General features: G+C 35.9%; 2 protein-coding genes and 1 long non-coding RNA gene across 4 annotated transcripts in view; 2 read left to right on the forward strand and 1 right to left on the reverse strand.

Moving 5' to 3' along the window:
- Window positions 1–24,257: 24,257 nt before the first annotated feature.
- Window positions 24,258–100,502, reverse strand: LOC112042991 (uncharacterized). 2 transcript variants are annotated; one of them, XM_052884328.1, is made up of 5 exons: window positions 100,222–100,502; window positions 57,262–57,407; window positions 34,304–34,406; window positions 26,961–27,058; window positions 24,258–25,775 (listed from the first exon to the last, which is right to left on the reverse strand). In XM_052884328.1, exons 2-5 carry the CDS (start codon window positions 57,314–57,316, stop codon window positions 25,657–25,659), a joined length of 375 nt encoding a protein of 124 aa, XP_052740288.1. In that variant the 5' UTR covers window positions 57,317–57,407; window positions 100,222–100,502; the 3' UTR covers window positions 24,258–25,656. The 2 variants fall into 2 exon arrangements, with proteins under 2 accessions (XP_052740288.1, XP_052740287.1); XM_052884327.1 differs by having other exon boundaries at window positions 26,961–27,076.
- Window positions 100,503–140,337: 39,835 nt separating this feature from the next.
- Window positions 140,338–141,083, forward strand: LOC128198479 (uncharacterized). Its single transcript, XR_008251232.1, has 2 exons — window positions 140,338–140,484; window positions 140,789–141,083. It is a non-coding gene; the product is annotated as an uncharacterized LOC128198479 (long non-coding RNA).
- A 1,244-nt stretch (window positions 141,084–142,327) lies between these two features.
- LOC112043005 (uncharacterized) overlaps window positions 142,328–144,179 on the forward strand; it is a 15,970-nt gene continuing 14,118 nt past the window's right edge. Inside the window, exons 1-2 of the mRNA XM_024078244.2 lie at window positions 142,328–142,668; window positions 143,774–143,865. Of these exons, the coding sequence (XP_023934012.2) occupies window positions 142,560–142,668; window positions 143,774–143,865 (201 nt within the window). The 5' untranslated portion in view covers window positions 142,328–142,559. The remainder of the gene's footprint in view (window positions 142,669–143,773; window positions 143,866–144,179) is intronic.

Here is a 144,179-nt window from a genome sequence, read left to right on the forward strand (position 1 = left end):
GTTGTGTGCTATTAATTAATGAAATAATTAAGTTACTGAAGTAATTATTAATCTATACTAATATTATAAAGCTGAAGAGTTTGTCAGTTTGTTTGATTGATTGAACGCGCTAATCTCAGGAACTACTGGTCCGATTGGAAAAATTCTTTCAGTGTTAGACAGCCCATCCAGCAAGGATGGCTATAGGCTATTATATATTATCTCTGTATTCCTACGGGAACGGGATGCGGGTGAAACCGTACGGCGTCAGCTAGTTTTTAATAAAGAACTAGCTGTGGCGCGCGGCTTAACCTATTTCTGTAGGAAAATCGGAGTAAAAAATAAGTATAGGTATTTTATATTCCATTTATCTCTGTGCTAATTTCATCTAAATCTTTTTAGGCGTGATCTAGATACCTAAGTTTTCTAAAATTTTTTTTTTTCTGTGTATTTTTTTTAAGTTCTTGTTATTAAAAAATGAAAAAAAGAATAACACTACAAATATAAAAAATAGAGATTCATTACCAAAAATAAGAGCCATTTTTAATTAATAAATAGTAAGTGTAAGAAGACAGAAAGTATATAAATAAATAGCAATTGTTCGTATTGTAGATTGGTTACTAGTTTCAATTACGTTCATAACTATCGATTAAACATTTCCTCAATATCTCGTGTCCAAAAGCTTCTTATAAGCCTTCTGAAATTCAGATGCCCATTGACTGTGAACGCCGTAACTAACGTCTCGCTGGCACGAAGCCAACATTTACATAAAGGCGTAAAAAGCGCAGGTTCTTTACATTTGACCATTTTATTTTATCTCTATTCGTAGGCCGCAACAAAGTTGACGCGATTTTCGTAAAAAAAGGCTTACTTTTACTTGGGCTTGTTTTTGAATATTTCTTTTTTTACAGTTTTGGACGTTTTAATGTTTAAAATTTTAATTAAATTATTAGGTAACTCCATTCTCAGTTTGATAGTAAAAAACATTTCATTCGTCTCGTAGGAAGACGAATAGATACCCACTCGTATACTATTTAATATTCCACCTCTAATAGACTTTTATAACCTTAACTAGCGAACGCCTGCGACTTCGTCGCGTGGAATTCAGTTTTTGACAAATCCCGCAGGAACTATGGATTTTTCGGGATCTAAAGTGGCTTATGATAAAATCTATTTCCATTCCAAATTTCAGCCAAATCGCTTCAGTAGCCGCAGCTTAAAAGAGGAACAAACATACTTACACACTTACACTTAAATTTCACCTTTATAGTGGAATAGTAAATCAGGATAATGTTTTGATATGTAAAGGATATGATCAGGACAATCATTGACAGTAGCCACGGCCAGAAACACTACACCTAGGGATATTAAGTATCATAATCACCGAACTGACAACGTTAAAAGCTAACGCTATATAAGTTTCGTTTTGAAAATTAGGCTTAATTTGCAAATTAGCTTTAAAACTTAGGAATCGAGGGTACCATTATGAACCCATATTCCGCTCACTGCTGAGCTCTAGTCTCCTCTCAGAATGAGAGGGGGTTAAGCCAATAGTCCACCACGCTGGCCCAATGCGGATCGGCAGACTTCACACACGCAGAGAATTAAGAAACTCTGACGTGAAGAAACCTACAGGCTACATACCAGATCTCTCGTATGCAGGTTTCCTCACGATGTTTCTCCTTCACCGTTTGAGACATGTGATATTTAATTTTTTAAAACGCACACAACTGTAATTTGGAGGTGCATGCCCCGGCCGGATTCGAACCCAAACTCTCCGGAATCAGAGGCAGAGGTCACATAGCCACTGGGCTATCACGGCTCATGCCACGGAGTACACCGCTCGTCAAATATAGAATAATCATTGTGGAAAAATATAAAATGATTTCGCTTTCCTCATTACCGAGATAGCTCTCCTAATTTTTTTGCTTATTTACCTGGCAGTTCCCTCGAACTCGGCAAGCAATAAATATTCAAGCGGCCTGATTCTTTGGTAGCGAGAAATACACTGTGTTACAGTTACGGATTAAAATCGAGCTGCTTAAAATTGAAAACAGAGCGGAGAGAAAGAAAATTTAAAATTTGCCGCTTCGAATGAAGTCTATACAGTGGCGTACCCAGGGGCTAGACGGTGCAGTGCCTAGGGGCCCTCGAATCCTTACCAGATAAATAAACTCTCAAAAAATGTTGAATTCAAGTCAAGATAGTTTTTCGAGTAATAGCTAACATAACTAAGAAATTAACGCTGTATTAGGAGTAAGTAAGTTAATGTCAATAATAAACTTTACCGGTCTACAAAGTGAATGGAACAAATGTGGAATGCTCACCGGCCCACACAACGTCGGCCTAGGGAACCCAGGTCCACGTATATACGTAAAAGTATACGGATCATAGTATGATGTACAAATAAGAATCTGGTTGATTAATTGGCTTAATAAAAATATGTTCCTCGAAGAAAAATACATTTTTTTTATCACTCTCCTAGGCAAAATGTTCGCCGGTGTACCAAAGTGTCGAAGCAACATTTGAAGCTGTATTTTTTTTCTGTTCCCAACAAGCTTAACAAACAAGAAAACGAACAAACGTTGAAGCAAACTTTTTTTGATAAAGTAATGATTTCATTATTAAAGTAAAATTATCAAGATTTTTTAAAATTTAAGTAAACTGCTTGGTGGTTAGGGTAGGCCTGGGCCAGGCATGGGCATTTCAATTTTATTTGATTTTACTACCATTCATATTGATGTCACATCAATCTAATCGGCTAGTTATTGTATAATGCGCTAGTAATTATTTCTATTTACTGTGTAGGTAGTAGTGGGGCCCTATTATTTATTTGCACCAGGGCCCTTGGTTAACTAGCTACGCCACTGAGTCTATACTTAATGTTAACTTGAATAACGTAGCGGTCTAAAGTGCACGCTGGTGCCCCGGGCAATTATCATTTATCAAAAACTTTTGATGCCTCTTAGCTTCAGCATCTATATACTGGAAGGCATGTAAATTACCTTACCTGCACAGTGCAGAGCCATGTGCATTGGCGTGCACAGAGTCGTAGAACAGGGTATATGCTCAGGAAGATATACAGCTAAGTGAATAGATATAAATAGATCTAGCTTAAGGAATAGAAATACGGTCCTTGTATAATTTGTTGTTCGGTCGTTTTTCTATAAAGACTCCTTTACTTAAAAACTTATTAAGTTAATATTCATGCCGTAAACTTAGGTCTGAAATAGTCGAGGCGATATTTCCACTAGATTCCTATCGATCAATATTACTCAAGCGGGCTTGTTGATTTATATTACAAACATGTAATTAAGTCTACTTAAAAATAGATCCACGTCGAATAAACAAACTCAAACAGCTATAAATAAATAGCTCGTCGTATAAACCGTTTTATCGCAGATATACTTGTATTTAAACACCGGCTTTGGACACATGTTTCAGAGAGTCAAATCATATATACTTGTTCATTATAGAATATTACACTCTAATTTATTCTGCAACAAGCTATCTAAAATTTAAAACAGGAGAATTACAAATGCAGAGACAAAAGCACTCTATATTTTCTAGTATGGCCTTTTATTTCCATACAATTTTCATAACGGAATGCCGTTGCTAAAGCCTGATAACACGTTTTGTTAAACTGGTCAAATGTCATATTTATCTCCTCTATTTTGTTTGTTTACGCGAGGTTTGAGGTTCATCTATCTATACTTATAATAAATCTGTAGAGAGGTCAATTCTGTACATGAAATATATTTCCAAAATAACTATCAGTTCTTTATACATGTTCTTTATAGAAACAAAAACTACTTGACAGATTTTAACGAAACTTGGTACAATTATTCTACATACTCTTGGGCAGGTTATAGTATACTTTTCATTACGCTACGATCAATAGGAGCAGAGCAGTGAAGAGAAATGTTGAGAAAACGGGAGAAGTTACTCCATTTTTTAAGCATCCGTCGCGTGTACAGCCTTAATGGTTAAAGCTACATGGAAATCATATATGACGGAAATGTTCTCCTTAAAATTATCTATAAAAATACAACAGCATATATATGTCTATCTCTTATGGTTGACTCACAATAACACGTGTAACTCCCGATAGCTTAGCAGTTCGGAGCTTTCTAATTATATTTGTCTACTCTTATGTTTATAACACTCATCACTTATCCCTAATAAGAAAGTTAACATTATTACCTATTCAATAAAATAAGAATCATAAAAATCGGTAAAGAAACACCAAAGTTATACAAGAAATATGCTAAGCCATCGCGCGTGAATACTAATTCATGCTATATGGATTATTTTTGTGTAACGGTTGCCGCGACTTGCGGTGGAAGGAATAAATAAAGAAGTGCAGCCTTAATGAGTAGGATAGGGGTAGGGTAGGGTAGGGTAGGGGTAGAGTAGGGGTAGGGTAGGGATAGGGCAAGGGTAGGTTAGGGTAGGGTAGGTTAGGGGTAGTTGAAAGTTTACAACGACTTTCACGCGGACGAAGTCGCGGGCGTCCGCTAGTGGAAGGAATAAATTTCAGCGCTTTTAAATACCTAATTGAATTATATATAATGTTTACGAGTATTAGTATTTGTGAATAACTTCAAAAAGAAAAAAAAAAGTTCTCAATATTTGTTAACAAATTTTAATGTATTCTTATTGAACAGCGGTGGATTTACAGGATGGATGGGTCCTGGATTCGGTCCCCGGCTGCGCTGATTGAAGATACAACCAAGTTTGCCGGGAAGGCTTAGGCCATGGCTAGTTACCACCCTACCGACAAAGGTTTACCGCCAAGCGATTTAGCGTTCCGGATGTCGTGTAGAAACCGAAAGGGGTGTGGATTTTCATCCTCCTCCTAACAAGTTGGCCCGCTTCTATCTTAGATCGCATCATCACTTACCATCAGGTGAGATTGTAGTCAAGGGCTAACTTGTAAATATTAATAAAGATGTCAGAAATGTGTATGACAATAGTCCAAAGAGCGGAAATCGAACTCACGATCAGTTAGTCCGTTCACTTTAACAAGCTGTTTGTCAACGATATGACAAATCCAAAATATGCGATAAATGTACTCGTACTTAATAATACTACATGGTACCACTTCGCAAATGAGACACTTTGTATTCAATGCAAAAGTAAGCGTTGGTGATAAATATTGAATTGGTTTGGCGCGCAATCGGTGTGTAGTGAGGTAAACCATGAATCAGAAAGCTTGTAATGTGTTCCGAATGTTGGGTGAGACCGACCTATGAATTTCATTCACAGCGGATTGAATAAAAACAAACTTTCTTTTATTCGGAAGACACTTTCTCTAGGTATTCTTACTTTCAATGTTTTATTCAATGAAGCTTTTCATTGAAGTGCAACTGCGAACAAATAAGTTGCATTTCTTTCTGTTTGTTTTTAGCATATTGAAAAAAATGCCCATATTTCTTGTTTTAACGAGTTTTAAATGGATCGCACTATTTCTTGTATAGAACGGATTTTATCTATCGTAAAATTAAAATCTGTTTGATGCGATGCGTCCGATACGTACGATGCGGATATGTGAACGCCTCCTATTAGTCGGAAGTGTGTGTGTGTAAACCACAATAATATTCCAATATCCAGAGGTTTAGGATAGAACCAATGATCTCTTGGTGTGGAGTCCAGTCCCATTAGCTTGGAGCTATTAAGACATAACTATATAGAAATAACATAATTGTTGTTTATAAATATATCTCCTCCGAGCATCAGAGAGCATGTCCATGATAAACCAGATATGTGAGCAGACCCTTCTCTTATACCAAGTCAAACTTTATCACAATAAGCCCGCACTCAATAACAGCACGGTGGATCTAAGGTTTTATTTACACGAGCAGAACTGCAGACGACTGCAGTCGGCTGCCGTTAACTGCCGTCGACTGTAGACGGTGACTGCCGCCAACTGCAGTCGACTGTCGTCGGTAGCAGTTGCCAGCTGCTGTTGATTACGTACTGCTCGTGTAAATAACCCTACCCTCTAGATAATATACATATAAGCCGCTTATATAAGGTGCATTGAGTCATTAAAATATGATAATGATGATGAATGATGATATACCAATCGCGTGAGCTGATGTTAATGATTCTCGTTAAATAGCTGAAGACGGTGAGCTGAATGCCTATAGACGGCGAGGTCTCGGCGGCGCGGCGTGAATTACGTCTGGCTGGAGCGACGCCAACGCCTACAATTGATAAGAAAATATGAACATTTCTTTCATTCGGAAATTTACCTCACGCGTTTGTACTTTTAATGAAAACTTTTCGTTCATAATAAATAATTTAATTAATATGTGTAGGAAATAGTAGCTTGAGACGGATATGGCGTCAGGTGGCGCCACTTGTTTTGGTAAGGAGTGGGGAGTTATAGAGGTGTAGCAATCGGATGGCGGGAACGACTTGCGATATAAGGCGCTCGTCGTACGGTCGGCTTCAGTATTCTCGAGCCGTCCACATTCCTTGTTATGTAATTCCTTATGGGTTGTTATGGGATAGGCGAAGGAAGTGACTTGAAAAGAAAAGGGGAGTGTTAGTTAATTATCAAGAGATCCCTTAACCCTACATTCAACGATCACAAGTTCGTGACTCCACTCAAGGTCATTCTCTTCTACTACTACTATGCAACTACTACGCTGCTACTACCCTATCCGCACGGCAGAAGTGCCACACCACAACGCAACTTAAGAGGTTAAATAGTACAAATGCCAACGGCCAAATTTTGCCAAATGAAATGCTAAATTCTCATTCTACTCCTTACAAGTTAGCCCGCTTCCTTCTTAGATTTCATCATTAATTACCATCAGGTGGTATTGTAGTCAAAGACTAACTTGTAAATAATCTATACTTATAATAAATCTGTAGAGAGGTCAATTCTGTTCATGAAATATATTTCCAAAATAACTAGCAGGGGGTGATTAGTGATCGATACTGATGCCAAAAATGCAATCAGTAAAATTTTTGTCCGTCTGTCTGTCTGTCTGTATGTTCTTTATAGAAACAAAAACTACTGGACGGATTTTAACGAAACTTAGTACAATTATTTTACATACTCCTGGGCAGGTTATAATATACTTTTCATTACGCTACAATCAATAGGAGCAGAGCAGTGAAGAGAAATGTTGAGAAAACGGGAGAAGTTACTCAATTTTTTAAGCTTCCGTCGCGTGCACAGCCTTAATGGTTAAAGTTACATAGAAATCATGTATTTCGGAAATGTTCTCCTTAAAATTATCTATAAAAACACAACAGCATATATATGTCTATCTTTTATGGTTGACTCACAATAACACGTGAAACTCCCGATAGCTTAGCAGTTCGGAGCTTTCTAATTATATTTGTCTACTCTTATGTTTATAACACTCATCACTCATCCCTAACTAAAAAGTTAACATTATTACCTATTCAATAAAAAAAGAATCATAAAAATCGGTAAAGAAACACCAAAGTTATACAAGAAATACGCTAAACCATCGCGCGTGAATACTAATTCATGCTATATGGATTATTTTTGTGTAAAGGTTGCCACGCTCGACGCGACTCGCGGGGGGGGGGGGGGGGAGGGGGGGAATAAATAAAGAAGTGCAGCCTTAATGAGTAGGGTAGGGGTAGAGTAGTGTAGGGCAGGGTTAGGGTAGGGTAGGGGTAGGGTAGTGGTAGGATAGGGGTAGTTGAAAGTTTACAACGACTTTCACGCGGAGGAAGTCGCGGGCGTCCGCTAGTTAAAAATAAATTAGGGCGTATGGCAAAATAAACCTCCATATTCAGAGTTTAAAAATTTTCCGGAAATCTTGAAGTAAAAAGCTAATTTCTGTATTTTTTAAAATTTTTACATAAAGCAGAGAGTTTCGGAGAAAAAGGGTATGGTCAGTTGTCGCCTATTTGTTTAAATAACTTATATTTTGAGATATCATTTGATGTATCAGTAAGTATAAGTGTAAGAATTGATATGTGTACCAAATTTCAACAGGATTGGTCCAGTACATTCGGAGAAAACAGACAGACGTTAAAATGTGCGCAAGTGACATTATAAGGGTTCCGTTTTTGTACTACATACGTTCGGAACCCTAACAATGTAGTAGCGGCCTCGTATATTGATCGCTTACAACAACCGACATGCATATGGAAATTAAAGATTACGAAAGGGTTGTTAATGAAAAATGTAATGAGTATTGACGCTATTTTTACCCGGTCCATACACTTCATGTTCAAGTTTAATAAAATTTCCCCGAAGCACTGAACATTTCGCGTTTCGCATTTTAATTTCATTAATTCATTTCTTGCTCGGCGGCTCGTACGCTCTCGCTTATGATTAAATTCTCTTTGACACTTACAACATTAGCATCTTTGTGATTCACGATGTTAGTTGACGTTGTTTATTTCTCTGAGGCTCTATCTTCTTACTTTGGTATAATTACTACGTATTATTAAGTTTAGAATTATCCAGAAATTATCAAGTTTTAATTATCAAGTTTCGCTTTTACTTATGTAAAAAGTAAAAGCGAAGCTTGACCTATTAAACCTATTAAATAATGTAGAAGAAAATCATTCTATCCAATATCTAAGGTTCCGACTGTTTTCTAATTGCTTTCTACACTTCTGGACTGAGCTTTTTTTTTTCTTTTCAGTTTTTTTATACTTTATGCAGTCGGGTTTTTTTATTTATTTAATTAATTTATTTATTAATATGATCGATACTGAAGCCGTAAACTCTTTTTTGTCTGTCTGTCTGTCCGTCCGTCTTTTTTATTACTGGGCATCACGCTGAATGAAAACTACTGAATGAAATCAAATGAAACTTGCAACGATTTGTGTCCATAATAAGAAGGAATAAGTAATAATAATAAGTGTAAGGTCCCTTATCCTTACTGTAATAGCAGTAATTCACCGTCTCACCACTACACTATAATGCCTGCCTTGTCCCACTACCGGTGTATATATACACAAACACTACAATAAGGATGCTTTTTGTCGCGAAAATAAAATGAGAAAGGAGTAAACTAGGGATATAAAGTTTGTATGGAAATTCTTTTATTTGTAAATGTAAAATGATTAGTGAACTATTTATTATACTTTAAAAATCTTGCAAAAATATAAATAGAATAGTGTGAAATAAGGGTTGAAGTAGGGGTAGTTTACATCGATTTTCACGCGGACGAGGTCGCGGGCGTCCGCTAGTCAATAATAAGAACTCAAGCTGTATGGTCAACTATCATAGCTTGTTGTCGTTGCTACTTGCTGTACAAAATAAAGATGAATTAAAAATGTCGTAAAAAGTTGTAGCAAACTTTTTTTGATTAAGTAATGATTTAATTATGTGGATTTTTTTAGATAGTAGCGGACGCCCGCGACTTCGTCCGCGTGGAACTCGATGTAAACTTTCAACTACTCCTACCCAACTCTACCCCTACCCTACCCTACCCCTACCCCTACCCTACCCCTACCTTTTCCTGAATTTTCTTTGCTATAAACCTCACGGAGCCCGAGACCTTTCCAACGAATGCAAAACCGTGGAAATCGGTTCGTGCTTTCTGGAGTTATAGCGTCAGGAAGGAAAACCCGACTTATTTTTATATATTAGAATAAGTAAAGGCCGCCGGGTAGGCCTGGGCCGGGGATGGGCATTCCCCTTTGGAATCGTAATAGATTTTACACTGGATTAAAATATTGACACTTTTCATCCCGGAAAAATCCATGGTTGCCCGTGATTTGTGAAAAACTGAATTCCACGCGGATGAAGTCGCCGGCGGCGTCTTTTATAAAAAAAATGAGAAAAGTCTGACTATTCCAGGCTCGTATTTTGTTCCTCTATATTTCGAAAAGATCTGTAAAGACTGTTAGTAAAAGAAGTATGTAAAACTCGTTAAGTGGCGGGTCGGTGGGAATCGTAACAGCTGCAGGGCTCGCGTCCAAATCATAGCGGAGAACTAAGTTCTAGAGTTGGTGTAAAAGCCACAAGAATGTTAACAAGACTCGACACAGTACCTCATTGAGATATTCAGTCGCATTTGAAATTTAAATTTCGAACTGTCGAACGAAGAGAAATAAGTATTAACGACGACTATTTTTATTTGATTTATTAATAAAACCTCATTGTTGTGAATTGACTCGATACGTTTTATTTTAGACCTCAATATGTGAAGTTGTTTACGTAAGAATTTAAAATGCTGCACACTGTTTACTGAAATACTTCAATTTATAAATAAAAAATATACCTGTTAGATACCTTAATATTATCTCCATTGCTAAGAGGTTGGACTTACTGAAAAAAACCTTGTCCAATTAAATAAACCCATATTTTCACTTAGAAGGTTGATTTTTTCACAGCTTCAGATTTTGTAGATCTAAAAAAAGCAAATATTATTAGATCAATGAAATCTGATTATATATTTTTCATATGACCTCTATACCTCCATGCGTTTTCGAGATACAGGGCTTTGACAGATAGACCGCCAGACGTACAACAAAGTGTTCCTATGAGGTATCTGTTTTTTTAGAGTTTACTCCTTAAGAATCGATTTTTCATATATAGCCCCCAGTATTAAAAAAATATGGGCAGTAAAATGTTACGTTTTTGTTCGCAATCTATTCTGCGCACCTTTCACCGAGCGCTGCCGCCAACACCGTGCACATGCGTGCGGGCGCGCACGCCGCGGCCTGCTGCTCTTCGGTTGCGCACCTTTCACTTTTCAGGTGTCGTATTGAGACGTACATACACAAACACTTATTTAGGCAGTCGATCTGAAATAGTAAACTAAATTCGTGCGTCGGAGCTGACACACACTTTTTCTTTTGAGTTACGAAAAAAAAAAATGTGAGCCTGGCAGGTGTGAAACATCGACATTTTTTTGAAAAAGTTAAACAACACTGTATACACTATAGGTATCCGAGCTCAGTGTAACGAGAGAGATGGCTTAACGCCGGATCGAGTGAGTCGATTGCGCATGGCGACGCGTCGCCACACCGTACACACTACTGAATATAGACTGTATATGTATACAATCATATAGTGGTTATATAGTGGTTTTAGTGCGGCTAGACATGTTTCACATCAAAAACTAAACAGAACAAAATATCGTCGGGCTGGTTGCAATACTTCATCCTAGCGATACTTATCTTTCCACTCTGCGGTGTCCACGAACCTCTATCGCAGGTCATTGTGGGCTCCAGAGGCAATAACATCTCACTTTGTGAACCATGAATCAACTCGGCCGTAATGTGAGCGTAGTGTACCGTGGTATCAGTTGTGCGATGAATTTCACTTGTAGTTCTACTGAATAATAAATTTAACTGAGATGCAGCACGTACTTAACTTTTATCGTCTATGCATATTGTAACTACATAGTATAGGAATAAAGGTCACCTCAACCACTAAGCCACTTGTGGAACATATAGATATCGCTACCGCACTTCGAAAGTGTTCCGTACCCGTAAAAGCTAATCTTGGAATGTAAGCCCCCAAGTATAACGAAATGGGAAAAATCATACTTGTTATCGACTACTTCCAAAACCGCTTCAATATTTTAAAAAAAATCATTACAAATAATAATAAAAGAGCCGTGATAGGTCAGTGGATATGACCTATGCCTCTGATTCCAGAGGGTGTGGATTCGAATCCGGTCCGGGGCATGCACCTCCAACTTTCATTTGAGTGCATTTTAAGAAATTAAATACAACGTGTCTCAAACGATGAAGGAAAAACATCGTGAGGAAACTTGCATAGCAGAGAATTTTCTTAATTCTCTGCGTTTGTGAAGTTTGCCAATCCGCATTGGGCCAGCGTGGTGGACTATTGGCCTAACCTCTCTCACTTTGATAGGAGACTCGAGTTCAGCAGCGAGCCGAATTGATAACGAATAATAAATGACGTTTTAGTTTAATTTGTTTTTTGTATGTACATTTGTAACTGATAACGGACATAGTAAAGTCAAGTCCGAATTTAGTACAAAGTAAAATATGTATAATTGTATATTGTTAGCGTGGTATTAAATAAATATTTAAAAAACCCTTTTTGTAGCAAAAAGAAGGTCGAAAAACTTTATTTACTACCACGATGACATCATAATAAATCCGAGTCTCACGCCTTATAAGCCTCTCCGCCCTTTAATCATCTTTTGTCCTCTTGCCCCCTTGCTTCTGCGCTCGCCCAGACGGTGACGCCGCTAAGGCCTCTACTTAAGGCTTAAGGTGCCTGCGACAATCACAAGGCTTGAGAAGGAAAATAAGAATGAAAGTTTCTCTAATTATGTACTTTACGGTAATATTCAGCCCCTTGTTACAATTTTACAAAGATAACATAACTGTTTCCTACGCTATTCCAACAAGTAGTTCTAATTTCATAGTTATTAAAAACTTTTGTGTTGCTTCTAACGCGCCCGTTTTTTTTCATTAAAAGTTTTGTGACGCTCTCGTTGTAGAGAAAAAAACTGATATTACGTTAGTTTTTCTAGTTTTCGTAACAATGTCAGAGGTGGAGAATTCTTTTATCTCTATAAATGTTCCTTATAACACTTATATCATTTGCAGAGATAGTAGAGATAGAGATAGAGTGTATTATATCAGTTGGAGCTTTTAATACAAATATTATTAACTAGCGGACGCCCGCGACTTCGTCTGCCCTTAGACCTCTTTAATCCAGCTCTTACAGTAGTATCGCTGTAAAAATGGATTAATCACTTTCGTTTTCCCAACGTTTCCCTTCACTGCTCTGCTCCTATTGATCGTAGCGTAATGAGAAGTATACTATAACCTGCCCAGGAGTATGAAGTATAGTTTCGTTAAAATCCTTCGAGTAGTTCTTGTTTCTATAACGAACATAAGACAGACGGACAGACAGACAAAAATTTTACTAATTGTATTTTTGGCATCAGTATCGATCACTAATCACCCCCTTATAGTTATAGATAAAATAGATAGGCCCAGTTAATTACAATCATTGTCGTCATTTTTGGCCTATATTTAACAGCCACTGAAAGGAGAGAGGTTATGGTACATCCAAAGACAATACAAAGTCTTCCTGAAATAAATAACTATCTACCTGATATACTTCTCTATATTTGACAGCCTCCGTGGCGCAGTGCTATGCGCGGTGGATTTACAAAAATGGAGGACCGAGGCTTCGGCCGTGGCTAGTTACCACTCTACCGGCAAAGACGTACTGCCAAGCGATTTAGCGGTCCGGTCCCGATGTCGTGTAGAAACCGAAAAGGAACGATTTTCATCCTTCTCCTAAAAAGTGAGCCCGCTTCCATCTTGGACTGCATCATCACTTACCGTCAGGTGTGATTGTAGTCAAGGGCTAACTTGTGAAGTTGTTCTAATGTTCAAACAAAACTCCCCTACAGTTTTATAATGGTATAGGTATGACTAGAAAGATGCTACCACAAACTAGCTATAGTGATATAATTCACCGCGTCTCACCTACTTCGTTATCTTTTCAAAATCCTTCCGGCCCTTGGAAATCACTCCATTATGCTGGAGGCTTTTACCTCAGCATATCGCAGACTTCACCAAAAATTCACATAAAATGAAGTGAAGAAGCACTTAGGTACTGTCAGTAAAATACTGTAAAAATGTATTTTGGAATAATGAATTTCTCGGAAACTACTGTGATATAAAATACAGGACAAGTGTGAGTGAGGGTTCCGTACAAATTTGTTTAAACTACATGGTTGATTACGTTTTTTAAATCAATACTACTCATATATTTTTATAACTAATTATAAAAAAGCACAATCAAAATATATGGCCACAACTTTTTAACAATAACTAAAATTGTAAACTTGATTGAAAAACGTTTTGCTCGCTTAATCAAACTTTTAAGCTTATTGTTAGGTACTAGTGAAAGTCACATTAAAATCAGTTCAGCTGTTCCAGAGATTAGCCCAGGTAAAGAGAAAGACAGACATACAAAGATTTTAATAAAGCTTCTTTAATATGTTTTATTACCTTGCTAAGCTAAGCTAAGCTTTTACGATTTAGCACAAAACAGTTATTTTGAAATGACAGACAAACAATTCAACTTTATATATATGTATTGATAAGTAAAGATTTATTTGTTTAATAAGATTATTAATATCTATCTGCATGGGAAAATGCCCGTAAAGACTAGTTTCATTGATTTAAGGTATCGCCTCTCTACTCACAAGCTTTAACTCGATTTACCCTCGTAGCTTCGTAGCGATCATCAAATTAATTCAGGCTATGTGCATCCCCCATCTTGCATCAGGACACAATATTCAATGTGTGTAGTAGATACGTGTACATATACAGGAACAATTGTATATTGTATATACACAAGATACTCGGGAGTATTTCCCATAGCTCTATGGTTATATTCTTTACTAGCGGACGCCCGCGACTTCGTCCGCGTGAAAGTCGATGTAAACTTCCAACTACTCCTAGCCTACCTCTACCCTACCCCTACCCTACCCTACCACTACCCTACCCCTACCCTACCCTTACCCTACTCTACCCCTACCCTACTCTACCCCTACCCAAGAAACCCCCTATAAACATAAGAGACAAATATAATTAGAAAGCTCCGGAATGCTAAGCTATCGGGAGTTACACGTGTTATTGTGGGTCAACCATAAAAGATAGACATATATATATATATGCTGTTGTGTTTTTTTATATAATTTTAAGGACAAACATTTCCGTCATACATGATTTCTATGTAGCCTTAACCATTAAGGATGTACACGCGACGGAAGCTTAAAAAATGGAGTAACTTCTCCCGTTTTCTCAACATTTCTCTTCACTGCTCTGCTCCTGTTGATCGCAGCGTGATGAAAAGTATAACTATAACCTGCCCAGGAGTATGTAAAATAATTGTACCAAGTTTCGTTAAAATCCGTCGAGTAGTTTTTGTTTCTATAAAGAACATACAGACAGACAGACAGACAAAAATTTTATTGATTGCATTTTTGGCATCAGTATCGATTACTAATCACCCCCTGACAGTTATTTTGGAAATATAAATAATATATATTTCATGTACAGAATTGACCTCTCTACAGATTTATTATAAGTATAGATATAGATGGAAAAACTAAAAAAATATCTAAGAAACATGTGTTCTAAAATTAATATTTTCGGAGTAAAAAATATTTCTTTTGTAAATACTTAAGATATATTTACTTACGAGTATAAGTTTAAAAACTTTGCTAGAAAAGCTCAAAACTCACTTTTTTATGTTTCGTTATATGTTACGTTTCTCCAAGATTTGATGTTTTAATTCAGCTTTTACTGTACAAGCGGTTCTAAAGTCTGCTTGTAAAACTTGTCTAAAAGATACGCTTAAATAGCTTTACCGGTATTTTATCTACCTGCTTTGTTAAGTTCAAAAATTTTTTCTGAGATAGTTGTAGTGAGAGACATATTGTAGTAAGAGAGATCTTTATTTTTGTTTCATTTTACTTTGGATCAAGATCAGGTACTGTTTGAGTTTTCTTAAGCAAAAAGTTACTACCTTAAATTACGAGTAAAACTTGTGATTTTAATTTTAGTAACTAAAGAAAAGTTAAGAATATAAAAAAAAGTGTTTTGGCAACACAATTTACCTGATCATTAAATTGTTTCATTGGAAGCGTATTCAATAAATTGGTACCAATATATTTTCTGGTTGACTGCCTCATTTTTCCTGTGGTTAAACTGTGGCTTTAGATCTTGAGGTCCTAGCTTTGAGTCTTGGGGCTATGAAATACTGACTTTTCTTTCTTCTTCTATCAGTAAAGATTCTCAACCCCGAGTTGGGAAGTTAGTAAAGAGCACGCTAAGTCGTCGGCCCTGGGCGGCTATTCTCTAACTTTGTTTTGTATAACTCGCAAGTGCGAATTTCGAATTCACAGCTATGTTTCTCATTCTATAGTATCGTGTTAAATAGAGAGAGAGAGAGAGAGAGAGAGAGAGAGATAGAGTCGAATTCGAAACTCGCATTTGAGAGATATAAAAGTATCGTTACAGAATAGCCTAACTGGTCATTACAATCATCATCTTTTTCATACAGATCGCTACAAAATTATCACGTTAAGACCGCCAACCCGGACCGAATCAGTGTGGTGGGTGGGTGTTAACTTCATATACCCTTTCCTATAAGGCGAGGTAGGTAGGTTGATAAATACCAATGTTTTCATTTAATACAGTTAAAGGCCTATATGAAAACATTTATGTATTTTTAACAATTAAATATTAATATATTCACCATTTTAGATTTTCAGGCGGACGAATGAAAAATATAAAGGGCGGTTTTCCGACGCTAAGGAATTACGCCTTTTATGATTGCCTTCGTTCGTCCAAGTGCCTCTGAGGCTTTTGGCAGCAGAATTAATGAGTTGTTGAAACAACAGGCTCTCGTAAATGTAGCACGTCCCTCTGTGGTTTGCAACGCGTTAATAAAAAGTTTCCTTCTCATTTTTCTCGTATTTACGACAGCTTTTTATGATGTTTTCACCACGGACTTAGAGTATAACTACAATTATACTTTGAACATATGAAACCTTTATAAATTTTAAAGCAAAGGATTAAAAATATTCTTAAGAAATTAAATATCACGTGTCTCAAATAGTGAAGGAAATACATTGTAAGGAAACATACCTGCATACCTCAGAATTTTCTTAATTCTCTACTGTGTGTAGTCTGCAAATCCGAATTTTGCCAGCGTGGTGAGCCTAACCAGTCTCATTCTGAGAGGAGACTCGTGCTCAACAGTGAGTTGAGAGAGTCGTTAATGATGAATATATAACTTGTAAATTACGCAACGGATTTTTATTCGGTTTTCATCATTAGATAGAAGTGATTAAAAAGGAACGGTATAGTATAACATTGTTCCTTTACGACGAAGTCTCTGGCATGCCCTTGTTGCACTACGAACTACTTCATTAATAGATTCTCTTTATACATTTTTGGAGTTGCTTGCTGCTGCCCCTCGGTTGCGCACCTTTCACTTTTCAGGCGTAGGTATTGAGACGTACATAGTGCATGCTGCGGGGCAACATACACCTATTTAGACAGCCGACTTCAAAGAGTAAACTCCATTCGTGCGTCGCAGCTGACACACCCTTTTTTTCACCATGGTGATCCTTTTAATGCGACGATGTATATAAAATGTCATCCATTCTTTATAGGTATACACGAGTCAAATAGAAAGCTTTTCTGTGTCACCCCTCCAAAGTCCACGGCGGAGCGCACCACGGCCTATTTTCTTCTATAGTAACAGTTTACTCTCTCAAGTCCCATTCACCTTTTCATAGGGTCCCATTTGTTAGCAAATGAAAAGTAAACACCGTTTACTGTATTACATTTATTCGAATTATTCGTGACAAATGACACTTTAATTACATTATCGTAAGTTAACATACGCTAAGTATTATTTTTGAGCTTACCGGTTCTCTCAATTCCTATATCAGCCTAGCCAGCTACCGCTGGTGGCCCAAACACACTGGGGGTGATTCGTCGAATATTTACAATTACATAATTAATGTACCTATATTATAATGCACCACACGTACAATGTAATTTTACAATTCATTTTATTATTACAATAAAAATAGACAAACAATTACATGAATAAACGATCATAATATACAATCAAGACATCGACACCAGCTTTTGAAACTAGGTTTTTATTCAGTTCTTTAAATTAAAACAACAAAATAATTATTACTTATGCAAATGCAAAATATATGTTATCATTGGCAGATGAATAAAGTAATTCTGACTATGACCATTTTCGAAAAAGATTTAAATCTATGGAATAAAAAAAGTAATATATGGCGTTGCGCAAACGTAGACACATTTTGTTACCAACGAGGGAGACATAAACATAAATTACCTTCCATACAAATTGTACAGGTAAAAGGATTGCTCCACACAAGCGTCTGTGTCTACTTGCAGCCACCGAAATCTCGTTTTCCTGTAGCCCATGTCAGTAAACAGGCCAAAGTAAACAGTTCGTTGACACAGTCAATGAACGATTCGGTCATTTGACCCGAGGGCGGGCAGCGTGGAATACATCGATTATTGCAATTAATCTTTTTTAAATATCTCATTCATTGGCTAATGGATCGCATTTAAAATAAACGATTTTATGGATTGCATCGTCATAATGTGGGGTAGTTCATCAAGACTTGTAGATACAGATAGTCGTTTTTGCTAATGGGTACTAGAGATCATTGGTTACTAACAATAATAGAATTTAATCAATCGTCCACACAAGCCTCTGTCTCTACTTGTGCAGCCACTGAATTCACGTTTTCCTACAGCCCAATTCAGTAAATAGTCCGTTGACACAATCAATGAACGATTCGGTCATTTGACCCGAGGGTGGGCAGCGGGGAAATACATATCGATTATTGTAATTAATCTTTAATATCTCATTCACTGGTTAATGGATCGCATGTAAAATGAACGGTTTTATGGAGTGCATCGACATAATTTACTATCTACAAATTATTTGAAGTACTACCCCACTTTTGTAGATAGTAATTTTTGCTACTAGGTAGGTACTAGAGATTTTTGGTTATCAACAATAATTAAATTGTAGTAATTTCAGCCAATAGTCTTATAGTGAAAAGTTGCACGTTAGTAGCTTTCGTTGGGCTATTGGATCAAGGGCCGGCACCGTCTCAACAACTACTGAAGACAGTAGTTGTTGAGGCGGTGCTTATTATGAGGAGGTTCCTCACCCTGGAGTCCTAACCGCGGGCTGCTTGAGGACTCAAGTGTGGAAGAACAGATTTTTTAGTGTCTAATGTTTTATGAGTTTTCTTTTCAATATATTTAAAAGTTAAAATGTATTTATAAATAAATGAGAGTGATAAATCTAATGAAAATAAAAAGATAGTCATAGGATGTACCTACTGTAACAATGAAAGTTATATACATCATGAATTATCGTATAAGTGATTGCTTCAAATAACTCAGATCAGTCCACAACTACAACTATTTCAAAACTATTCAATTGCGAAAAACATCGTTTGGTTAGTAACAAAAAGTTTCAACGTTTACAAACGCCCAAAGGTAAAAAGGGTGCTCAGGCACAGATTAAATAAACTCTTAAATCACTAATAGACAAGTAAGTTACTCTCCTAAACGTACAGTTTATCTACTATCTAACTTATTTATACAATTCATAAAAAATGTTGACTATTCAGTCGTTTTCCTTACATACTACACGGATATTCGACATACAACGTCAAACATACTGACGAACATGGACACCTAGGATTAATTTATAAGTACAATGTAATGGGTATTACAACCATGAAGTAGACTTTGTTTCTATCTCTCTCTTAATCTTTTATATAGTTTCCGCGGCAGAGACACTGGTGAAGGTAATTAAAGGCTTCATGTTAGCGTCTAAGGCTTTGTACTTAAATATCGTAGTCTAGAATTTATTCAGTAAGATTTTGCACGTTTAGTTACTAACATCAAATATTGTACAGTCGTCATTGTCATACAAATGTATAACAACCAACCGTTAGGCTACCGGTCCACCAAAGCGGAAAGAGGGAGCTTAGCGAAGACACGGACTATTGCGTAGCGGAATTGCGTACTGTCTGTCCACTGGAGTCGAGCGAGGTTGCGGAGCGACATTGCAGACTATATTAAACAAATAAATGTTAAATTTAATCTATTTAACCCCACTCTGTTACCCCGCCTAGCTTATCGCTTTTATATGAATTTTTAAACTAGCTCGCAAGTCCTCCACTTAAGAGGAGCGGAGATTTTGTGCAATCCTGTGCTGGTTAATATTTCTCCGTTTCTCGGTTCCGCTGCCTCGCTTCGCTCCAGTGGACTGGCAGACTTACTGGCTACGTAACAGTTTTGTACGCGAAAAGCGAGCAGCAACTGCAACATAGCAACTGTCAAATTTACATAATCAGCGGTCCGGACTTGCTGAATTTAACCTGATAAAGCCTTATACGCTATGTTAATTGCCTTCCAGTCACGAATTTCGTTAAGATGGCAGTGCGTTCATCACTTTATTTAGAAAAATGCCTGTACACATGAGAAACAAATGAATGGAATAGCTTACACTCTACAAAGTTGCATAGAAATAATTTGGCAGTAATAGTTTTCATAAATAGGTCACAATCAAACGTCTTCACCAGTGTCTCGTCGTGACTAAGTTGTGGCAACTCTTCATACCTTTCATAGCCGGTCGCCCAAATGTGCTGATCATTCTAAAAAAATAATGCATTTTATTTAGTAGTATTATTCAAAATATATAATAATGGAATATATCTACTTGTTCATATCAAAGTGTATTTGGTCATGAACAAAACCTTTGGTCAACATCATAAAGTCAAGTAAAGTCTTGGTTTCAATACCTGATGGAGAACCGTTTCTATGCTACACTTAACATTTGGGAGAAGTTTACAATTTTTGCATCTCTATATTTTTGTGTACAAGTGACCTGTATATTTTTTTAATAACTTCCAAGCTATTAAAAGAATGGTTAAAATGTTGTACATATTTCATTACTTTACTGCATTTTTATATTGCAAACACATTTCTTAACGTTTCAAAAGTGCTTGTAAACTGAGACCACTTGAAATGAACTTAGTTTGACTTATATTAAATAACGTGTAACTTTTAAATCGCTTGCAAAGGAGTATGGTGAGTAGAGTTAATTTTAAAACTGTAAATTAATTATAGTGAAAAATAAGTCAAAATTCGACCGAATTTCAAAGATGTGTCTATGTGATGATGAACCGTTCGACCAAATCATACCGAGTATTTAACAATTTCGGGTGGTACTGTCTGCCTAAATAATAGATCATACTTATACATCTACCTAATATAAAATGCCTATAATATCTTGTCCTCAGAACGTATAACGTATTTCTTTTTGACGGTCAATTTTGTCCTCTTCTACCCTCTTTACAACGATCTTTTTCACAGACAAAGAAATAGTTTATTGACACTTTAATTTTTCAAGTGTGTTTGACCACCTTTTTGTGACCGTTTATTTTCAAATGACACTTTTAAGCGTCCACGACCAACTTTTATGAAGCATCGCTCGTAAAATAACCAAGGACCCGTATAAACTTTGATATGAAAAGTTTTGAAGTTCTACATATTGGATATTTTAAAAATCAATTTAAGTTTTTAATTAACTAACTTAAAGCGACAATGTGTGATTTAGTACAAATATGATGTATTTATATTTCCTATCCTAATTCATATAATTAATTACTCGTAACTAACAAAACTAATTACACATGACGATAATAAACGGCGAAGATTACATTTAAAACAAAAATTATGGAAAAATAGGATTTTGGGGATATTTTGGACCAGCTTCTTTAATAAAATATAGGTAAATATTGAAAAAATACAGGAAAACTACATATTTCGCACAATGTATTTAATTTTTATCTCCAAATGCTTGAATTCAGAATTTTTACTTGGTACACGATTAGTACGCTAAATTAGTACACAGGTATGAAAATCAAGTTTTTCTGTTTGAGCGGTGCAGAGTGGAAATCTGCTGAAAATATGTGTGCTGTTTTTCAATCAAAGGTAAGTTGAGGGAGATTCTTTACAAGCTAGTTTTGCGAAAAGGCTATGCGAGGAAGCTATGCGAGAAATCTGCGATTGCTAAATTAGGCATGCAGTGCATGGACTTTAGTTGAACTCTGTTAGCTCATAAAATATAATCATGCCAGTTTTTGGTACCTATGATAACCACACGAGAGCTTTAGAGATAATTGAATAAATTTGAATCGACACGGACCATTAGATAAGATTTTATGAAAAATAAATTATTCTAAAAATTATTAAATTAATATTAATTAATTAATTTCAATTTAATTTTTAAATAAATAATATTTTCAACAAAACCGATATAAAAGTAAACTTGGACACAATGTACTCGTATTAAGGAGCAAGGCAAATTTGAGCTGTGCACAAATATGTTGGTCTTCTTTGAATTTAGGGCCTGCGGTATCACATGCAAGTTATAATTATGTGTGAGTCGATATTTTTATAAATCGCCAGTGAGAGTTTTGAGTTCATCTCTGTCTATTTTAATCTATAGTATAGTATTAGACAGAGAGAAGTAGAAATTCAAACCTCACAATGTCAAGTTATAAAAATAATCGTTACAGAATATAGCGCTCCTAGAGGATGTAGCACTGAGAAATCGGGTTTTCGCGGAAAATAGGAAACTCATTGTATAAATAACGAGCTTCCGCAAATTAACGCTTGCTTCTATTCAATATACTCTTACATACATACTTTGTTAATAAGAAGCGCTGTCTTTATATTCAGCCATTAAACTAAATGATGCGTTTCCATTGAGCAATATCAGTCTGTCATAGTTCACCTGATCGTCATACATTACCATTGGACGAACCATAGACAAGTCTACGTGATGCAATCTATTTTTTGGAGTTTACTCCTTAAGAATCGATTTTTCTTATATAGCCCCCGGTATGGAGAAAATATGGGCAGTGAAATTCGATGAACAAATGACAGCGTTACGTTTTTTGTCCGCAAACTATTCTGCGCACCTTTCAGCGTGTGCTGCCTGCTGCTCCTCGGTTGCGCCCCTTTCACTTTTCAAGCGTAGGTATTGAGACGTACATAGTGTATACTGTGGGCAACATACACCTATTTAGACAGTCGACCTGAAAGAATAAACTCCATTCGTGCGTCAGAGCTGAGACACTTTTTTATGTAGCATATGATATTAAGTTTACTTACTCTTATATTATAAAACTTGAATTATTTGAAACACAAATTAAAGAACAGAAAAAAAACAACTGTTTTATAAAATATTTTGTTACTATAATAGTAAAGTGTTCGATTGATTTTAAGAACTTTTCATGTATTTTTTTTTCATATTTCATATTTTTTTTCATAGGATTAGCTACTTTTATGTCATTGGCAACCATCATGATATTAATTACCTACTCGTCGTTTTAGCATTAACATTTATTAATGCATAAATTGTAGCTACGATGCATTTTGATAGTTAGGTTAATTTCTACTAATCACCGTTATGTTTGTAATAATTGTCGTGATTATAGTTCTAGAGCTGGTAGATATTTTCGAGTAACCATAAATTTCATTTCAATAGCTCTTTACGATTTATATCTAAAACAAAATTGTAGAGATGACTGAAAGTTGAAATTAAACAAAGTATGTTTTTGAAAACATACCTTGGTCTATCTATAACTTTCACTTAAAGTTAAGTATATTACGGTACGTTAAACTTTAAAAATTCAATGAGGTGAGTGGAAAATCAACGTTTGTAAGAAGTTTTTTTTGAGACAAAAATACACTATAATTTTCAAATCCTCAACGCTTGATAAAGCCCTTACCTACATTTTAGCTTTGCATTATTATGACAACAGAACAAGATTTCACAGCGCCTCAAATATTTATTCAAAAATGGTTACCAGCTCTTCTACTATTACTATTTTTATTTAAATGTCTCAAGAAAGTCTTTAGATTCTATCCGCCATTTTATTATTCCTGACGCTAGCTATGCAATGCTATTATTTTCCATTGAACAAAATAGGTAAAGGATAGCTACTTTTATATTTTAGCAATTTGGTTTAGTGTTGATTTTTTGACTAGCACCATTAGGTTTCGATTTATGTGAGTTATAAATTCAAAACTAAACACACTAACACGTGAGAGATGATTTACTAGATATATAGAAAGTTCTACAGAACGCATTAAAAGTCTACTTTCCATAATAGCTGTTTACCCAATGCTTAATGAGGATTAGAAATAAAAGCTTATACTACTAGTAATTATGACACAAACAATTCCGTTAAATTTCAGACATTTTGGCATCACAAGAGAAAGCCAGTCAACAGTGTTCAAATGAAGGCTACGTCACCGTAAAATTGTAAATACCGTTAAATTATAATCTATCTTGCGAGATTGTGAACGATTGAAAAATTGTGAACCGCATATTGCTTACAATTTAACCTGTTATTATACGCTAGATTGTAAGGAAGAACGTAGAAATAAAAAACTAAATTAATTACTAAACTAACCTAACATAACCATTGGTTTCAGAGACACTCAAGTTCCGGTTCTTAAGAGTATGTTGCGGTTCACAATATTTCGATAGTTTACAATCTCGCGAGATAGATTATAATCTAACGGTATTTACAATTGTACGCTGTCATAATTATACATATTCTATTTTACGATGAAGGTTTGGTTTACCTTGAACAAAAAAAATGACATATTTTGAATTGTGTTAGCTAAGTGGTTGCTAAGCAAGGTTTTGTTGGCAAAAAGATCTCGATATTATACGGCAATATCATTAAGAAAATCTTATTTCAAAAAGTCGTTTATGCTTTGTTAAATTACACACTTAAACGCGTGTGTCCTGTTTACCTTACTAACACAACTATTCCAAATCGTCATCATAAAATAGAACATCTATACAGATTTGAACACAATTGTTATGCAGGTATTGCACTCATTAATATAGGCTGTTGGACAATGCTTTCCTGTTTTTCTTATATCATTTAAAATAATAAAATATCATAGGGATTAAGTGACTTAATAGATAAATATATCAAATGCCTGAGATGCAATACTCAATTTCAATATGTAAAGGTAGGTATTTACAAACAGCCAAAAATTTATCAAAATTCTACATTAAATGTAACCGTATCGTTGTCTCACAATGTTAATACTATCCTATTACGATGCATTACGATTTTTTAATTTAACCAATTGACGCGCGTTTGGGAAACACTTGGTCCTAACTCACTTTCCTCTTTATTATCTGAAGCGTCTTATTTTTAATTAACGAAATGTAACAAATCAAGCGGTTTTATTACAAAAATACGGAACAAATAAACGGGATGGTGTCGCCTTCCGTTAGGGAATGCGTATTTTTTTAAAAACCTATTGTTAATTACGTCCCTTACAAAGTCTATAGAACGGTAAAGGCACGGTAATGATGTGTATTGCACTTATTATACGGGAACTTCCATACAAAACAGAGAGAAGAAATTCCTTCTAAAGGGTTCAAAAATGCTCTATTCTACAAGTCGAATCGAGGAAAGCATTTCAAGGCACATCCATTTAGAAATAACAGTAAAGTGGTAAAGTTTTAGTGGTTAAAATTAGAGCGACCGCTACAAGCGTGACCTACAGTCTACGAGAGATATCCGTCAGGTGACAGTCCACAGTGACACAATCATTATACCAATCCGAACATTTTACTCAACTCATACCGATACACTTTTAACACGTTTGGGATACCTACATACACAATATGAATATATCGAAATATTATACGAAGCTCATGTGGTTCATTGAAAACTCGCACCTTGCATGCATTCAGAAAACATGTAGTCTCAAGTGTCAGTTCACTATTTTCAGTTCACTAAGTCAGTTATCACACACTCCGCCGTTGGCCACCGTGGGGATGTAGAATCCGTTAAGTTTGTCGTGGCGGCAGGGGGCGGAGGGTGGGTGTCAGAAGGGGTGGCGCCGGTCGCACGGCAGCTGCAGGCAGGCGCCGCGGCACAGGTGGCGCGCGGCGTGCAGGAAGGCGCGCGGCGGCGGGGGCAGCACCGGGGACAGCGAGCCCGCGCCGGAGGGGCTCCGGTCCCGGTCCGGCGCGGAGGGCGGGCGCTACACGTGCGTGCACGCGCCCGCCGCCACGGGTCAGCCGGCCAGCGCGTCCTCGGGCTCCGGCGACCAGCAGTTGTCGGACAGCCAGCAGCCCACCACCACTGTCACCACGCCGATCAGCAGCGCGAGCACTATGTACACCTCCGCGTTCCCTGTCCCAAAAATACTACGTTGGAACATGAATTACTCTATTAAAAAGCGAAAGTCTGTGTGTGTTGTCGTTGTTAATGTTGTTAAACTGGTTTGGCTGAAATGTGGGAAAGAGATAGAATATACCCTGGATTAACACATAGGCTAAATCATCGCTAAATATGGACATTATTAGAAGGCTCAAAGTCGCTCAGCGGGCGATGGAGCGAGTTATGCTTGCAATTTCTCTGTGTGGTCGAATCAGAAATGAGGAGATCCGCAGACGAACTAATGTCACTGATATAGGTCAGCGAGTCGCAATGGGCAGGCCACATAGTTCGAAGAGCCGATGGGCGTTGGGATCCAAAGATGCTTGAATAGCGACCGCGCACCGCCGGTCGCTATTCCAGCATCTTGGGTCGCCGACGTCCGTTTGAATTTAATATTACAAGGTGTTTGAACTAAAAGCGACAAGGTCCCCTATTATATTCTACTTAATTTGTTTCTGTTTTATTATTCATTTCTTTATTTTGAACTTACAAATTAGAGTGTAAATAAAATAAGATCCCATGTTGGGTCCCTTTGTTTCTTTGCCTCAATGAGAGACATAATTAGGCTACTCACCTGCTGTACAAATCTAAGAAGTTTTTTTGCATAAAAGCAGTTTAGATGCCTAGAAACTCTAATGACATTTTTATTTGTGAAAATAACCTCGTAATTGCAATATTTTTATAAAACAAAATTGTATTTTTATCACGTCACCGCAAACGCCAATCATAAACTGTAACGTCATTCGCTACAAGGCATCGGTTTGTGATTGGCGCTTGCGGTGACGCTGTTATCTCTATGAATGACGTCACTTGCTAATGTATTGTTTCGGCGGCAAAATTTTACGTAGATATTTTTACATTTATATTAAATTTTTTACTGGTAATTGACGGGACAAAATAAAATATAGCTTTATAATGCTTCCATTATTCAGTTTAAACACTGTTTACACAAGAGGCAAGTAGCCTATTTTCTTAATCATTGATGCAACTTTGTAAGCATTGTTACACTATAGTTGTTACCAGCATATCTTGCATTTATATCTTGCTTTTATAATACATAATTACTCAAAAATATTTCCAATGTTGTTAACAACGTTAACTGTTTCCCAAATTGAAAGTTACAGCTCGTAAATATGCTAAACGGCGCCCAAAACGTACCGAGCTGTTTCCGAATGCCTAATGGCTGCCGGCTGCGCCACAGCGAATTGATGAGTGTAGGGTCTCCCCGAGTGCGCCAGTCACGGTATCCTCGCCCCCTGGAATACTGACTGAATCTGCGTACAAACACAGACATTAGTGCACACACATAACACATCGCCTCAAACAATACATCGGTAACGAACTATAATCTGTATGGTATCAAATATTCACAATCGCTTTGAATAGTACGAGTTCCGGCATAAGAAATATATAACTCATCTGTTATTTATTTGGGATAAAAATAAATTAAAGAAAATATTCAAAAAAAATCAAAATTCATTTATTTCAAGTAGGCTCAGTATACAAGCACTTTTGATACGTCAGTTGACTATTTGTAAAGATTCTACCACCGGTTTAGAAGGCAGGTTCTGCTGAGAAGAAACCGGCAAGAAACTCAACAGTTGGTCTTTTAAAAAAAATCACATTGACAAATTGCTTAGTAAAATTGTATCCGGATTGTATTAAATGATTATTTTTTTATTAAATTTGTTTTATCTACTTTCCTCATTGGTTAATTCAAAAAAGTCGTATACTAGTTATATGAATATACCAAACAGAATTGAAAACGTAAAGATTTCAAACTGTAACCTTGGGGTTGCCTGATATAAACAGTTGACTAATCTCTCATCAGTTATTTAGTCTTCTAATATGTCAATTGAAAGCTTACTAACAAAAAAAGGAGGAGTTTTTTTTTTATTTTAGCCTTTGACTACAATCTCACCTGATAGTAAGTGATGATGCAATCTAAGATCAAAGCGGGCTAACTTGTAAGGATGAAAATCCACACCCCCTTTGGTTTCTACACGACATCGTACCGGAACGCCAAATGGCTATAACGGCCACGGCCGAAGTCTCCCACCAGCCAAAATAAGAAGTTTTCAATACGTTTTCAAGAATTTCAAACGCGTATGTTAACTTTTTGTTATTTTTAATGTTTGTTATTTTGTGTTTAATTTCACTGAACTAAGCTGCCTTTGATCATATAACTTTCTTAAAATTATGCATGAAAAGTGTGTCTGGCCGCAATTTAACTAGGTAACCAATTTGCAATGTGTCACTGTGAATATCATTTATCATTTATTTTCTTTCACTAATAAATAACAGATGAGGGTATACATTTGTTATGCCAGATCATAGACCATAACTCAATAAAACTGCCAAAGGCCTTGCGGCTGAGCTATGCCAACGCGAACTAAAGCTAGCGGACCATACAAATTGGAGTTTTTACTGATAGAAGCGACAAAGCGAAATTGAATTGTTAGCGTTTTCCGTTTTGAGGACTTTTTTCATTTTCGTGCAGGATGTCTATGCGTATGTAAGTGTTTCATGCGAACAAATCTAACGTGAGTTTTGCTTATCTAATGCTAACTTTCCGAGGATACGTTGAGGCGCGGATTATGTGGTATAATTAAATCATACAAGCTGTTTTATGTACGAATGGAATAAAATGCGTTCAGCGTCACAAAATATCTTTACGAGTATATACAAACTGTGTCAATTTCAGCGATAAAAATGTTAATTGAACAATTCAATTTCGCAAATCTTAAATTTTTAATTACATCCCATCGGAAATGTTCGCGGAGTAAGCCTTCGCAAGCGTTCTGACTCCGTGAATATTCCCGTCAGGCATTTTGAAGTATTTGCCTATAAATTAATCTTTGCTCTTTGATCTAAATACCAGTAAAAACGTGGGACATCTCAAGTTTGATATACAAGTAAACATATTTAAATAAATTGTATCCGTAAAGAGTATGCTCTGAGTTTGGTTTAAATACCTACTTGCGATTACCTAAACTACAATAATCCAGTCAAATAGGACTTTGAAGGTTACAATAAATACCATAGAGCTAAAAATTGGTATGAATGTTCAGAATACTATTATAAATGAATTGTGAAAAGTCCCCATCAATCCCCCTTGTGCAAAAAAAAATATTGATGGTCAAAGTTTGCGAAAATAGAGTTTTTACGATTTCAGCAAAAATTGTTTTAACAGAAATTGTAGATCATCCGATTTTCTACAAAAAATGTATCCACACTTTTTTCATAAGTATTGCAATATCCGTGATACAGCGGTTGAAAGAATTAAAAAAAATATTTTTTTCGTAATAGGATGATCTATAACTTTTGTCTGAACTATTTTTGCTGTAAAACTCACCGTCTAGCTGTAAAACGCGAAAAACCTATTTTCGCAAACTTTCCCCATCAATATTTTTTTTGCACAAGGGGGATTGATGGGGACTTTTCACAATTCATTTATAATAGTATTCTGAACGTTCATACCAATTTTTAGCTCTATGGGAATTATTGTAACCTTACTTCTATTTTAAGGGTTAATTTGACTGGACTACAATCAAACGTGCATATTATGTAGTTACCATGCAGTGGAACTATGCTTACATCAACCATCGGTAATAAACGAGGGCTTATAAGAATTCTTCTAGAATTCGTATCAACATTCTGGATTTCAATTATGCAGAGATTATTGAAATATATTGGTCTAAATAATAAATTACTTACATCATCTCGTCGGAGCCGTTTCGTTGCGGATGGTAACATATAAAATAAAACTTACATATTTACATCCACAATGAAATTTGTAACCTCGCGCGGATTTAGGTGGGCCGCCGTAGACTTTGCAGCGGCGTGCACAGGGTAAGCAATCGGAGGATGCTAATTCCTATCCCTCATTGCGATTAATGTTTTGATTAAAAAAATAATTACACTAAGATGTTAGGAATCACAAATCAGTATTTTAGGGAGACGAAACAATATGTACTCTTTTCATCTTAGTATTTAACTTCGTCATCATCTCGTGCTCCACTAGATATAAAGTTAGTTATCTAGTTAAAACAAAAACTGTTTTTCACCAAACTAAAGAGACCAGCCCCCCTAGCCAAGTGGCATGTCGAAATGACACGGGAATGACATTTGCTATCGGCAGGTCACGTGATCAAGATCTGTCATTCCCATACATTTTTTTAGTTTACGAAGCGTTAGCGATCGTTGAAAGAGAATCGCCGTGCCACTTGGTAAGGGTCCTATAATGTCGACTATCAAGTATCAATTTATTATCGCAATTGTGCGCACTACTTTTTCTTTTATCGGCGTTGTATTGTGCATTTACAACTAGATTATTATAGAGAACTGAACTTTCTGAATTTGATGTTTAAAATTGGTACCTAGTTTTACGAGTACACGTGGCATACCTGTGTAGCTTACTCAGATTGATTTATTGCAGATCATAATATAGTAATTGTTTGTGAAATACCAAGTGCACGCCAGATTATGATAATATTTAATAAGATACATAAATAATAAGAAACCTGAAGAATTTTCGAGTAGTTAAATGAAATACAGCAGTTTTGTGTTTCTACGTAGCCCACCTAAATGTGCGCTAGCCTTTACTATTTCAACACAATGATGTGCTATGAACAGTGGGTCTGTAAACTGACACAAATCGTGAAACTTTGTAGTAAACATTAAATCATAGACAAGATTATTTAGTCTGATACTTTTTATCTGACTGCACTATCATGAAATTGTTAATGATATGCTAATGAACACAATATGTTGGCTAGACAAACAACACGCATTATTATTATAGTATAGGAGTTCAACAGATGATAACTAAATAACGTGTTTCCAGTTAAATTTCAGCAATAGCTGACCCGACAAACGTTGTTGTGCCATAGTTTTATATAAAACTAGCGGACGCCCGCCATTTGACCTCCTTAATCCGGCCTTATCGCAAAAGCCATTCTTAGCGGACACCTACTAATTATAAGCTACCTCCCTGCCAAATTTCTTCTTTGTACGTCCAGCGGTTTTTGAGATTTCGTGATGCATTCATTTGCAGCTTTGCAGGATTTGAAGGATTGCAGACCTTTCGCATTTATATATTAAGATAACTAAAATCGTGATTAAAAATGAGGGGTAGTGGAAAAGGGAAAAAAATACTTTACAACCTATTCTCACATCTATTAGATATACAAAAAATCATTAAAATTGGTTGAGCCGTTTAAGAACAATGCGACTAGAAACATACAATATTTTCACAAATTAGGTTTATGTTCCTTGTAATATTATATTTCTCTATCAAAATATATATCCCTATACCCCTCATTTTGAATCTATAAAACCCAACAGTTTTTATTTTCAGTGTCCGCGTTTTTATACCATTAATAACATTACGCTTTACAATTATGATCCTATAATGTAAAAAGTACGAAGCGAAGGCATTGTGATTGAAAGCCATAAAGAAAAACAGAATTGAAGAGATTTCTCCTTTCAAACTAGGATAACTACGATCCTAATATTCGTATAAAAGAGGAGGTAGGAACGTAGGAGCTATGTAAGCGTCTTGTTTATTTTGTACTAAACATCATTGTTGTATTTCTGTTTGAAGGTTTACCGGAAAAGTGACTGGCACAAGAGGCTTATGATTTACGTTAACAGGTGCCTGGCATTAGTAATTTTTGTGGAAAATGCTTTGCTCCAATAAACCATCGCTACAGAACGATAGCCACTCACCTCATTAAACCTTTATTGAATGAGTTTCTAAAGAAGACATAACGCCACGAAATGTTTTTTTTAAACTCTATGAAGTTGCAATGTAATACATACATACCTACTTGATTTTGACCTCCAATAGACACCGAGTTAGCGAATAAACTTAAAGACGTGGATCCTCTCCATGTTCCAACAACAATATACAATATACTCTACTAATCGCATTAACGGTCGACTAGGGAAGGTACAGAGAGTTGGTTGTGTCAAGTAATGATAGAACTATAGCTCGACAAATTCGTTGATGACACTCCCATGATATGCGGGCGACGGGAGGGGAAGGACTGCGCGGGTGTGATGTCGTGCGCACGGGGCATCGCTACCCCCCCGGCCCCGAATTTGCCAAGCTATTTACTTTTAGACTGGCTGTGTTTGGCACATTTATCATTCTCGAGCAACTGTCAGATATAAGCTTGTCATTAAATAATGCTACAAAGAAGTAGAAATTTTACTTTGGCTTTCGAAGTTAGCTCAAAGCAATTTGTAAGGCTTTTGCACTTAGTGGGTGTTTGAGAGGAACGCTGGGCGTTTAACTGTTTTAAGTGTGACATTTTTAACGATTTGTAAATGGAGATAAGTAAGCAGTTTCACTCTAATTAGAGGAAATTCGTTTAAAAGAATGTTGAAATTTTTGTATTTCAACGGTAATTTCCTGCAACAATTTTGCATATTTTTTTTATTGCTTAAATGGCGAGCAAACGAGCATGCGGGTCACCTGATGTTAAGTGATTACCGCGGCCCATTGTCATTTGCAATGCCGGAAGCTCTGCTAATGCGTTGCCGGCCTTTGAGACAGTTTATAATGCATTATAGTCAGGGATCCGTAGAACATTTTTACAACTCATAACTGTCAAGTTAATTTTTCGTGAGCAGCTTCATCTCAATGAGACGATCAACTTTTTTCTTCTGGTAGCTAACTAAAATACCAGGAAATAAAAATTTCTGAACGTCGGAACGAGATAATGTACCACGCAAGTTCTAAGACATTGTGGCTGTTAAGTTGTATAACTATTAATTAATCAACAGTAAAAAACATCTGGTTAGTATCTCGTTCGGACGTAGCCCGATGCGTTGGTCAGATCAAATCCGCACCATTCTCGATACAAAAGTACACGAAGCTCTACAAGTTGGGAAAAGCCGAACCGAATGGCGCAACATCGTGGGGGAAAAAGTTGTGAATTTGATAGGGGTCGAGAGAGTATCTCGTTCCGACGCTCAGAAATTTTTATTTCCCGGTATCAGTTAGCTACTAGAATCAAGAATTTTCGTAAATAAAAAAGCTGATCATCAAGATGAAGCTACTCACAAAAATTTGTAAAAAATGTTCTTCGGATCCCGGACTATTCATTGTATTAAAAGTACCTATTATTCATTGTAGTTAAAAGGTACCTAAAACGTGGAGTGAATTTTCTGAATTATTTCATCGCGGCTAATTGCCTCGACTGGTATATTTTTTAACCGACTTTCAAAAGGAGGAGGTTCTACGTTCGGCTGTAAGTTTGTTGACGCAAAGGATCTGTCTGCTAGCTACTCGTAGTATTTTTGCCACCATTCCACGTAGGCTTGCTTTGTATCGCTATTAGCAAGTGAGTTTCTTATTGTCATTTTTACTTTAATTTTTAAATATTAAATTAGATGTAACTACGAGTATCTTAAGAAGTTGAAAAATAAAATATTGTCTAGGGAGGTTCCATTTTATAGGCTTACTGTATTATTTGTTATCTTTTAAAATACAGCATCACCTTATTTGAGTTGTCTAAACACTAATTTTAGATATTTTTTTTAAATATATCCCTCGACAACAATATTTGTGTTACATTTTACTTTTAAATACAAAAAGTTTGTTAATTACTGCGGTTGTTTTTGTAACAAAAAAGTAGGAAACACGTTACCCAGTTGTTGTTGAGGTGTTGTAGGATTTACGTTACGTGAACACAAGTGGTGGTCTGACAACCTGGCGTGACCAGACCTTCGTCATTTTATGATAGATGCAAGTTTGTCAGACCATGGTTAATGCGGTCAGCAACTAGTTACTGTTATGGTGACTTTTGGAGGTGACAAGGCTTACTCAACACACTTACTCTGTGACAACCATTCGCCAGACACCTTTCGTCATTCATCATCATTATCAGCAGGACGTCCACTGTTGGTCATAGGCCTCTTGTATGGACTTACATACATAACGGTCTCGAGCTGCAAGCATCCAGCGGCTTGATGAACCCGCTTGATGTCCTCGGTCCACCTAGTGGAGGTCAAACACATCTTGGTCGAAACATTTAAAGTACGGTTAATAGTGACTGTATTTTCTTAAGAGTTCTGTAAAAGCTGGAATTTAATCATGCTACTTGGACTTAGGTAATTATTAGTGGAATACCTACTAACTGGTTTTATTGATAAGTAGCCTGACAGTTTTGACTTTTGGCTAGTTTTGGCTTTGAAAGCGCAATACAAATAATATGATCTTCAAAGCTTAATTTGTTTCTTTTTCTTAGTTCAGATTTTCAACTTCATAAATACTCTTTGTCAGAGGGTTTTAAGCGCTCTTTAGGCACTCTTAAAAATTAAAAAAAATACTTAGAATTTACCGATTTAATTGAATTTGTATTCTAAGCCAAATCCTGATGCCGTACTTATCTATATTAACAGCATGGGCTGACAAACTCTCAACCATTATAAAATGTGGAAGGTGTGGCCACCGCCGCTCCCACTGCTCGGTGCGCGTGTGAGGGTCGTACCTGCGGACGCCGCCGACGCCGGCGGGCGGCGCGGTGGAGTGCGACACTGCAGGCACCTGCGCGCCGCCCTGCACGCTTCCTTGCGGCGCGCACACACAACACCCTGCGGTCACAGGACAAACAACAAACATTACACACACTCCTGTACTATAAAACCTCGGGATATAACCTTGTCAAAGTAAACTAAGGACACTACGTAGTACTTTGACAAAGTTCCTTCCAACGCTTCCATGCTATAGAAGCCCTCAAACGCACGAGAGCTTTTTTAACGGACAATAAAAAAGCATTCCCAAGTATTGGGCACGACAGCGTTTTTTGTGTCGCAGTATCGCATTTTGGGTGTAGGCAATAGACGTTCATTTAAAAACATAACCAAAACAACAACATCAAAGTAGGAGCTTGAGGACTTTTGTGAAGATTGTTTGATTTATGAATTCGTTGACGCGATTATATATCCGCGATTATAAAATAAAAAAAAAATTATAAAAAGAGCTACATGTATAAGAGCGATACCACATTGTACGCTGCGTTACGTCATCGCAACGGATCAACACATTGTACACCACACCTGCGTTGCGAAGACGCACGTCATTGTTAGTCTCAACAAAGCAAACAAAACAAATGAGTTCTGTCCGTCGTCCGTTGAATCGTCGCCTGCGACGGACGGATGCCACGGAAAGATATGGACAACTTGTTCATATTTTTCCATGGTTCCTTAAAAAGCTGCCGAAAACAGCTTTTGAATTTTAAATTAGACCATACACTCGTTTGCCTACTTCTTTATTTAATAATGTTATATTATTTCAAAAATATATTCTATCGGATAGCATACTAAACAGGCCTTCTAAAGTGTTTATATTGAATCACGTCTTACAACATTTTCTGATAAAAGCTTCGATAGAGGATATTTTGTGATTTGATTTGCCTTTGTACAGCGATCCATCAAAAGCAATATTATTTATTTTGTATAAAATATTGAACAAATACCTAATAACTTAATTTAACATCTTTGCAACCCACCACCACCACCCAACAACAAATGTAAAGCAACATGGTCAGTTATTAAAAATGCTACAGGTAGTGAAATGCCAAGAGCAAATATAGATAACATAAAAATAGGGAACTCCATTGTCATTAATCCGGATCAAATTGCAGAATCCTTTAATAAATATTTCATTGAATTAACAAACAAACCTAAAACAAAAATTCAAAATTCAATTAAAGATAAAATTGAATTTAACAATAGCAGTTTATTTCTTGTGCCCACTGATTCGCATGAAATTCTAAAAATTATTAGATCACTACGTAATACTAATTCAGTAGGATCTGATGGAATCAGAACGGATATTGTTAAAGACGTAGCCCAAAAACTTAGCATTCCTATTAGCTACCTTATAAACTTATCGTTCGAGCTCGGTATTTTCCCAAACACATTAAAAGAGACTGTTATTAATCCACTGTTTAAAAAGGGCAATCGAGCAGAAATGAGTAACTATAGACCTATAGCTTTAATTACTATATTTTCAAAAATCTTTGAAAAGGCAATGTACACAAGGATAAACGATTTTATTACTAAAACAAATACTCTTAGAAAAGAACAGTACGGATTCCAAAAAAACAGTTCGACAACAAAAGCTTGCTTTAACCTTATTAAGCTGATCACAGAAAGCATGAATGACAATATACCAGTGGTTACTATATTTCTGGATATGAGCAAGGCTTTCGATTTTGTTGACCACGCTATATTGTTATCTAAATTAGATAAGTATGGTATACGAGGTATTGCTAACGATTGGTTTAAAAGCTATTTAGGGGAAAGAAGGCAGTGTACAAAACTCAGTAAAATAATAAATGGTGAAAAATTTGACGTCAAATCTTCTTTTATCATTAACTCCTCTGGGGTTCCACAAGGAAGTATTTTGGGTCCTTTATTATTCTTACTATACATCAATGACTTGCCAAATTCTTCTAAACATCCCTGTATATTGTTTGCCGATGACACAACTCTAATTATTAAATGTAAAAACGAAGATACATTTGAGTCTGATATAAATTTTACCTTTAGTGAAGTAATAAAATGGTTGGAAAGAAACAAACTACAAATTAATATTGACAAGACTAAATTTGTTGTATTTAAAACTAATAGGGCCAGAGAAACTCCGATTTCAATACAATACAACAACTCCAACATCGAAGAAGTTAACACAATTAAATTTTTAGGTATAACATTGGACTGTCATTGCGACTGGAAGGAACACATCGAAGATCTATGCAGTAGAGTAAACAAGTTTGTGTATGCCATTAAACGACTAGGACAAGTGTCAACTAGAGAGGCAGTTTTAAGTGCATATCATGGATACGTGTCATCTATACTTAGATATGGAATAATTATTTGGGGTAACTCGGTAGATATAGATAGAATTTTCAGAATTCAAAAAAAATGCATTCGAGCAATATGTAAAGCACATTTTTTAGATAGCTGTAAACCACTGTTTAAGAAGCTTAAGTTGCTACCGCTACCTTGTATATACATTAAAGAGATTTGTATATTTGTGAAAAAAAATCCTGAATATTTTAGAACTCGTGGTCAATTAATATCTCATACTGAACCAAGACACAAAAATAGACTACTTGCGCCAAGAATGAGACTCGTTCTGTTTAAAAGAAATGCCTTTTGTATGGCAATTCAAATATATAATAAAGTTCCAAGTTCGATCACAGAATTGACTTTTCCTGCATTTAAACGTAAATTACATGAGTGGTTATTATTTCATTGTTTTTACTCTACGAAAGATTTTTTTAATTTTAGCTGAATTACTGATAAATCAAATTACATATGTTCTTCAATGTATTATGGATAATAATTACTACTGCAAATTGACTTATTGACATTTTGACATTTATTTTATATTTTCCTCAGTCGCTATTTTCATTCTTTATATCTAATTTTTGAATTAAATATTTTTTCTTGTGAATAATTTTTAATTAATGTGTATAATATAAGTACTATTGTAAAATATTGCTAAAAATTTGCACGCTGATTTACTCGGTAAATTGTGTTGGAAATCATACCATTATTGTAAGATCTATTTGTAACCCACAATTTGGCAAATAAATTATTATTATTATTATTATAACAAAGGGGTGGCATAAGTTTGCGACTATGTATATCTGCCGATCTGTCTACGTAGCCCTGTAGCACTCTACCACCGTAGCACCGTAGCGTCGTAGCACCGTAGCACAGCGGACGAATCGATTTTTATGTTTTATTATAAGCTGGTTTTTCATCAATGGTTCTTAAATATGTTCGTCAAAATCAGTTCAGCCGTCTGCAAGATTTGGGGAATGAAGAAGAACAATTGAATATTGTTAATAATACCCGACCGATACCTGAGGTATCAAATGAAAGAGCTTAGTACGAGTACATTACAAAACTGAAATACTAATATTACATGAAAATCGGACATAATATTATCAAAAACTCATGGCAGCTGAAAAGTGTATTGCACCATAAGTTTCCCAAATTTTTATTTTAGTTTGTGAAATAAGTCAATTCACGGCAATACTTGGAAACGAATCAATTATAATATATATAATACGAGTAGAAGTTATCAATAATCTAAATTAATTTTTAATAGAATTTTTATTTAGTCAATAGATAAGTAGGAAATCATTAGCTTAATAACAATAACTTCATCAGTATATCATGGAAACTTTATCTAGTCAATAGAGAAGTAAGACATCATTGCTATAACACCAATAACTTCATCAGTAATACATGGAATCTTTATCTAGTCAATAGAGAAGTAGGATATCATTGCTATAATACCAATAACTTCATCAGTAATACTTGGAATCTTTATCTGGTGAATAGAGAAGTAAGATATCATTCCTATAATACCAATAACTTCATCAGTAATACATGGAATCTTTATCTAGTCAATAGAGAAGTAAGATATCATTGCTATAATACCAATAACTTCATCAGTAATACATGGAATCTTTATCTAGTCAATAGAGAAGTAGGATATCATTAGCTCAATAGCAATAACCTCATCATACGTCTTGAGCACTGAAAGCCTTAATTGTTCTTACACTCGAACAGCAATTACGCGGAGCGCAAAAGCCAACCTTAGTATTCCACGGTGAAGTTAATTAGGTGGAAAATTTCATCCCTTATGTTCTGCCTTTGACGTTGACGATATTAAGCTGTCTCTACGACATGGATGAAATTAAATTCATTTTTCAATGGAAAGAAAATTGTAAAGAAAGTATAGTTGAAGCCGATGCGATGCGGCGACAGAAATAAGACAAATGTATCCGCTTTGTCAACAAAGCATTTCCGATTCTTTGCAGAAATGGAATTTTTTGCTGCATGTCTGCAGTTGATGTTTTGTAAATCCTTTTGTACATATAATGCGCTCTGCGATAATTTTATACTGTAGATAGGTTGCGTGCCTACAAAATTACCGCAAAGAGTAAGTGATTAATTTAGCTACAGCACTGAGGGCACGTATGCACAATTTGTTTTTAATTCCATTACATATTTATTTATATATAGTTTTTCCACTTACTGAACACACAACTCGACATTGTAGATGAAATTTAGGTAATATTTTATTTAAATAACGTTCGTTGTTTATAAGGGACTTTAAAGGGAAATTAAATGAATTAAATACACATTTATCCGCCTCAGTTTTAATGTGCCAGTGCCCTATCTCTAGTATAAAATATCATTGGTAAATACCCGTATATCTTTGTAGACTGTAGTCTGCTACAAATCTATCTAACTGTGATCAATATGAATGTTTGTGGGTACTTAAACATATTTAAATGTTATCGAAAGCAAGCGTCGTATATGGTAGCAACGATGGGGGATAACTATTAATAGGTTAATTTATAATAAAAAGCATTAAATATCATATTATAATAGAGATCATTATGTATATGGTACATTATGATATAAGTGCGGTAAGTTGAAAATTACAGCTGAGGCGATAATGCAGCTCGAGCCAAAACGTGAGCTGTAGTAAGGAAGCAGAGGCTGTAATTATCAAAGGCACGTATGTCATACGATGTTTTATAACACATTTGCGAGTAAACACACTTTCTGAAAATGAATTTGCATCTATGCCTGTTTTCCATTTGATGACATTTTGACACGCTTGTTATTTTTACAAAGATAGTGAAGTGCGAACACCAGCGTTTTAGTTTTTAGGCAAATGCACTAAAAACAGCCAGTATTTAAAATTAGCTAATAAAGAAAATTAATATTTTTGTGTTTCTGTAACAGATTTTTATGTATTGTCAAAATTATTAAAATGAAAGAATTAAATGTTTATTTATTATATGTATATCACAAATATAATTTTATTCATAAAATATTGAGCACTTTTCTTAAATAAAAACTTTTTGCTAAGGTTTAAAAAAGTACCGTTTCCTTTTTACGGATGATAAATGTTTAATATTACATTACAGCACATGTGCATTTTACTTTAAATTACGGCACATGTACTGTAATTGTTGGAATAACAGATACTTTACGATACTTTACTTTTTTATAAAATATAATAATAGAGATCATTAAAGTATTATTATTTATTTCAACAATATATAATAACACTTTAATGACGAAGCAACCTTACAATACAACGGAATAAATAATAAAATCTAGGTTAGAAATAATTATTTAAAGAGCTTGCTTGGATTTCATTTACTTACGAACACCTTCATTATATTAAAAATAAATCCGCTTAATCGTGGCCGTAAGGTAAAAGCATCAGTCTAAGTATAAAATGACTGCTTCTGAGAACGGAACAAAGCGAGGATTTTCAAAGCGAATTCGGGTCGCTGCAGATTAAATATTGCTCTTTCTAAACATGAAGCTTCGTACTGACTTTCTACATAATGTATTCGTTTTACTAAACCTAAAATTGTATCTGTAAGATACGTAAGAATTTATACTGAGATGTTTTAACTATAACGTTGGTTACTTAACAAATTGTACACAAAACGACAACAGAACTTCTAGAAAATCTACTTCATATCTATACTAATATAATAAAGCTGAAGAGTTTGTTTGTTTGATTGAACGCGATAATCTCTGGAACTACTGGTCTGATTTGAAAAATTCTTTCAGTGTTAGATAGCCCATTTATCGAGGAAGACTATAGGCTATATATTATCCCTGTATTCCTACAGAAACGGGAACCACGCGGGTGAAACCGCGCGGCGTCAGCTAGTCATTTATAATTTCATAAGTTCACATCTTATTCATATTTTATTTTTAATCTTCATTTCAACAATAACAAAATAAGTAAATAATTAACGTAAAAGCGCTTACTTCATTGTACCTAATGAACAAAAGTGACACCGGCTTCAATTCAATAGACGGAAAACTATAATGATAGTAAAATTATTTATGTTACAACAAACGGACGTTAGTGACTAGGTCCGCGTGGAATTCAGTTTTTTACCAATCTCTCGGGAACCATGGATTTTTCCGGAATGAAAGTAGCCTATGTGTTAATCCAGAGTAATATCTATTTCAATTCCAAACTTCAGCCAGATTGCTTCAGTAGCCGCAGCGTAAAAGAGGAACAAACATACACACTTTGACACACACACACACTCACACACACACAATCTTTGAAATTTATACTTATAATAAAACTTTAACAGGTCAAATTCTGTACATTGAAGATATTTTGAAATATTTTGTTGATAGGCACATACCTATATGATACTGAAGCCAAAAATATTTTTTTTCGACTTTTTGTCTTATATGTTTGCACGTCTTTCTGTGATTTTCTTGGCCGGGCATCACGCTGAAACTTCTGAATGAATTCAAATGAAACTTGACACGGTTTAATACCATAATACGGAGAAGGCTAAAGGATAGTTTTTATAACGAAAAAAAAATAAAAAGGGGGTGAAATATGGGTTGAAAATTTGTATGGAAAGTCCTTCATTTTTAAAATTACAGTTTTTTTTAAATTGTTCATAAATCATAAAAAAATACGAAATATAATATGATTCAAAAATTTTTAAAATTCAAAAGTGGTGAAATAGGGCTTAAAAGTTTACATTGGTTTCACGCGGACAAAGTCGCGGGCGTCTGCTAGTTCATAATATTAGTGTGATAACGAAACACGTTAAGTTTCACGAAGTAAAACAGATAAAGTCTCAAAATATATGCAGTTGCTTATTTGCGACCATGCTGTATTTGCATAATGTTTATTACGACGAGTACTCGACGTAATGTGAAGTGTGGGGTTTTTAATTTAGGTACGAGTATGTATAAATACAGCATGAGTTTATTCCCAAAGGAAATTGCATTTAAAAACGTTTTCCCCGTTTAAAAGCGATTCCTCGTAGCTAAAGACGCGATGCATTTCTGGGGACCCAAACATTTATTTTGCTTGAGCTAAGTAAGCATAGATATAGAACTGTATAGAAAATACTTTGTGTCTAAGAGATAATATTTATTGATAGATTATTTTTTTATTTCAATATGGTTTATCGCATTACATTTAGCCATCAAGTTATAATTTTCATAACACTTTCGCAAAATGTGTTATAATATTATTTATCAAAAAACACCCCTACCCTACCCTACCCCTACCCTACGTAGAAATTTTTCCTGAATTTTCTTTGTTATAAACCTCACGGAGCCCAAGACCTTTTCAACAAATGCAAAACCGTGGAAATCGGTTCGTGCGTTCTGGAGTTATAGCGTCAGGAAGGAAAACCCGACTTTCGAAAAAGTATCCTATGTCCTTTTCCTGGCTCTAAACTACCTCCTTGCCAATTTTCAGCTTAATCGGTTCAGCCGTTCTTGAGTTATAAGTAAAGTAACTAACACGACTTTCTTTTATATATATAGATTTGCCCTATTAGGGCAACATTGATCAAATATAGTCCATCGTCGTTGTTAGTCAGTCCTAATCAAGTCATGCTATAAGTATCTTATGTCTGTCTCCTGGTTCTAAACTTTCATCCTTCTAATACGATACGAGTAAAGTTTGTGAGATTGTAGAGCGTAATCTCTGAATGTACTAAACTGATTTTTAAAATACTAAAATTCTTTTACCAATAGTAAGCCACGTTATTTGCGAGTGCCCAAGACTATATTATATGTCCGTATTCCTATGGGAACTAAGCGGGTAAAACCGCGGGGGTCGGCTAGTAGGACATATGCGAAATATTGCACTTATTTAATCGATGGTTTTCGACTTATTATTTGAAAATTACATTTTAAATCGGTACGTAAACATGAAAGATTTTTGTTTGATCCTTGCCTTGCTCTATATAACTATATTCTAGAGATGGAACTGAGGGAAACATCTTAGACAAACTCTTATTCATATTATACTTACAACGCAAATGTCGCCTCAGCAGTTATATACACAGTTATATAACATCAAATATCGCTTGCAAACGCGTAACATTCAATAAATGGAATGGTTTACATAAGCGATAAACGATTTACTTACTGTCAATAATTACTAAGCTAATTAGCTGACGTGGAAGCATCATGGTTGACAACATAATCAGGGCAACTCGTAATACCATAATTACGTATTTTAATTACAACAAATCCCGTATACGTGTACACTTTAATAAGTTATTTTTAATTAAGTTATTTTTATCTAACATCTCGACACTCTATACTCTTGTATATTGTTTATGAAGTAACGAAGCACTTGAGAACGACTGAAAATGACATCTTTCTTTATTCAGGGCTACAGACCTGCAGTTTGAACTGTACAGTCAAACTGTTCAGTTAAACCGCTCGTGTGTACGCAAAACTGAGAACTGTAACTGTACAATTTTTTGACGTGACAACGTCTTATAATTCGATGGAGCTGACCGATCCGCAAAAAAGATGACGTCTACGACGCTCTAGGGTTGCCAACTTTTTTTATAAGAAATTAAGTATATTCTGGTCTATGAAGATTATTAGACAGTATTTTAGAAAAACGAACATTTTCTTTTGAAAAATGCAACCATTCCATCAGCATTTTCTTATGACGTGGTCACGTTCAACTATCGTCAGTAAACCGACTTTACAGACAACCGATTTTTTTTTAGATTTTTGCAGAATTTAACTACAAAGTTGAAGGTCTGTAGTCCGCATTAGACAATGTATATTGAGGTAATTTAAGATAGCACATACACTCGTTTTATTGATTTACCAACGGATTTTGATATTTATTTAAAACCGTTGTAGAGTTGGTTTTATAAAAGATTTATTCGTTAAGAAGTTTTTTGGAGTTTACTCCTTAAGAATCGATTTTTCATATGTTCATGTTTAGCCCGATATGAAAAAAATATGAGCCGTAAAATTCGATGAACGAATGACAGCGTTACGTTTTTTGTGCGCAACCTAATCTGCGCTGCGCTCTATTCGTGCGTCGAAGCCGACACACACTTTTTTTAACTGTATTTCGAATTATGATTATAATTCTAACTTACAAAAAAACTGGATTACTGAGGAATGTACTCGTTAAAATAGGCTGATAATGATGATGATGATGATAATGACGATAATGATGATGCAAAACACTTGAAAATTAAATCTAGAATTTTTTGTATTTCATGCGTAAACTTTTAAAGAGCTTTTAATGGTACGTAATACTTCATTATCGTTCTACTATATTGATTTTTTTTTCATATTTTTTTGGAGACATGATTACTTGAAAATTTTAGTTTTTAAATATGTTTTTGACAGTACGAGCCAAAACGCCTGTCATGATGGTCTATTGCATCTGTTTCATGATGTCACTATAACAAATAAACGGCGCGTTTGACAAAAATATTAATTAACAAATTAGTTTGACGTTTAGTACATCAAGTAACTTTGTGACGTCACAAAATGGACGATAGTGTTTTTGACGTTTGGTAAATTTTAAAACATGATATTAAATTAAGTTTTTAAAAAAAAACTTTAACTTTTTAACCGACTTCAAAAAGGAGGAGGTTCTCAATTCGGTCGGTATTTTTTTTTAACCCATCCAACATCATAATATGTTCTACCTGCTGATCAGTATGAAGGCGGTGCTTAGCCGGTGTTGTCTTAATTTAAGCCATTTCTGACAGGACCACATGAAACAATACTGTCTGCAAAATCTAAATCTATAAGATATTCTCACATGACTTGAATCAATACATCACCGGCTTAGCACCACCTTCATACTGATCAGCAGGTAGAACATATTATGATTTTATTTTTCGCTTTTTAGTTTAGTGGGTACGTTTTTAGGTTTTGAAGTCGGTTGTATTTTTTTTTTTATTAAAATTTTTATTATATTAATTAATATCGATATATTTCGGACCCTTATTCCATGTACAATGCGAAATTAATATTGTTTATATTACATTTGATATGTTTTATTTTTTTAATTTGATTTGTTTTACTTTATCATACAATTATCATACATCACGAAAAATCGCTTTCATTATTTTCCATTGCTGAAAGATGTTTGACTTTAAAAAAAAACATGCAACTCCACTCACTCTTTCATCGAATTTCATACGAGCACGTTTATTTTTAATTAGACACGAGCCGCACTTATAACATTTTCAGGACCGAAAAAGAATGGAAATGAGCATGAGGTGATGATGATGCAGTATAGGAATGAGAATAACGCGTATTTTCCCCCTCCTACCCTTATTTTAAATAGTATGAAATATACTCGTAATGTAGCTGAACAACCGGGGTATTTATTCATTTATTAAAAATACAACATTTACAAAAAACAGTAAACTATAGTCTGGCAAGTTCGTTGATGACACTCCCATGATATGCGGGCGACGAGGGGAAAGACTGTGCGGAATCTTGCTTGCGGGGAAGTGAGTTAAGAAAATCTTAATCGGCCCAGCCGGGGATTGAACCCAGGGCCTCCGTCATGTAAATCGACCGCGCATACTACTGCGCCACGGAGGCTGTCAAATATGTTATCCAGATGCACATCTCAATTGTACAAATTCAATATAATGCAATACCAGCATTATATTGAATTTGTACAATTGAGATCAGCAAGTTCTTATTTAGCTTCCATTTACCACACACAACACATAAATACAAACATGGCATAAATAAAAACCTTGTAAAAACTTTGATGTAAGTACAGAACGATGTTTATAATTTCGCAGAAGGCTAAGTTCAAAAACGAGTGTTTAATCTGCAGCGACCTGAATTTGCTTTGAAAATTTTCGCTTTGTTTCCGTCCTGACAAGCGGTTATTTGAATTTACACTTTTACCATATTAGGCACGGTCGCTTGCTCTCAGATTAAATGTACTGTCCGCTAGCTACGACGCCACAATAGGAAATCACACAACTTTTTGAAAGTTCAACTTTCAAAATTACGCGTGGATGCATAACAGTTGGGTTTTTTTATGTCACGTCGCAGTATAAAGTTTATCTTTTTACATTACAAATCGTAGGAAATTGTAGACTAACTAATTAATTAATTAATATTATTGCACCTTTCTTGAGACACTTCGTCCAGGTGGAATTCAGTTTTTCGCAAATTCCTCGGGAACCATGGATTTTTTGGGATGAATAGTAGCCTATGTGTTAATCCGGAAAAAAAATAATTTCTATTTCAAAATTCAGCCAAATCTCTTTCAGCACACAAAAAACTTGCACACAAACTTTCGTCTATATAATATTAGTGTGATGATTCAGAAAAAGGTAATATTGAAGGTGTCGTTTTATTTTTCAAATAAAATAAATCATGAATGTATAAACACTAGTTAACAACAAAGATTATAGAAATAATTTAGACGTACCTACGTTGCGCTGTTTGCGCTTCCCTTAACCGATTATAATAAAAATATGGCGATTTTGTTTCCATACTTAGAAATTATAAGTTTCGCGCGAAGTAATCCTTTGAATTTTTTAAACGTGAGTCTTAAACGTTCTCAATTCGAAGTTTTAAGCAGGAAAGACGCTATGGCTCTATTGAAACACCATCTGTACGTTTGAATAAAAGCTCTGATAGACAGACGTGCTCCACTGAATTGATTCAACGCCGTATTGAAAACAATGAACGACTCAACCTATTCATGGTTGGTGGTACAATATTAAAAGCATTCCGTTTCACAGTTGATGGCAGACTTCCGTAAGAAACGCAATCGCCACAGAAGTTGTAATATTCAGTATAAAAAGTCGGTTGTCTGTAAAGTCGGTTTACTGACACGGTTGAACGTGACAACGTCATAAGAAAACACTAATGGAATGGTTGCATTGTTCAGAAAATGTTCGTTTTCTAAAATACTGTTTAATAATCTTCATAGAACAGACTATACTGTATTTCTTGTAAAATGTTTTGGCAACCCTAGAGCGAGGGAACGACGCATGACGTCATCTTTTTTCGAGCGTGCAGCTGGATTCAACGAATTATAAGACGTTGTCACGTCAAAAATTATAACAAGTTTGCAACACAAATCGATCCTATAGGTTCACCAAGATCGTTCTTCGTTTCCGTCTTTCTGTAGTGCTATTAAATAGCGACGTTTTAAAGTCTAGGGTAGAGGTAGGGGTTGGGTAAGGTAGGGTTAGGGTTGGGGTAGAGGTAGGGTAGGGGTAGGGTAGGGTAGGGGTAGGGTAGGGTAGGGGTAGTAGTAAAGTTGACATCGAATTTAACGCGGACGAAGTCGCGGGCGTCCGCTAGTTTTGTTATACAGAGATAAATAAATAATAGATTAATTCAAGTTACATAAACAACATTACAGAATAGCACTGCTGCTCTGCAAGTTCGAAACACCTACTGGCAGTTTGAAATATCTTCCCCGCCAAACAAGACAAATTGCTGATTTAAGCCGTATTCAGAAAACGAAAACCACTAAACTATCGTATGATATTGAATGGTTTTTTTATAGAAAAACGACAAAGTTGGATTTAGTTGATTACGTTCCTATCTCAAACAGGCTCGAATGAAATTTTCTTCGAAAAACACTAAGTTAACAATAACTCAGCTGATTTATTGTTATAATTTACTAATCTACGCACACAGGTAACACATATTAAATTTATCCTAAACCCCTGAGGACGTGAAAGTCCGCATGTTGCTGTTTTACTTCCCAAAACACACTTCTGCGATCCTTACGACAGTGTGCGATTAACGATATCCGGAGCCTTTGTAATATTCCATTTATTATTTAAAAACAAGTAGACACTAGCATCTTTGTCTAAAATCAACACCCGTGGCCAATTTTCCTTCACTACTGAGTCTAGTTCTATAATAGTGAAGATAGAATATTACTTGTACCTATTGTTGTAAATGTATCATCATCATCATCATATCAGCCAATGGACGTCCACTGCAGGACATAGGCCTTTTGTAGGGACTTCCAAACATCACGATACTGAGCCACCTGCATCCAGCGAATCCCTGCGACTCGCTTGACGTCGTCAGTACACCTGGTGGGGGGTCGACCAACACTGCGCTGACTAGTGCGGTGTCGCCATTCCAGCAATTTGGGACCCCAACGTCCATCGGCTCTTCGAACTATGTGCCCCGCCCATTGCCACTTCAGCTTTGCAACTCTTTAAGCTATGCCGGTGACTTTGGTTCTTCTGCTAGATCTCCTCATTTCTAATTCGATCACGCAGAGATACTCCTAACATAGCTCGTTCCATCGCCCGCTGTGTGACTCTGAGCCTTCTTATGAGGCCCATAGTTAGCGACCAAGTCTCGGAACCATAGGTCATCACTGTTCGAATCGAATTTTGTTGTTTAACGATATATTATATATAGCGTAAGTTTTGTCATTTTCTTACTTTATGACAAGTGGCAAAAACAGAAGGTAATGAAACGGGCCCTAAGGCCGGCCATACTGCTCGAGCGATTCGTGTGTAGAAGTCTGCAGTTCACTATGCAGTCGCAGCTTGAAGCAGTCCATCCTGACTTCTTCAAGCTGTTCGTGCATGGCCGGCCTTAGACTCAACCTTAGAGTTTATAGTCAACTTAGGGTCTCCAATCATCATCATCATTATTATTAGTCGATGGACGTCCACTGCTGGACATAGGCCTCTTGTATGGGCTTCCAAACAACGCGGTCTCGAGTCGCCAGCATCCAGCGGCTCCCTGCAACCCGCTTGATGTCGTCGGCCCACATAGTGAGGGGAGGGTCGGAAAAGGGGGGTCGCGCTGCGCTTTCCGGTGCGGAAAGTCCATCGGCTCTTCAAACTATGTGGCCTGCCCTTTGCTACTTCAGCTTCGCGACTCGCTGAGCTATACCAGTGACTTTAGTTCGTCTGCGGATCTCTTCATTTCTGATTCAATCACGCAGAGAAACCCCAAGCATAGCTCGCTCCATCGCCCGCTGAGTGACTTTGAACCTTCTAATAAGGCCCATCTAATAAGACTCCAAGTTAACTAAAAACTCACTAGTCAACTAGTCAGCAGACTGTGTCCCTAAAGAGAGTTTATACTCGTAAATATATTATAAATTCGAACAAGGTTCCATAAACCAAATTTTCCAATTAACATCATAATAAATATTTTAATCCCAAACTGACTGCAGCTAAAATAACACAATAATGCCCGTGATTTATACCCAGAACTACGTGTATAGAGCCAGGACAGGTCAGCCGATAAAAATATGATCGACGTTAGATAGAAATATTGGTATTTATTAGTTAGTCTTTTACATTTTTTAGTTTCGTTTTTTGACGGCCTCCGTGGCGCAGTGGTATGCGCGGTGGATTTACAAGACGGAGGTCCTGGGTTCGATCATCGATGAGGTTTTCTTAATTGGTCCAGGTCTTGCTGGTGGGAGTCTTCGGCCGTGGCTAGTTACCACCCTACCGACAAAGACGTACCGCCAAGCGATTTAACGTTCCGGTATGATGTCGTGTAGAAACCGAAAGGGGTGTGGATTTTCATCCTCCTCCTAACAAAGTCAGCCCGCTTCCATCTTAGATTGCATCATCACTTACCATCAGGTGAGATTGTAGTCAAGGGGACTTGTAAAAATGAAAAAAAAAAAATTCAGCAAAATAAATCCATTAAATGAATGGGGACTGGATTTATTTCAAGTCAAATTCATTTTATTTTATCGTAAAAAAATTACACGTACTCTTAATATAAAAGCTCAGAACGATCTAAGTCGTCGATCTCAGAAATAACACACTTAGCAAAGTATTTGTTTTAGTATCACCATCTCATATTCATCATCATCATCATCATCATCATTAACAAGCCATGTTCAGCTCACTGCTGAGCACGAGTCTCCTCGAGTCAGAATGAGAGGGGATAAGCCTTGATGCACCACGCTGGCCGAATGCGGATTGGCAAACTCCACACACGTAGAGAACTAAGAAAATTCTCTGGTATGCAGCTGGTCTCCGCACGATGTTTTTCCTTTACCGTTTGAGACACGTGATATTTAATTTCCTAAAATGCACATAACTGAAAAGATGAAGTCTCACAGTCGTCGTGTTGGTTTTTTACCCGACTGCAAGAATTATTATTATTTAGGTTAGGTTATTTAACTTCACCTACCTAGGAAACACTTGGGCTATTAAGACAAATACCGATACCTGTATTACATAAATCCGTTCAGCAATTTGGAAGTTATGGGGTAATAAAGAATAATTAGATACATACATTTATACATACAAGATACGCGCGAAAAACATAACCCTTCTTGCAGATGCGTAAAAACGTCCAGTTATATTTTGTAGCACAAAATACGTATGAACAAGTTTGTAGTAAAATTGCAATCGATTGCACAGGAAATTTCATTACCTAGTATAAACAGTACGAGCTTAAAGACAAAGGCACTGGAATTAAAAGAGGTTTCAATCTAAGTGCGGTCATGGCATACTTTGATTGGCAATACCTTATTGATTAAACTGCTTTTAGAGCCGGTTCAATTTCACACCCAATCTAGATTCCCACTGAATACTGCATTTCCACTCAGTGTTTATCTCGATGTGAAATTGGAACATATTATTGAAGATAAGGACGTTCTGTTCGTGCCAATTTAAATTTATAACTTTGAAACATATTCTATTAACTGAAAACTTACTGACTTTTATTTTTAAATATCTATTACATATTACTTAATAAACGTTTCATATTTTTTATCAAAGTAATGAATTTTTCATGTTAATCAAAACAGTATATTATTTTTCGATTTGTATTTTTTCTTTGGCACTTTTTTTAAATATCTTAAATATTTGTAGTATATAAAATACATAAATAGCTTAGAGTACATTTAAAAAAAGATATATTGTTCGACTTTTGCTGGTATTCAGGTTAATACATATTCATAAGAGTACATTAAAAACCCAGTTGTCCACAGATATTCGTTTTTCCGAGATGAAAAATCAATAGTTCCGAGGATATTAATTATGGACATGCTAATTACGTTTGCGAAATTTAATTCCAAACAAATATGTCCAGTCATTTACAGGTTTCAGTGGATTGAGTAATAAATAGCTTTTGTTTTAACAAAAGAATATACCATCATAATACACTTTTTTCTCTCATTTCTTATTTACACTTTTTTTTGTTCAGGGAATACTTGTACAATACAAATGGGTATAACTAGCGAACGCCCGCGACTTCGTCCGCGTGAAAATAGATATAAACTTTCAACCCCTATTTCATCCCCCTCACAGGTCGAAATTTCAAAAACGCTATAACAAATGTTTAATTATGTCTTATCAAGTGAGTGTCTTAGAGCTCAAATATAAAGTTTCATGGTATTATCTTTTATGAGAACCTCCTCCTTTTTGAAGTCGGTTAAAAATTAAGAAATCCCATAAAAATTTTCAACTTCTATTTCAACCTCTTTATCTCTTTTTTTCGCAATAAAAGGTAGCCTATGTCCTTTCTCAGGGTTTAAAGATTGTCTGTGCCAAATTTCATCAAAATCGGTTGAGAGGTTTAAGCGGTAAAGCGTAACAGACAGACAGTTACTTTCGCATTTATAATATTAGTAGGGATAGGAAGACAGACAGACCGACGGACATGTCGACTTTAAGGGTTCTTTGGTACTGGTAAAAGTTTGTAAAAAGTTAAAGTTTCCAATATAACCTTACACCATAACTAGCAGATGCCCGCGTTCGTCCGCCCTTAGATCTCCTTAATCCGGCCCTATCGCAAAATCCGTTTTTAGTGGATATCTACTAACTATAAACTACCTCCCTGCCAAATTTTAGCTTTGTACATCCAGCGGTTTTCGAGATTTCGTGATGACCTTTCTCCTTTCGTGATAATCTTATCTACCTGTCCTATACATTTCCTATTGAATTTAAGAGTTTTCTTCTATATCCTTTATATCCAAGGTCTAATGCCAATGAAAAAATTATAGAATGAGACCAATCTCGAGGAACTCATTCAGACAAAAAAGATGGTAACCCTAGAGCGAGATATATTTTATTTCTTGTAAAAATAGTTGGCAACCCTAAAGCGAGGGAACGACGCATGACGTCATCCTTTTATGAGTTTGCATCTGCTTCATTGAATTATAAGACATTGTCACGTCAAAAACAATGATCAAAATCGGTCATAACTATAAAACATTTTATGTGATCATACAAAAAATATATTAGAACCCCTAATTTTTTTTTTGAATAAAAATAAAATGGGAAGTAATGTATACTAAAAATACTACTACTAGGTATTACTAATACTAATTAGTGTAGTTAAAAAACATGTTTAGTTATACTCTATGTCTGTTTATGTAGTCTCTACATAGCCTGCTACGAGTATGCACGGTATGGAGGGAGGCGACTGGGTGTAGCTTAGTTACGAGCTTCGCCGTGCCTCGGCGAACATGTTAAGCTTTTGATCCCTCTTATTATCACTAACATACGGTAATAAACGTTACTCCCACGAGGAAAATTATTATAAGCAGCCAATATGCTTCCTGTTGCTTGTTTGTAATGTCGAACTTTGTCTCTACTTATACCGCAAGAACCTCCTTGACACCGCTCATTTTGAGTTAACCTTTGTATACCTTCCCACTCAATTACTAGAAATTTGAGATTTCGATAGGTCAAATTATTCAGTAGGTCGATATTCCACGTAATTTTGATGTGAAACATCTATAGCCGCACGTAAAACCGATTTTTGGCGTGGCGACGCATGCCGTGGCGACGCGTCGCCACGCTATATGATGATATAGTATATGTCGGCGCAAAACAACATGCAACGAACTACGTCATCGCCGAACGATTCCAAACGGCGAAAACACGTGACTCACTACAATTTTAATATAAAGGCACGCGCTGCAGTGGCAGAGGAATTCGTAGTCGTGCTGTCGTACAGCATGGACCTCAATGTGACGTCGTTACGCTGCTAGATAATTAAACGAAGTTTACCAAGCACTAGTGAAGTTTTCTTTGCAAGAATCTAATACTAGTGCTATACTTCTACTAGTACTATACATGAGCAATGGTCAAGATGCCAACAATTGTGACGTCACCAATGCTGACGTCACTCTTTTTAAAAACACCGTTATATACAGTCTATATGCAGTAGTGTGTACAGTGTGGCGACGCGTCACCATGCGCAATCGACTGTGCGATTCTCTCCCACTCGATCCGGCGTTAAGCCATCTCTCTCGCTACACTTGTTTTGTGTTGTTTAACTTTTACAAAATATTGTCGATGTTTCACATCTGCCAGGCGTCCCGTGACAGCTCACATTTTTTTTATCGAGGTGAAAGGTGTGTGTAAGTGTGTATGTTTGTCACTCTTTCTCCCGCAATTAGTGCATTGATTTTGCTGAAGTTTGAAATGGAAATAGACCATACCCTGCATTGATAAACGGACTACAGCTTTTTTACCGGAAAATAAGTCACTTAGTAGGCTAGTAAATTATAATGACTGAATACAATTTTAGTTGATCACTAATACTTAATATATAAATCTGAAGAGTTTGTTTGTTTGTTTGATTGAACGCGCTAATCTCAGGAACTACAGGTCTGATTTGAAGAATTCTTTCAGTGTTAGATAGCTCATTTATCGAGGAATTATATTATTCCCGTATTCCTACGAGAACCACGCGGGTGAAACCGCGCGGCGTCAGCTAGTCTTACATAGTTTGTAAGTTCTAATAACGTGATAGGTGTTTTTATTAATTTATGCTTAGTATATGGCATTGGAGTTTTCATATTTCTTCCTTCAAAGAACAAAGACTTTTATTCAAAGTTCCTTATACTATCTGATGACCTTAACCTTGAATTAGGACTATGGTGGCTATAAGAGATGACAAAGTTGCCCTTAAAAGTTTTATTATATAAATTAAGCGTATTTTGTCACTAAATAAATCCATTAATATATATTATAAATTCCGATGTTTTCTACAATTATTACTGTAATAAGTATCGATTCCTTAAGGAATCAATAGTCGTTATTCCGAAATTCTACAATTTTGGAATTTAAAATTACTAGTTTATTGAGTTTTTAACCTACTTCCAAAAAGGAGGAGGTTCTAAGTGTCATGTTTTAATTAAAGCCGTTATTGAAAGAACCACAGAAATTTTGTAATTTAAACGGCTTGAATTAAAACATCACTGGCTTGGCACTGCCTTCAAACTGATCAGAAGGTAGCACATAGGTAAGATGTTATTTTTTGCTTTTTAATTTAGGTTAATTTTAGAGTTGGAAATTTTTCTAGAAATACTTTTTATCTAATATTGCGTAGTAATTTGAAATTACACCTATTTATAATTATTAAAAAAATTGCAGACCTAAATTACCGTCCTACCTTATTGATAAAAATGTGTCCCTGTCTTCCTTAATAGGTAATTATGGCCCAGGCAAAAGGTAGGAGTCTGCCGTTGCTTTAAACGATCACTAAACAGTAAACTTTAATTAAAACAGCTTTAGAATATGTGGCTAGCGAACACAGACTACAAAGTAGAAAAGTTACTCTTTAAATAAGTGTAACATTCCTTCTAGTACTCGTTGATTACGATGTATGATTTTACTGCTATTTTGTGACTTGATGTATTATTAGCCACTGGATTTAACATTAACCACGATGATAATATTCCTTCTAAAATAATAACTACAAATAAGATAAATCATTTCGAAAATGTACATAATATTATTCTAGAATGCAATACTCACTATGATGCAATGACTATCTCTCAAAATATCAGTTCGGTATAAGAGAATGTCTTTATCGTTTGCTACACAGTACACCGTTTATCGCTTACGTAAATGGAATGCAATCAAATCTTGCCAGCGATATTGGTTTGCAGGCCGACAGTTGATGGCCTGTGGCAGACCTTTAGTATGCAAATAGGTACTACTACATTCTTGATACTTCACTTTTTAGAATCCATGATATTAACGAGTAATTTGATGGATTCTAAAATGTAAAGTCTCAGGATGACAGAATATTGAATTCAAAACTTAAGCAAAATATTTTATGTGTGTCCCATAGCTACTTGTATCTATAAAACAGTATTTTGTTTTGTTAATATCCTTCCGTATTTTAATATAAATTTATTTCTGAATTAAAGAAATAAAATGTCTGTCTAAATTACTCATATATTTTATGATGACAATTTTGAATTCTACGATGAAAATTTTGCGAGAATATTTTCCATTATAAATCATATCGCGCATTTAATTCAGAAACCAAAAAAAAACGGTTATTTATCTATACAAATAAATAACATTAAAGCGTCTGCTTGTAATTTTTAATGAGCTTGTAGCTTGTTATTCTTAATTAGCAGCTGTAAATGCGTATGCAAGTTCAAAGGTAGGTATGATACTTTTTATTATCTACGTGTTTAAATTTTATGATTTTTGTCTTTTTTCTGAAAGGGCTGGACCGATTTTGACGGGACTCTTACTGACAGATAACTAATGTTATAAAAAGTAACTTTTCACTACTCTTACTCAAAAACACAGTCATATTACCACTCCACAGCGGGGCTTTTAATATCACGTGTCTCAATCGGTGAAGGAAAAACTATGTGAAAATCCTGCATACCAGAGAATTTTCTTAATTCTCTGCGTGTGTAAAGTCTGCCAATCCGCATTGGGCCAGCGTGGTGGACTATTGGCGTAACCCCTCTCATTCTGAGAGGAGACTCGAGTTCAGCAGTGAGCTGAATATGGGTTGATAAAGAAGAAGAAGAATTATATTCCCACATACATACGAGTAACTCATAAATATATATGTGCATTTTATTACATGACATTAAAAATTATACACGAACGTGTAGGTATTTTCAAGTACTCAGAGAACATAAAGTAGATCCATCATCCCCGTGAAATCAGACATACCGATTGAACGAAGCTCTCAATAAATTAGGAGTCTGTCAGCGAAGTCGTTCCATCAAATCATTTATCTTTCAGCGACTTGCAGGGACTTTATCCTTGACAAAAATATTTCGTAGTTGCTGTATATGGCTTTTAAGTATTTTTACCGGACTTCCAAAAAGGAGGAGGTTCTAAGTTCGGCTGTATGTATGTTTTTTTATTGTTTAAATTCTTCAGTAGATATTTATTTTTACTCGGAGATCTTTTCCGCCTAGATATGGATGAGGAGAAATTTAGGATGCTGACCGCCGACCTTCAGTAATAGAGAGGCACTTTAGGAAGAAGAAGTAGTTAGTTCTATCTATCGTATTTCTAAAATGGCGGTTATTCTGAATATTTGTTCCAGCTGGCCTATTCACTATTTTGGTCTCTATTACCAAATCTACCTACGAAATTGAACATTAAATCAATTGACAAAATGTCATTTACATTCTGTGTGATATCCAGTAAGCACCGGACGACATATATGTCAACTAGCATACGTCAAAGATAGTGAATAAGCCTGCTGTGCTGTGGATGATCTGTTAGGTCTGCCCATGTGTCAAGCCTTGCCACAAGCGAGTGTCGTTGTTGACAGATGCCATTACATGAGCTATAGACGCATGAACTGCGAAATCGACACTGAGGGTGATTTCAGACTAGCGTATTTTTTGCGCGTATACGTTCGTTTCAGCATACGCGGTTACACGCGCGGTACATTATCGTTATCTTCCCATAGACAGCTCACTGCTGAGCTCGAGTCTCCTCTCAGAATGAGAGGGGTTAGGCCAATAGTCCACCACGCTGGCCCAATACAGATTGGCAGAGAATTAAAAAAAAATTCTCACACGCAGAGAATTAAGAAATTCTCTGGTATGCGGGTTTCCTCACGATGTTTTCCTTCACGGTTTGTGACACGTGATTTTCTTAAAATGCACACAACTGAAGGTGCATTCCCAGGACCGGATTCGAACTCATACCCTCCGGAATCGGAGGCAGAGATATCCACTGTGCTATCACGGTACTGCGCGGTACATTACGCACTTCAAAAAACCGGACTCACGTAAACAGGCATATTTCGGCGTGTTCGTTCGAACCGACGTGTTGATATACGATATACAATATATATGATATACGAGGTTAAAGCGCGTCAACGCTCGTACAAGATGAGCTTGTGCCAAAAGGCGCGCCTATACGCGCCTACATGCGCTTCCAAAAACGAGCTTATACGCACGTATAAAACGCTAGTCTGAAACCGCTCTAAAGTTTATACATTGAGAAGTTGCGACAGCCAGATCTTTGTGATTTATTAAAGCTGAAAGTATCGTCAGCCCCTAATATTATCATAGGTAAATTATGGCGGGCAACTAATATTACATTTAGACACAAAGTACAAATATACATTCACTGTTGTATAAATTCTCAAATAGCTGAGAATTTACTAAGTAGGGTTATTACACTTATTAGAACCAAGTTGTGAAAATCCTCGAACTCATGTGTGTAAAAATAATATGCTAGGTATTCGCAATTACAAGATATTTTTATGAAACAGTGATATTTTTATCACTTCAGATGAAAAATTGTATGATTTACAATATTATTCTGGTGTGGCATGCCGCGCGGAGCAAGCTTCCCTTAACACTGACAACAACAACAAGTCTGAGCCTTACCAGCGAGTGCTGTGAGAGCTGCCAGCGATAGGAGGGCGGAGCGGCTGGGTGCCATGTCAGCAGGGCATGCCGCGCGGAGCACGCCGCGTCATCGCCGCCACATGCCGCCCTCAGCCCCACACCGGACGACTCCTTGCTACCGCAGCCTGCGAACATTATACAAATTAGTCTACCAACATCCTGCAGAATTAGCACTCCGATTTTACGAGATTTCTAGTTGCATATGCATCATGTGATAGACGTCTACTGGACGTAGACGTTTTGTAGGGACTTTAAAAGACATTAGTCCTACGCCGCCTGTTTCGTTACGTTACGTCTTATATCGCGAGTCCATCTAGTATACGCAATCATAATAAATCAGTGGTTTTATAGCACGCAAACAATATTAATGACACATCAAATCAAAGTTGTTGCCTTATGCCTATAAAAAGAAAAACTCAATAAATTAGGAAAACTTTGGCGTCTCATGTCTTGTTTGTTTGTAACCATTTCACGAAATAGAGAATCAGGGCGTATCCTGTGTGGGGAGAGATGAAGGAGGAGGGAGAATTATTTGAATAATAATAGATTATCGTTTCTCACTGCTTATGACAGTATTTCCATAAAAAGTTGTGACCCTACATACATTTATTGTGTGGTGTAGAATTTTCCTGTTATTTTATGCCTTGTATGCCGATATTTGCAAGCTGAAATAAGAGAGTTGTGCCAGCGCGCATTTTTTGTAGACATTATTTTTTACAGCAATGGTTGTGATGCAAATAGCCTACATATGGTTAAGGAAATCCATGTTCTATAACAAAACACACACAAGACGTAGTCCTAAGTACAAAGGGCTGTCTTAGCATCTAACTGAAGCATGCGTTGTTTTGTGGAAGTATGTCATAGAATAATTGATTTAATTTGCTATTTAAAACTAAGAAAACCGCGAAAAACTGTCTTGTTTTTATGCGGTAAATTTTATAGTTCGATGATGTTGCTACGGTTCATCGCAAGCAACATCATTGGACTAAAAATACATCAATGAAAGTTTCGCTCTACAACCAGAGCGAAGTCAAATTACCCGTCTGATAGTCGAATTTTTGCAATTGAACATTGTAAAGTCAAGTAGAGGAAAACATTGGGATTTTTTGTCGAGAAAGAGGGAGAGTGTTTATTTTTACGCGGAGAAATTTTCATGGTCTATGCTCGAAAACAATCATGCCTGATGTAAATCAATGAAGAGAGGATGTGTTTGGTTCAAAAATACTTATTCACTATTTGACGTGACTGTTTCGCTGTTCGAATTAGAAACGTTGAAGCAAAACGTTTAGAGCGAATAGTAAAACAATTATCACTGTTTAAGGCATCGCTACATGTTCAAGATCTTGGGCCCTGGCCATGTGGCACAGCGATTCTCTTTCTACAAACACTAACGCTTTGACAACTAACTAAAAGTGTATGGGAATGACATATCGGATCGTAGAAAGAGAATCGACGTACCATATGGCTAGAGCCCCTTAACCTTTAAATTAAAACAGCGTAACAACGACATATCAACCTTATACTTTGAATCAAAATCAATTTTAAGGCTTACAATAGCGCCATGACTCCTTCCTTATTGATTTCGACTCACCACGCAGCTCCAATTCGGGTTTGTGGCCCTAAATGGTGTTAAATGTTTCACTCTAACAATCACTAGCAGATCTTCTGGAATGGGGGTGTAATACCTCCAACCAACCTTTCATAAACCGACACAGGATCCAAAACTAGGGCCTCATAATCCGACAAAGGATTACGGCTGCATAAACTAGACAGAGAGTCCTACTGCTACTGAAATGCAAAATATATGTTTAAAATACGTGCCGTAATACGGGATCAGCTAAGCGATTGAACTGTTCCATGCTCCCGTGCGTCGTAATTTGAAGTTCGATAATCTAGTCCGTGCGGCACACTGGGCTTGTGAATGGCACGCGATAGAACCTTGACTTCATATTTTATCGTTGCTAGACTGTACTAACGCTAAGTGGGTTTTATTTGTTCGTTCTGGGGTGATAGACGATCTATCACATTGGATACTTTATGGGTTATTGGTAAACATTAGTACGACGAGTAACATTATGTGTGAATTGTGAGATCATCTTTAAGCCTGAATAGTTCCTCGGTAAAAGGTTTAATAACCAAGAGTCCGTGGGTTGATCTACAGTCGCTGGACTAATATTCAATTTTTAGATTTGGAATTATCGTGAGTGTTATTCATATTAAGTAATATTATTAAGAGTTTGTTTGGTTGAACGGGCTAATCTCAGGAACTCCTGGACCATTTTTAAAAATTCTTTCAGTGTTAGATAGCCCATTTACCGAGGAGATATATATATGTCCTACGAGAACGGGAACCACGCGGGTGAAACAGCGCGGCGTCAGTTAGTTTATTATAAGACACAGCTAAAAGCTCACGTGATACAACGTCGTAGTGTGTATTGTATTGTATCGTTGTATGGAAAACTTGTGGATCGTGCCGCGTTGTATGAACCTACTCCTGAATAAGAGCCCCATATGGGTTTAAAAATGGTCGGGTATACTCCGATATAGTATCACGTGAATTTTAGCCGTGTTTTATAATGAATGAATACTATCGAATTGTCCTAGGTATTCCCAACTAAATAGGAGGGGAACGGCAATATTGCTCACTAGCTGACGCCGCGCGGTTTTACCCGCGTGGTCCCCGGTCCCGTAAGAAAACGGGGATAATATATAGCCTATAGCCTTCCTCGATAAATAGGCTATCTAACACTGAAATAATTTTTCAAATCGGACTAGTAGTTTAAGTTTGTTAAGTCAAACAAACAAACAAACAAACAAACTCTTCAGCTTTATATATTAGTATAGATATTTAAAAGAAATGCGAATTTTTTTTAGAAAACTATTAATCTAATTAAATCCTCTACATGATCAGATCAGATATCGTTAGATTTTTCTTAATAACACAAGTGTTCTTAGATCTCACAAGGAGACGGTATAGACTAGAGGTGATTTTTTTTTGCGAATATTGGATTGAATATTTTGGGTATCAAATTTAAGAGCTCATCAGGAGGATTTCAAAATGATATATCATCATGTCATATTAAGAAAACCTACCATTATAAAAACGTTATTTATTAATCGCTATACAAAATACGCAAGGCGGATAATTAGGTGCGAGCAGGTTAGACAGTCGGGTTTTCTATTTATTAACCGACTTCAAAAAAAGGAGATGTTCTCAATTCGACTGTATGTTTTTAATTATTGACTTGTTAACCTGATATTATTGCGACGTTCTTTTTGTCCCCGTGTGTACAAAACTTAGTAGATCTAAGCCATCTTAGTAAGCTGCACCGTCATCCCTTTTAGACGTATTTAATTTACTGATGAGGCGCTGCAGCCCTTTGTGGAAAACGGCTCCATCATGTTGATAGCTCGAAGGATTTTTCTTTAATTAACTACGAAAAGGCGGGCGGTGCGTGAGAGAGGGTTCTTTATTACACTTTTCCAGTAGGTACGGCCAGTTTCTTTTCATTAAACATTTTTCAAGATGGAGAATTCCTTAGGTTGTTTTTCTTATTCATCGTTTAGTATAAATGTTGGATCAACAAACTTAATAATGTTGGTTTAATGATGCCACAAATTGATCCATCCGGCATTTGATTTATTAATCGTATCCATTTTAATTGGAATTATTATGAATGGCTAAGTAAAACATGGCTATTGTGTATAATGGGTTGTATTTTTTATTTTAGTATTCTTTTTAAGGGTTATGTTGTATAAATAGTAGTTATAATATGTATAATTTTATATGTATTATGTAGTGTAGGTATGAAAATTATGTATACAACAAGTATTTTATTTGGATTGGGATTTTCAACAAGTATTTTATTTAAAACATAATTATTAAATGGTGACCAACAGCCAAAGTGGTGAAAAGCCGTGATAGCCCAGTGGGTATGATCTCTGCCTCCGATTCCGGAGGGTGTGGGTTCGAATCCGGTCCGGGGCATTCACCTCCAACTTTTCAGTTGTGTGCTTTTTAAAAAATTAAATAGCACGTGTCTCAAACGGTGAACGAAATACATCGTGAGGTAACTTGCATACTAGAATATTTTTCTTCATTCTCTGCGTGTGTGAAGTCAGCCAATCCGCATTTGGCCAGCGTGGGGGATTGGCCTAACCCCTTTCATTCTGAGAGGAGACTCGAGCTCAGCAGTGAGCCTAAGAACATAAGAAGCTTTGAACTCTCTTTGAAAAACATGTTACGTATGAAATAAGAACTCTGGATCAATTGATGTCGTACATAAAACGAAGTAATCCTTGAGATGGTACGTATTGAAAGAAAAAAAGAAAATCATTTTATTTGGACACACACACACATAATAAACAAAATACAACAAATACTTAAAAAAAGAAAGAAATTTTAAAAATACAGTAAACTAATAATTTAAAGATATTAAACTAATAATTAATTAAATCCAAAATTAATGTGTGGTACCAAAATGGTCACCACTCAGCGTGTGCTAGTGATGGATGCACCAGCGCAGCGCTGGTCTTCCGTGGAGCCATGTGGTGACGCGGGCGGAAACAACAAGAAGAAGTGTTACTAAATAATAATTAATATTGAGAACATAATTAATGATGATATATATACACCTTTATAATTATATTTATATAGTGTGTTAAATAAATAAATTATTAGTAGTTTTCAGTGAGAAATATAATATAGAGTAGAAATATACAAAATTAATTGGGATTGGAGACTGTTAATTGCCCTGTTGGTGTAAAAACCAGGCTTTGGACTTACTGACATTCTATTCTATTGTGAGGAGTTTTTTACGTTCGTTACGTTTTTGTGCGCAACCTATTCTGCGCACCCTTCACAGTGCGCTGCCTGTTGCTCCTTGGTTGCGCACCTTTCACTTTTCAGGCGGTATTGAGACGTACATAGTGTATGCTGCGGGGCAACATACACCTATTTAGACAGTCGATCTGAAAGAGTAAACTCCATTCGTGCGTCGGACCTGACACATACTTTTTTTAGATTTTTATGTTATTTTTCATCATCAATCAATCATTACTGAAAGTTAAAAAAAAATAAGTGTACCAATATAAAATGAGAAAACAAAAAGCGTATATATCGACAATAGTGCACAAACGGAATTTTATTTGGCAATTTTTAACTCATATAAATTGCGGTTCAAATCATAACAAGTTATTCATTACGTCGTCGGCGAATTGGTGTTTATTTCATTCGAAATAGGTCGAGAGGAGGCAGTAATGAAAACAGCTGGAAAACAAGGGAGAATAACAGGTGGTCCATATTTAATGATCGTTGCTAGGTAACTATTAATTTGTCTGTGTCGTAGTTAATTAACATTGGGTGATTTCGCGATCCGTCTATTGGAATTGTGATTTGATCTGCCTTTTATACTAATTGTACAATATCTCTTGAGCTTTAGAGATTATTGCGGCAGATCATTTGGAATCTACTCAAGCAAACAAAGATCGAAAAAGAAGAGCCGATGGACGTTGGGGTCCTAAAGTGCTGGAATGGCGACCCCGCACTAGTAAGCGCAGTGTAGGTCGACCCCCCACCAGGTGGACTGACGACATCAAGCGAGTCACAGGGATTCGCTGGATGCAACTGCAGATGCAGTATCGTGATGTTTGGAAGTTCCGACAAAAGGCCTATGTCCTGCAGTGGACGTCCATCGGCTGATATGATGATGATGAAACAAAGGTCAACCAAGGATTCTGGCGATTCGGGACCGACAAGTCTTTGCAAGAGACATGTGCAGCAATGGTTCATCGGCTGATAAGATGACAATGAAACTAAGCTCTATACTCCGCGCCACGAAACAAGTCCCGTAGACGCGGCGCTAATGTCTTAATGGCGCTCAAAATCATTTGGTGATGGCGGTCTTATTGTCATTTGCATGAGGCGCTGTCAATTTTAATTCTGGTTTTAGTCGCGGGACGTTGTATTTTTTTTATTTACAAGTAAGGCCTTGAATACGATCTTAGCTGATGTTAAATGATGATGTAGTACTTAGATGAGTACATGATTTTTTATCCATATATCTGAAGGTTTCTAAGCGACACCGTAAAGGTTAAATAATAATAATAATAATAAAAGCCTTTATTCGCTGACCTTTTACATTTTGACTTATAATTAACACAATTTTTTAAATTCAACTAAAAATAAAATAAAATATAATTTTAGCAACCACTTTGTAGGTCAGGTTGTCCTGCGACATAGGCCTCCCCCGCTTTTTTCCACTCATCTCTGTCTCGAGCTCCTCCACCCTTTTGGTAAATCATCCTCCCATCTTTTGATTTGACGTCCTTGACGTCTTTTTCCGTTTCGAGGATACCACTCCATTACATCCTTTGTCCATTTTCCTCTATCTGTCCTTATTATATGACCTGCCCAATTCCATTTCAGTTTTCTTATTTTCTGTAGTACATCGCTCACCTTTGTTCTTTTCCTTATTTTTGAAGCTGTCCAACGGTCCCGTAGTTTTATATTCAGCATGCTTCTTTCCATACAGCGTTGGCAGACAAGGAGCTTTTGGTTGTTTTTGTACGTAGCAGGCCAGGTTTGACATCCATAGGTCAGGCATGGGAGGATGCATACGTTGTACAGTCTGCTTTTTATCGATATTGGTATTGTTTCATTTTTGACAATTTCCTTAAGGGACCAGTACCGCTTCCAAGTGTTGTTTATTTCTTTGGAGTCTTGATCTTTAGTAGATATTATTTGCCCCAAATATATATATTCATCTACATATTCTATAATTTCCTGTCCTATTTCAATATTTTCCCTTGAAGCATTCGTCATTACTTTTGTCTTCGTTGGATTCATGGATAAACCGGCTTTACTGCTTTCGTAATCTAATTGTTGTATCATGGTTTGTAGTAAGTCTGGTCTTTCAGCAAATATAACGATGTCGTCAGCAAATCTTAGGTGACTTAGCTTTACTCCGTTAATGTTAATTTCGGAATCCCTCCAGTCTAAATTTCTGAATATATCTTCTAACACTGCTGTGAAAAGTTTAGGTGAGAGAGGGTCACCTTGTCTGACGCCTCTCTGAATATCAAATTCCTCACCATGTTGTTCAAGCTGGACCGTTGCTTTAGTATTTCTGTATATCTCCTTTAAGATTTTTATATATTTACTTTCTACACCTTGGTTTTCCAGCGTTTTCCAAATATACTTATGACTTAGTGAGTCAAAAGCCTTATTATAGTCGACGAATGCCATATAATACTGTTGTCCATATTCGTTGAGTTTTTCAATTATTTGTTTCATCATGTATGTGATCTATGGTAGAATAATCGGCGCGAAATCCAGCTTGTTCTCTGGGTTGGTTTTCTTCCAATTTCTTTGTTATCCGCTCGAGTATTATTTTAGAGAACACTTTGTAAATATTAGACATTAGAGATATGGGTCTGTAATTGTTTATGTCATTTTTGTCACCTTTTTTGTGTATTAAAACAATAGTAGATTTAGTCCATTGAATTGGTATTTGCTCGGTAGCCACTATTTCATTAAATAAATGTGTCATATATTTGGATATTGCGGTTAGAGATTCCTTTAGAATTTCGTTTGAGATCTTATCGTCTCCAGGCGCTTTTCCACATTTTTGCGTTGTTATGCCTTTTTTAACTTCTGACTCTAGTATGCAGGGTATTTGTTCTTCATGTGCATCCTTCTCTAACTCTGATGATCTTGTTTCGCTTGTTTCCGAATATAGTTTTCTATAAAATTCTGTTGCTACTCTAGCCATTGACAACCTCTCTGATGTCAATTTCTCATTTTTCTTTCCACTTTTGTTTTTCAAGCTGGGTATCCATTGCTTATAATCTCTTAGCTGTTTTTAGACCTTTCTGTATTCCACCTATTTTCTCTATTTGTACTCTCAATACGTTCAGTCTCTCTTTTTTTCTGTGTTTCCTTATTGATGCTTGAATTTCTTTACTAATGGTAGAGATGTTTTGTTTGTTCTCTTTTCGTTTATTTAGCATTTTTCTCCTCTCCTTCATTAGCTTTAGTGTTTCCTCTCCTAGTTTATTTTTCTTTTCTTTTTCGACACTTGATTTGCCTAGATTTATCAGTTCCTTTTCCAAAAAATTGTACTTTTCTTGCAGCGTTTTGGTTTCTTCAATGTTATCTAGCGTGTTTTCTAATTTGTTTAATATATCTTGTGGTATAGGCGATGTCGTTGCCGTATTTCTGGTTGAGTAATTAATATGTTTTCTCAATTTGCTACTTTTGTATAAAACTCCTCTTACCATTCTATGATCAGAATAGAAATTCAACTTATTTACAACATCAATGTCACTGAATGTGTGTTCGTTTCTTGTGAGTATAAAATCAATTTCATTTTTATCTTTTCCATTTGGGGAAAAGGTTAAATAGTTAACCGTAAACGTTAAATAGCTTGGCGGTCCGTCTTTGTCGATATGATACTAACTAGTCAAGGCTGGTACCTCCCACTAGACCAGTAAATTTAGAAGGTATTAAATCTTAAAATTACCTCTCTGATAAGAACCACAGCACTGCCAAATGTATCAAAGGGGTTGTCAAAATATATGTGTTTATTGTATGATATTTTTTAACCCCTTGACAGCAGTATTATAGGTCCAAACAAAGCTAACATTTTACTCCGTAACTATTTAGTCACTGGCACCAGTTTCACCGGGATCGCGAGCGCCGCACAATTATTTCGCCTCGCGAAGGATAGAGACGAGTTCAAGAAACTGACTGCCAACCTTCGCTAGTCGGAGAGGCACCTTAAGAAGAAGACCAGTTTCAAGCTTCCTCCTTGAATTGTAAATCGGTTGGGAGAGAGCATACGTCCGGACGTCATACCTGGGACGCAATAGACACGCACAAAAGCAGCTAAGGATACTAGCGGTCGTAACGCTGTAAATTGAGTGGTCGCTCGTCCCCATCTCGTCCGAGAAAAAAACATGTTACGTATGGAGTAACCTTTAGTAAGTTAATATGACAAACAAGTTGAATGTAATGACATTTGTTTTGTCGATTGTGTTGTATGTAACAAGCTATTATTGTTTGGGAACCGCAGCGTACAAATAAAGACTTTCGGTGCAATAATACGTTGGTAGTCCAGCTAAAGTACTTGCTCTCATTCATCGTGTAGCGTGCAGTTCGTCTGTACGTTTGGAAAAGTTTTTAAGCTCCTACATTTGTTCGCTACGCAAGCATTCTTTGAATGTTGCCCCTTTGATTAGCGCTGCATTTCATAAATGCTTAGCTGTTTTTTTGTTTTCTGAATGTTTTTTTTTTCGTTGAGTTGTAGTTCTTTTGCAGGGTTTCTTGGTCGCACTTGAATTATTCGTAAGGTTTGTCTAGTGCATATATTCACTTATTTTGTATATTATGATACCGGTATGTGGAATTTTTAGTGTTTTGAAGTAAGTAAGTTCGATATTTCTTAATTGGTAAATTGATTGGCATGTAAACTATTTAAACAAAATCCTTGCGTAATTTAACATCTTTTCCGCCGTTTCAAGAGCTACATGAAAGAACACAATCTGTAAAACCTTTTTCTTTATGATATTCTGTCATGGCTTGAATTAATACATCACCGGGTTAGCACCGCCTTCGAACTGATCAGTACTGTACTTCTGAACATAATACGATTTTATTTTTCGTTCAAGGTTGTCAGCTGAAAATCAGCGCTGTACGTCCAATATTTCCTTGATACATGCAGCACAATGCTGAGCTGGAACCTTTTTCAAGGTTGTGCCAAATATGACATAGTGGTGTTCTGATACAATTATTGTATTAAGTGGTTAAGTGCGGCACAATTTTTGAAATAAATGTCGGTAGTTTAGTCGGTACGTTTTTGAAGTCGTTTGATTTTTTTTTTATTTTTATATGTATCATCAAGAAGATTTTGTAAACTACTGCTGCAACTGACGTACTATTGCATTTAAGACATTATTCGCTAATGCCTATTAGTAGATGTGAAAAAAACTGGGAGAAATAAGTCGCTGGATTCTGACAAGAGATTTATCGACCGCGGCTGTCATGCTTTATCACAAGTAGTGCCAAAAATGTTAATAGTAAGGATTGGCGCGGTTGAAATTGGCACGCATTTGTTCCCAAAAAATCGATACGTATATGATAATCTATATCTATGAAAATGAATCCTTATTTTATCTTGGTCACGCCATAATGACTGAAGAGTGAAAAATGTTCTTACTGAACGAAAAATAAAAATATATCGCACAGACTTAAAAAAAAATAAAAAACTAAGCGTCTACTTTATAGTTGTTAAACAAGTTTCTATTTGTTACTCGATCATGGCTCAATGACTTTGGATGAAAGGACATTGACCAAGTGACTATGAGGATTAGTATCGGTATCAACTTCTTTGTGCCACAATGAAATAAAGCTTAATTGAATGTAGAAATTAAAGACTTCTAAACATAATTTACCGTCTATTGATAATTCATCGCATTTCGCGGCAATCAGCAAGTGTCGAGTTAAGCATTTTACATATATACAAAACGTAATGTTTAACAGAATAAGAATCTTTAAACTAAAACGCTGGTTAAAAAGTAAAAGATATTTTGGAATACAATTTCTAGCGACGTCCTGTTTTACTTAAGTTTAGTAACTAATTAATAGGTCATTTAAGGGAATTAGTGATAAGCCAGTACGAGATGCATATTATGTGTGTCCACGTATTTAACCTTACTGGGTTCGATTTACTCAGTTCAGCGATACCGATTTTGCTCATTGTCTTTTCACACAGAGACGAACTACAAGAGAAGTCTGGTTCAGCTTTCAGACGAATATTATTTCGATATTCCAACCTTACCTACCTTATCAGCCGATAGACGTCCACTGCAGGACATAGGCCTCTTGCATGGACCTCCAAGCACAACGATCTCGAGCCGCCAGCATCCAGCGGCTCCCTGCAAGCAATCCAGCTCGGCTGGGCAGCGTTCGGGAAACTCCGCGACATCTTTTCGTCCGAAATTCCTCAGTGCTTGAAGACGAAAGTCTTCGACCAGTGCGTGTTGCCAGTGATAACATACGGATCCGAGACTTGGTCGCTGACTATGGGCCTTATTAGAAGGCTCAAAGTCACTCAGCGGGCGATGGAGCGAGCTATGCTTGGAGTTTCTCTGCGTGATCGAATCAGGAATGAGGAGATCCGCAGACGAACCAAAGTCACTGACAGCTCAGCGATATCCCAACAGTATCATGAAAATATTTTGACTAAAATAAACACGAATGTGCAAATATAAAAAGTATAATTCAACACAAACGAAACAATAAACAAATGGCAATTTTAGGCATGCAAGAGACGGTCATCGATCGATGCTCATCGCGTTTTAACAACTTTCAGCGTTAGATTGGTATAGGAATAGCGCGTTTGTAACCGTTTCAATGCTTCTGCGGTTTGGTAGAGTTCCTGAGTTAGTATAACACTGAACTGCATTTTGCCAAAGCCTTTCTGAATTGTTGCAACTGGCATACGTGATGTATGAGTTAGTGTAGCGTTCAGTCGTTGCATTGTGCTTCCGAAAGTGGCTGGAGTTTGCATTTGTGCGGATTAGAGAGTTTAAATTCGAGCGTCTAAAACAGCTTATTTGCCGATCGTCTTTTCTACGAGGCTTGTTTAAACTGCTCACCAATTATATCATCATTACCAGCGTATTTAATTTTAATAACGGTCCCTTTGATGGTCCATTACAGGGTCAGGTCTCCCTGTTCATAGGACAGGGTTTATGGAGCTTAGACCCGCTACGTTGCTACAATGCTGGTTGGTGGGCGGCTTAGGATGATAATGTTTAACTGTAACATCTGATAGTGAATATTAGAAGTTAATGATGTCTGAGACCGACGCTCCAACCAGCAGGCTAATTCACTAACTTTGACGTATGTTAATTAACATATACGAAATTGATATTAGTTATATGTAACAACTAATGTTATCCGGTGCCTAGTGACAACCCTTTGTGTATATCATACAGTAAGTAGATGACGTTTCTCAGTTGATTTGATTTTTATTTTAATGGGCTGTTAATAAAGACTAAATTAGTTAATTAGACTCCAGTACTGGAACCAAGAACCTTGTAATCCAAAGCTAAATAGGTTAACCACTAGACCAACGAGACAGTCCTACTATCCTACTGCCTACTAATATTATAAACGCGAAAGTTTGTATGGATGTTTGGATGTTTTGATGTTTGTTACTCTTTAACGCCGCTACTACTGAAGCGATTTGGCTGAAATTTAGAATGGAAATAGATTTTACTCTGGATTGGCTACTTTTTATCCCGAAAAATCCATGGTTTCCCGAGATTATCGAAAACTGATAATTTTGATGATATGAATGTTTGTTACTCTTTCACGCCTCGACTACTTAACCAAATTAGCTTGAATTTGGTATTAAGATATATTATAGACTGGATTAACACATAGGCTACTTTTTAATCCGAAAAAATCCACGGTTTGCGAGAGATTTGTGAAAAACTAAATTCCACGCGGACGAAGTCGCGGGCGTCCGCGAGTCAGCCATAAAATAACATAAAACTTTTAATTAAGTAACACAGCTGTTAGAGCTTTTAGGACAAGAATAAAAACATGAATGCAAGCTACATAACAAGTTCGAGCTCACAGACAGTCTATGAATAGTAATTAATTTTATACATAGTGTTACATAGGAACGATCTTTACTTTCAGAACGTTTTTATCATATTTTAAAGACATGCGGTATCGTTGGAGTACGCAGTAGTTATGTATTACTCCTTGAATAATGTAGTCACTTAAATTGTGTTTGTTATTTAATTAAATCCTTACCTCTTTGGCACGTGTGTATGCTTTTGTCTTGTAACGGGGAGGCTTGAAGGTTTATACCCAGCCGTCTTTAAATTAGTAATTAGTATTTTTTTGAAGATTGAAGCTGCATCGTGTAGCGATTTATATTTGCTATAAAAAATACCTATATTATCTTCCTCTGAGTTGTACCCAGGAGTGTCTTGATTGGCTAAAATGGTACCTACCCAAGTGTGTAAATTATTGTATAAATTTAAATGCTGTTTATTTCCTAAGTAAATTGAAAATATCATGTAGCCACACAGCCTGACCACTAGACCAACAACGTAGTTCTATAAAACAGGTTTTTTCTTCAATATAATCTATACTTATAATAAAACTGGTCAAAGTCTTATACATTAATACGCAATTTGAGATTTTACTTATACCATTTGTAACACCAAACGTTGCCGTGGCATTACATACTACTGGCGCCATCTAGAACTTATAATAAAACTGTAAAAAATTAACCCCTAAAGAGACGAAATAGGACTTGAAAGTTTACATTGATTTCCATGCGAACGAATTCGCGGGAGTCCGCTAGTAATATAATATGTATCATTAAAGAAAAACTGCGAAGAGATCGCCAATCTATACTTATAATAAATCTGTAGAGAGGTCAATTCTGTACATGAAATATATTATCAAAATAACTATTAGGGGGTGATTAGTGGTCGATACTGATGCCAAAAATGCAATCAGTAAAATATTTGTCTCTCTGTCTGTCTGTACGTTCTTTATAGAAACAAAAACTACTCGACGGATTTTAACGAAACTTGGTACAATTATTCTTCATACTCCTGGGCAGGTTATAGTATACTTTTCATGACGCTACGATCAATAGGAGCAGAGCAGTGAAGGGAAATGTTGGAAAAACGGGAGATGTAACTCAATTTTTTAAGCTTCCGTCGCCGTCGCGTGGTAGGGTAGGGTTAGGGTAGGGGTAGTAGTAGGGTTTCACGCGGACGAAGTCGCGGGAGCCCGCTGGTGTGGATTAAAAATAACAATTAATACTTTTCGAACTGGTAGCCAATTATTATAATTACAGCTAAAATCAATGTGCAATACAAGAGTTGTTTCATTTGATAAACCAACATTTTCAACATTTTATTCTATTAAACCAGAACAAAAAGAGCCATTCGTCAACTAAAAACTTTTGCATCGAAAATTAAAAAGCTATACGTATGAAGTCGAACCATACGCGTTACGTTGAATTAAAAAAAAACTAAAAAAAAAATCTATGAAAAAGTTCATATGAAAGTCCTGAGTGTTTTCCAGTTCGGCTCAAGTATGTAGACAGTCATTAGTATTGAAAAACGTATTCCATATTTTAATATACTCGTATACTAAGAGTTAGGCCTCATTCGCACGAGAGTTAAAAAAGCGATGCGTTAAAACCCAGCGTTGGTGAGCGTAGCGTGTAACGAGAGGTTGAATGAAGGCCTATTTCCAACACCCAAAATTGTAAACGCAACACTGCTCGATAAAAAAAGCGTCGTGTTTTAAAAACGCTGTCGTGTGAACATATAGTTGAGAATGCATTTGTTTTATTTCAACGCATTTTTAACGTCGCTAAACCACGGACGGACAGACGGACATGACGAAACTATGTTTTTAAGGGTTCCTTGGGGACTACGAAACCCTTAAAATGACAGAAGCGAATTCCAGTGTATTTAGAATTCCGTGGTGTTACTTTAGTGCCCCAAGTACCTATAATTACCCGTCCGGACGGAACACAGCATTGCTGATTTGCTGCAGAAGTAGGCAAGGTAGTATAACTTCCCAGGAGCTTTTGCACTACTACTATTGAAATTTAAAAAGAAGAATTACTTTTTAAACGACTGTTACAAATAAAATCGAATATTTTGAAAAACCCCCGAAGGTCATGAAATTAACAATTACACTCTCGATCAAGTCATCAATATCAATATTCTCTTTCAGTGCGCTTTCATTTGAGACCCCACTCAGACATTCTGTTATTGTTCCCCACTTTCAACCCCCAAAACTTTGAAATGCTCAACCGATTTTCATCCAACATGTCTAAGAACACTCGCACATAAGTCACCTTTCATACAAAACAAACTACATTGAAATCGCTTTATTTGAGAGTTATGGTGCCACAGACAGACAGTCACGTCAAACGTTAGTCCCCGGCGCAAAAAGAGGAGTGTTATAACTCCTCTTTTTGCGCCGGGGACTAAAAAAAAGTATCCGGCCTCCGTGGCGCAGTAATATGCGCAGTGGATTTTCAAGACGGAGGTCCTGGGCTCGATCCCCAGCTGGGCCGATTGGCATTCTTAATTGGTCCAGGTCTGGCTGGTGGGAGGCTTCGGCCGTGGCTAGTTACCACCCTACCGGCAAAGACGTACCGTCAAGCGATTTAGCGTTGCGGTACGATGTCGTGTAGAAACCGAAAGAGGTGTGGATTTTCATCCTCTTCCTACCAAGTTAGCCCGCTTCCATCTTAGATTGCATCATCACTTACCATCAGATAAGATTGTAGTCAAGGGCTAACTTGTAAAGAATAAAAAAAACGTTCTAAGTTCAAAAATATTTTTTAGCATACCCCCTTAGCTATATCTATGTTTATTCCGGATATATGAATAGCAAATAATATATGTAACCCATGGGACTAAGGAAACGTCAACCATAAATTGTAGTGTATGGTTATGAGGTGAGTGCGAGACGCGTATTGTACTCCTCGATCCCAGCCTATTCATCATAATGTCGCGATTTTATTGCATCTTCATATATTTCATTCACTTTTGTTCGAAACAATAGCGAAATAAACAAACCTCTTTAGCTATAAATTCCATTATGCTAATGTAGATTAAGGACAGTTTTTTGTTATTCGTCACCTAACGCGATCTCGTTGAAACAGATCGCGGTTCTGATTTTTATGTTCTTATTTGTTTTAGTATCTGTGATTAACATCTGTCTATACTAAAACTTAAAAAAAATCGGTTGTCTGTAAAATTGATTTACTAACGATAGTTGAACGTATATTCATAAGAAAATACTGATGGAATGGTTGCATTTTTCAAAAGAAAATATTCGTTTTTCTAAAATACTGTTTAATAATCTTCATAGACCAAAATATACTTTATTTCTTGTAAAAAAAGTTGGCAACCCTAGAGCAAGGGAACGGCGCATGACGTCATCTTTTTTTCGAGTGTGCAGCCGGCTCTACCGAATTATAAGACGTTGTCACGTCAATAATGGAACACGGTAGAGGCGTCGTGATCGATATTTCATAAAAAAAACGGATTTTCCAAAGTTAAGTTAAGCTACGTTTAGGACAGAATAGTAAACGTCAAATTGGTTGTCTGCTCTAAACTCGAGGCGATTGCCTGCGTAATTTACGAAACATATTATGCCAGCAAGAATAAAATAGCTGCCCAGCGTTACGTTTTTTTGTACGCAATCTATTTAGCGCACCTTTCACCGTGCACTGCCTGCTGCGCTTCGATTGCGCAACTTTCACTTTTCAGGGTAGGTACTGAGACGTACATAACGTACGCTGCAGGGCAACATACACCTATTTAGACAGTCGATCTGATAGAGTAAACTTCATTCGTGCGTCGGAGCTGACACACACTTTTTTTTGATTAAAGGTCGATCACACCTTTACCAGGTTAAATTATTTTTAAAAACATCCAGCTCCTTATATATACACATAATCCACTTTAGTCCACGCCTTATGTATAAGTTCATATTAGGAGGAATAAAGCATTTATTCAGTTACCTACATCTGAAGGACATATTTTAAAAGTATTAGTTCTTCCTTAAGACTGCAGTTTTTGAGAAAATAGCATATATTACACACATACTGACAGCATACAAAACGCCCTTTATAGAAATCGGTTAAAAAGGTAGAAATAGAAATAACTACGCAATTGTTACGCAGTTCATTAAAGCCGCAACACTAATCAATACTGCAATTATCCTGAAAACCAACATGCGGTAGAAAGTAGGTAGGCTTTTGAATTTAACCGCATTCATTAAATTCAAATTCGGTTATTTCAAGTAGACTTAGTTCACTCTTTTTAAATAGTTAATTAACACTAGCTTAAATAACCTCGTCCGTCCGTGATGTTATTTATTGATATTTATTATTATTTACTTGTAAAAAAATGCCTTAGATTGAAAAATGATCTTATAAATAAACTGAATTTCTCAAACCATAGACGAAACTTCAAGAAATTGAAGTTTAAACAGGCATTGAAAGTTACTGATTAAAATCAAGCACAACCTTGTCTTTCGATTATCCATTTTTTTAGGTAATGAGATTAATTTTTGCTGTAATCAAGCCTTTTAATTACGAATCATGGGAGGAATGCCTTAGAAGTCTTTTTGACAGCTTTTGTGGTAAGTGTGACCCTCATCACAAATACAATATGATCCGAATTGCCCCGGCCCACGTGTTAAGGGTCGGCGGGGCAATTGGGAGTTTTGTAATTAGCATCCACTTAATAATACCATTGTCTTTGAAGTTTTGGTTTGATATAGTACGTACATAGTTATTCCTTTCATACCTATTATTTATTCCATTACCTACAAGTTAGCCTTTGACTGCGGAAATAATGTATGGAAATGACATTTGCTATGAACAGGTCACGTAACCAAGTTGTCGATTATGTAGTAATCTGTTTATTCTCGACAGGCCCAGTTTAAGACACAACTTGGAAGAAGAATAGTCGGACGCAATCTTTATGACGTCTCCGAAAGCCGCAGGTGTCACTACACGCATAAAATTCGCTAAAATCAAGACGCGTGAGGTGACTTCGGAACTCAGACCAATTATAGAAGGACCAGTATTGTACCCGAAGTCACGAAGAAAATTGTCTGCCATTTTCTGAGGAAAACGATCTTACATTTGGTACATATCATAAACTAAATTAGATGTTTTTGCCCGTTTTTAACACCATTCTACTACAAAAACGGTACTTTTACGGAGCTCTTCAACCGGCGAACACGATAATATGAAACATTGATACTATAGAAACAGTCTTTATAATCGCATTAGATCATTGATCATATACTTTGACAGAAAAGTAATGTCTAGCGAGGCAGGTCCTATACAATAATTGGTCTGAGCTTCGGAAGGGTGGGAGTCGCACGCTGAGTGATACCCTGCCGCCGCGCTTAACGCACAATGTTCGGAAACGCCGCAAGTTATTGTATAAATACTATACTTATTCTACTCATACCTCTGACGGTTTCTGAACGAAATCTTACCGAATGCTAAATCTAGGCTGCTAGGGTAGTAACTAGCCACGGCCAAAGTTTTCTACCATACCAGAGCTGAGATAATTTAGAAAATATTAAGTCCTAAATTGATTCGCGTTCTGGGAATTGGGATGATGACAGTTTTTTAAATTGTATTTAAATTAAGAGTTTGCGCCGCTGCCGCAGATCCCTGAAAAAGGCCCCAAACAAAATGGCACGAACTAATGACGTCGTAGGTAATGTAATGATCGTTAGATTTGTATGTGCGTTCAAACAAAATTACTAATATCTTTGTTATTTGTGCGTATAAGTTTATAGTTCATTTATTAAAAAATGTCACATTTAATGTAAGGAAGCTATAACTGTATGAATTTTCATCTAATTACGATAAAAGATATTTAATAGATTTTTAAATTTTATAATCTCATTTATTTTGCAAATATCCAGACAATCTTTGCTTTTTATAATTATGTATAAATTAGTTAACAATGACCCTATTTATCCGAACGTATCATAAAAATCAATATATTCAAACCTAGTCATCATCCCCATTGAACTTGTGACCTCTCTGTTGTTTGCGTCAAAGAGGTAGTTAAACTGCTTCCTTAAATAGTTATTTAGCTCCGTATTACGATGTTCAGAGTTCAAAACTCTTAATAGCAGCATGAAGTTGTGAAGTAGACGATAATGGGCCAAAGTCTTTGGCTTTTCGCGATCACATAAAGTCTTTGGACTTGTCAATGGGAATGAGGGAACAGACGGTGCATCCGTGTTTATGTGTGCACAAACACTGATGCATCACATAAATATGTACGGTGCATTTCTAATGGCTTTTTTCTGCATGTGCTTCGCCTGAGAATTTCGGTCGGAAATTCATTATGTTACCGCCGCGTTGCAACGACTTGCGTTACGGACGGCTTCAGTGAGCTCGTAGCGTTCGAGCCGTCCACATAATTTGTGTAATTCTTTATAGGTTACTTGGGATAGGCGAGGAGAGTGACTTGAATGGAAAAGGGGAGTGTTTATTAACAGTCAAAGGCGCCTTTAGCCCTACACACATCGTTCACAAGTGCGTGACTTCACTCAAGGTCATTCTCTGCCATTCTAGGGTCTTATTTTGGTTACAGTTTGATTTGTTTATTAAGTTGTCCTGACAAATGTTTTGAACCTTTGTTCGACATTAGTTATCTTATTTTTGTAATCACGTCTGAGTCTGAAAATTATTATCTTTTGCTTCCATTAATAATTACAACTAACTAACAGGTAATGATTTTAGCAGTGTAAAATTAACGAAACATTTTTTGCTTACAGTGACCAGAAGGCTGGCCTAATTTTAGGTCAGAGAATCATTATTGCCATTCAACCTGGTAATACCTGCCAACCTTCCAACCTTCCGGGCACTTTACCGGTGATACCAAAGATTTCATACCATCAGATATGATAGATATACGTGCCTACAAAATTACCGCAAAAAGCGATCCGAATTTCTACTAAAAACAAAGTATATTTATATATTGTTTTTTTGTTTAGTTAATTTATCTTACTTATACAACAAGTAAATACATACAAGTAAATATTATACATACATCAACAAGGGTAAATGCAAATGGTTGCACTAATGGTTTGAATAATATTATGATAATGCAGTCTTGCAGACAGACGTATATGTTCATTCCTGTATTCAACATTAATATACTAATGCATTTTGGTTAGGGCGCATCGTAATCCTGGTTGTCTAAGCCGCAAGTTCTTATATACTATAGCTACATGAGTATATAGGTAGCTATCATCTAAGTAATCAGTTAATCACTTACTACTGACCACACAGACCGCAGACATCACTGTCTATACTCAGGATTACTCCGATTATGTATTACCAGCAGATGCCCTGCGGTTTCACATAAGTCTACGGGGTTAAAATATAGCATATTTTAACCCCATAGCATTCACAAATTACGTTGCTTTCTAGGTGTAAAAAAATTTCAAAATCGGTTCAACAGATCCAGAGAGATTACCCCCTACAACACCACATTTATTTCTATGTAAAATTAAATAATACATTTATTTTCTCGTCTACAAATTTAATATTCTTAAAAGACCTAGAACACATAGCTGAAAAACCCGTTGTCTATAAATAAAACTCAAAGGCGATTGACTGACATAGTGATCTATCAACACACAGCCCAAATCACTGGACGGAACGTGCTGAAATTTGACATGCAGGTAGATATTATGACGTAAGCATTCGCTAAGAAAAGATTTTGATCACTTCTAAACCCCCAAGGGGATAAAATAGGGAATGACAGTCAATTTTGCGGAGATTCAGCTGAAAATTTGAATGAATATCGATTTAACTCTAGATTAACACATCCCGAAAAAGTCCATGGTTCCCGCAGGATTTGTAAAAAATAGAATTCCACGCGGACGAAGTCGTGGGCGTCCGATAGTTAAAAAAATAAATCTAATTTTACCTCTCAGAAGATCCGAATTTTTTCTCGCATCTACTGTTGATTAAAAGCCTTACCTATCGCATTACAGATCGGATTTTCCCAAAGAACTGAACTGAGTGTCATCACTAAATGAAATCCCACTGAAAGGAGATGACGTTGTACCTAGTTCACGAAGATTTCCCGACAGCAAACAAGTAATATTTTTAAGTGGATCCAGTGTAGGATGTATGTACTCGTAGTTTAATTCATTTAAGATTCACAAAGAACCTACTGCTTTGTTAAACTATTATTGTGTAAAACTGTACTCTGCTTAACATATAATGTGGGTGACCTAGCTTACCTCAATGTTTTGCTTTTTGTAGTTATGATGAAATATTAGTAGTACCTATTTGTATTTTGTAACGCTATATTATCGTAGAGTTTTGAGATACCGCAAATCTATACTAATATTATAAAGCTGAACAGTTTGTTTGTTTGGTTTCCCACAGAGCGAAAACTAATGATTTTGATGATATGAATGTTTGTTGCTCTTTCACGCGTCGAGTACTGAACCGTATTAGCTGAAATTTGGTATTGAAATATATTATAGCATGGATCGATCAGGCTACTTTCATCCCAGAAAAATCCGTGGTCCCCGAGGGATTTGTGAAAAACTAAATTCCACGCGGACGAAGTTTATACATAAGGAATACCAAAATCCGTTTGATACGATGGATCCAATGTGTTTAAATTTTCGTACACATACTGTTCCTCTGAATTACGATGACAACTGTGGCCATTATAAATTACAAATCTTAGGACAGAGAAGGCAAATTGCTGATATGTCACTGTTATATGAGGTAATAAATGGGCATATTGATAGTCCTCACCTGTTATCAAAACCTAAATTAATAGCAGCTCCTACTCGACTCCGCCGAAAGACGTTATTCCAAGTGCCACATAAAAGGAAAATCTTTACTAAGAACTCGGTAATGCTGGTCATTACCGAGTTACAGATAGCTACAATAAGCTATACGCACAAATTGACATATTCCGATATTCAAAAAAGACTTTTAAGCGACATCTAGCGAAAACTAAATAGTTAATTACTTAGCACACACTGTCTTCACACACACACACACACAGACACACACACACACACATACACACACACCTACAACACACCGCACTCAACCACACACACACACTTTTTTTTCTCTCTCTTTTTTTATTATTTCCTTTTCTTGAATGTATTCTCAGATTGTGTTTTTTTATAAATTGTTCTAACTATGGAAAATCTGTAATTGGCTGTAACATACAGGAAATATTGTATAATTGTATTCTTGGAAACGCTGTTGATTTTTCTTAAATAAATAAATAAATAAATGTGCACGATGCAGATCTGTGGACGCTTACCATTCAACTACGAGTATGACTAAGAGTGTAGTCTGTTAAAGTTGTTGTATGTTCGTAAAAGTTTAGAACAACGTCCAGGGTAACCTTAAGGAGTAGAAGTCCATTTGGTACAATTGATATTTAGTAGAAACGCGGCGTACAAGCTGAAGTACGAAACACGAAGCCTTCGTCGAGTTTAACGAATGTATGTACAATAAAGCGAATATACGTTCCTTGAATATCTGGATAAAGTGCTCTGCTTAATATTTGGTCATAAACAAGGCAGATGCTAAACATAAATTCGAATTTAAATTTAAAATTCAAATTACATTTATTCAAACTAATACGTTCATGTTGAGGCATTGAAATATCATTTAACGCGCACAAATTATTCCATGCACATAGACTACGTGATAATCTATAAAGCATCGATATACAATGACCGGGTGAGGGTCGCGATCGGTCACATCAAGGGGCCTAGAGAGACACGAGTACCATGGAGACGAGTGCCAAACTGCAAAGATATCGAGGTTAAAAAATTATTTCTCAAGAAATTTATGGGCCGTACTGCCGGCCTATCCACTAATTTGATTTTTATTATCGACTAGCGGACGCCCGCGACTTCGTCCGCGTGAATCTCGATGTTTACTTTCAACTACCCCTACTCCTACCCTTACCCTACCCTTACCCTACCTTTCCCTACCCCTACCCTACCCCTACCATTTTATGGTTCTATATTTTATAGTTTAGGCAGCGTACGCAAAATAAGTAACTTTTCTACACCTTGTGTCCAAAAAACCCAAACATCCTACGGAAACCTATTTTTTCCTAAATAAAATTTAGCCTATGTTACTTGTGGATAATGTAGCTTTCGAATGATGAAAGAATTTTGAAAATTGATCCAGTAGTTTTTGAGCCTATTCATTACAAACAAACAAACAAACATACAAACAAAGTTTTCCTCTTTATAATATTATATTATAATATATATAGTATAGACGTAATAAAATAAAAAAAAAACAAATCAACTGAGAAATGTAATCTACCTACTGTCTCATGTAAAAAATCTATCTGTCTGTTACTTTTTCACGGTTATACGGTTGAACCTAAGATAAATTTTGGCATAATGGTAAATGGGACCTTGGAGCAAAACATAGGGTAATTTTTAACCTTAAAATAAAAATAGAAGGGTGTGGAATAGGGGTTAATAGTGTGTATGGAAAGTCCTTAATTTTTAGGGTCACTTTAGAGTTAAAGTTGTTCCTAGATTTTTTAAAATTCAACCCCTAAAGTGATAAAAATAGGGGTTCAATGTTTACATTGATTTCCACGCGGACGAAGTCGCGGGTGTCCGCTAGTATTACTATAATATATTAAGTGTATGTTACTTGGGAAAAATAACAGCATTGAATTAAAATGTTCGGTTATTAGGCACGACAAACAAAAATTAGGTCAATGCTATTAATTTACTGTTGCATAAATTTATTTATACATGAAAATTATTTATTACGCTTTGATACCTAAACATAGTAATGATTAAAGCTCCGATAATTGGAAATGCGGAGAAATATGATTCATTATTATAGTTGGTATTAAATTAACTATCAAATAACATTTGTTTTTTACATTGATCATTTAAGAACCAAGTCCATCTGCAGGGTTTTTATCTCAGTGTACCATTCAAATAATCAGTCACTACATAGTTTTACATTGAGAGCCGTGATAGCCCTGTGGATATGACCTCTGCCTCCGATTCCGGAGGGTGTGGGTTCGAATCCGGTCCGGGGCATGCACCTCCAACTTTTCAGTTGTGTGCATTTTAAGAATAAAAATTTTAATAAAAAAAATACAACCGACTTCAAAACCTAAAAAGCGAAAAATAACATCATAATATGTTCTACCTGCTGATCAGTATGAAGGCGGTGCTAAGCCGGTGATGTATTAATTCAAGCCATGTGAGAATATCTTATAGATTTAGATTTTGCAGACAGTGTTGTTTCATGTGGTCCTGTCAGAAATGGATAAAGCACAAGGTAGCTACTGTAAACCGTTGAGGGGTTCCCTTAATTGACTTTACTCTTCATCATCAGACCCCTAATAACAGACACAACTCATCTAGGTAAAAGTAGGTAAAAAGTTCTCAGCAACACAAATTAATCAAGGCCAAACACAAGGTAGTTACTATAAACTGTTAAGGAGTTCCCTTAGTTGTCCTTGGTCTTTATCACCAAACCTCTAAATGACAGTCACAACCTATCTTTGTGGAAAGTTCTCATTAATACAAATTAATCAAGCCCAAACACAAGGTAACTGCTGTAAATCGCCGCGGAGTTCCCTCGTCTGTTTTATAGCTCCATCATCAGATCGATTTTAAACCTTCATGAAATTGTAGTGCTTAAAAGTACTAAATGGAAAAGTTTACGAACACACTAGACACCCATATAATTTTCGAAAGTTCCCCTCAATTTCTCCAGGATTCCATCATCAGATCTTGACATGATGGCAATGGGACCAAATGGCGACTATACCGTTACAAACAAAAAAGAATTTTTGAAATCGGTCTTGCCGTCTTTGAGTAATCGGTGTACATACATAAAAAAAATACCGACCGAATTGAGAACCTCCTCCTTTTTGAAGTCGGTTAAAAATAATATAACGTGTCTCAAACAGTGAAGGAAAAGCATCGTGAGGAAACTTGCATATTAGAGAATGTTCTTAATTTTCTGTGTGTGTGAAGTCTGCCAATCCGCATTGGGCCAGCGTGGTGGACTATTGGGCTAACTCCTCTCATTCTGAGAGGAGACTCGAGCTTCGCAGTGAGCCGAATATGGGTTAATAATGGTGATGACGACGATCAACCGAAGTAGGATGGGATATAGGTTAATTCAATATTGCATTGTAGTTAAAAGGACAATACGTTTACAAGTGAAATACTATAAAACTACGACAGTATGACGTACAAGCGAGGGAGGAATACTGTGACGTATCCGCTGAATATAACCGTTGAACCGTGGCTGAACCATCGACTTCTGTTCCATAGACGACGTTTTATTCCCAGGGCTAAGTAAACTACAAGTGTACTTAAAAAAAAATACTTTTATACTCTATTGTTCTGTAAAAATATCTTATAAAAATATTACGTAATTGCTATTCTTCTGGTTCTTTCAATACTTCCTTTTATATAAGTTCTCAGTTATGGATATTAACATTTTAACTGAAAATATCACTATTTAGCCCCAAAGTAAGCGTATAGTATGTGTTATCAGTATACTAAGTAAGCGGATATTATATATACTATATATATAAATACTTATATTGTAATGTATAAATACACCCAGACAATAGAAAACACATATGCTCATATTTTCAGCTATGGGAATCAACCCACGGCCGTGGATGCAGAAAGCAGAATTCATCATTATCAGCCTTTATTCACTTCAGAGCCAGACCTCCTCTATGTAGGAGAGGGGGAAGGGGATATGGAGCTTAGCACCACGATACTCCAATGCGGTTTTACTTGGGGTAATGATGTTTTACCCCATAACGATCACTATCAGCAGGGCATGTATTTCAGTGTACCATTCAAATATTCAGTCACTACATAATTTTTAGGGTTCCTTAGTCCACAAGCAACCCTTATAGTTTCGTCCGTCCGCGGTTTAGCGCAGAGACTATTAGTACTAGAAAGCTGTAAATTGGCATGATTATGTACATTAAAAATGAGAACAAAGTCGTAAAATAAAATCGTGTAAGATATTTGATTCGAATTCAGAACTTCGTGGTCCGAAGCCACACAATTTAACCACTGGAACAACGTTAACATGTCAAATATTGGATAAAATAATTTCTTCTTTTTATTTTGGTAAAACATTTCTGTTTCAGAAGTAAAATATGTTTAAACAGATAATTGAAATGTATGAATGAAATATTTAAAATTTTTAATGCAGGCGGCTGATAATGCGAAATACCACCAGTCCGTTACAAATGACATAAATTTCAAGATAATATATATCTGGCTGACTTTAAGCCAATTTTAATATTTATAATGAGTCATCAGTTATTAAAAATAACATAAGAATGTACAAAAGAAAGCAGCATAGCATTTTTTATATCACGCTACAACTAAGAAAAGAGGTTCGCCCTAGATTCCAGAGTGAATCGAATCTAATATTTATGTTTATAGCGTTGAAGTTTTGAATATTAAGCTTGTATGAAAAATATTTTCATAGTAAGATAATAATTTTATGCATATATTTAACGTATTTTTTCAAGTAAAAACTTTTCACACTGTGAAATGCGTTTTACCCCAGACTCCTTTAATTAGGAAAGTATTGGCATGTTTAAAAAATATATATATTTATGATTATTTTTAGCTTTCGTGATAATTATTCACTGCATAAAATAATTTTTTATAAGTCAGGATGTTATAAGGTCAAGAAAGATATTTTATATTTATTGTGTTCTGAATATTGTATACTTTTCTACCACGATTGTTCTACTCTCAATTTCCTTTCATTAGGATTTCACAAGAACAAATTGCTCGCCGCCACTTGGGACTCGGTTTATTGTACGTATAATGTATTCGCGGCTGCTTGTTTTAAAATTTAAATTATATTTTTATGCTAGGCTAATACCTCACCTAATTGTTTATACAATTTTTTTACAGTTGCAGTAGTAAGTTTTACACATTTCCTTATTTTGGCAGACTTCTGCCGAAAATTTTCTGGTATGCAGATTTTCTCACGATGTTTTTCCTTCACAGTTTGATCCATGTGATATTTATTTTCTTAAAATGCACATAACTGAAAAGTTAGGCGTACATCCCCCGAACCGGATGCGAGCTTACGGCGTCCGAATCGAAGGCTGAGGTCATATCCACTGGGCTATCACAGCTCACCATATTTGCAAATACGCTAACAAGAATATTAAAAAAAAATCAGTTGTCTGTAAAGTCGATTTACTGGCGACACTTGAACGTGACAACGTCATAAGCAAAATACTGATAGAATGGTTGCATTTAAAAAAAAAGTGTTAGTTTTTCTAAAATACTGTTTAATAATCTTCATGGACCAGAATATACTTTATTTATTGTAAAAAAGTAGGCAACGCTAGAGCGAGGGAACGGTGCATGACGTCATACTTTTTCGACTGTGAAGCCGGCTCCATCGAATTATAAGACGTTGTCACGTCAAAAACATAAGAATCGCATTAAATTACGATTTTTAACGACTACGCCTCCTAAGTGTGCAGAGAACATAAAATTGACAAAATCTCCATTAAGCTCCAACTAGTTAACCAACAAGCAATATACTTTTAATTTTCTGTCCCGGTACGTCGTACTCACTCTGACATCTGAGTGAGATGTTACTGCAAGTAATAAATAAAAAGGAAATGTTACTCGAGGACTTTTGAGAAATACTTGCGTAGCTGCAGTAGGAGTTTGTAAAGTCTCTCAAGCGCGCAAGTGAACTCAATGTACCTACATGATGAATAAAACCGTGGAACTACTTAAGCCGGTCGGGCCGAGCCCGGGAGCTTATTATTATGTCGGCTCGTGACCCATTGTCTGGTGCTTCTTGTCAACAATATGCCTTGTTGCAACACAATCGACAAAACAAATGCAACTTTACACAACGTTTTACTATTTCATTTTGCCTTTTTTGCTATTCGTGTCTATTTAAATGAGCTCCGTGGTAGAGTTACCCATTCGGCGTATACCTAGCATTTATTAAAGCAGGAATGATACTTAACAATAATATCTGTAGAGAGGTCAATTCTGTACATGAAATATTTCTCCAAAATAACTATCAGGGCGTGATTAGTGATCGATACTGATGCCAAAACTGCAATCAGTAAAAATTTTGTCTGTCTGTCTGTCTGTATGTTCATTATACAAACAAAAACTACTCGACGGATTTGAATGAAACTTAGTACAATTATTCTTCATACTCCAGGGCGGGTTATAGTATACTTTTGATCACGCTACGGTCAATAGGAGCAGAGCAGTAAAGGGAAATGTTTGGAAAACGGGAGAAGTTATTCCATTTTTACAGCGATGCTACTGTAACGGCTGGATTAAAAAAGTCTAAGAGCGGACGAAGTCGCGGGCGTCCGCTAGTTTATAAATAAAATAATGGTTTATATAATACGTTTTGATATACGATGTACGGTAATTTGCGTTTTACCAAGACTTATTACGAGTAAAACGTGATAGCCCAGTGGCCCAGGGCGTTGGTTTGAATCCGGTCCGGGGCATGCACCTTCAACTTTTCAGTTATGTGTATTTTAAGAAATTAAATATCACATGTCTCAAACGGTGAAGGATCATCGTGAGGAAACCTGCATATCTGGGAATTTTCTTAATTCTCTACGAATATGAAGTGTGCTAATCCGCATTTGGCCAGCGTGGTGAACTAAGGCCTAATCCTTCTAATACTAAGAGGAGACTCGTGCTCAACAGTGAGCCGAATATGGGTTATTAATGATGATTACGAGTACCGTTAGTTCAACTGACTGAATTTCGAAATCAATTGTGGTTACCGTATTAAATTCGACTCCAAGCAAAATCTATGAAAACTTTGTTCGACGTTAAATTTGAAAACACAGACAGACAAAAACATGTACATTTGTAAAAGCAAATTTTGTACAATCAATAATACTTAGTTGGTATAGCGGCAACGCCCAGACCCGACAAAAACAATCTACATATACGTTTCACTTCGGTTTCCAAACCATTCAGGAGGTGTTGACTTTACAATGTTCAATTGTTCCTACATTGTGGGTAGAGTCAACATTTCCTGATGATGTTCGTAATGAATTCCTTGCAAAGTAACGTATGTGATAGATTATTATTGTACAGTAAAACCAACTGGGGCTTATGTGACACTATGTTTAATTTAAATATGTATTTTATAGAATAATAAAAAAATTAAACAATTTAATATTTATATTTATATGGTTTCTCCGGAGTTATTTCCGTTTCAGTGAGAATACGGGGATAAAATATAGCTTCACAAAACCTGGCTTTCTAATGGTAAAAGAATTTTCAAAATGGGTTTAGTAGATCCAGAGTTTACCCCCTACAACACCACAAATCTTACTTCTTTAAAATACTAGTATAGGTTTGTTTATAATATTCTTCCTTATTTGAAAAATACATAGGTAGGTACTTTCCAAACCTATTCTAAACATGCCATTTAATAAGTTTTATTAAAATAAGGAAGAAATAATAAACGAAAACAATATGAAAATATAAAATTTTATTTTATTCATTATTTTATTGATTATCAACTATTGATAATTTATTTAAGACTAGCGGACGCCCGCGACTTCGTCCGCCCTTAAAGCACTTTAATCTAACACTTACAGTAGTATCGCTGTAAAAAATGGAGTAACTTTCCCGTTTTCCCAACATTTCCCTTCACTGCTCTACTCCTATTAATCGTAGCGAGATGAAAAGTATACTATAACCTGCCCAGGAGTATGAAGAACAATTGTACCAAGTTTCGTTAAAATCCGTCGAGTAGTTTTTGTTTCTATAACGAACATACAGCCAGACAGATAGACGGACAAAAATTTTACTGATTTAATTTTTGGTATCAGTATCGATCACTAATCACCCCCTGATAGTTATTTTGGAAATATATTTCATGCACAGAATTGACCTCTCTACAGATTTATTTTAATGTATAGATTTAATATATAAAACTTTGCACATATATATCAACTATATATTTGCACAGGTACAAAACGAATTATGAAAATGTTTCATGTGCCAATTTTCTCAGTTGTGCAATAATTATGTAATGAATTAATTATTTGGTAATTAGAAGTTCTCAGTTTAGTAAAAAGTACATTAAACGGAGTAATCACGGTCGTTCCCCTCCATAAGTTCTCTAGGTCCAGTTGTGAAGAGTCGTTTATATCCATTTTCCGCGACTAAAGTTACTAATTATTCAGGTCTCAGTGGCGGTATATTCTCCTTTAAATTGAATGATATGAGCTCAGGAATAGCAATTTACGGTTAACGTGCATTTAGATTGAAGATATATTTTATGAGTTATCTTCTCTCCAAGATAGAGAGTCATTACAGACTTTGCTCTAATTCTAAAGACTTATTTATATTATTTCATCATGATCAACCCATATTCGGCTCTCTGCTGAGCTCGAGTCTCATCTCTCTCGAGGCTTTCAGAATGAGAGAGGTTAGGCCAAATAATTCACCACGCTGGCCTGATGCTGATTGGCAGAATTCACTCACGCAGATAATTATGAAAATTCTCTGGTATGCAGGTTCCCTCACGATGTTTTTCCTTCACCGTTTTGAGACTCGTAAAATTTAATTTCTTAAAATGCTTACAACTGAAAAAGTTGGAGGTGCATGCCCCGGCCGGATGAAAACCCACAACCTCCGAAATCGGAAGCAGAGATCATATCAACTGGTCTATCACGGCTCTACTTATATTATTTAGTAGATTATTTTAGGGATATCAAAATATGTACGACCGGATCGACCCCAGAACTTCTCTACTATACAAAGCTAAAGGCTAAATATACCTCCCATTATCTATACTTCTATACTAATATTATAAAGCTGAAGAGTTTGCTTGTTTGTTTGATTGAACGCGCTAATCTCAGGTCCGATTTGAAAAATTCTTTCAGTGTTATATAGCCCATTTATCGAGGAAGGCTATAGGCTATATTTTATCCCCGCATTTTTACGGGAACGGGAACCACACGGGTGAAACCGCGCGGCGTCTACTAGTTATATTATATACCTCAAAATATAATTGACGAGGTTAAATTGCACATTTAATTTTTCATATAAAAGATAATTATTATCATAACATCATTGTGGAAATGTGGACACACTGCCTCGAGCTACGTCGGTATCAACGTAATTTATGATTAACCGTAATTTAGGTTGGATATAAAATATTTTTCAACACATTCGCTCGTCGCTCTGTGTTCGCGTTGTCGAAAGTTTAACGTAGACTATTACGGTTGAAATTTCGGTTAAATATTTCTTGTTTACAGACTTCAGTGCCTGATAGTTTCGAGCGCTTTTTGGAAATGCAACGCTATATCATTGCATAATGGTAACATTTTATACAAACTACAACGTAGTTTCAAATTGGACTATAATTTTAACAATCAAAGTATGTAGCAAGGGCTATTTTTAATTTATTTAAGTATATTAGTTAATCATCATCAACAACCCATATTCGGCTCACTGTTGATCATGAGTCTCTACTCAGAATGAGAGGGGTTAGGCCTTAGTTCACCACGCTGGCCCAATGCGGATTGGCAGACTTCACATACGTAGAAAATTAAGAAAATTCTTAGGTATGCATGTTTCTTCACCGTGATATTTAATTTCTTAAAATGCACATAACATGAAAAGTTGGAGGTGCATGCATGCAATCGATGACAGAGGTCATATCCACTGGGCTATCACGGCTCGTTAATATGCATGTTTATTAAGGCATACATTAACTCCATTTCGATCAAAATAGCTACGCAAATATACCAGTTTTTATGATGAAACATATTCATAACAACAAAGTCTAGTAAACAAGTTCGTCAAATATTTATTTCCTATACAGATTTTTACCGTTTCACCTTTGAATAGATGAATTTCAAATAACATATTCATAGTCGTCGCCTATGAGTACCAACGTCCGCGAATCATTGATATATATGTCACCGTTAGATTGTAAAATACGTTAGCTTACAATCTCACTCGTGATATTATAATCTACCGTCATATTGTGAACTGAAAAAACTGATTACAATTTAACATGTCATTTTTCGGTATATTATAATCTATCGGAAGTAAAACCATTAAATTGTCAATCAGGATAAATTTACCATAGAGTTACAAAAATATTATAGCGGGCATAATAAAAATAGTAAAAAATTACAATGGACTAATCAAAGAAAAAAGAAAAAGAAAGAAAATCGGAGGGATATCCAGTGCGTTCCCTGTTATTTTAAACACTGTTCTTCATTAGTAAAATGTTATTGTTAATTATAAGTATAATTCAGTCAAATCTAAAGTTAGGTTTTGTTAGGTTAGAACATGACAATTGAGGTGCCCATTCGGATGTCACAATTTAAGGGAGGTCCTGGAGCCCACAATGTGGGGGTTTGTGGTAAGTCCCACATAACCCGTCTTGTTCCACTAATGTAAGGTACGAGCATAGTCTGACAAACTTTCAGTCATCATCATCAACCCATATTCGGCTCACTGCTGAGCTCGAGTCTCCTTTCAGAATGAGAGGGGTTAGGCCAATAGTCCACCACGCTGGCGAAATGCGGATTGGCAGACTTCACACACGCAGAGAATTAAAAAAAATCTCTGTTATGCAGGTTTCCTCATGATGTTTTCCTTCACCGTTTGAGGCACGTGATATTTAATTTCTTAAAATGCACACAACTGAAAAGTTGCAGGTGCATGGCCCGGACCAGATTCGAACCTTCACCCTCCGGAATTGGAGGCAGAGGTCATATCCACTGTGCTATCACGGTTGTAAAACTGAAACTGAAACTTTCAGTAATGAAGTATATCTGGTACCGCAGGCGCTGGTGGCAGTGGATTAACCTTTATTTCGCAAATAAAATGCTCTATTCGACGCGTCTGCCAAATCTGTATCCGAACAAAAGCTACATGATGTTTTACATCGTTATGGGAATTTTCCGGACACAAATGTTTTGGTCATATATGGTGCTGCGATGGGCAGATAGCCAATGATAGAAATGCTATTTCGACTCAGATATATTTAATCCCGGAGAAATTTATTTAAAAACGCCTTTAGCTTTTAACAAGACTTTTAACTTTAGTTAAAAATAGGAGTATAGGAATCTATTTATAAGGAAATCATGATATAATATATTTTTTGGGTATTGGGTATAGATATTTTACTTTGGAAGACTACTTAGCATAGGCATTGTCATCAGAACTCAGAGCGTGTGCAAAATTTCATCCTACACGAAGACTGGGTAGTCGGTCATATGAAGATTCCAAGATTTGCCTTTCCTACATAAAAGTGATTGGGGAGGCCGCCATATTGAATTTGTAATGACGTTTCTTATCTAGTCATATATTGTCATCAGAACTCAAAGCGTGTGCAAAATTTCATCCTTATCGAAAACCGGCAAGTGGGTCAAATTAAGATTCATTTGAAGCTAATATAAAGCGTGTAAAAAGAGTACTAATCATCCTTGCCCGCCACCCCACATTGAAGCAGATTTGTGGGTCTAATGCTTCATATCCCCTCTTTAATTAGGAGGGGAAGCTTGCCCTGTAATGACCGTTAAAATAAACTACTAATGATGATCTAATGACTATTTTCGGCTATAAAGTTAGTCTGAATTGATACTTTCATTGACATCGACCTCTATTCAAAATCGTTAAACTACACAATTATTACAAGTTGATGTTAGCCTATAAACTATGTTATAGAGAATATACGAATCTGAAATATAAAGCATGAATATGAAATGCTGGATTTCATTTCGAGAGAATCTAAAGTGCTTGGACTGGATTCTATATCAATAATGAATTTATTTTAACTTTGAAATTCAGTAGTAGAGTTTGAAATTCAGTATTTCGTTACATTTTCAAAATTTCGATTTAGGTCAGATTTCCTTTTTAGAGCATTTGGATTAAGGTTGCAGGATTAATTTGTTCATTACGCTGTAAATTAATTTTCAGTAGTTCATTTAACGTGGATTATGATGTAATGATATACGTTAATGAACTGCTTTGTTAGGGTTCCGTAATCAACAAGAAACCCTCATAATTTCGCCATGTCCGTCTGACCGTCCGTCCGCGATTTATCTCAGAGTGTAGGTATTAGTACAAGAAAGCAGTAATTAAGCATATGTGAGGAAACCTGCATACCAGAGAATTTTCTTAATTTGTATGTGAAGTCTGTCTGAATCCGCATTGGGTCAGCGTGGTGGAGTATTGGCCTAACCCCTCTCATTCTGAGAGGAGACTCGAGTTCAGCAGTGAGCCGAACATAGGTTGATAATGATGATGTAGACTCAGCACTAAGACTAAGCCGTAAAATAATACCTTGAAGTATTATTTGTGAATGGGTTAAAATCATTTTTAGTTTTAGAAAATCTGTTTTTTTAGGGTTCCGAACGTACGTAGTACAAAAACGGAACTCTTAGTAAATTATTAAAGCCATATTTATAAACATGGATTAAGATTTACACGTCAATTTTATTCAAAGTAAAGTGAAATTTAACATTAACTAGACCGGAACACAAAATGCTTTTTGGTGGCAAAAATAGGCATGGTATAGTATTTCTCCGGACATGTTTCGTCACAAAAAACTATACTACAAAAACATAATCAAAGAAAAAACTGTTGAAATTATTTTAGCAAATGTATTTTAAGTTTCTGCTGTTTTTAAAAGGTAGACGATATAACTAATTAATTGATTTTACATACGAGTAGATAAAACTCGTATTTAAAATCAATTATGTGTACGTAATTAAAATTGAATAATTAATGCGCCGTAACATTTGTTTGCGTCGAATATTGATAGTATTATTTTAACACCGAACCGCATAATTAATCTCTGGAAAATAATTATAAATAGAAAGAAATGTGTGTGAATTTTAATCGTATAGTATGCAAAAGTGAAATAAACGAGTATTCGTATTGACAAAAAAAACCTGCGCTAACTGAAACAGCTGATATTCTATAAAGTATTTTTTGTCATTTAAATTAAATAGTTTTAGACACAACATGTTGCGTTAAAATAATGCTAAAAGGCCCTGGCCTATCCTAACAAACCCGCCAATTTGCTTAAGTATCCTAAAAAAAATAGGTTGTCTGTAAACTCGGTTTACAGACGATAGTTGAACGTGACAACGTCATAAGAAAATACTGATGGAATGGTTGCATTTTTCAAAAGAAAATGCTCGTTTTCTAAAATACTGTTTAATAATCTTCATAGACCAGAATATACTTTATTTCTTGTAAAAAAAGCAGGCAATCCTAGAGCGAGGGAACGACGCATGACGTCATCTTTTGTCGAGTGTGCAGCCGGCTTCATCGAAATATACATCAAATCGAAATACATCATATAAGCATATCCAAATATAATGGGTTCCCAAGGCCGATGCTGTATTGGCCGGTAGGCCTAGGCATTCCTCTATACGGGGTTGATTCTCCTCTTTTTGTCATGTAAATCTCATATATAGAACTTTGTTAACGTTTAAACAAAAAGAAATAGCAAGCACGCAACTACAAAACTGAAACCGACAAGCAGGTAAGAATTGCCAAGCGTTTTAATATTGCAGTTTAACTGGAGAGTATTACCGCATGAGTAGAAATCAAAGCATTGCCATTTACCAGGCATTACTGTACTGTGTGTGTGTATGTATATGTGTGTGTCTGTAATATGCAGCGACGTGCATACCACACAAGCACATTTGCAATGCTTGTGATTTTAGTGATGATGATGATTTTTTGTATGTATTGTCTATAAATGAACTTCTGTCCATTTTCAGAGAGTTTTTTTTGCAAGATATTCATAAATTTTGATTTTATCCACCAATTTTCTACGGCGGTGTGAACGGTAAAGATCGCAAAGGAGGCCGCGAAATAAAAATTCGATCTCATATCAAAATCTATAAAATCACAAATTTACAAACTCATATATAAATAATAAATCAAATAGGCACAATTTCTATAATTATTGGGATAAGTTTGCTTAAGTTTCTTATTATTACTCAATAAATAAAGACAAAAAATAGCCGAATATTGTTGTAATTGTTTGTGTTTTATTGGTCTCCGCATGATTCAAATATTTTTTGTAATCTTACCATAACCTCGAAACCAAATACCTATCACAGATCTGCTTGTAAAACAATTTTCAACTTCGAATTGTACTGTGCTATTTTATTTATATCATCAAACACAAACGTAGATAATATCTCCCAAAAAACTACAAAACGGGCTCAACCGCCTCCCTAAAGCTATTTCATATTTTAATAATACTGAAAATGGTGAAAAATTCAAAATTATATGCGAAAACGGGCCACGGCGCTCATTTTTCTGGAACGTAGATGACGATGCGTCACTTAACGAGGCCGCACAATTTAATAGATGAAAAATGAAAAAATGTGGGGGAGAAGTTGTTTGAATATTTATTCCTATATAAATGAGTCTACATCTGGAATATTAATAGCGTTAATTCATTTCGCGCGCCGGCTAATGATGCCCGGGAATAAGAAATGGAAACATTGTTCGGCTACATTTCGTGCTAAGTCATTATTGGTATGCCGAAGACCTAAAGGTAGCCTTCCGTTCTTGGCGACCGCGCGACCCACTGCTTAGTATGAATTTATATGGAGCACTAAACAAAGCCGTGATTACCCAGTGGATATAACCTCTGTATAATAAAATCACGTGTCTCAAACGGTGACGGAAAACATAGTGAGGAAACCTAAACAACAGAGAATTTTCATAATTCTCTGCGTGTGTGGAATCTGCCAATCCGCATTGAGCCAGCGTGGTGGACTATTGGCCTAACCCCCTCTCATTCTGAGAGGAGACTCGAGCTCAGCAGTGAGCCGAATATGGGTTGATAATGACTAAACAAAGACCGCGACGCGCGTACACTTTTGTTTAAAGGTAGACTTCCGTTCTTGGCGACCGCGACTCGCGATCTCGGCCTACGATTGCGCGACCGACTGCTTTATATGGAGCGCTAAACAAAAGATTGCATTCCGATTTTGGTGACCGCGACGTGCGACCGCGACCTGTGACCGCGCGACCTACTGCTTAGTATGAACTTATGTGGAGCATTAAACAAGCCTGAGAGCCCGACGCGCGACCATTTTTGTTTAGTGCACCATAGCAGTAGGTCGCGCGGTCGCAGGTCGCGGTCGCCGAAAACGGAAGTCTACCTTTACAAGTTAGAACTTCTTTTGTACTGCTTGTACTAAGTAGTACAAGAATAATTCCTTACTTCTCTCTTCTTCTTAATTTTCTCTTTCTCCTTAGTTGTCTCGTTGTTTTAGTGGTAAGCATACGTGACTTCAGATTATGAGCGCCTGGGTTCGAATCCTAGTAATGAACTTTTATTGAGCTTTTTGTTTATCTTTTTCCAAGAAGTTCTTAGTTGTCCGGATTTTTTAAGATTACCAAACCCTTACCATAATAAAAGTGAGTAATGAATATCCTTTATTCAGAAATGTAGGAATTTTACATGGTAACTTTTAACTAAATTATACCACGGCTTTTATAGTATTACTATTGTATATTAAAACTAGCGGACTCGCTCAAGCTTCGCTTTGACTTATTAATTTATTTATTTGCACTTCTTCCCTATCCCTACCTTACACTACCATACTCCTACCCCTACCCCTACCCTACCCCTACCCTACCTCTACTCTACCCCTACCCTACCCTACCCTACAACTACCCTACCACTACCCTAACCCTACCCTATCCCTATACCATAAACCTACCCTACCACTACCCTACCCTACCCCTACCCTACCCCTACCCTACCCCTACCCTACCCCTACCCTACCCTACCCCTACCCTACCCCTACCCTACCCCTACCCTACCCCTACCCTACCCCTACCCTACCCCTACCCTACCCCTACCCTACCCCTACCCTACCGCTACCCTACCTCTACCCTATCCCTATACCATACCCCTACCCTACCACTACCCTATCCTAGGATTTAGGGGTTTGAAAAATAGATGTTGGCCGATTCTCAGACCTACTGAATATGCACAAAAAATTTCATCAAAATCGGTCGAGCCGTTTCGGAGGAGTTCAAGTTCGAACACCGCGACACGAGAATTTTATATATTAGATGAGGGTAAATTCAAAAATACATGACATTCCGATATACGTTAGGCTACTTAGGTTGAATGAATTTTCAAAAGTCCATAGCCATGGACTTTTGAAAATTCATTCAAAATCAACACACCCGACTGAGTGTGGTGTTTCAAATACAGCTTACGGGATGAATTCGTAAACTAAAATGTAGGTGCATTTTAAAAAAAAATACTACCCTTTATTATGGTAATGAAAAAAAAATGCATCAAAGAAACCAATTTATAAACCCATTTCAATAAAAACATTTTTATTAGGAAATAAACACTCAACTCAAGTAAATATTATTTTTTCTATCGCTTTAATAACCGTCAAAAAATAATAAATTATTATTTTTTTTGCCTCGCGCAGTGAGTGGTATGCGCGGTGGATTTACAAGATGGGGGTCCCGGATTCGATCCCCGGCTGAGGTTTTCTTAATTAGTCCAGGTCTGGCTGGTGGGAGGCTTCGGCAGTGACTAGTTGCCACCCTACCGGCAAAGACGTATCGCCAAGCGATTTAGCGTTCCGGTACGATGCCGTGTAGAAACTGAAAGGGGTATTCATAGGGGACTATTCATACTTCTTCTGTTAGCCTCTTTTCATCTTAGATAGCATCGTCACTTACCATCAGGTGAAATTATAGTCAAGGGCTAACTTGTGAAGAACAAAAAATAATCTATCTGTAATAATGCTATTATTACTTAAACATATTAAATACAAATACATTAAGATTAATAACATTATTATTTAAAATACACAATACGTAATTTCGTTTATGATGGCGCCCACCTGCTGGCCTATTCTCTAACTTTGAGTAACTTTAATGAATATACACGAAATTCACTAACTAGCTATTGTGAGTAATTCTTAAGTCACCTGATTTACGTATTCACAATTAATTTGTTGCTAACAGCGCAGCAGCTGACCTAATCACTATTGTGGTCTTTATTATCAACCTATTAAAATTAACATCGACAAAATGTCAATTACATAGTGTGTCATATCCACCAGCAAGCACCGAATTACTTTTTTTACATGTGTCACTAGCATACTTCAAAAATAGTGAATTAGCCTGCTAATCAAAATTACTGAAGTGTGTTTGTGTCCCATTGTTATTTATGTTAGCAATTGGCTTTACAGAAAATAAAAAATGTGGTTGTTATTGATGTGATGTTATTTATGGTGGTTAACAGACCAAACTTAGTGAATAGGCCAGCTAATGTTAAGTGGGAAACCATACAAAACAACTTTTGTAAGACGTGCAAAGTGCGAGAACTACGTAGGTGAAACCGCGGCGCATCCGTTAGTCTCATTCAAACAAATCGGCTTTGTTAAATTATTTTTGTTAAATTATATTTGACGGCCTCCTTGGCGCAGTTGCATGCGCGGTGGATTTACAAGACGGAGGTCCTGGGTTCGATCCCCGGCTGGGCAGATTGAGATTTTCTTAATTTGTCCGGATCTGGCTGGTGGGAGGCTTCGGCCGTGGCTAGTTACCACCCTACCGGCAAAGACGTACCGCCAAGCGATTTAGCGTTCCGGTACGATGCCGTGTAGAAACTGAAAGGGGTGTGGATTTTCATCCTACTCCTAACAACTTAGCCCGCTTCCAACTTAGACTGCATCATCACTTACCATCAGGTGAGATTGTAGTCAAGGGCTAACTTGTAAAGAATAAAAAAAAAAAAATTTAGTACATTTAATGGATAGGATTTGATTGAATCTGTGGAAAGGAAATAATAAAGCGGTGAGCAGCTCGGTATTTTTCGATACCGTCAGCGTTATGCTAATGATGGCTTTACGTACTCTTAATCGGAGTTCAAGATGAACTTTGATCTTTGGAGGATGTGACGTGACTCGAATAACTTGTATTATATAAAATCCATATACTGAATTGATAAGTAGTTTATCATAGAATAACGGGTGACTTTTCAATCCTTTGTTTTTTTTAAACACGGGAATATTGAAACCCCAAAAAAAGTTTCATATCCATTTAAGATATAAAACTTTTATTGGGGGATTGAAAATCAACCTTCTTATCATTTACTTTTAAAGATTATTTAATGTAATGTTGGCCATGACTATGATTTAGGTGAACCACACGAGAAGACCGATTTTAAGTTGCTTTTTTGAGCATGTCAGTTGATACCGATAGTTCGTGTGATAATAGATGTTTATCAGCAAAAACAAGGCGATAGTTAACGAATCTTCAATTCTAAGATGACGTTATCTATTTAGACTTACAATAAATCTGTAGAGATGTCAATTGACATGAAATATATTTAAAAAAAATAACTATTAGAGGGTGATTAGTGATCGATACTGATGCCAAAAATGCAATCAATGGAATTTTCGTTTGTCTGTATGTTCGTTATAGAAACAAAACTACTTGACGGATTTTAACAAAGTTTGGTGCAATTATTCTTCATACTTCTGGGCAGGTTATAGTGTACTTTTCATCACGCTACCATCAATAGGTGCAGAGCAATGAAGAGAAATGTTGGGAAAACGGGAGTAGTTACTCCATTTTTACAGCGATACTACTGTAATTAAAGTTAAAAAAAAATGTATTGGCTGGATTAAAGAGGTTCGCTAGTTACTAAATAAAATTCTAAGAAGGCCTTGATTATCTATCTAGCACCTTAACATTAAAACTTCTACTCTTAACGAGTAAGTACAATCAAGTGTCTGCTATAATTTTTTGAGGAATTCTGTAGATGATAGAGCATCTCGTAGATGTATTTGATGCTAGAACAACTGCTCAAGAATGACTGGGAAATAAATACCATCAATGTAATTTGACATCGCTAAATGATCCAAACGCATTTCCGGTCGGTGAGCACACCTTGGGGTAGGTATCATGCCTGAAAACTAGCACTACGGTTACTCTGCTGTAGTATAGAGCTGAGACAGCCATTCAGCCGAAGCTTTAGGATTGAGTTAGTTAAATCCCATGTTTTATTATGTTTTTTGGCATTTACTCCTTAAGAATCGATTTTTCATATATAGCCCCCGGTGTGGGCAGTAAAATTCGATGAGTGAATGACAGCGTTACGTTTTTGTTACCTATTCTGCGCACCTTTCACTTTTCAGGCGTAAGTACAGGTGCAACATACACCTATTTAGATAGTCGATCTGAAAGAGTAAAGCGTCGGCGCTGACACACACTTGTTTATGTTTTATTTATTTAATATTCTACAAAATACATATTTAAATTATAAGCCTTATCATGATGCAACACAAACCACAGTTGGTTTTGCTGTGCACTGAATTTGGCTGAAATGATTTATTATTATAAAAGTCGATCTGTGAAAGTTAGTACTCTTGTCAAGTAAGTAAAGATCAAACGCTTGAATAAATTCTCATAAATTACAGACCGGAACCATCTCGATCACATCAGCATTCAAAATGACACCAAATAGCATCATAATCGACCCATTCATTAAGAAACTACGAGGCATCGTAGTTTGAAAATGGAGGTTTTTTAAGTCAAACTTAAAAAACCTCCATTTTCAGGCTGGGGTTAAAAATATAAATTATATAAAAGCCTTATTGATTCATGTATTTTTAGACATAGTACATATATATATATAATAAATCTATTACTTTTCAAGTGTACGAAATATTGTACTGTACTGTATTTGATTGTAAATTGACATACAACCATTTTTCTGAATTATTAGATACTTAATTCTGACTGAACGTTTTTCAAAATGTATAACTTATTATACCTTAAAAGAGTTTGAAATCCTTCTAATCGAATACTTTCATCAAATTTAAAAATTAAGTAGGTATATACATAAGTGATGTAATTATCTCGGCGGAAATTCAGGGAAGTAAACGCCGAACTTCAGGGAAGAGGGTATTAACGCTTGAATACTGAAAACCATCTTAAAACTTTTTTTGGTGTTTGACGTGTTTTAGCACTCACTTCGTTACATAATTAGAATGAAGTTAATTACTTAGCATGTTGGACTGCTATATCAATAATAAATTGCCTGCAAAATTCAGTAGTAAGCTTTTATTAAAGCTTCATCAAATTATAAATCTCAAAGTACCTAGGAACCAATCTATATTTAAGGTAAACGCTTTTTATTGGTCCTGATCATGAAATAAACAAGTTCTAAAAAAAAATAAATAAATAACCTATGGAATAATCTGCAAAAACGATACATACTCACATACCACATTTTATGAAGGCAGAATATTTTGCCAGTGTATTCTCCTATCATAAGTACGGTGCCGAATTGACTTGATTATGGGACTATGGTGACTTTGGTAGCCTATTTCCTCAACCATCAAGTGTAAATTGTATTTTTTGGAAGCATAATATTATGAGCAATTATAGACGTTGGGATTCCAAGGTACTAGGCGACCCCGCGACCGGAAAGCGCAGTGTTAGTCCACCCCCCACTAGGTGGACCGAAGACACCGGTGGACTGAATGGTGACGGCTCGAGACCTTGGTGTTTGGAAGTCTATGCAAGAGGCCTGTGTCCAGCAGTGGACGTCCTTCGGCTGATATTGATGATGATGATGATGATTATAAGAAATCATGTCCCCAATCGCAAGGGTTACTTTAATTTGCGATAAGCCTTTCGGAAAACACCGTTAGAGATCAGAATTTGAATGTCTGTAGCGAAGAATTGCCACGACGTGTTTGACGACTCTAGACATGAGTCTTCATGATATTCCGCGAAAAATTAGTGACCTGGACCTATTTTTCAAAGCAACCACGGACCGATCTCCATAATTGGCTACCGTATTTATGAGTACCTATGGTAGGACCATATTTTCATACAAGCGTTCAGCCTACGTAAGATGTGGTTTGTCTGACTATCACAGATTCTCGTTGTACGAACTAAAAATTAAGTAACGAGGTTCACAGATTTCACTGTTGGGAAAATTATAACGTAGGCATACCTGAAAAAAAAAATAGGAGTAACGAACAATTAGATATAATTTTTTCAGATAAATTGTTAATTAAGGCAGTCTTCAATTTCTAATTAAGTGAAACCAGATGTTTTATAAATTGTCATACAATAAATATGAATATAACAGCTGTTATTCATTAAATATTGTCTTTAAAAACAGTATCAAAAGTCACTGTAATTAGCATTAAGATGATTTAAGTTCTTTAATGTAAATGAAATAATGAGTAAAAAATAACAAAGTTACTCACAGTATTAAAACGTAAATGACACGTCCAAATCCTCTAAACGTGCGGTGCCATTTTCGGTAAACCTTCTAAACACTCATTAAACTCTTAATTTGCATTTCTCGATGGAACAAACAAATGGAACACTGCACGATAATTTCCAAACAAGAGGCGACATTAAAGTTTCAGAGCCGGCTGTGTGACTGGGTCGGCGAGGCGGGCTGAGCGGCTGAGCGCGCAGGCGACGGGCGTCGCCACCTGTCGCGTCCGTTGCGGCGCGAGCGGACGGGAGCGCGGCGACGACGTCGACGACTCGCGAGCGACTGAGCTCAGGCCCGCCGCCCGGGCACGTGGGCCGCCGGGCGCCGGCCGCCGCCCAGGTGCATGCACCCGCGCCCCCGCACCCCGCCCCGCGCCCTGCGCCGCCGCCTCCGCCGCCTCCGCCGCCTCCGCCACGCGACCAGTCTAACTTATGCAAGTACTATTCAATATGGTTCATATTTAATGTAATATATTCGTTGAGGATTTATTATCAAAGGAAGATTCAAAATGTAGTTATTTCAAGGCTTAGTTTACCAGCACCTTTTAAACTTCAGGTCTGTCAGCTAGTGGTGACCGTATCATCGGTTTCGAAGGATTTGTTGAGTAGAGCCGGCAATATACTTACTCAACATTACTTTCTGAATAAGATTCAGATTTTATACGTAAGTACAGTTTCGTGTAAATTATTATCGATGTCTGATTCACTGACGTTATTAAGTAGGTATTAATAGCTACTTGCTCCGAAGTTCCTTTTTAAAATTAGCAATTAAGATGAATTTAAAATTTTGAGTTCGTATGGGTAATTTAAAACCACAGCAGATAAGGTCCACAAAAATACAAATCGATGAATCAGTTTTGAGTTTTAACGAGACTATTGAATAGCAAATATTTTTTATGGAAGATACTTCATTAGCAACCCGTTTTATACTCACTGTTGAGCACGAGTCTCTTTTCAGAATGCGAGGGGTGAGGTCAATAGTCCACCATGCTGGCCGAATGCAGATTGGCAGACTTCTCACACGTGGAGAATTTAGAAAATTCTTAAATTGTCCTCACGAAGTTTATCCTTCACCGTTTTAGACACGTGATATTTAATTTCTTAAAATGCACATAACCGAAAAGTTGGAGGTGCATGCCCCGGACCAGATACGGTAAATAATATTTCCTTTGTAAATAGATCTTAGAATGTGTCTTTTATACACATCCTTATGACGTAGCCAAGTTTTACGTATTTTAAAATGCAAGGATTGATAAAGGCGTGTGTTACATACCTTACCTTACCCTTACCTTATCAGCCGATAGACGTTCACTGCTGGAGATAGGCCTCTTGCATGGACCTCCAAGCACATCGGTCTCAAGCCGCCAGCATCCAGCGGCTCCCTGCAACCCGCTTGATATCCTCGGTCCACCTAGTAGGGGGTCGACCAACGCTGCGCTTTCCGGTGCGGGGTCGCCATTTTAGCACCTTGGGACCCCAACGTCGGCTTTTCGAACTATGTGGCCTACCCATTACCACTTCAACTTCGTGACTCGCTGAGCTATGTCAGTGACTTTGGTACGTCTGCGGATCTCCTCATTTCTGAGTGTTACATGAATAGTTGGAATTATTTGAGTTACTTTGTATGAAAATGTAAAAAAATATAAGTTATCCAGTTTGGCTCCTATAAGTGAAGTCTTCAACAAGCTGACTAGCTACTCTCGAGCATCCTGTATATATATATATATTATATATATATATCTAAATATTTAAGAGAAATATAAAGTAATATTTGATTATTACTAAGGGAAATATTGAACAACGTAGCTACAAGAACTCATAATACTCAGGAAGCTGAAAAGACTGCGCTACATATTAAACTGTACCCTACAATAGTTATATCAAAGGTTTATGGGATATTAAAAATATAGTGCCATAAGCTTTAGTGCTTCTTCTATAAACTTTATTACGAGTCTATTTATTATATAAAAAAATAAGTGAACTACTAATACGAAGTACCTACTTGAATAAAAATAAAAGAAGTTTTCTTAAATTATTCGTGTGATAAAAAACGTGTGTGTGTGTGTGTGTTGTGTGTTTTATGTAATAAAGATAATATATAGCAGGGGCATGTTGTGGTCAGACCTTCGTGTTTTTAAAAATCTGAAAGATATTCAAGCCAAGTATTTAGGTACGATAGGTTAATGTAGAGTTTGAATTATGGCGACTTTAGAAAGTAGCAACTTTTAAAGGTTCGGAGAATTAAGGATCCGAGGGTTCTTTTGACGGCCTCTATGGCGCAGTAGAATACGCGATGGATTTACATGATGGAAGTCCTGGGTTCGAACCCCGGCTGGGTCGATTGAGGTTTTCTTAATTGGTCCAGGTCTGGCTGGTGGAAGGCCTCAGCCGAGTCTGGTTACCGCTTTACCGCTTTACCGGCAAAGATAATAGATCGATCGATTTAGCGATTTAGCGTTACGGTACGAAGTCGTGTAGAAACCGAAAGGGGCCTGGATTTTCATCCTACTCCTAGCAAGTCAGCCCGCTTGCATCTTAGATTGCATCATCACTTACAATTAGGTGAGATTATAGCCAAGGGCTAACGTGTAAAGAAATCATGTCGCCAAACGCCAGTTACTTAGGTTCCTGGTATCTTCACAAATACCATTGAATATAAAGCTGTATATAAAACGCTCGTTTTTACCTATAGGTAGGTACCACAAATGCTTAAAAAAATGGTACAACCTTTCAGCTTAAGATAACGAAATGTGAAGAAACAGTCGCAAAAGACGGACGACCAATGTATTTTTTTTCTTGTTTATTAAAAATACTTTGGGAAAATACCCAACCGAACAAAACAATATAATATTGGAATGGAATTGCCTATCGGCTGGCAGCTATTTATTTTATAAATTTCGAGAACATGAAATTTCCATCTATACTAATATTATAAATCTGAAGAGTTTGTTTGTTCGATCGATTGAACGCGCTAATCTCAGGAAAACCTGTTTCGACTTGAAAAATTCTTTCAGTGTTAGATAGCCCATTTATCGAGGAAAGCTTATGCGAGGAGGAATTATATATTATCTCCGTATTCTTACGGGAACGGGAACCACACGGGCGAAACCACGCGGCGGCAGCTAGTGTATTTATAAGACCCATAACGTAAAAGAATGTCGATTACGAACCCAAAACACCGACTTAAAGTTGTAAGTTTATTTATTACTTCTTTTTTTTTTAATTTTTAACAATATAAGTATAAAATACAAAACATTATTAAAAAATTATAAAAAAAAATTCACCCTCCCGCTGCGGGACATTTGAGTGTCCAAGCAACCGGTGGTCAGGGCTCCAGAGTGAGGAACCTCATCACAATACGCGCCGTCTCAAGAATCACTGCCTTTTGTATCCGACTCTTGATCCAACAGTTAAGCGAAAGCTTCTTAAGGTGTTGGTCGAAGCTTTTCGCTATAAGACCATTGACTGAAACAACTATCGGAACAATAATAGTTGACTCAACATTCCACATGGCGGTAATCTCGGTAAGTTTATATTGTTACAAAGAACACAGAACCCCGAATGTACTTTTAACAATATGTACATAGTCTGTTTGCATAGAACACAATACCAAATTCCCCAAAGGAAAATGACCTTTCCATGATGTTGAAAATTATATTATTCAAGATTATGGTAGTTTACTTGATACACGAGCGCCGTTTTCGTTGATTAAATTTATTATATTCCGTAAATACAAGGCAAAGATTGCATTACGCAAAAATAGTGCAGACTGAGTCTATATGACAAGTAGATAATTTATAACATCCCAAAACCCAGCATATATATTCAATCATTTATATTAAACTAGCGGACGCCCGCGACTTCGTCTGCGTGGAAATCCATATAAACTTTCAACTCCTGTTTCACCACTTTAGGGGTTGAATTTTATTTCGTATTATATTATGATAAATTTTCAATGTGTATGTAAATACAATACTTAAAACATTATTTTGATAAATCTCGTACGATTCAGCCTGCGTTTGCAATGTAAGCGGAAATAAAAGTAATTATTTACGACATCACATTAGAAACCTCAAAAATAACAGTATTTTTCCACTATTTAATGAATGTTATTATACATATAAACCTTCCTCTTCAATCACTCTATCTATTAAAAACAACCGCATCAAAATCCGCATATAAATATGGTGATTCAATCTTTGCTCAGTCTATAAGTAGATAAGATAGGTAAGATACCGGTCAACTTGAGAACCGCCTGCTTTTTGAAGTCGGTTAAAAATGAAATTTTTTAATTTATATTAACATAAAAGGGGTAATGCTAGGAGATACTTTATACATAAAAATATAATACCCTTTGTTTAATATTATTACCCTTTGTGCCACCTAATAAAATTTCCGGCATTTTTCATTTTTGAAACCAGAAACTAGTTTTTTGAACTATAAGCAAACAATACAGAACTAAATACTCTATTAGTTTTAGCCGTATTTCGTATTGGAGATTTAGACTACAACAGCAATATTTTTTTTAAATATAAAAAGAAAAATAAAATATACCTCTTACAACTAAAACTATGAAACAACTATTCTAAATATAATACAATAACATTAAAGTTAATTAAAAAATGTAACAGAATATGCATCTACAGCACGGAGAAAATGCAAACTAAGTAAAGAGGAATATAAAAGTTATCTACATTTGAGAAAAGTAACTCCGTGGCTACAAACTTGGGCTTAACATGTGTCGGAGTTAAGTCTGTATTATGAAAGTATAGACGTAATGCTGATCCAGAGATTATTTTTAACATACTGCGAAAAATGTAATAAATTTTCGTGAATCCAATTTTTTTTTTAAATACAAGTAGCATATATCATACTGACAGAGTTCGTACGAGGATGTACTAATGCCATACTTATTTCCTTCAAACAGCATTCATTCATTCATTCATTTTCAGGTGATTTTGTTCAGTAGTCGCGCAGTTTTTTGCAAATCTCGAGAAACCCTAGATTTTTTCGGAACAAAGAGTATGTGTTAATCCAGAGTAAAGTCTATTACCATTTCAAATTTCAGTCAAATAGGTTCAGTAGTTGCGGCGTTAAAGAGTAACAAACATCCACACATACAAACTTTCGTATTTTTAATATTAGTAGGATTATGCTGCCAGGACTTACTCCATACAGAGGAGGGGGTATGGAGCTTAGACCCATGTTGGTGGACTTAGGGTGATTATCAATTATAGATTCAATAATGACCACAATCAGATGATAATGACGGGACCGTTTACCGTTCTCTCCGAGGCATGGGGGCTTAACTCCATCAATCCGGAACCACAGGAGCCAACGTGGCAGTCAAAGCCATCAAGTATCAATACTGAGTTTCAATCTGGAAAATACAGTTAGCAGTGAAAATAAGCACATAAAGTAATAAGCTCACCTGTGTCTCGAGTTAAGGTGTAGAAAAAACAATATAACTTAAAAATCGTAAAATTTCGGCTAACATATTGCGTTATTTTTGTGTGTTAGGCCTTGGTGTCAGCTATCACAATTCAGAGTATGTCGTAATATTTACGGGACATCCTGTATATCTATAGAATATCCAATCATGTACCAGGACATTCTGACCTGATAAGGTCACATACTTGAATTGTTTACGAAACCATCCGGTTTGCATTGAACAATAGTTTATAACTAACTAGGAATAGTTTGTCTATGTGCAGATACATATCGCTCCTACGTCATTCCCATCCTTATGACCTTTACTAAAACCGTGTGTTGCAATTCCGTTTGAAATACCGCAGCCCACACATCCTTCTAGATGAAATTCATTGTGAATATTAAGACAGTGTCACAGTAACAGCGATTAAAATTAAGACAGTGTCTATCATTATAGCTATTGAAATACTATCTTTAATTTATTTATATTTACTTTAATAGCAAACCATAAAATACTATTAAAAATTGATAACTCACTTACTCAGTTGCTATTAAAAACAATATCTTAGCACAGTTCTGATGTCTGGCGTTAAAGATAATACCTCTTAACAACGATATCAGGTATTTTTGGAAGTCGGAAAGGTTACGCAGTTTATTTATCTACATCAGGTAATTAACTACTCTGTGATTACCTTAACCAAGCACTGTTGCTATTGGTGAAAACGATTCAAGGGACATCTAAATGAAATTACTTATTTACGATAACACTGTTCATCGTTCGTTTAGAACTTTTAAGATTATATCTGTACATTAAATTCAAGCATTCAGCGGCTCGTAGTAAAAAGAGCAAAGTAAGGTTAAACTGTGAAAGTTTCACATTGAAAATTGCATCATTGAATAGAGAAACTTTCAGCGTTTTATTATGATAATAAGCTTGAAGGTACGATTCTAAAGGTCATCATATAAAGATTAGAGTTGGTATAACAGTGTTATCGAATCCATGCCCCTTTCCGGGTTTTAACCCATATTCGGCTCACTGCTGAGCTCGAGTCTCCTATCAGAATGTGAGGAGTTAGGCCAATAGTCCACCACGCTAGCCCAATGCGGATTGGCAGACTTCACACACGCAGAGAATTAAGAAAATTCTCTGGTATGCAGGTTTCTTCACGATGTTTTCCTTTATCGTTTGAGACACGTGTTATTTAATTTCTTAAAATGCACACAACTGAAAAGTTGGAGGTGCACGCCCCGGTAATTTTATTTTACTCGTATATAACATCGTAAAATAAAATATGTTCTTACTGAATTTCTTCATTTGAAAGGTAACTACATACATTAAATTAATTGTCATTTAAGTGTTTACTATGGCAAATGAAATTAAAAATTCCAAGTTTAACATAAGACAATCTTCATGATATCTTAAATACGAGTATAAAATGCGAAAGATCATCACCAAATTTTCAAAACTGCTTGACGTACAAAGATAAAATTTGGCAGGGAGGTAGCCTGTAAATAGTAGATATCTGATGAGAACGGATTTTGCGATACAACCGGATAAAGAGGTCTAATGGCGGACGAAGCCGCGGGCGTCCGCTAGTTATTACAAAAGATAGTCAAATATACTCAGGCATTTTTTAAATTGTAATTGAAGCAGGTGTTGTAATATAGCAACCAAGATTTAACCAACATTTTAAGAGAGCAAGTATAAAACTTTGAAAAAAAACAAGTCAATAATAATTTAAAACATCCCTTAATACATCATATCAATATAATGCATAACACAGTGGAAATTAATTAAGTATTAATAAGAGAAAAGGAAGCATTTCTTGATATTGTGTAGGCGAGCACAGGGATTGGTTTGCCGGGGAAACAGCCCAACATAACAAAGAGTAGAAAAGCCCCAGGCTATATTATGATTCGGTAGAATTAAGAAGATACGTATTATTTTCTTAATAATTAAGAAAATACTTATTATTTTAAAGCTAAATATGTAAATACTTTATGAAAGATATTATATCTATACTAATATTATAAAGCTGAAGAGTTTGTTTGTTCGTTTGTTTGATTGAACGCGCTAATCTCAGGAACTACTGGTCCGATTTGAAAAATTCTTTCAGTGTTAGATAGTCCATTTATCGAGGAAGGCTATAGGCCTATATTATCCCCGTATTCCTTCGGGAACGGGAACCGCGCAGTGAAACCGCGCGGCGTTAGCTAGTTAAAAGATAAATTAAATAACTGAGAAATTACACCATTTTATACTTTACCTTGGTTCATTCGTCTGGCACGTGTACAACCCGCCCACATTCTTTTTATTCTCGAACAATTTATTAAAATTCTGGAAAACTTACTGTTTTTCACGAAGAAATATTTATAGACTACAAGCCCTTGAACAAAAATTACATGTGAAATGAACCAACACGCTTAGAAGACTGTTACTATATTAGAAAATAACTCTGAGCGTCCCGTCATTTCTGAGCGGTACAGGTGGTGAAGAGTAAGGCTTGCGACTCTTATCTTTCGACTCCTGCGCTGTAAATATGTACGGCGTTTACGGGTGCACAAATACCGTACAGTAATAAAAGACCTATTTTGCTACTGCAATTGTCGACAATTAAAAATTTGTTCTGACTTCCGGCACCACCATTTTAGTACGGCACTAGGATTTTCAACATTTATTTTTAATCATCTTTAACACTATAACAAAGCCGTACATTGTAATTCATCATTTGCACCTGAGAAATTCCATTCACTTGCATACTCACCACTGTACCGCTCAGAAACGATGTGCTCAGAGTTATTTTCTGATATAGTAACAGCCTTCTAAGCGTTATTCACGTTGCTTCATTTCACAGGTAATTTTTCTTCAAGGGCTTGTAGTCTATTAGTTATGTAAGCGTAGGATATCACAATACATTAGGGGTTGGGATTATGGTATTTTTATACATGTTAATGCCGTTGACATGATTTGTCACATAATTTAGTCATTACGTCTATATTACCGTTCACCCCGGTTAGCTAAAGGAGCTGTGAAACGGCCTTGGGGAGGGCGACGAGAAAAAAAATACGTATATTTTGACAATAAACTTATACCCTCTTTGGATGTGTGCCAAGCTTTTCGAGCCTTTCAATGATTTATAAATAAAATCGTGGTCAAACTTCAACGCTCTATTTTTCTTGTGATATAATATGTTATTTATGTGTATTGATTCGCGAAACATACAGTAACTAATGGTAACTGATTATTTTTGTAGTAGAGTATTTGTATAGTAGTTTTAAGAATAGGAGGGGATGATTTCCCCTGGGTGTGCAACTACTCGTATGGTTACTTTTGCTTTTTTACATCAAGCTACAATGTATTGCAGTAATTTTAGCCCTCGTTCTAAAAAGAGAGGTTTTATAAGTTTGAAGTGTATGGCAAAACTGTGGCATTGTAGTTTTTAAAGTACGACTTCTAAAGACGCATTATGATGCGTTTGTTTATTTAGTTAGCTATGTACTATGAAGATCTAAAAACCAATCCTCTACATTTCAAATTAATTGTAAGATATCGGACGATGGAAATTATATGACATAATATTCGGTTACTTAATACGAGTATATAAATGCAAAAGGTCATTCACCACGAAATCTCGAGAACCGCTTGACGTTCAAAAACTGAATTCGACAGGGAGGTAGTTTACAGTAGACTTCAGCTAAAAAGGGATTTTGCGACAGGACCTGATTAAGGACATCTAACGGCGGACGAAGTCACAGGCGTCCGCTAGTTCTGTATTTCATTTCTCTCTCAACAAACAACAAAATACAAACTTGTGGTTTAAAATATGTGGTTGTAGTTGTTATTGCTAGTCCATAAACTTATAAACCTATACGGTAATCACTGGTGACATAATAATCGTTGTTCTGGTTAAGTTCATGACCTTCAACATTTCCAATCGTTTAATTTAAACTGAAATATGTGATTGTAGATGTAAATGCTCTTGACGGCCTCCGTGGCGCAGTGGTATGCGCGGTGGATTTACAAGAGGAGGTCCTGGGTTCGATCCCCGGCTGGGCAGATTGAGATTTTCTTAGTTTGTCCAGGTTTGGCTGGTGGGAGGCATCGGCCGTGGCTAGTTACCACCCTACCGACAAAGATGTACCGCCAAGCGATTTAGCGTTCCGGTACGATGCCGTGTAGAAACCGAAAGGGGTGTGGATTTTCATCCTCCTCCTAACAAGTTAGCCCGCTTCCATCTCAGACTGCATCATCACTTACCATCAAGTAAGATTGTAGTCAAGGGCTAACTTGTAAAGAATAAAAAAAAATGCTAGTACATAAAACTCAATACCTATTCCTCAGGTAATCAGGTTCTGTCCTACTCAAAGTCCGATGGGACGCTGCACCGACACAAATAGTGAGACCAGGTGCAAGAGCGATGGCTTTACGAGCTCTCCAAAGCACGAGAGGTTCCGAAACTACTGACTCAATCCGACCCGACCCGACTCTAGGCTGCTACTAAATTCTTATTCGGAAAACTCGATAAATTTCACTAGGCCAAACAAAATACCAACGAAGCTATAAACTACTAAAGTTATAAAATAGTGGTATTTATTTTAATACTAATAAATATTGTAACCTGCTATCACAGTGGCATGTATTGTGTTGACACTACACCTTTTATTTGCATGTCAAAAGGGAAAACTAACGTAATAACTCTAAATAGTTTAAAAAACTAAAAAGCACACACTTAAAATTAAAAATATTGAATTTAAATCACGTGACTATTTTTTTCGTATTTGATATCCATATCACGGTGGTAGATTTCAAACAGTCAGCCGTTTCTTAACTCAGACAGAACAGACAGAACTCAGAGCATGTGCAAATTTTCATCCTACACGAAGATCGGGAAGTGGGTCAAATTGGGATTCAAAGATTTGTCTTCCCTACATAGTTTAAGTGATTGGGGAGGCCGCCATATTGGATTTGTAATGACGTTTCTATGCTAGTCATGTATTGTCATCAGAACTCAGAGCGTGTGCAAATTTTCACCCTACACGAAGATCGGGAAGTGGGACAAATTGAGATTCCAATATTTGTCTTCCTTACATTGTTAAAGTGATTGGGGGGGCCGCCATATTGGATTTGTAATGACGTTTCTATGCTAGTCATGTATTGTCATTAGAACTCAGAGCGTGTGCAAAATTTCATCCTAATCGAAGACTGGGAAGTGGGTCAAATTAAAATTCCAAGATTTTTTTACATACATAGTTACAAGCTTGGGGAGGACGCCATACTGGATTTGTAATGACGTTTCTTAGCTAGTAATATATTGTCGTCAGAGCTCACAGCGTATGCCTATGTTACTCACTGATAATGCAGCTTTCTAAATGCGAAAGAATTTTTAGAGTCGGTCCAGTAGTTTCGTATTCGTAATAAACTAACAAAATATCAAATCTTTATATCATCAGTTTAGTTAAAACATTACCAGTAATAAACAAAAATAGATTCTCGTACATGTTCACGCCAGATACAATTCTGCATTTAAAACCACACTCCGTGAAAAGCCCTAGGGGGGTTTCCGAAGTTTCGATACGGCTAACGAGATTACCTTGTATCCTACTTTTCGATACATACTAAATTTATCTTTAGTAGGTAGTTTCACTAGTAGTTTAACTACCACAGGATGAATTGCGTGCTATATAACTTTGTTAATAGGTAATCGTTGCATATTTCATTATACACGAAATCGGAAATACAACAACATGATTTAAACATTTTAATAATATGGTTGTTGTATGAACATAACGAAGTAGAACGATGTACGTTATTGAATCTACAGGATGTAGCCCGTTCTACGCCGTAGCGGAGCTACGAATACACGTAGCACCTAATCTATACTAATATTATAAAGAGGTAAAGTTTGTAGTGTTATTAGTCGGTAATATCTGGATTTACTGAACTGATTTTGAAAATTTTTTGACCATTAGAAAGCCAAGTTATTTGTGAATGTCAGCCATATTGTATTTATTGTATTAATATATTATCTTTGAAACGGGAGCTACCTAGGTGAAACAGCGAGGCATTGGCTAATCTAAATATATAAAAGCCAGAGGTACCATCGTCACGAAATATTGAAAACCGGTTGACGTACAAAGATGAAATTTGGCAGCGAGGTAGTTTATAGTTAGCAGACGTCCGTTATGAACGGATTTTGTATTATATTGATATAGTATTCTTTTAGATTTGTTTAAGGACGGACAGGGCGTCCGCTAGTAATACCATAGTAAACTCGGTGCGAGTTAACTAAGTAATTTATTTCTATTAGACTAAAGTATTCGTAGCATAATATGTCTCACTAGCCGTGTAAATGATGTAATATGTATTCAATTGCCGCAAATTCCACAAGGTTTCCACCCCGAGAAGGTGTTTCGCCCTACTACTACTCAGAAATTCATTAGCCAAAAGAATAACATTCTCTATTTTTGATGTGTTCTCAAAGAGGACGGAAATATACTTCTTATACGATTTGTAATTTGGTTAGATTTGGATTCGTTGCTCCAGTGATTTCTTATTACAAGGTCTTGGGTTTAATTCTCGGTCGGGCTACGAGATACAGATATTTTTCTTTCTTCTTTGAAATTTTTAGTTTCAAAATTTTCAGTTCGAGAGTTGGGAAAAATTCTAAAAATTTGGAGCAGACTAACGGATGTTTTTGCAGTTTGCTCCTGAAGAATCGATTTTTAGATTTTTTCGATTATTCTGCTATTTTTGGCGGAGACAAATCCAACGAATCAAAAACCATGTCATCGGTCCAGCAGATCTCGAGTTATAAGTGTTGTAACAAACCCGACTTTCTTTTATATATATAGATACTCGTAAAATATGCCCATATACTTTTTTTTCAAACAAAACTAAATAACAAGACAAAGTAAAGTACCCGTATAGTACATAGCAGGAAGTTCACTCATAAACAACGACTCATTGTTACTTGTTAGTATAACAAAACGAATTGTACAAACAAATAGAATTCTTCTTCATATAAAAATGCGCATATTCACTGTACCCAACCACAATGCATTGAATCCATTCCCCGGAGGTCTGATGAACAGATATCAGACTATTCGACAACAGCATTATTTCCATTATTCAAGCAGCATTTTTTACTTTGTAACTGTATTTATTTTACTTTTTGCTACTATTTAGCACATGCATAATGCATCGATGATATAGTAGTTCGTTTGTGTAGCAAAGTCACAAACGAACTACTAATATCTGATCTGAGTCCCCAGGCTGATAGTAATCCTTGGGCTCTAACACTAACAAAATATTTATTCATGACCAAAAAACAAAGTATTGTTACGGAATATATTTATTTAAATATTTAAACAATACAACTAATGGTAAATAAAAATACACTTATCCCAGAATTATCTTTCATTACCGTGTAATAAATTAGTTTAAGAATTTTATTTTATCTAACGACTTGGGTCTAACCCACTGTGCGCTAAACATTGCATATTAGGGACGACTAAGTTCTAGACGCGGAAGGACGTTGACGAGGCGCTGTGTTATAAATGTTAGTATTTGATTTTTATGTCACTGGACATTTTTTCTTTAATTACCGTGGATAGGTATAACTTTTATTTGAATATAATTTTACTCTTGATTAAGCATTCGATATAATGCCATTTTCTCTTTTGTTTGTTTGTGAAGTGCTTAATTCTTCGAATAATTAATAGATTTTTTATTGTTTTTAATAACACCATTTGTATGTTACAGCTTGGCAAAAAGGTGTAGAAACGGAACTAACTTTTTTTTCTTCTTACAACACTATTCAACTTGTCAGTTGTTAGTGTCTATGCTGTCAAAAGTAATTATTCCGTCGGCTTTGAAAGTAATGTTGGTATGGTTACGTTTCGTGTTGCCATATTGGCGATAGTGGCGCCTCTATTAATTTCTACTCTTTTTTGCCAGGCTATAACATTGATGTTGTCTTCATGCGCCAGTAACATCACTGTCCACTATTGTAAATACAGAAATTCAAAAATCTCAGACAAATACATCCAGTATCGCATCCAAATTAACGAACAAAATTGTCTATAGGTAGTCTTTTGAAGAAACCAAGCGTAGATTAAGTATATATCTTATTCAAACCTAGACAATGTTGACCGTTTTTACACGATTCAATTTCACAAAAAGATATTTAACTGACGAATACGATTACAATTATGAAACATCGATGCTATAGAGACAGATTTTATAATCACATTAGATCGTTGATCAAATATTTTAACATAAAAGTGACATCTAGCGAGCCAGGTTCTTATGTATTTAGTCTGAGCAAAAAAGCTTTATATTCTTACAAAAGTGGAGCTAAAATATAACAAGTATAACACAGAACAAATAAGTGCTCACAACCTAGCAGTCACTGTGGAAACTAGCGAACTAGGCATCTAGAAGTTTGTTAATATTCCATGCGAATACAAGCCTCGAAACTTCCATTGTACTGCTTAACGCGGTGAGCGGTTGGCATCCGAGTTTAGCAATCAAAAATGTTTGCCGGCTAATGTTATTCAACACTACTTTATAATTGAAGTTAAGCGTACTGATTATACACGTATAATATCTGTAACTATAGATCTACATACGTTGGTTCGAGTCCCTCATCTTGAAAATGTTTTTGTGATGAATACGACTGTTTCCTGTCACTGCCACATCACAAAATGGTTCAAAGTCACTCAGCGGGCGATGAAGCGAACTATGCTTTCGAGTTTCTCTGCGTGATCGCAGATAAGATCAGATAAGAGGAGATCCGCAGACGAACCAAAGTCACTGACATAGCTCAGCGAGTCGCGATGCCGAAGCGGCAATGAGCAGGCCACATAGTTCGGAGAGCCGAACCCCCACTAGGTAGACCGAGGATATCAAGCGGGTTGCGGGTTGCAGGGGGCGTCCATCGACTGATAATGATGATGGTGAATTTTGATTGTTTTTTGGCGTGACAACGTCTTATAATTCGATGGAGCCGGCCGATCCGAAAAAAGATGACGTCATGCGTCGTTCCCTCGCTCTAGGGTTGCCAACTTTTTTTACAAGAAATAAAGGATATTCTGGTCTATGAAAATTATTAAACAGTATTTTGGAAAGCGAACATTTTCTTTTGAAAAATGCAACCAATTCATCGGTATTTTCTTATGACGTTGTCACGTTTAACTATCGTCAGTAAACCGACTTTACAGACAACCGCTTTTTTTTATAACTGTATTAGGTACATAGACGTAGCATTTGTATATTTAAATTAAGTCTAAATAGTACAAACCAAACAAGTTAATAGTAATTATGTAGGATAACAAATATAACCTGAAAATAGGTCACTGAATTATTATACTGTGTACAAAACAAAAACACCTTCCGAATCATTACCGGCATACATAACATTGTTGCATTACTATACCCATAATATGATGCAAAAATGTACACTACTAAATGTCGCAGCCAAGTCTTGCATCCATTTTATAATGATATTTACTCCGCCTAACGAAGTCTAGCAATGGCTATTAAACGAAGTAAACACTTTTTAGATTAACATTTTGCTGCAACAATTTTTGAAATTTCTTATTGAAATATGCGTCAATTTTGGACTCAATACTCGGTCAATGTTCGTCTTAAATATATATTTTCAATATTATTCAAGATATCTATACATATCATAAAACAAAGTCTACTGTGATGTCTGTCTGTTAGCGATAAACTTGAAAACTATTGAACGGATTTTCATGCGGGGTTCACCAGTAGATACAGTAGTTCATGGGAAAGATTTAAGTTTATATTAATCGGTAAAAATTTTGTATAAATTCGTTAAAATATGACGATAATTGTTGGGTGTATTGAAAAACGTCAAGCCGTATGGATGGTTGTTGCCCGAATATTTAATTTCAAAAGTCAACTTGTACAACTCGTGGTAAATGTGACAAAATGTAAGTTTAAGAATACTTTGATGTGGTGTAAGGCAAAATATTTATGGATTGAGCATCATGAACGTGTAATTTGATCATCAACTAATAAATAAATAAATATACTTAAACAATACACATCACTATCTAGCCCCAAAGTAAGCATACAGAGTAGCTTGTGTTATGGGTGCTAAGATAGTTGATATTATAATATTAATATACAATTATATACTACATATAGCTACTTATATAATGTATAAATACACACAGACACTGGAAAACACTCATGCTCATCACACAAATATTTTCCAGTTTCGGAAATCGAACCCACGGCCGTGGATGCAGAAAGCAGGGTCACTACCCACTGCGCCACGCGGCCGTCTAAAACAATCAAAGCTGAAAAATAGTAGGTGACTGAATACAAAAGCGGTAATTTATCACAAAGAGCCCAATTACTATAAAATTGAATACCAAATTTAATTTAATAAACTTCTCAAACTGCTTCAGGGAAATATGACTTTTAATTTTTTTTTTCCAACAAAAATTCCGCATTATCCCCTGGAACGACGCCAATCTCCCGTCTTTGAATAGTTCATGAAATTTACTAAACGTTGGTCAGTCTTGTATAACTTGACTAGAAATGCAAGGGAAATGCTTTCTTATTAAGTGAAAACTTCATAAATGAAGTTTTAAGTGGCAACAATGAGCCTTGGTAATTTTCATTCATGATGTCACTAAACATTCTATGTGATTTCAGGTTAATTTAAGTCCTAAATGTTACTTTTACAATAATGAAAATGTATGACTTAAGTAAAATTTTCCATCTAGGTAGATATTCTATCGACTTACAAACTAAACTTATATAGTGGTTTATTAAACACATGTATATCAGCTTATCTACAACTATATGTATATCTATACTAATATATAAAGATGAAGAGTTTGTTTGTTCGTTTGTTTGATTGAACGCGCTAATCTCAGGAACTACCGGTCCGATTTGAAAAATTCTTTCAGTGTTAGATAGCCTATTTACTCCTACGGAAACGATAACCACGCGGGTAAAACCGTGCGGTGTAAGCTAGTCTTAATAAATAAATACTAAAGATCATTCATCACAAAATCTCGAACATCGCTTGATAAACAAAGATGAAATTTGGCAGGGAGGTAGTTTATAGTTAATAGGTATCCACTAAGAACGGATTTTACGATAGGGCCGGATTAAGTAAGTCTCAGGGCGATTAAAGTCGTATAAAATATATATTCATTTAATTAATTTATCTTCATTACAAGAAGCGATACATTATTTGTTTATATTTACAGTGAAAATCAGATTGTCCTTGCTAAAATATAAATAAATTATTTTACATAATCATGGTAAACTATATTTTTTATGAGCCGTGATAGCCCAGTGGATATGACCTCTGCCTCTGATTCCGGAGGGTGTGGGTTCGAATCCGGTCGGGGCATGCACCTCCAACTTTTCAGTTGTGTGCATTTTAATAAATTAAATATCACGTGTCTCAATCGGTGAAGGAAAACATCGTGAGGAAACCTGCATACCAGAGAATTATCTTAATTCTCTGCGTGTGTGAAGTCTGCCAATCCGCATTGGGCCAGCGTGGTGGACTATTGGCCTAACCCCTCTCATTCTGAGAGGAGACTCGAGCTCAGCAGTGAGCCGAATATGGGTTGATGACGTGACGTGACGTATATTTTTTATATATAATTTTTCCATAATTGCTCTAATATTCAAATGATCTAAGGTTCAAACTTTTTCACATTAACATATTGTGTGTCTATTTTGGCCTTTAAATACGAAATATCGCACTTGTCTGGGAGGTAAATGACCGTGTACTTTTAAGTATTACTAACTGAAGTTTTTGTAAAGTGCGCCACCGGTAAAGTTCAAGAATTTATCTTGATCCACCACGTATCTAAGTTCTTGGAACAGTAGTAAAACTCTGAGCAGGATAGTTTAAAAACATACACAGTCAAGGAGACGACAATTCTGAGCTTTAACTGCACAACGTTTCAAAGAAGACCATCAGCTATTATTTTTTAAACGAGCTATTAAAGCTAGAGCAAAAACACACACATACATGTTATTGTGTCTATATAATATACATATGTGTAATAAACTACTATATAAGTTTAGTTTGTAAGTCGATAGAATATCTACCTAGATGGAAACTTTTACATAAGTTATACATTTTCATTTTAGGACTTAAATTAACCTGAAATTACATAGAATGTTTAGTGACATCAAGAATGAAAATTATTTAAAGCATTTCCCTTGCATTTCTAGTATTAAGAAGAAAGAGAGAGAGATAGAGAAACTATGTTAAGAGTGGTTTCTGTATATTCATTCTCAGTCTCTGTAATCATTTACAAAGAACTTCTAATTGAAGCGTTAATTTCTAAATGTTTTTACTTCATCATCATCTTAATATGATATTATAAACTAATTATTAATATATGGATCATGGAAGGTTATTTATATCATATTTTATTTCTATGCATTGCTAACATTAGTCACAAAATATACAACCAACTTTACATTAACCAAAAAAGCTATTTTATTTTTAATAGCGAAGTTTCCCATTCGTTTATTCAATGCCTTAAGATATTATTCCATAGTAATAATACTATAAAGTATTCCCAGACCGTTCATAAATTACTGTCTTCGATCTACGATCTTAAACGAGGAAGTTTTTTAAACTTTTAATTAAAGTAATACAAGATTAGCAGATGCAGCGAAATCTACGACGTAGCAGTTTGCTACGACGGAACGTAGCACGTAATATATCACGTCGCGGTCAGACTTGCCTGTCGTTAAAGTTAAAACCGATTGCTAAGAACTTTTACAATTTTATATGTTGGCGCAAAAAGAGTGTTATTTGTACAGTTTGTTAATATGTTTTAAAGTTTTCAAGAAATGTGTTTTATAGGGTATGTAACTATTTTCATGAATGTTTAACAAGTTTGAATATTTTAGAAATTGGACACATTAACATATAAGATAATAAGTATTAACCTCTTTCTCCATAATATTTCATACCTGATTGTGCTGCGCGTGTAAGCAAGTGAATAATTCAACTATACGAGTATTTGTTTTATTTTGTCTTGCCACTATGATTTACCTACTTTTATTTCTTTCGATGTAACACATCTATCATTATCAACATCAGGTTTTAATTATTCACAACACAACACAATCTATTCTCTTTTCTATAAAATAAAGACGTACCGCAAAGCTATTTAGCATTCCGGTACGATGCCGTGTAGAAACCGAAAGGGGTATGGATTTTTATCCTTCTTCTAAAAAAATAGCCCGCTTCCATCTTAGATTGCATCATCACTTACCAGGTGAGATTGTAGTCAAGGGCTAGCTTGTGAAGAATAAAAAAAAACAGAAAGGGATTTGGAGTTTTCATCCCTGTGCTTTCCAAAGCGTTTTGGTTGGTTGAGAGTTACAACGGTTAATTTTCTTACAATCAGATGTTAATGATCAACATGGTTATTGAATAGCCTCCTTGAATTCCTCCATGGTGCAATGTTATGCGCAGTGGACTTACAAGACGAAGGTCCTGTATTCGATCCCCGGCTGGACCGATTGAGGTTTTCTTAATTGGTCCAGGTCAGGCTGGTGGGAGGCTTTGGCCGTGGCTAGTTACCGTAACAGAATACAGCACTCCTGGTCTGAAATTAATAGCACCTCCAAATTCTAACTTCAGGCTGAATATTTTTGGAAAAAGGAAAAAACAACAAGGGCTCAGGCCCTCAAAGTCAAAGACATGTCCTTATGCAACTACTCAGAATAATCGCTGGAGCAACGAAGCAGTTAGTTAATTCTAGATAGTAGTATTTGATAAAGTTCTGTAATAAACAGTAGGTTGCAACTTGCAATTGAGAGACTCTCATATTATTTTATACATTTTACAAAAATCGGGATTTCCGATATTTTTTATTTCGCGAACATTCGCGTGGAATCACAGTGTAAAATTAACCGCAACAATATGGTATGCAGATGCTGCCTGCGCCGTTTCGGATATAAAAAGTTATGTACCGATATATTGTATAAAAAGTTTTTGTCATTTGCACGATTTCGCAGTGACTGTGCGAACTAATAAAATAAGTTTCTTTAGAACTTTGTCAATGTTTCGAATGGCAGCAGTGCTCGAAACTGCAATAACGCTTCTCAATGTGCCGTATAAGCTTGGTGTATTCTCCGTTTTATTGAATGAAATATTAATAAGCATAGTACAGTGGCGTATTCACCCTGATGCTCAGTAGGCCCGGGCCTTATGCTGCCAGAAGTAAAAGGGCATCCATTCATGATAAAAACATTGGGAATACGTAACAAAAAATAACCAAATTTCACTAATTACAAAACCTTTTGTATTGTATTTATTGATTTTAATAAAAGTCAACTAAATAAATTCTTTAAATAGTCATTGCATTCAATGCATCATATTACCTGTAGGATAGGTGCTGAGAGTGGGGCGGCTGGTACTTTGGGCCCTAGGGCAGCCAAGACTACAAATCCGCCACTGATACGAAAACGTATCCCACATTATCGTGCACTAATACACATAAAAATAAATTAGGGTATAATAATAAACATACATTGGATTACATATACATTATTTTCATAAACGAGAGCTTGTCTTGTTGTTAGCCAGACTTCCAACGTTTTATGAAGGCTGAAAGTATGTCAGCCCTACCTTGGGTAGGCATACCTACCTAGCCAGGTTACCCAATTATGGTGTTTGAGCCGAGGTTCCTTTGGAAAGTACCAGGGTTCAAGGGAAGCTCTATTATCGAAGTGTTAAACATATTTTTTAATATGTTTTCCACGGGATATCATGGTTCCTTTACATTATTAGGAGCATTAGATACAATAGAAGGTATGTCTCGCTATCGCAAACTATTAATCCATAAGTAATTTACACATTTACATTCAAAACGGACTTTTCTTGTCATAGTACTGTAATGTTCATAGTAATTTAATATTTACAACTCGTTTCTCGTGTTTGCTTTACACTCATACATACGAGTATGTGAAGCTTAACTCCTCTTGTATTTAGCGATTTAAATTATTCATTGAGATTGTGAGACGCTCGTAGTTATGTTCATGCAGTTAAGAAAGGTCACTCGTTACTGGAATTAAGTCTTATTTAAGCCTGAACCTGAACCTGTATGGAAGCAGTAGATGTAGAACCTGTGTGGATGCCTCAGACCAATTATTATAGAAGGACCTGTATCGCACTCATAGTCACGAACAAAATTGTCTGTCATTTTCTGAGCAAAACGAGCTTAGATTTGGTATATATCTTATACTAAACTAGAAGTTTTTACCCGTTTTTTACACAATTCAATTACACAAAAAGGTATTTCTACGGCGCTCTTTGATCGCCTACCACGATTAAAACTATTTAACATCGATTCTATAGAGGCATAGATAATGCTATGAAGGATGGAGGTTGTACATTGAGTTATTTTAATAGGCTAGTTAATATATTTTTTGAATATGGTCTTAAATTGTTCATCAGCGTTCAACTAGATTGAAAATATATTTTTTGCGACAATATTGTTAGGCAATACGAGCCAAAACGCTGTCGACCATGATGATATACATTTTGACTGCTTCATGACGTCACGTAACAAAATCATCATATTATAATTGACATTTATTTCTTTAGTGACACCAAGTGACATCGGGACGTCACAAAATGGACGAAAGCGTTTTTGACGTTTGGAAAAATTTATACAAGGGAAGTTATGTGCCTTGGAGAGCACGAAAAGCCATCGATCCTGCGCCTGATTTCTCACCGGTCGTGTCGGTCTGCCGTTCAATTGGACTATGAGAATGAGGGAACACACCTTTGCTTGTACACACTTGTGCAGCTATCTTCTGCGTATATGATTAATTTCAACTTGAGATTGGCCGCTGTGGTCGAAAAACTCCGGTTGGGAGCCTTATTGAACGTAATTTTTTCTGGGATGAAAAGTAGCAATGTTAATCCAGAGTAAATCTATTTTCATTCCAAATTTCAACCAATTCCCTTCAGTAGCCGTAGCAAAGGAGGAACAAACATACACACCTTAGAACACACGCCTTTAGAATATAAGAGTGATGTGATGATGACAGATCGAATCTACATACGCTGTTTTAGAGAATAACACTACGCCTCTAGAGCTATATACTTGGAGTTGCTATTTTGACAAAGTTACGCTCCTCCCTGGAATTGAGCCAAGTTCCTTCACCCTCGCGATAGCTCATTATATAAATAAAGATCGCCGCACCAAACTTTGGCTTGAATTGTACTTAAGCTGATAGTAATGAACTTAATTAACTCCAACTTGTTTATAACGGAGTGTAGAGAAACCCAAAACTAAATTGTTTTATTACTTTTGCTTAGATGATGTATGATATTTCATGGATTTTTCAGTCAGTTTTATTTCTTTCTTTAATAATCAATGATAATTTTATACTATTTATATTTTACAATAGCAATGATGTTTTATATACATACTCGTATTATCATACGCTCGCGACTTCATCCGCGTGGAATTTAGTTTTTCACAAATCCCTCGGGAGCCATGGATTTGTCCGGGATAAAAAGTGGCCTATGTGTTAATCCATGCTATAATATAATCTTAATACCAAATTTCAGCCTATTCGGTTCAGTAGTCGAGGCGTGAAAGAGTAACACACTCTCAAATTCATATCATCAAATCATCAGTTTTCACAAATCTCGGAAAACCATGGATTTTTTTGGGATAAAAAGCAGTCTATGTGTTAATCCAGAGTAAATTCTATTTCCATTCCAAATTTCAGCTAAATCGCTTCAGTAGTAGCCGGCGTCAAAGAGTAACAAAGTTTATACTTTGTTACTCTAAAGTTTGTATGGATGTGTCTATGGATAACCATACTTTCACGTTTATAATATTAGTAGGATTGCTTTGACAAAAAAAACCAGTATCGGTAACTATATTCATGGCAATATACATCTTGTTACAACAATTTTTTTTTTGTTATTTTTGGAACCCTTAAAAATTTTGTATATATCCTATTTATCTTTGCATCTCGCTATTAGATACAGAACAAATAACTTCATCCCATTCCCCAATCAATACCCAGACAAAGTGGTGGCCGTCCGCTATTAAATTTTTAGACTGAGTATATCCGGGATATTCCATTTATAAAGCAACTACGCCAGTAAGCTAGACATCGGACATCGTCTTCGCGTCTATCTATAGCTTATGCAAGTTATATTTACGTATCTTACCGCCTGATTTTCCGTTCCGTCTACCTGCCAGCTATATTCTGCATTTCTTTCGCAGCCGTCCATGAAAAATTTATTCTAGCTTACGTATTCAAGTCACATGACTGTTTTAGTGAATAAGAGCATATTTACGGTATATTTTACACGCTTAAAATTATTTATCATAGGCAATATTTATGACTCGCTAGGGCTCGTGGTTTCATCTGGATAAATTTCGTTTGAATCATCATCATCATCAACCCATATTCGGCTCACTGTTGAACTCGAGTCTTCTCTCAGAATGATCATCACGCTGGCCCAATGCGGATTGGCAGACTTTACACACGCAGATAATTAAGAAAATTCTCTGTTATGCAGGTTTCTTCACGAAGTTTTTTCTTTATCGTTTGAGACATGTGATATTTAATTTCTTAAAATGGCTCACAACTGAAAGTTGGAGGTGCATGCCCCGGACCGGATTCGAACCCACACCCTCCGGAATCGGAGGCAGAGGTCATACCCACAGAGCGTCTGCTAAAATATTATAAAAAGGTTAAATTTTTGGTATTGTAGGGGGTAATCTCTTGATTTACTAAACCAATTTTGAAAGATCTTTTACTACTAGAAAGCCCCGTTATTTGTAAGTGTTATAAGCTACATTTCATCTTCGTATACCCACGAAAACGGGAAGTATGCGGGTGAAACTGCGAGGCGACGGCTAATGATGAATATATCACTCCTTTTTTCCCACCCTTAGGGTAGTAATTTTTAATGAATATTTTAAAGTTCAATCTAATAAAAGAAAAACTGTTGAAATCCGACTATACTATACAAAGTTATTCGTGGTTTTACTTTCCAATTAATGGGTATACATTCAATCGTCTCCTGATTTCCTAGCCTTAGAGATGGATATTTTTTCGAAATTACCTAAATCGGAATATACCCTTTCTAATAAAAAGACATATTAAATCGGACTACTCAGTAAAAAGTTACAGATGATCATACATAAAAAAATATACACGTCGAATTGTTAACCTTCTCTCTGTCTTTCGTCGGTTGATAATTTTCACTTTCTAGTTATGTAAGTTACTATAAGAAAACGTTATCATTAACTTAGCTAAGCGGCATCGATAATAGAATTTACTGTGTGAGCACTAACTAAAAGTTTATAAGTGCAGTTAGTCTAAGTAAGTAGATCTTTGGTTACTTCGGAGTGAAGCAAAATTCATCGTTGAAGTATGTAAATTATGTAAACTAGTTTCTCGTCAGATATCAGACAATATTTAATTAAGTTAACTAGAAGTAATAAAAATATTAGCTATGAGTTACGAACTAGGGTTAGAAGATTTGGAATGAAACACCTGGTGACTCCTATCAGACTTTATTCCACTTCTTAATCGGGATATCAATACACACTTCTAAACTAGGCAATTCGTTGTCCAAAATCGTAGTTCACTTGTATCGCTGGTTTCACTTGATGTTACTCCACTTCGTTCCGAAGTTAAACTGCTCCGAGCGTCGAGTATGTCGCGTACTATATACTCGTATATACCCGTGGGAATGTTTCTAGACCATTCTAGGAACGTCTACACGCGTGTTGTTTATCCACGAAATTCGACAAAAAAAAACTATATCAAAAGATTGTAAGCAACTCGATATGGACGACTACAATAACTACGCGTTTGGTCTCTTATCTATACTAATATTATAAAGAGGTAAAGTTTGTAAGTTTGTATGTTTGTAACATTCTTCAAATGGGGTAATCTTCGGAACTACTGGTCCGATTTCAAAAATTCTTTCACTAGTCTTAAACAATTTGCTATGAAAGTGTGGGGGTAAAATTTTGAAAACCTAAATTAAACTATTTGGTGACGTTTTATTGTAATCAGTTGTATTTTAGTAATCAGTTAATATCCAAATAGTAATATATCTACCAAACTAATAAAAGTGTATTAGAAAAGCGAAATGGTCGTATTTCAGTGGAAGACGGGTGAAACTCCCCGGTGATTTCCGGGACGGAATCTAGTATTAGAATGAAATAACTTTCGCCAGACAAACAAGGAAGGGATCTGCCTAGTTAAACTGAAGTTATATTAGAAGCCTTTCAACGTCTAAGTGTGGATCCAGCGGAAGTGTAACTTTGCTATCTGGATCCGCAACTTGTGCCGACGTTGTCAAATTCAATATGCTTTGAAAATCAATTAAATCAGAGTCAACCCGTGCATAACAAACTAGCTTGTTCCAATTTTAAGCTATAACAAATCCACTCCGCTGTTTTTTACCCGACTGCAAGAAGGGTTATGTTTTTCGCGCGTATCTTGTATGTATGTTTGTATGTATGTAAGTATGTATGTATGTATGTATGTAATATTCTTTATTACCTCATATCTTCCAAAGCATTGAACGGATTTACGTAATTAGGACCAACCCAAGTGTTCTTAGATAGGTGAAACTAAAAAAAAAATAACAAGACGACTGTGAGACGCTATAGACTCGAGGTGAAATTTTTTTTTCTAATATTGCAATATGGGTATCAAATTCAAGAGCTTTTTATGAGAATTCTAAAGAGGTATATCATGGCTATGTTTTAAAAAACTACAATTAGAAAAACGTTATTTATTAGTTGTCTATACAAAATACGCGAGGCGGATGACTATAGGTGCGAGCAAGTTTGTGAAGTGTAGTTATAAAATAGACTAAATTAAATTTAGTTTAATAAATTATATTGATTATAAAAATCGGCTAAGTGCGTATAAGAAAAAAAAACAAGCTTAGTCCAGAAGTGTAGAAAGCAGTTAGAAAACAGTCGGGACCTATTAAATAATGAAGAAGAAAATCATTCTATCCAATATCCCGTATATATAAGGTCCCGACTGTTTTCTAATTGCTTTCTACACTTCTGGACTAAGCTTGTTTTTTTTCTTTTCAGTTTTTTTATACTTTATGCAGTCGGGTTTTTTTATTTTTTTAATTAATGTGTTATTATTATCATCACCCAATTTAACGGCCTATCCAACGATCTATACTATTAGATATGTTACGTGTCTACAAAATTACCACAAAAAAATGATCCGAATATACTCCACTGAGCGCATACATGCTCATATTTGTGTTTACTTACATTATATATTTGAATATATATTTTTTTTACATTTCCTGAACACACAACACGACATTGTAGACAATATTTAGGTATTATTTGTTTAAATAACTTTCGTTGTTTACTATGCGACTAAATGAAATTAAGACAATTAGCCACATTTATTTCCCTGAAGGTTACACATGCTCTAAAATAGCATGCCAAATACGTGATATTAATATAGCTATGCTCCATACGAACATGCTTATCATCAGTTTACATTTGCTAGCAATAAGCATGCTATTTTTAAGTATGCTTCTGAATAAGCATGCTCAAAGGAAACATTCCAATTACACATGCTAATTTGTATCTATCGCTCTCTGTCTATAGTATCGTGTTAGACAGGGAGAGATGAAGGTGAGGAGAATACAGAATAGCAATGCTGTTCGAGCCGTGAAAAAAGCCCAATGCCCAATGGATATGATCTCGGCCTCCGATTCCGGAGGGTGTGGGTTCGAATCCTGCATGCCAGAGAATTAATTCTCTGGGTGTGTGAAGTCTGCCAATCCGCATTGGGCCAGCGTGGTGGACTATTAGCCTAATCCCTCTCATTCTGAGAGGAGATTCGAGCTTAGCAGTGAGCCGAATATGGGTTGATAACGACGAATGCTGATCGACTAGCATACTCAATAAGCAAACCTATTTAGACGCACTAAAAGCACGCCCCCTTCCACTAAGCAATAATAAGTAACAACTGCTCAATAGTAGCATGCTTCCATGCTTGAAATGAGCACGTGTAACAGTAGCTTTAGTTTGACGCGGTAGTGACATATCTAATAGTATAAAATCTTTGTACGCGTATTTGTCCCTATTGTGGGCCGTTAAATAAGCTAATAGTGATTATGATAAATAAAGCAAAACAACATGAATGAAAAACGAATATCTAACTAAACTAGCATTTATGCCAAGAAACACACCTAGTCGCGTCATACGAGTCTGTATGAGATACTAATTAACGTGGTGCTGAATATTTACAGTGTTAATAGCGAGAACAGCTCCCTCTAGTCGCTGAAAGCTTTGCGCCAGAATTGTTCTCAAGCTTGTTATGTGTCACAGACTCACTGATCTCGCTATATTCTCCAAAGTGTTTTTAAATTATATACTTTTTTAACCTAAAATTAAAAAAAAAAGTTTTTTTATATATTTTGTACTGATTCAAAAAACTGTCATCATCCCTGTAGGGAAAATAAAAAAATATAATGAAAATATACAACTGACTTCAAAATCACAAAAATGTTTCTACTAAACTAAAAACCGGCCAATTACGTGTCGAGCCACGCGCAGTGTAGGGTTCCGTAGATTAAGTTAGCACATGAATTCCTTATGTACCAAGTAGTAGCTCGGGATGCTAAATTTGCAGTTACTAAAGCGTTATGAGAATCAATTAGATTTGGTTGAAGAGATTAGATTTGGGAGAAATGGTCATATACTTTTTTCGTATTCAGCGGTGGAGAAAAAAACTACAGACTTTAAAGACAATTTCTATTACTTTGGCTTACTGAAATCATCAGAAAACATGAGCGATTTGTTCAGGAGATTATTTCATTCAATATGAGTAAAAATTACCCACGCTCATTAATAGAATATATTTTTATTTGTCCACAGACATGTAATAAAAGAAACAAACAGAATATACATACATTTATATGGTCGTGGACAAAAAAGGTATCCACCTCAGCACAATGCCACAGCGAGCTGTGTTGCTGGTTTCAGGTGAAACCTTGTGTATTCTCGGACTTGTCTACGACTATGGTTAACTTAAAACAGTATTTATTCAACTAAAGTTGTAACTGTAAACTAACTGATTATATACATATACTATGTATTTATACTTATAATAAATCTGTAGAGAGGTCCACTCTGTACATGAAATATATTTCCAAAATAACTATCCGGGGGTGATTAGTGATCGATACTGATGCCAAAAATGCAATCAGTAAAATTTTCGTCTGTCTGTGTGTATGTATGTTCGTTATAGAAACAAAAACTACTCGACGGATTTTAACGAAACTTGGTACAATTATTCTTCATACTCCTAGGCAGGTTATATAGTACTTTACATCACGCTACGATCAATAGGAGCAAAGCAGTGAAGAGAAATGTTGGAAAAACGGGAGAAGTTACTCCATTTTTACAGCGATACTTCTGTAAAGGCTGGGTTAAAGAGGTCTAAGGGCCGACGAAGTCGCGGGCGTCCGCTTGGACTAAATAAAATAAAAATAAACAAACAAAAAGGAACAGAGTAATAAACAACAAAATAACATATAAGGGAAACTAAATTAATAAATCAAGTAAAATCAAACAAAAAAATAAAAATAAAATAAAAAATACGAGTCAACCCAGAGCCTCGTCGGTCAATCTGCAGGGTGCACCACGAGCAGGTGAGATTGGCATTCATCTATACTCTATACTAATATTATAAAGGGGTAAAGTTTGTAAGTTTGTAACATTCTTTAATAGTAATCTTCGGAACTACTGGTCCGATTTCAAAAATTCTTTCACCAGTAGAATGCTACATTATCGGGGAGTGCTATAGGCTATATTTTATATAGGTATCATATAAATTAGCCGAGTTATCACACTTTTTGTCATACAGGTCGGACCGAAAATCCTCTTAAACAAACTTATTCGCATGCGCTGCCTTAACTATTGTGTAAAATTTAAATGAATGTATAGAAACTTTATGTATCTTTAAAAGTTCTACAAAAAAGTCCGCGACACCATATATCTATCTTCTATATATTAGCAGATATAGTACTTTTTGTGTTTTAAAAATTATTAATTTTATATACTTAGGTTTAGGTCATTATTTATACAACTAAACTTTAATCCTTATTAAAATAAATTATTTAATAATCACAAGGATATTATGGAGATAAGATTTGCCCTTTGCAGTAAGTTAATTAGTTAAATAGTTTCGGAGATAATACAAAATTTCTAAAAGACGCAGAAATTCCGCTATATGACGCCCCGCGCTTTCATTTATGTAGTTCCCGTTCCCGTGTGAGCATGGGGATCAAACATAGCCTATGACACTCGCAAATAACGTAGCTTTCTATTGGTAAAACAGTAGTAGGGTACAGTACAGTGGTAGGGTAGGGGTAGCGCAGGGGTAGTAGTAAAGTTGACATCGAATTTTACGCGGACGAAGTCGCGGGCGTCCGCTAGTCTTTCACATGGTGAAACATAGTAATAATTATCATCTTAATTGCACCAAACCGCATTGGAGCAGCGTTGACAACCTCCGTGGCGCAGTGGTATGCGCGGTGGATTTACAAGACGGAGGTCCTGGGTTCGATCCTCGGCTGGGCCGATTGAGATTTTCTTAATTGGTCCAGGTCTGGCTGGTGGGAGGCTTCGGCCGTGGCTAGTTACCACCCTGCCAGCAAAGACATACCGCCAAGCGATTTAGCGTTCCGGTACGATGTCGTGTAGAAACCAAAAAGGGGTGTGAATTTTCATCCTCCTCCTAACAAGTTACCTCGCATCCATCTTAGACTGCATCATCACTTACCATCAGGTGAGATTGTAGTCAAGGGCGAACTTGTAAAGAATAATAAAAAAAAAGCGTGGCCAATCTATGTTCTAAATCCCCTCACTAACTTGTATAAGGAGATAGGTAGGCTCGTACGCCTAGCTCAGAAGCGGTCCATTAAAACCGTTATTGGTGATAAATTGATGATCGTATACAAAGATGGCTAGATACACCTAAGTATAGGTATTCTATTCATCTTGCAGATGGAATCTATCTTTAAATCCGAGAATGGAATCGCAGTGAAATAATTTGAATATGTTCATTGTTCAATGAATTGATTATTTCATTCCACCGCCTCCAATAGGAGAAATATATTAAAGCGTGCCAAGAAATATACCTACTCGTATTTCCAAATTGTTCTATATTGTTCATATGGATATACCTAGTATGGTATATTTATTACCTCAATCTCAAGTAGGTACCAAATACATCAATTCAGAATTTGAGAATCAGGACTAAGAAAAAGATTCCTGATCGTGGGAGGTAAAGAATTTGAAATTATCACCAAAAGGGGACATTAGAAAAACCTTAAATCCTTTCTCCTAAATGGAAAGTGGCCTGGCGCTGCAATGTACCTATTACATTAGAAAAAGGCATATCAATTTATTATATTTAAAGATAAAGATGTTAGCAATGGGGATGATGACTAGGTTTGAATATATTGATTCCTATGATACATTCGGGTAAATAAGGTCAATGTTAACTAATTTATACATAAAAAACAAAGATTGTCTGGATATTTGCAAAATAAATAACATTATAAAATTTCAAAACCTATTGATTTTTTTTATCGTAATTAGATGAAAATTAATACATTAAATGTGACATTTTTCAATAAATAAACTATAAACATAAACGCACAAATAACAAAGATATTAGTAATTTTGTTTGAACGCCCATACAAACCTAACGATCAGCGAGCCAGCGACGTCTCTAAATCGTGCCATTTTGTATAGAGCGTTTTTCAGGGATCCGCGGAAGCGCCGCAAATCTGACCCTTTAAACCCCCAGTAGCTCCGAAAGTAATGATCGCAGATACCCTGTTACTATTACAAAATTGCTTTGCTATTAGTATACTCTTAATTTATATATAATTTAAAAAACTGTCATCATCCCTATTGAAATTATGTACTAAAAGCCCGATACTTATGAATAACGCCTTTTACTCGTATTTATGTCAGAAATTCTTTTAATCGTATTAAAAAAGCGGATTTACTTATCAGGTATTCGTCATTTATACATGTAGCTAAGAACCATCGGGAACACTTTACTTGTAGTTTCAAACAAAAAAATTGCATTAAAATCCGTTCATAGGTTAAAAGCTACAGTATCACAGATATACACGACGGAGGTACGTCATACTTACAACATTCCTCTTTATTAGGGTTGAAAATAAGGTTAAGGTGGCTCTGCGACTGCGAATAATAAAAAAAACCGGACAAGTGCGAGTAGAACTCGCGTCACGAGGGTTCCGAACGATCTTAATCTACCATGCTTTGAATACTGACCTAAGATTGTACCTGAATATATAATTTTCTGGCTTATTTGTTTCGTTAAATATATATCTAAACCTATAATTATTATTACAACATGTAGTATAAATATTAGTATGGATTTAACAAAACTTAACATAAGTTTTGATGAATAGGTTATATAATAATATACACAAGTTTTCATCTACCTGTAACTAGTATATTTAATTATTTAAATAGCTATTTCATTTTTAATTATTGAATTAGCTATTTCATTTGATATGTCACACAATTTTTATTTATTTATTATAGCATTCATGTACATAAACTACATACACTAAAAAATGTAATAAAAAAAATTCAACCGACTTCAAAAATATGAAACATAGTGACTAAACTAGAAAGCGAAAAATAACTTCATACTAAGTTCTATATATCATATTATGTTCTAACTTATGATCAGATTGAAGGCAATATATTTTTGAGATCTTCTTTAAAAGCTCTTTCATTTGATGTGTCACATGATGCAGTTTGATTTTTTTTTACATTTTCCATCTTGCCCCCTAAAAGTTACCTTCATATTCAAAAATTTTCAGAGTTTCAAAATTTTCCAGGAATCTCCAAGTAGAAAGCTAATTTGGTACAGTGGTTTCGGAGAAAAAGGGCATTGTCAATTGTCGTCCATTTTTTAAATAACTTTTTTTAAACATTTTTTTTTAATTGCAAAAAAAAAATTCATAACAAGACCTTTCATTCGGTGTATCACTCGATGACGTTTGTAATCCCCCATAAGTGCTCCCCATATTCAAATTTTAGCTATTCACGATACATCCCTGTATATTTGAGTCACAAGAATTGATATGTGTACCAAATTTCAACTGGATTGGTTCTGGAACCAATCCAGTTGAAATTTGACATTCGGAGAAAACAGACAGACATTAAAATATGCGCGAGTGATAAATAAGGGTTCCGTTTTTGTACTACGTACGTTCGGAACCCTGAAAAGTAACCTGGAACTGAGCCAAACCTTTCGACCGTTCACCGGCGCTCGCGTAAATAACGTTAGATACCGATTGAACTATTTTGCGATTAAATCGCATTTTATTTATGAAACTTATTGAGATTGTTATCACCTGCTACTAGTACTATTCCCAATAGGTTCAAATATCACCATAATTTTATTACTACACATGTTTACTGCAATTAGGAATAAGTATTTATTATGTATGTATGTGTAAGTATTTATGTGTACTACAATTAGGAATAAGTATTTGCTTATCTTTGCTGGTACCATTGAGCTAATCTGACAATGAAGTCGGAACTCTGTAGGTGGGCCATTGAAAATCTAAACTACCGTTCGTTTCATGTATTCATTTCATGACTGTGCGGATGACAGTTCGTTTCACTCTTGAAAGTTTGCCGCGATTCACTATAATAGTACGTATTATGAACGTCATACAGGCGACTGTCACCGTATGCTATCTGCTATCTGAAAAACACTTATTCTTCAATACACCCCTGGAGTTCGTGCTCCTTAGTCGTACATCGTAACCAGGAATATAATATTGCTCAGAGCGTTACCTTTAGCGTTTGTTCTGTGGTCGTAGCAAACGGTACTGAAGTAACACTGATGTAGCCTTAGCGTGATAACTTGTTAATTCGTTAATGTGCCGCGCAAATAAAAACCCTTTTTTTTTATTGGTTTGCAAAACTGGCACAATGACTTAACCTAACATATATCAAAAAAAAAATAGCTTCTATTCATCCTCATGTAATTGTGCCTACTTGAAGCAAACACAACATGCTTACCTTGGGTACAAACTTGGACAAAATATCAACTTAATCTGAAATCTGATCGTGAAACCGCGCGGCGTTAGGTAGTTATTTTGATAAATTTAGAATCAAGTTTTCTTGTAATTAGGTTTTAATTATTTACTTTTTACCCGACTGCAAGAAGGGTTATATTTTTCGCGCGTATCTTGTATGTATGTTTGTATGTATGTACGTATGTATGTATGTAATATTCTTTATTATCTCATATCTTCCAAACTACTGAACGGATTTACGTAATTAGGATATCGTTAAATTGGTCTCAATAACCTAAATGTTCTTAGATAGGGAAAAAAATAACAAGACGACTGTGAGACGCTATAGACTCAAGGTGAAAAAAAATTTTTTTTTCTAATATTGCAATATGGGTATCAAATTCAAGAACTTTTTGTGAAGATTCTAAAATGGTATATCATGTCCATGTTTAAAAAAACTACAATTAGAAAAACGTTATTTATTAGTTTGTCTATACAAAATACGCGAGGCGGATGACTAGGTATAGGTGCGAGTTGAATATATTGATTATAAAAATCGGCAAAGTGCGAGTCGGATTCGTCCACCAAGCGTTCCGTAGATTTTTTGAATATTTGCTTAACCTCGGTTGGAAGTGTGAAATAAATAAATTAATTAAACAAATATAAAAAACCCGACTGTATAAAAAAACTGAAAAAAAAAAAAACAAGCTCAGTCCAGAAGTGTAGAAAGCAATTAGAAAACAGTCCAGAAAGGGTTCTGCCGGTCAATCTGTACTAAATCCTGACATTGACAATGAAAGTGAAACTTAGACCCGAGTTCACCGACTTTCATATAAAAGGCGTTTGCAGAACCGGCCTGTCAAATATTAAACATAGTTTGAACAAGGAGCGTTTTTTTCCTGTTCACCAGACGATTTTTGACTCTGGTTTGTAAACCGAGCGATGGAGAACTACGAGTGAACGATTTATGAACAATTTATTTATTATCTATAACAGCATTGCCAACTTGCGAGGAATTTCCCAAATGGCGGGGATTTTATGGGAAATTGGGGTATGTTCTTTCCCCAATTTGGGGAGTTTCTGCTTCGATTTGTAGGGATTTATAAAAATACGTATTGGCAACACCGATTTATTATGTACCATGTCAAATTGATAAATGATTGTCATTTTGTTATATTCTTTTGTTTCGAAAACGAAGCTGCCTGCATCCAGTGGCATAAAACCTCAAAGCTAAGAAGTGATTTATTTATGAGAGAAAATGAATTAATTCTGAAATGAAAAATAAACTCTTATAATTTTAGGGGTCCTTTGCATTTTGGTAGTTGAGAAAGTAATCTTCGCGAAACTTGCGAGCGTTACAAAAGCATAACCTGCACTTATGTCTGTCAAAGACGTCTTAACCGAGGTATCCACGCTCGGTTAAGATAAACGCCCGATTTACGTCCTTAACCGGCATATGAGCTGTGGTGAACAGGAAATTTGGACTTAACGGCGTTTAACTTATTTAAACGGTTGATTATGTTTAAACGAATGTCGGTGAACTCGAACCTTAATTAGAAATTTTGTAAAACTCTGATGAAATTAATTTGATTTGATAACTACCCTCAGTAAACGCTTATCGGTTTTTCTTGTGGTAACTAAGTTGGACGTACAATAGTTTTGACAATTTAATATTGATGCGTCATTGAATTAAATCGGCGATAGTTTTTGTGATAACCGTGTCGTCACACCGCATCCAAATATGCTAGTGTATCTGTTTTTGTACTACCGTTCGGAACCCTAATAAAAAGCTTCCAAAACAATATGTTATAGCAATTAAAACTTGTAATCTATACTAATATTATAAAGAGGTAAAGTTAGTGGTATTGTTGGGGGTAATCTCTGGTATCTACTGAACCTATTTTGAAAATTCTTTTACTAAATAGAAAGCCACATTATTTATTAGTGTCGCAAGCTATACTACATTCCCACGTGATCGGGAACTACGCGGGTAAAACCGCGGGGCGTCTACTAGTTAAAATATTTTTTTAAGAACACAATAAACTATTGAAACTTCCATTTTATTTTTTTTCTTATTCTTTACAAGTTAGCCTTTGACTACAATCTCACCTGGTAAGTGATGATGTATTCTAAGATGGAAGCGAGTTAACTTGTTAGGAAGAGAATGAATATCCACACCCCTTTCGGTTTCTACACAATATCGTACCAGAACGCTAAATAGTTAGGGTGGTTTTTTTTCCACTTATTATAATTTAGAAAATAGAATGCCAGGCTAAATGATTATATTAACAGAGCGAGACCATACGCCTCTATATAACAACACGCTAAAGTTTCTTACAAAAGCAAAGTTTACATCTCATGGGGCAGTTTCGTCCGTCTGGAAGAGTTTGAACTGGTCCGCAGAGCACTTCATACTTCTCTCCAACCAACACATCGTTAAACAAGTTTATTAACATGATTTTGCTTCTTGCGTTACTATTTTCACTTTAAAATATCCGCGTGTTTTATTCTCATTTTTAATGTGGATAGCAGACGCCCCTCGGTGTCACCCTCGTAGTTCGTGTTCCTGTGGTAGTACAGGGATAACATAGCCTATGCCACTCGCAAATAACGTGGCTTTCTATTGATAAAAGAATTTTCGAAATCGGTTCAATAGATCTAGAGATTAATCCATACAACTTCACAAATACCTCTTTATAATATTAATTTAGAGTAGACTTATACACAGTGGCGAAGAGTCCATACAGGCCGATTCCCGCCTACATATTCATAAATTTTCAAGCCCTGTTTCACCACTTTAAAATATTTGAATCCCATTAAATATCGTATTTTTTTCCATGATATATGAACAAATTTTTAAAACTGTAACTCTAAAAATGAAGGACTTTCCATATAAACTTTCAACCCCTATTTCACCCGTCCTAATTTTATTTTCGCAATAATTAATTATTCTATAACCTTCTCCGTATTAAGGTCTTATACTGTGCCCAGTTTCATTTGAATTCATTCAATAGTTTCAGCGTGATGCCCGAATAACAAAAAAAACACGGACAGACAGACAGACAGATATACAAAATATCCAACGATAACGGAACGCGCTAATCTCAGGAACTACTGGTCCGATTTGAAAAATTCTTTCAGTGTTAGATAACCAATTTATCAAGGAAGGCTATAGGCTGTATATTATCCCCGTATTCATACGGGAACGGGTTCTTAAATAAACAAAAAATCTAATTTCACCAATATTCAGGGAGAGGACCACCGTCGTAATGCGGAAGTTGGGGCCAATGACCGGAGCCAATGACCATCTTTTATAAAAAAAGATGGCACAACTAATCTCCCTCACTCACCCAGAACACTATTTACCTTCTGTGAGTTTGCTAGAACTACAGAAACAGCAATAAAGAGTAATACTGACGTCCAGGGTAAACCTGAATATTGTGTTGCCACTCGCTGTCAATGTGGTCTTATATGATTTTCGAAGGCGTAACTATTTAAACGACCATAACACAATGAGTTATTTCAAAGGAGAGTGACACGTACATGTATTAATGACACTCAGAGTTCGTGTATTAATTGATAAATCACGAAGAGTATTCGTGTATCAATTACATTTTAGGGAATCCGTGATACGAGAACTGTTACCTCTGAGACTTTAAAAGTATTTGTGTTATTATGGACATAACGTTGATTAATGGGTTCTAATCAATAGACGATCACATGCCAATTAAAATATTTTAACCTTTGGAAGATCATCACTCGATAAAATGTATGTTTTATGCACTTATATTTATACGAGGCATTTTGAAACAGCTACACTGTGAAGCAAGGTTTTGAGCTTGAACTATAGTATAGTATATTGTAGACCTACAAAATCACCTGGGGTCGACATAATAGAGTCCGTCTCTGGAGTCGTGCCAAATCTGGCAGCCTATGTGTTAAGAATTTCCGACACATAAAACTGTTCTCATGTTAGCTAATTATATTTACAGCGTAGATTTTGATAATATCAATAGATCATCAATACTGAATTTATACTAATACTAGCGGACCCGGTCAAGCTTCGCTTTGACCTATTGGCACTTCTGCCCTATCCCTACCCCTACCCTACGCCTACCCTATCCCTACCCCACCCCCACCCCACCCCTACCCCATCCCTACCCCACCCCTACCCCACCCGTACGCCACCCTTACCCCAAAGGTTTAGGTTTGGTAGTTTCGGAGAAAAGGAAAGAACCCTGAAAATATGGCAAGTATTATTTATCGTTAAACCGATTTTAATGGGACTTTCACTGTGCACAATAGAAGGTTTATGAGCAACATATAGGCTACTTTTTATCCTGGATTAGTCCATCCTTATGAAATAGCTAGCGACTAAGTCTCGGAACCATAGGTAAAACACGCACTGTTTGAAGACTTTTGTCTTTCAGGCACTTAGAAATTATGTAATACGAGACGTTGTCCCATATTTGGAACCCCATTAAATCCTAAGCCTACGGAGCTGGTGTTAGTCTTTGAAGTTATTAAATCTTAAAGCATCACGCATTCACTCCCTTGAACTCCGTCCGCGTCGCTCCGCCGCGCTTACGAATTCAGTAAGCAACGCTTTTCACGCCGTTACTTATCAACTATTCAACGTCCTAATTAGTCCCTCTGTGCAATCGACACTTTGAGCAACAAATATTATATTTTCCCTAAAGGTGCACTTACTTGGACAGCAGTGGCGTAGCGTGCCTTGGAGGGTATCAAGGATTTCACACAAAGAAACAAAACTACGAGTATAAAACAATGATTAAACCTATGTAAGATGTTTCCAACTTTTGGGCGCACGCTTCCCGGGAAAAAAGAGATTGCTTTTTATGACTTTTGTAATTTCTGAAGTGCAAAACTCTATAGGTACCTTCTTTATTTTCGGGAAGTACTAGATTAAGTGAGATTGTGGATTTGATTTTAATATTTTTCACACGTAGCGGCAATCGGGGGCCCGTATCATTGAGCCGGCTGATCGGCGCTAACTCCACCTCTGATGGACAGTTAAAACCTCTTTCTTGAAAGTTTTGGGTAATTTGACATCATGACTACATGAAAGAATTCAATAAATTACCGGGATACACCAAACTCTTCTAGTCGTGACTACCCGGGCTTTGGCTGTGTATTCTGTGTGCGTATTCATCAGGTATTGACCATGTGATCCATTTGGCTGTGTATTTTGTGTGCGCATTCATCAGGTATTGACATTCCTTCTACATTAGTCCCATATAATATTTATGAAAATCGGTTCAGTAATTTTGTGTTAAAATTAACTGTGGCGCTTTCATTCACTATGCTAGGACACACTAAAAACAGTAAAATAATAGTAGATTGTTGTACAATTTTATTGAAAACATTTGCCCCTGAGCGGTCTCCTGTTTTAACTCGCCTGTTCCGTCTCTCCCTTAAGTCTGCTCAGGTTCCGAAGGCTTGGAAGGTTGCTAATGTACAACCAGTACCAAAAAGGGAAGCCGTGCCGACCCGGCAAATTAAACGTGAAAAAACGTGTATTGAACAAAAGGCTCCTGGCATACCTCGAGCAAAATGATCTCCTGTCGGACCATCAGTACCCATTTACCCGCGTGGTTCCCGTTCCCGTAGGAAAACGGGGATAATTTATAGCTTATAGCCTTCCTCGATAAATGGGCTATCTAACACTGAAAGAATTTGTTAAATCGGACATGTAGTTCCTGAGATTAGCGCGTTAAATCAAACAAACAAACAAACTCATCAGCTTTATATATTAGTATAGAGTATAGATAGATAAATTGTTAGTAAGTAATTTTAAACCTCTTCACTCGTAAAAGTAAAAGACATCTAAGATAAATTGAACACATCCTTTAAAGTTTCCAAATCTTGCGATTGCTTTTCTGTTTCAAGTATCATCGATCCATCTTAGCTCGAGTTCCACCGACGTGACGTCTAAAAAATCACACTTCCAAACCAGATTACCCTGCGAGCAATTTAGAAGCGGACTAAAGGACGGACGGAAAGATGTTCCATTAATTCTTAGTAGTTTTAAAATATTACCCGCTTTTTAACCGACTTCAAAAAGAGGAGGTTCTCAATTCGAGTCTGTTTTTTTGTGTGTATGTTACTTGATTACTCTAAGACGCCTGGTCCGATTTGGATAATTCTTTTTTGGTTGAAAGGGTATACTCCCGGAATAGTCCCATTGTCATCATGTCAGGATCTGATGATGGGATCCTGGAGAAATCGAAGGGAACTTTCAAAAATCGTAAGGGCAACTATAGCGTTTTGTATTTTTTCCATTAACCACTTCAAAGCACTATATCTTAATGAAGGTCTGGAGTCGATCTGATGATGGAGTCGCAGCACACACGAGGAAAATCTTTAACGGTTTACAATAGTACCTTGTGTTTGGACTTCATCAATTTGTGTCGACAAGAACTTTCCACCTAGATGGGTTTTGACTGTCATTAGGGGTCTGATGATGAAGACGAAGGACAGGTACTGCAACACCTTAACGGTTAACAGTAGCTACCGTGTGTTTGGGCTTGATTAATTTGTATTTATGAAAACTTTCCACCTAGAAGGACAGGTTCTGGAACTCCTCAACGGTTTACAATGGTTACATTGTGATTGGGCTTGATTTAATTGTATTGATAAGAACTTTCCATCTAGATGGACTGTGACTATTGTCATTAGGGGTCTAGTGATGAAAACGAAGGACAGTTATTGAAACTCCTCAACGGCTCAGAGTAGCTACCTTGTTCTTTGAGTTGGAATTTAAGTTGCGGAATCACGTCATCTTTGGCAATTCTATTTCATCGTGTGGCCTACACATTAGTTTGTTTTAATCTTAGTCAGATAAGGATATTCCATCCAAGGTTTTAACACGACTCAAAGCAACATACCTTGGAAAAAAAATTCTTTAGTGTAATCTACTTGGATAAGGCAGGATAAGGCAGCGCATGCGAATAAGTCTGTTTATGATGAATTTCGGTCCGCTATTAGCATAGTTTTTGTCATACAGGTATGACAAAAACTATGCTAATATATACGATATTATATAAAATGCCTATAGCACTCCTCGATAACGTAGCATTCTACTGGTGAAAGATTTTTTGAAATCGGATCAGTAGTTCCTCTTTTACTTTACCTCTATATTGGCTTATTTTTACTACTTATTTCTACTAGTAATATTTTTGTATTTAATTTACGTATTTGTCTCTTTTTAATATTTGTTGATGTTTGTTAGAGGCTTTGACACCTATATATATATGGACCTGTGGCATTTTACGTCAAAATTAGTCAAGGATTTTGACTTTTTAAAGAATAAACAAAATTTTTTCGTAACCTCTCTAACTTAAAGAAAGCTACCTTAATGGAGCGAGATAGATATTTTTTTAGTCATTGCTTAAAGAGGTTAGACATATTTTACATGACAACATCAATTATGTCAGTTGTGACCAAATTATCTTTTGTTTTTAGTGACCAAAAATGGTTATTGTTGTGGTTCCGGTGTAACGGTATTCGAATTATTACGGAAATAATAACCAATAAACTTGTGAATCGCAAAATAAATTAAATTTATACAATGGTGAAGTGTGCAGTTGTTGCCTGCACCAATAAAACCCAAACAAAACTAGCGGGAATTTCATTTCACAAGTTAGTATTAAAATCTTTGATTTTTTTGTTGATATTGAGTATTTTAAAGGTATTTTTTTAATTAGGCCCATTGACTAATTTAAAGCTTTACAATACGTGGTTTATGGGCAATCCGTTAAAGAATTGAATTATTTCACGAGTTTTGGTTTGACCGTATTTGACGTAGTGTTGGGAAAGTATTGTTTACAATATCGATTAATAGTGAACAATTGGTTTGTTTTGCTATATCATCGAAATAAGCGAAAACGTATAAATTAATAAATTATTTTATGTTCTATAAGTATAGTTATTTTATATATTTCAGATTTCCAAAAAATCATAATTTAAGACAAAAATGGCTAAACAGCATTAACAGGCCTAATTTCAAGCCATCACGATACAGCTGCATATGTAGTGATCATTTTAAGAAGGATCACATTAATTTAACATGCTTTCCGCGCCTCAAAAACAATGCCTGTCCATCTATCCCGGTGAGAATCTTTTTTCATCGTATTCATTCTTGTTTGTGATAATATAGGAATTCCCTCATTTTAAAATATCTGAATACTAGCAAATTTTAGTTTGAACATTTATTTATATATTTTTTTTATTGTGTCCAATAGTGTAAGAGAAAGATTTCAATAACAAATTTGAAAGATATCATTTCAAAGATTTTGCTGGTTGGTTGCTTTATGTACTAATATAAATACTAATGTTGCATTTATAGTAATATTTTAGTAGATAACCAAAGAATAAAAATTACCTATTGCAGAATTTATCACCTGAGCAACAAGTAAGACAACCCTTGCAAGAAGTGAATCTTAATCTGTTATCAGAGAGTCATGACAATGCTGTTTCCCAAAATGGAATACAAGTATTGTATTGTATTGTCAAAAACATACTTAAAAACTAAAATTTTCTTGTAATAACGTCTCAAAATAATATGAAAAAAAAGATTGTCTGGTAGAACGATAACCAAATTTTAAAAGATCATTTATAAAAAAGTGTCAACTAGCTATTACTTTTTGTTATGTATAACGTCCTTGTATCAAAAATTGTAAGTTTTGCAACTTCTATACGGTTCGTATCGTACTGACAAGAGAACGTATTCGTTTTTGAATTTCATATTCGTAGCGGGTACGACACCGTCATGTTCCGTACGCTCCATCTGTATATTATTGATTAATCTGTGTTAGATACAAAACAATTTAATGAGAAAATCAATTGTATGGAATTTTATATTATAATAATGTAAGACAGAATTTAAAATGTTTCATTTTAATAAACATAATATTGTGTATAATTTATTAATTTTATATCGAGTGCTTAATTATTATCGATAAAACAGCCCTAGCTCAATTTAGAGACCAAACATGGTTACCGGATGCCTCAACAATAATTACTTGTCACATATCCTCTATTATCTATGTATCTAAGGTTAGAGGCGCTCCGCACGTCTCGATACCGTCCAAACGTCACCTTAATGGCTCCACGGAAGATCAGCGCGGTATCCTTACGGACACTGCAATATGCTGAGTGGTGACCCTTTTAGGATCACACCATGCAAGTTGCAATGTATTTAATTTATTGTTTTTTTTTTCTCTCTTTTCTTTGTATGATGTGTACTCTGAATAAACTTTTCTTTCTTTCTATATAATATTAGTATAGACTAATAATATAAAGAGGTAAAGTTTATCAGAAATATCGATGTTTCAATTCGATATATCGTAGTATCATCGATGCAATATGTTCCGAATGATACATGGCAAAAATTTTATGTATTTTTAAATGGTCATCCCTACTGTCTAGTGAGGAGTTTCTTTTGTCTATGAAATGCTTAGAGCATGTGATTTTGACATTGACAATGACATTTGACAATTTGATTTTGATTGCGAATTTGAAAATTGTTTTATTTTATTTCTTTATCAAATAACTAAACAATTGCTTTGCATATTTTACTATTACGTCTTAGAGAATTGTTTGAATTATTAAATCTTTCTTATCTCAAGGCAAGGCTCAGTGATTACGCGTTTTACGTTAGTCTAAAAAACTGTCATTCCGTTATTTTATATTTCTTTAATAACATTAATTTTGAAATGTCGTCAAACAAATTATTCCAAGGAGTTATAGACAGATATAATGGAATTACTGTGGACTCTCAAGATGAACCTTGTGATCAAAATCAATTTTTGGCTCAGCTGATAAGTAAGATCGATTTTTTGCGAAAATGTTTTGTCAGTTGTAACTTTAGTGTCAATTATCTTTTAGCACACCGCCATCCATTGTATTTAGCCTCTTAGCAATCACGACGAATAGTCATAATATTTATTCACTTTTAAACTGTGGTCCTTCGGAATGTTAGTCTCCCACGGTACAGTAAGCTCTACAAGTACTATTCGCTTTGTTTGTTTGGACAAAAGGAAAATGTCTGGTCTAGATCTCGAAATAGAGACAGCAATCTCATAGGATTGAGTAAGGCTTACTAGATGATTTTGTTATTGAACCTGCTTTGGTGAAGTTAATTTGTCTTTTATTTGTAGTCAATCCTTTTTGAGCTCTAGCTACTGAAAGGCTTATAGCTTCACGTATAATTTGGAGTACACTATCATGACGACGTGAGTAAAGACCCCTATCCAGGAGCACCTTGCATCCAACCAACAAGTGCCTTGCTGTTCCTATTCCTATATCCTCACCACACGTATAGCAAGATTTTTCAGTGGCTTTCCCCCATTGTACTGAGTTGCTCTGATCTGGGAGAGTCATTTGAAAGGCATAGTGCAACCGGGATGCAGAAGCTATAGCCCTATATATATATTATCCCCGTATTCCTACGGGAACGAGAACCATGCGGGTGAAACCGTGCGGCGCCAGCTAGTATTATTATAATAACAAAATACCTGACTGCCTAAGCATTTTGAACTGAAAAGAGAAAAACAAGTATCACAATATAGATAATATACTGTTAGGATAAGATTAAAAACACTTACCCTTTATTTCATTTACGGGCGCCACTGAAAATTTATATAGCCTATGTCACTACCACAGTTCTGACAAACTCAATGACACCTTATTTGTCAAAATCGGTCTAGCCATTTAGGCTGTAGGGTGTACCAATGAAATTGACATACATATACACATACGTTTTAAAAACATTACCCTCCTTCTGACACAGTCGGTTAAAAAAGAAAAAGAAATATAATTTAATTTAAATTTCTTTTTTTTTTAAAAACTCAAAATAACTTTACTAGAATTATAATACCAGTATTTAAAGTATATTATAATTTTACAAATACATCTTTTTTATTTTCAGGTTCCTTAAAAACTTGGGATGAGGAGCAAAGGAGATGCATTTGGTTCAAAGTTCACATTAAAGATGCAGCTTGGGTACCAGTACTAGCTAATGTATGTCATAAGTTATAGTTATAACCTGTGAACATATATAAAGTCAAGACGCGTGAGCAACTGTGAGATGGAGGAAAGCGCACGCGGGGTGTTGCCTTTCGCTGCGCCCCTATGTTACCGCTGATATCTAAAATCTTGTATAGCGCAGCTTGACACACAATGTTTGGAAACATAAAGTTTGCGTGCTATTATACCAATATGTACTGATAAACATAATACAATCTACTTTTGTCATTGTTTTTATGGAATAAGGGAAATAAATATGTACAAAATATAACTTTAAATAGTCCACCACGCTGGCCCAATGCGGATTG

The sequence above is a fragment of the Bicyclus anynana genome, chromosome 11, assembly GCF_947172395.1.
Source record: "Bicyclus anynana chromosome 11, ilBicAnyn1.1, whole genome shotgun sequence".
NCBI lineage: Eukaryota > Metazoa > Arthropoda > Insecta > Lepidoptera > Nymphalidae > Bicyclus > Bicyclus anynana.

What these genes read in the sequence shown, in the direction of transcription:
- LOC112042991 (XM_052884327.1), bottom strand. Translation starts at nt 57,316, where the DNA reads ATGGCACCCAGCCGCTCCGCCCTCCTATCGCTGGCAGCTCTCACAGCA. An exon ending in AGCTCTCACAGCACTCGCTG is followed by an intron (nt 34,407 to 57,261) that starts GTAAGGCTCAGA and finishes CTGTGACCGCAG; the next exon opens with GGTGTTGTGTGTGCGCGCCG. An exon ending in GGCGTCGGCGGCGTCCGCAG is followed by an intron (nt 27,077 to 34,303) that starts GTACGACCCTCA and finishes GTTTGTACGCAG; the next exon opens with ATTCAGTCAGTATTCCAGGG.